Raw genomic sequence first — 140,089 nt, 5'->3', positions numbered from 1 at the left:
AATTCTAAAAACTAATACATGAAGCTGCCGCAGAAAAATTGTAAAAAAAATCTACCATTGCTTGTTGGTTGAATAAACTGTTTGTATGTAGCTCAAATAAAATTTTCAATACCAGCACTGTTGTGGTCCTTCTTTTTTGCAATTCTGTTACCAGCTTTTGGTTTTTTGATCTGTCAATTTCACGGCTTATTTCAAGTAAGATTTTGAATTATTGCGCCTGTTGTTGTATGCTCTATTTATTAACTGGTCATTCTTTGATTCCTTCTTCATCTACCCATGGTATGATCAAAATCTTTTTAGCAGTCGTTATCCATCTGTGTATGAACAAGGAGTAAGGATCCTTTAAATTAATTACAACTTACCGAGTGGGTTTTAAAGGTACTGTAATGTATCAACAAGGAGATTTCTTTTTAGGTAGTCAAGTTTGCCTTAGACTTTGCATCCTCCCATTGGCATTAAAGTAGCACTATATTTTAATCAAGCAAATATCATTAACCTTGGGGCCAAGTTTGGTTTCAGAAAATTGTGGCGTAGATTAATATGCTAGTTTGGCATAGGATGATAATTTTATGCAAAACAAAGAGAAAATGACAAAAGATTAAGGTCTCAACTTCCATAAGTGGTGGTGTCTAATGGGGCCCACTAAGCCGATAGCAAAGTTTCGATTCGTCATGTTGTGATCAGTATATGAAGAATTTGCATTATCACAAAATTGCAGCTGCTTAGGTAATACTAATAGAGACAGCTACGTAGCAGAAAGTGGGAATATTTTAAATCTTTAAGTTTCCGGTTTCTATACTTAGAAGTACTATTCTTGTATGTCTGTTACTCTTCTGGTCCTATTTCACGTGCAACTCTTGAGAGACGAACGAAATTATGCTTTAGCCACACAACGTGAAGTCTCTTACTCACTTCAGTAATATTCTGCACTCTGTTAACTATTTGAAATCTGGTAAAACTGGATTAATACACCGAAAGAAAATATTACAAACCTCGCATAAGTGAAATTAGAGAAAGAAAAAATATTGAGCTCTTTGTAATCACATTTTTGTACAGTCTCTTAGTAATCACATATTCACTTGAGAATTGTATCCAATTGCAATATTTTTCATATAATTATATTCATTCCTCTCATTTATTTTTCTGTATACTTATGATTTTGTGCAAGTTTTTAAATTATCATATTTGATAGGAAAATGCTTAAACATACGAAACGGTTTTCGTTAAAAATGGACGAAGAGTGCATTCAGTCAATTTCCAGTTTTTATTTTATTAATTTTCAATTAAGTATTTGTTTTGGACAAAAGTTCAGCCGTTTTTCAATTGTCATACTAAATAGCAGTCCTCTGTTTGATATCTTTCTGTACATTTATATACAGTGATTTTGTCATCTAAGTAGTAATTGTGAGGTATAAGGAGCATTATTAAGCTCCAGTTGCATACTCGAGTCATAAATTCATTACGTATTTTGTTTTTTTTTTAAACTCAATATATCTCCCAGTTAGAAGTCAGAGACTAATAACTTAAAAGTAAATTTATTCAAGAGGTTAATCATTCCTAATGAATGTTGTTCAATACACATGGGTATGGAGTTCAAACTCTTAACCACTTGTTCAAAGGATATACCACGTTGTGTAATTCTGTATTATGTCATCTTAATTCAATTTTCTCAAGGAAATCGCATGATTTGAATTCTTGATTCTCATTCGTTTTCTATAGACTTACTATAATTATGCCACCTTAAGTACTTAACAAATGTGAGGCAAATTGTGTTATATATATATATATATATAATAGTAAGCATTGTTAACTTCAATTGGAAGCATGAGTCGTTCTGCGTTATTTCTGCCTAGTTTCTCTCGAGGAAATCGCACGATTAGAAGTCCTAAGATGTCATGGTTTGAAATTTTGAATGGTATGACATGAGTTGATATTTTTTATTTAGTGGCAAATTATTACAAAATAGAAATTTATTACTTTTAGTCGTCAAAGGAATTAGACAAGTCTAGTAAAAGACGGAAGAAGTAAAACTTTCACCACCAACATTTAGCGAAGACTCTAGCTATTGTTCATTAGTCAACTTAACTTTGGTATTGGACTAAAATCTTGTTGGAGTTCTAAAATTTAACATGACATTGTAAGAGTATTTTTATTGGTTGAAATATTTTTAGATTCTTAGAGATCTCACTTTAGATTATTGAGTCACTTTTGTGAGTCTCCCTTAAATATATTTTTGTTAATTAATTTTAAATTAAATTTAAGTAAATAATAACTAGTTAATGAGAGAGACAATAAAAAATAATTTTTTTGAAAGAGAAAAATTCTTGAGAATTATTTTCCTAGGACACAATCAAGATTTTTGATGATCGTCTAGTGATAGAAATGGTGTAGAAGAGTGTTGACTCTTATAGGCAAGTATACCAGTTTGCACAAGTAATAATTAAAACGGTAAGTTCGAGTATCGTATTCACAGAGAATTTATTTGACTTAGATGTCGTATACGCGCAAACATTTTCAACTTTGATAATAAAGATAGAGAAACTCATTCATGGTTTAATTTTCTTTAATTAATTCTTCTAAACTTAAACAAATGACAAAATAAACACAAAATTGTAGAACAGAATAAATATTAGAGTAAAAGCGTCGGAGAGTATTCTATTGAACTTTCTCTTGCCGTACTAATATGTTTTTCTCTATTCAATATTACTCTAATGTTCTTGCACCATCAATTTACTCAGACCATGATTCCTCACATGAAAGAGTCTAACTCTCTTAGTTTTTGTTCTTGATTCCTCAACAAACTCATTCTAAGGGAGCTGCACTACGCACAAGATACAATATTTACTAGATTATTGCACTCTATCCCTAGATATACAAACTTCTAGTAGCTCTACCAAGTTCTAAGGATTCTAAGCATTTTCCAATACTAAAAACTTAACTAAGCATACAAATGGATGATCAAGCCACAAGTATGTAAAATAAACACAGATAGAAGCAGAGAACACTAGAAATAATATTAAATAGATAGTTAGAAGTTTTACATTAAGAGTGCTTAGTAGAAAATCTCCCCAACAATAAAGTTTTTAACCCTCCATTAGTAAGGAGGGCTTAATACAAAGAGGAAATGATATTTGAATGAAAGAAAGTGGTGAAAATATAATGAAAATGTCTTCTCTTCAGCCTTGGTGTCGTTTTCCTTCTGTCTCACGTAGTCTGTCTCCTCTACTCTCTCTATTCTCAATGTTTTTAAAGGTTTTTGGGCTTCTCAGCTTACGAAGGCGCGCTTAGGGAGCATGTCTCGCTGAGCGAGAGTAAGTGGCTATGCGCTAAGCGAGCTTGGACGTGTTAAGTACGAGAAGAGACAACGTTCTTGTTGGGCGGACTGACAGCGCACTAAGCGCGCTGCTCTCTAGCTCAACATTCTCTAAGGTTTTGTTCTCGCTTAGCGGATAGACTTCCTCGCTAAGCGGATGAGCCTTGCTTAGCCAATTTGGCTCGCCGAACGAGCTCTTCAGTAACATTTCAAAATCTTCTCTTCTTTAGCCTAAAAATCCAATTAAATCCAACATTAGTCAATAAAAATGGAGTTTTCACTATATAAATTCACACAAGAATAAATTATTTACAAATCTTGCAAAAGAAATCATAAATTAGAGGTACATTGTTATTTTTTCACCTATTTTTAATGCAATTAAAACTCATGAATAACAATTAACAAAGAGTTTGTGAGCTCGTTAACCTCCCTTAAAAGTTATTCTAAGATTTACAAAAATAAGTTAAGAACTTAAAAATCAATCATTTTATCTCCTTTTAGCATCACTATTTCCCAAAAAAAACTCTAATGTAAAACTGTTTTGTTTTTAGGAATTGATTGATTGGAGAGAAGAAAAAAGAATAAAAGAGAAAAAAGAATAAATAAATTAAAGAGATAAAGTGTAAGATTCACACAAATTTAAATTTTCTTCCTCTTTCCTTTCTATTTAATCTCAACCAAAAACCTCTAAAAGCATATCTAAGTAAAATTGTTAGCAACACACGTTCTAATAATTTTTTTAAAACACGCTTTTATTATTGACCGAAATTCATTAAAAATTAAAAAAAATGTGCGTCATTTTTTATTTAAGGTCCTTGTCTATTTATTTATAGATAGATAGAAAAATTCTTAGAACAAATAATGTTCTATTTACCATTAATTTAGATTGAAATACATAATTCACTAAAATTTCAGAAATAGATGCGCATTTACTTTATTTTTTAGAGAAGATGCACGTTTACTTATTCACTTTAAAAATAATTTTATTATTTTAGTATTATGAAAACATCTTAGTTTCTTCTAATACAACTTTAAGAGTAAGAATAGAAACAGGGGTAAATGACAAAACAAGTGAGGTTTTCGGTTACTTTCACACTTCTGGTTATTAGAAAATTGTTTTAACAACAGCTTTTCTAGCTGTTTTATAAAAGGTTGGCGTTGGGTAGTGAGCCCTGGTGGTTGGAATGAAATCAAATCAAATTAAGTCATGTTCCTCAATATCATATTTGATCAATTTATAAAATCCTTATTTTGGCCTGTAGGCTTTTGGCGTTCTTAAAATGTACGTGACATAAGATCAATCAACATTACATGTGTTGGTAACCCACGTTTGATTCTCAAATTAACAATCATCCCCCGGTATAAAACCGTCCATTTTGTTTTTCTATGCGTCCTTCTCTTTTCGTTTATATTAATCATTGCAATTGCCAAACTCAACCTTTCATCATGAATCTTAACATGCCACTCCATATCCATCTATTACTTCGAAGATTTATCCATTTAGCAACTACCATTATTTCTTTAAAATAAGTAAGCATGCACTCAGTTTTTATTTTCCCCTTTTCTTTTTTAGACTGTATACCGTGATTATTTAATATAAAAGGATGGGATTTTATCCATACCAGTTTTACAAGATAGTAAAAGTGAAATGATACATTTTTTTCCACCCTCAAAATGATACAAGTGATTTTGGGATACTTAGGTGTCTAATTAAATGCTTTCAAAGTCAACTAGACTTAACTTTTACGGTTTTTTTTTTACCATTCATTAAGGCATTGAGACCCAATGAAATAACAAGTCCAAAATGACATAAAACACAATTAGTATAACAATTAGGATTTAGGCATTACAGAAGAGCGAATAAAACATTAGTTTAGCTCTCCACCTATTCTCTTTCCGATGAAAGACAGATGAGGTTGAAAATTTTCAATTAAATCTCATCCCCAAACATCACTTTGTTTAAAAATTTATTTTACTTATATATATATATACATATTTAAATGAATCATATATTTACTGTATTTTAATTCAAATAATATTTAAAAAATTAATAAATAATAAGAATCTTAAAAATAAGAAACTTGAGAACTAAATTATATTTTTAAGTAAAATATGTAATTTAAGTTTATTATTATTTTTATAACAGTTTGAATTGTTGACTGTTATAATAAATATATTTTCAGTCATTATAAGAAATAAGAGAGTGACAAAAAAAAATTGTAAGCTACACATATTAGAACTAAATGATCATATTATGAATATTCTAAGATTGATCAATATTTTATTTTTGGTGCAGCTAACACTCGTCAAGATACCATTCAACCAATGTATTTGCCTCCTGCTATCCTTATCCTTTTGGCCAACAGTCATTGGTCACACCAGGACAAAGAGATAATAGTGGCATCGAGGGAGTGAGGGACTTTCATTTTCTATAGGCTAATGAAAAGATGGGGCTATTATTACTATGCTTTTGCTTCTGTCTTCCTTTTCATGATGGCATTCTAGTGGATCGAACTATCTACACCACTTTTGGTGAAAAAATGGAGGGATTTTCATATGAGAGTGTGGGCACTTTCATAACAAGTATTTCTGCACATTATTTGTATACTTGCACGTATAAATAAATTAAATTTAATTTAATTTGCATCAATAAGATTTTCTCAACATCTATAGGTAAGAAACATTTTCCTACCTCAATTATGTTGATTTGGGTGATCAGAATTCTACTTTCTGTGTCGTACTACATTTCCCTCTGTTTAAGTGTTAACTGTCTCGGGCCATTTCTTCTTCCTCGTCCTTGGAGGCACTTTTTCATCGAAGGCTTATGAATATGGTGAGCCACTCTTGAGTCTATAGATCAATTCTCTTTACTTACACGTAGGGATGATAATTTTGAAAATAAAACACCATACATATTCTTTTAATTAATACATTAATTATCTAATTATAAGGAAGCTTAAAATTGGCATAATTTAACTTATCAAAGCACAGTATAACCAGATTTTCTTCATCAATTAGAAAAACCGAACAAAATCAGTATACACGACAAAACACTGAAATGGCATCACAACAATACGTGAACGTAGTACACAAATTCAATTATTGTTCATAAAATTATCCAAGAGTAAGTCAATTAAACTATGCCACCTTAAATGGTTTGAATTTGAGTTTCACAATAATAGCAATACAGACAGCAAGTCCATTTGAAAGGGCGATATTGGATTAGTTTAAGAGGAACAGACCAAGTCCAAGTCTATACCAAGAACCCTTTAACAGATTTTATACAATAGTTCATTCCTTTTTAATGACTCAAAATTGCCCTTATCAGAATTCTGAGGTTTCCTCTTAAACTTCAGTTTTTCTGTCTTGAGAGGTCAAGATCAGTAGAACCAAAAGACAATTAATTAATTTTATGTTTCGGAATTGAATAGCTGTTACCCAAGAAAATGACTACACAGACGCCAAGTTATCTTCACTCTGTCAGAGCCATTGGTGCAGCCAAAATGGTTTTTAGTACAGACAATGGCATCCACTACGAAGACAAATAAGAAGTGTTGTTTCCTAATCCGAGAAACAAGAACAATGAGTGTCTTTTACCTTATAACTGTTAGCTACACGTGAGAAAATATATATTCCTTTCCTTAGATTAAGGCTTTACAGCTCAGAAACTAACTTGCTGCATATCTCTCTCTTTTGAATTTATGAAATTGTCTTCTGAGACGGATGGAAAATAAGTATAATTAATGAATAGTTGACTCAAGACCCCTTATTATTTTTAATGTAATTAATTTCTACAACCATGTACATGCAGCAATTAGCCCAATACTCGGAAATTATTATAGGAGTTTTGTGTTTGTTTGAGCTGGGGCCTATAATTGAGGTTGTTTTATACCTTTTCTTCTTGCCTTTTAGAAAAACTGTACTCTTTTAGAATTAATAAATCACTTTTTTTCCATGGAAGGGAAAAGGGTCATCATGGAATGGAAGCTTGGTTCTGCAAAGGCCGAGAAAAAAGTCAAAAGGCTCCAACAATGCCATCAAGAGTCAGATCTTTTTGTGTCTGTACCTAAATGACATCTTTAGGTGAATTGAATCGCTTTTATAAGAGTTTCCAATGAAAATCTTTGTAGCAGTCTAGAGATTTAATAATGTCTGATTCGTTGGACAAATTTCATGGAAGAAAAAGAGGAATAAATAATTAAAATGAACAGAAACCTAGCTTTCTCAAAAGGGTTAAATAAATTTTTGAAGATTGTCTCATGGCTATGTAGAATGAAGTCCTCCCATCAACTGTGATGGACTTCATGGAGTTATTACACTTACACAATACACATCTATATCTATTCCGAATTTTGTATCCTGAGTCTCTTAAAAGACGTAATTATTTGTTGGATTAAATATGTTTGTTTTATTATTTTTAGTCTAGTTTTTTTTTTTAAATTTTAGTTTATATAAATTTCTGTTTTTTTTTTTAATTTCAATCTGTAAGATTTTTTTTTCATTAGTTCTTGTAAATTTATATTATTTTTTTCAATTTTAATTCCTACAAGCACAAACTAATATAGACTATAAAAAAAATTAGAATGTTAAAGAGACTACAATTAAAAAACACAAACTTACAATTGCTAAAAATGAAAAAAAAATTACAAAGATTAAAATTAAAAAAAGCCTAAAATTATATAAACTAAAATTAAAAAAATAAACTTGCATAGAAAAAAAAAACACTAACTTACCAACAGCAAAAAGACATTTAAGCCTCATTTGTTAGCGTATTTCCCAAGGAAAAAAAGGCAACACCTCCATCCTATAATAATTGTCATTATAAGGGTTGTTTATACAAAATTAAAATAACACTTTTTAAAACTTTTTTCTTTTTTTAATATTACATTTATTATCAGACGGAGAGAATATAATATTAACAATATTTTATGGTGGAGAGTTAATTAGTAGTTTATCAAGAAGGATTATTGAGAAGCAACAATGAATTGCTCTATTTCTTTTTAAGTGTCATTTTTTTAAGAAGATTTTTTGTTTATATTTATCTATAATTTTCAAAGTTTAAGATAAAATTAATTTTATTATATCTGTTTTCCACTTACTTCTCACCTAATTTTTAATTAATTTACACATTTGCAACCCGTATGTATTTATTATAGAATAGAATAGAAAAGAAAAGGTACAACAATATATTTTATGTACAATAATATTTTAAAATTTTATTTTTAAAAAATATATAGCTAGATTTTAAATAATTCACAGCAATAATTTCACCTTACGAGGAAAGACTTGGTTAATGTAGTTTTGTTGTTGATTTGCAAAAAAATGTTACCCCTTCCCTTAAAATAATATAATATTCGAACAGCTTAATCTAATTTGCAGCATTAATTAATTGTTAAAATAATTCTTCTTATATCTTTCATCTCTATACCCATTTGTAAGCTTTTAAGAAATGTGAATAAAAGGCTAGAATTAGAAAACACAGTAATCAAACAAACAAATTTAATGGTACAATATAAATTTATTTTACGTGATTATTCAATCACAAATTAATACGATAACTATTATAAAAATTAATAAAATTATTATATATAATAAAGCGTATGACTCTGAATGCATATTTTATTTTCTCCAAACAAAATCTAGAAGAAAAGGCTGCATCCTAAAATTAGCATAGGTGTTCATTTTCACCTATAGTGGTTACTTTTATGTTGTTTTATAATTTCAGTAATAACTATATCAGATAGCAGCAGTAACATACAGTAACAATAAAAATAGCTGAAGTGCAAAAAGATTAATTAAGAAGAAATTCAATGGAACCCATTTGAAATCCAAATTGCAACTTCCACTTTTAAGATTAATTATGAAGAAATTCAATGGGAACCCATTTGAAGTTCAAAAAGACTGAGAACTTCTCGTTTCACTACACATTCAATGTCAAATTCACCGCTCAAAAACCCACTTAATGTAGCAACCCCACTATACTTCATCGGATCAGAAACAACAATATACACTGACTTAATGATTAAGCTGTAAACAAGGAAGGGAAAAGCAGTTAGCAAAAGAGAGACACAGATATCCATTTGTAGTCACCACCTAGTAATGCTTACAGTGTGGTCTCATACAATACAATGTTGCTCCAGCTAGTTGGTCCCTTAGGAAGACCTACACTTGAAGGCAGTTCAACTACTAACAAACCATCAATTGAATATCTTTTCAATAATGTGTACTGCATAGCAATATTATCTCAAGATTACAGCTATATAAAAGAACCAAACTATGGTTGAGTATTATAGATGGAATAGTGATGTGGACAAAACAGAAGATGGATTAATTTATGCTATGCCTCACTGAAGATGGGATACTTGCTCTGTTATGAAACAGATGTTAAAAAATTGCTGAAATGAAGGAGGTTAATTCTCTAACACTATCCTTGGGTCATTGTTGTTAATTAGTTGAGCTAAACCATATCTCCGACCCATCATCAATATCATCTTCTTTCTACCTTTCTCTCATACTCTTATTCACTTTTAAATAACAACGTACCTAGCAAAGCCTCTTCTCATTTTCTCTCGCTTATTGCTTACAAACCCATAGACCCTCTCACCCTCTTCTGATCTCTTTCTGTTACCCTCACTAAAAAAAAATGGAACCTTGAACCTTCCTAGCTTTTAACCAAAACACGCATACACATTCAGATCAGACCGATACTTCTTAATTTCTCCCCAAGAACCAACGTAACGTTGCAACCCTTCGATCTCTCAACACATTGAGTCATGATCCCCATGGCAACAACCCTTCACCACTCTCAACGAGGAAGGTAGACACTCATTTGCCTAGAGTTCTGAAACTCTCAAAAGACACTTAAGATTGGTGGGCAGTAACACTCTTCCTCGGGCAACGGATGATTACTTGTTAACATTGATCGGTTATTGTGCACGAGCATGTTTGGAAGCAAGTGTTAATAAATTCGGGGTTGAGGTTCAACGAGTGATTGTGATCGGCTTAATGAGGCATTATGGTGGAGTCGGGGATTGTGCTGCTGCTGCATATAAACCATCAAAAACAATTAGTGAATCCGAGCTGTTTTCTAGAAAGATGGCAACTTGACTCGTCAAAGAGAGCTTCAGGTTGTTGGTCTTCAAGTGTCTTGCTTATCGTTGGTGGTTCAAAGTAAAACATTTGTACTTCATTTGATCCATTATGTGAAGGAATGCTGGAGAAGATAGCAGAACAAAAGGATATTCTTGGCATAAGAGAAAATGTTATAAAGAAGCCACCTTCGATTTCTTTAGTTGAAGAATCTGAGATATATGGAAGGAAAGCTGATAAAGAGAAAATTATTGAGGACTAATTACAGTCAAGCAATCTAAACAAGGATGGAGGAATTCCTATTGTTGCAATTGTTAGTGTAGTAGACATTGGCAACACAACCCTTTCCTAGATTTTGTAATGATTGGTGAGTAAAGAAATTTTTTTCACAAAGATCATGTGTCTACATTTCAGAGGGGCTGAATCTATGTGAAATAAAAAAAAAATTACGAGTGTGTCACCATGAGCTATTGTGATATAATAGATTTGAATCTACTCTATAGCTCAGACTAAGAATAACACTATATAGATTAAGATTTCTAATTGTTTTAGATGATCTCTGTATTAATCAATTTCTTTACAGTTGCATCAACTCTCTTTGCTTCCTTACACTAAGGTGACATTGCAGAAAGAACGACCATTCAAGACATCCTTCCCAAGGGATTTTCCTTTCTCGATCCGGGGCCTCCATTCAAACCAAAAAGGAGCTAGTAAAAGGTAAAAAACAAATTCAAACTTTCACATGCATACAATATTGTTTAAAAATATTTTTTTTTAATTTTTTATTTGTCTTAAAGAATCATTTTTTTAATTGTAAAATTACAAAAATGGGATATAAAATTATTCATAATAGTTGATTTTGTATTTAAGTTAATTTATTATGGAAAATGAAAATTTATCTAAAAAACTACTGATTTTTTTATCCATAAACACTAAAAATTAGTTTGTCATGAAAAACTTATTTCTTCGTTCAAAATATAAATATAGGATAAAAAAAATCCATTGTACAAATTTAAATATAAATCCTCTGTAATCTATTTAAGATAAATTAACCAAAAAAAAATAATAATTGGATTTTATCCATTTTTTAAGATTACTAATATAATTCAACTAAAAAAATATAAGTATCGTCATTTGTCAACCACGATTATGGTGAAACAGTAAAAAATACCTTAAAATCGAAAGAATTACCACCATAATTTATTAAAAGAACAACAAAAAAAACCTTTAAAAGAAAATGATTTTGAAACCAAATTTTGGATTCAAGAGTCGATTACAAGTGGGGAAAGTATTTAACCCTTTCCTACAGTCTGTTTGCCCTCACGACATCCATTCTAAAATAATTACCTATAGTTAAATGAACAAATTTGAATAAGTAATAAAATTATTTATTTTATCCCTCGAAATGAAAAGGAATATTTTTAGATTTTTTATTTATTGTTATTTTTAACAAGAGAAATTTATTATTAAAAAGAAATTTATTAGAGGATTATTATTATATATTGTTTTTTTTATCTTTTTAGTCTAACAAGATTGATTCTCTGTATCTCTATATGCAATAGACAATAAGAGCTACACAACTTTTTTTGTAAAAAACAATAGTGAATTATATTTTTTTATTATTTTTTTCTTTTTAATTTTAAAAGTTTGCATTATAATCAAGTAAGTGCATCCAAAGTCATTATTACAAAAAATTCTTATTATAATTTTAATTTATATTTTTTTATCTTTTAAATTTTAAAATGCTTTTGCCAATAATCAAATCAAAAGTACAACTGAGATGATTATTGTTAAATCCCTTTTTGATAATTTTTTACAATAATTAAATTACAATTACATCCAAAAAGTGGTTATCACTAAACCTTCGTAACTTCTGTAGTTACTAAAATGGGAAGTATATCTAAAGTAGTCACCACTAAAGCTTCATTTTATTATTATTATTATCTTTTCTAATACTGCACATGAACAGGATAACCAAATAACATAAGAAAAGTTATAGTTTAATGACATTAAAGCACAATAAAATAGCATGATAATATAGAAAAGTAATAACAAAAACAAAGAACTTGAGAAGCTGTAGGTGTTGGGAGGTAGCATTTATTTAAGAAAAGAGAATGATGGCATCAGAATGAATTTAAGGCATAAAAAGAAGTATATAGCATAAAGCAAAAGTTAAAAATACTAGAGTATAAAACGAATAATGTGGAGAACCAGTGAAGAAATGAGTGAACAAAGTAAAACAACTAAATTATGATGGAATAGAAAACGAAGATCAGTGAACAAACATTAAAACCCGTTGACGGTAACTGGAGCTGCATCGGAACACCACCTACACTGCTATCCTTTTGTCCACATAAGAAGCAATGGGGCTTTGTGCTTCTATAGCCAGAGAAACGATGAACGTCCATGGCTCTGTGATGCTGCCTGAAAACTTGTGCTGCATACACACTCATGGGAAAGGGTGCTTGGAACCACACCCCAACGTTTGAAACTTTTGAATTTCTTTTTGTATTATATTGAAACTACTCTTTCAGACATTTTTTTCCCCCTATTTTTTACTTCTTTTTTTGCGTTATTACTTTCATTTTTATTACTTCAAAAACAAAGATTCGAAAATCTTTAAACATTTTTGTATTTTTCTTTTACATTTTTGCATTTCATTTCTTTTTTAAAAAATTTTGCAACTTTTTTTTTTTTACATTTTTTAAGTTTTCCCGGACAAAAATGGTTATTTACAAGTATATTAACAATTCCCTTTTATTTCAATCCAAGTTTTCAAACTTATTTAAATATTGGCACCAACATTTTTTCTTTAAACTAAATTATATTTTTTTAAAAATAATATTTCCTTAATATATTCCCGGAAAAATGCTTTTCAACAATTTCAAATATCTTTTGTTCAAATCCTCATCGCATTCCCCCAAATCTACAACTACTATATGTAGCCATGCATTACACTCTTGCCCTGTGCCACTAAACAACTTCAAACAAGAATATTTAATTTTTTCCAACTAGAAGATTTTGATGATTATATGCAAACTATGAATTAATATGGCCTTATTTTCCAATGTAGAATATAGAGTAAAACAAATATAAATAAACTTTAACCCTAAATATATAAATAAAAAATAATCATATAAAGACCCTTTTAAAGTAAATAAAATAACAAGAAAATTTAAATAAAATAAAAAATAAATTTAAATACATCTTTAGTCCTTCCAAATTACTAAATTCACAATTTTGATCTCTATTTTAAATAGAGACATTGTCTCCATATTTTAGAAAAATCATAGATTCAATCCTCAATTTTATCTATATTTTACTTTTTTATTTTGATTCAATTAAACTCATGACCTAACATGTTCAATCAAAATATCATCAGTAAATAATTTAATTAATTAAAATATAAAAGATATATTAATTAAAATTAAAAGTTTAACTAAAATTACAAATTTGCTGAAATAAGATATTAAAATAGAAAGACTAAAATTATATGTTTGACAAAATAAAGTGACTAAAGATGTATTTAAGTCTTAAAATTACACAATTTTTTTTTGGAAAATAAGTATTTTCTAAAGAAATTTTAAATATTTTGAATAAAATCCTGGTGAACCGCACCCAAGCCAGCACATGAATTAAAAATAAAAGGATGTAAGATGCACATCCCAAAATGACAACTCTGGACCGAACGTTAAAGAGGTTTTTGGGACTGAGATACGTTTGTTTTTTAATCATATTTTCTTGTCCCGAGAGATCAGAAATCACTGACAAATTTATGTCAACCCACAAATACTAAAAGATCACTCTAGGTCCCAAGCACCATGGACCTGGACAGCCAGTTGAAACCAATGTACAGCTTGGAGAAATTAAATGATGGATGATTAAATAAACATGATGCTACATTATTCACCTGTTTGACGATCAAATCAATACTTATACGGCTAGTGTGATACAAAATACTCTTTAAAAATAAAAATAAAAGAAAAGGAAACATTAATCTATAACTGACATTAGAACACCTTGGGGCGTCACCATGGAGCCAGGGGGTGTGAAGAAAAACCATCTGGAAATTTAGGGCAAACAGACAGACAAAACACCGTTCTTCATATTACAGATATTGGTTGAAAAACAATCTGCTAAAATTTCTGATCTTTTCCTGAAAACTACCTTCATTAACAGCTTTTAATAACAGTCGATGTGAAAGCTGCAGACACAGCAAGAAAATTGTAGAAGCACATAGAATCAAAAACCCTGCACCTGAAATCTAGAGATGGCAGTAGTCTGTGTACATTGATACGAGGACCAGCAATCACTACTGCAAGATGCTAATCACACGAAAATTTTCCAAAATCAGCAAAAAGAAATCTGTAGCTTTTTTAACCTAGTCTCGCACTCTGCCTTGTCTTGATCATCCGCTTGAGTGAACCTAACCAGGATTGGCATTCGTCCCACTCAGTAGTAGTAAGAAGAACCTGCAACACGAAAAAAAAAAAGAGGCTAGAATGTAGATTTGATGGAGTTTTTTACACAGGTAAATACTATAATTTGCATTTGCAATTGATTTACCTGAATTTGTAGGGCAGTACCAAAATCACCATTGTCTAATGCCTGACAAAGCTGAAGGAGCTTGTCAGAAGCATTTTTCGATATGTCTCCACTATTTAACTTGGCAAACAACCCACCAAGTCTCTTCGAGTTGTCTTCTATCTCCCGCCTCTTAGCTGGGTTTGCACGTGAACCTCCAAGGGCGTCTGATGTCTCATTGAAAAGCCTTGTCAAAGTTGTGACAATAGGCATTTGATGCCCTGGCACAGTCAACACAAGCAAATAGCTCAACAAATATGATGAGTTTAAGATTTGTATCACGACCCATATTAAAATAAGCACAAGCAAACTAATGATTCTTTTAGTGCAATTTAAAATTCCCAGATACTAAAAAAAATTACCAGGTACTTTTGAAGTATCAGCAGTCTGCAAAGTAGGAGGAGGAGCTGCAGGTGGTTGCACAGGTTGCACTTGAGGGGGACTGGGAGGTTGTATTGATCCCACCCCAGGTCTTTGGACACCACCAGAACCAGAGACTGGCATGTATCCCATTGGATTTGGGGTAGGTGCCACAACTTGTGACAAGTTCTGGCCATGACTCAAGGCCACTTGTGATGGAACAGGGGGTGTAGGCTGGTAAGGTGGATTGGTTGTCTGAAATATAGAAAGTCATGGTTTAATCCACAAGTAGCCTCAAATAATTGATGATACCACTTGAAATTAAAAAGGTTTACTGACATTATACAATTGAGATCCCAATGTAGGCTGCTGATATTGCTCCACATTTCTAAGCATGGGAGGAGTTTGAGGATCAAAAGTTCTCAAAGGTGGTGGTGCAACAGCAGTATTTGAGAAAGTCGGCTACAAGAAATAAATAATTAGATTTAAGAAAGCAATAAGGGAAAAGGTATAAAAAATCAAGCAGCCTATTATTTTTATAAGATGTAAAATGATATGATGACATACCTGGGGAGTTTGCACAACCTGAGTAGTCTGTGGTGGAACAAACAAATTAGGCTGTTGAGGTTGCTGGGGTGGAGTAGGAGCACCATAGCCTCTTCCATATCTAGGATCAAATGGCTGTTGATAGCTATCAGGATATTGAATTCCAGAAACACCATGCTGCACTTGAGTGGTTACTGGCTCCTAAACAACAAAGATTATTTGGAATAATTTAAAATTGTAAAACGACATGTTTTGCACCAAAAAAGAAAATGGTAAAGAACAAAGTTAAATAACTACCTGATAATAATTACTATTATAATTGGAATTATCGGCACCATAATAGGACCCACTATGTGATTGAGAACTTTCAAAAGCAGTAGTTTTGAAGTCTTTCTCTGCAAGCAATAACCATTTGAAAAGGAAACAAAAAAAGTGAAAAAAATATGGGTGTACAGCAAGCTTCACAATTAAAAAAAATGGAAACACTAGCAGCTGAATTTGTAACAAGATAATAATTAATCAAATAACTAAAAACTATGAAAATAGGTCTCTCCAATCAAGAATCCTTAAATAACAAAATAATTGGTGTTCCTCCCTCAATAAATTAACTTTAATGAGCTGCAGCTCTACATGCCAAATGTGGTTAACAAATGTAAGATATAAAATTTACCAAAAAGAAACTCTTGGTGAAAATATTTCAGTTTATGAACAATTAAACACTCCACCATTCATTAAGAATGTTTAAAGAGTGGCATAAGTAACCATTTGACTGGTTAAGTCTTCTTAAAACATAGCAGCATAGAACTATGCACTAAAACTTTAACCATAAAATAGAACTGTGCTATACTAAGTTTATTCATAACACAAGATTACTGTTCTACTAAAAAAAATAAGTATTCATCATGCAAAATTGGCATGCAAAGTGTCACTTGCTAATAATCAGCACCCCTTTGAGTCCAAGAAAACTTTTACCAGGTTCTGTAGAAAGTGCAATTCGATCCTTTAAGATTGTAAGTTCAGGCGACAGTTCTTCAGAACCCAAAAGTTTTAAATACTCCATCGCTGTAGTCAACAGCCCTTGACTTGCTAAAATTTCAGCATATTTCTCAACAAGCTTGCACAGAGAAGCACTAAACCGCTTCTGCCCAGTTGCCAAGGCAAGAACAATAGTCTTTTCCATTAAATCCTAACAAAGATAATCATGTCAATTTTCTAGCAGCAATATTGGTAAATGAGAATTTTATAACAGTTACAGGTCAATCTTACCTGAAGAAGGTCAACATAAGATTTTCCCTCGGTCTCATTTGACAGGCTCCTTGACCAAATTTCAACAGTTTTATCAATATTTCCAGCACATATATAACACAGAGTTGCAGCTAATGTATTGCCAGCCCCCATGAGTTTTGAAGCAAGTGTGTCACAAAGCATAGTCCATTCATCTCTCTGAGCAAACTGTTAATATGTGATAACATGAACGATATGTAATATATAATAACTAAATCATGAAAATTTATGGCTAATATGAAGTTTCAAATTTGTACTATAAGAGAAATTCTGGTCTCAACTTAATCCAATCATAACATGACCATTACTCCATTAGTAACAACAATATGAAGACATGGCCAAAAGGTGAAGCCAGAAGATGCAAGCTTTCAATATGCAATAATTATAAAGATGGCAATATGTTAACAAGAAATAATAAACTATTAAAAGAAACCCAGAGTATAATAAGAAGGCAAGTGAGTCTGAGATGCTAGTAAAACTTCATTAGGTAACTCGGCATTCCTTTTTTATCAATTTAAGAATGATAGGAATACTAAAATGATGCCAGCACTTCATAATCTAACTAAAAAAATAGACAGGCAGCAAAGACCAAAGAGACTTACACTACAAAGAAGCGCAAGGGTTTCTTTCCAAAACTTCAGTGGCCTGGTGTTCACTAAGCTCAAGAGATCATTGCTCACCATTGCTGATACAATCTGAAATTGGAAATGACCCACAAATGAAGAGATTTGTAAAAAACAAAAGATCAGGTAGGTATTAGATAGAATTTATGTTTGATATAAAATTGACAGTTTATATGATGTTATCATCAGCTACCTTCAAGTATGGTGATCGGACCATTTTAAGGTATTGATCCCGTGTACTTTCCCACAAGGAAGCATTCCCAACATGAGCAATAACTAATGCATCAGCCCATTTATTTGCAGAAATGCATTGCATAACTGCCCCCTTGTAGTCCCCAACAACTAAAGCATGCTGAACACTGTCGTCAAATGAAGGATCACTGCTCTCCTCCACTTCCACATCATCTTGGATTTTCTCTGAACCATTGGCATTTTCCACAACAGCAAAGTTGCCGGCAGAAGTAGATACTGGGGTATCAGCTTTAGGACTGGGAAGATTATTAAAGAAATCTTCCCCATTATCAGTAGAGAAAATAGTGGTTTCATTAGTAGCCACATGTCCAACATTGTCAACAGTTGTGTCCTCAAGTCCAAGCGCATTTACTTCTTGGGAAAGATCATCATTAACTGTATCTTTTGCTTCACTAGGTACATTGAAACCAAGATGTGAGAGAAGTTTTGTCCGTGCAGTCCCATCATCTTCAAGCATAACCTTCAAAAAGCCCCATGTTTCTCTTTCCTCCTCAGATCTATAACATCAAAAAGTGATCAGCATTGTTCAAGTGTAACGGATTAGGTTAGGCATCAAAAAGAAAGATCATGAGAAAATGTTGCACTTCATGAATAGAACTCACTCTGATTCCTCAGTTTTTTTTTCACATAAAACCCTCAATAAAGACCTTTCCCCATTCTGTATTGCAGCTTCAAACTCGGATGAACGACTAACTAGACCATTTTCAGTGACCAAGTTATGCACATAAACCTGGAAAATCACAAATAGAATGAATTCAATTAAAAGTTTTAAGAAATTTGCCATTCACATATGACCAAAGCACTAAAACCTTACCTCTGAAGCGCCAGCTGGAGAACCTGCAGCAGATGCCCTGGGATGAAATGACACAAGTTTGCCTCCAAAGCCAAAAGACACACCAGTAGGACGTTTATACCATTTTGGTGCTCTCAGTGGTACTGCACAGAAAAGAAATTTCATCAAGAGATTCCAAAAAAGCCCCGATACCAAGGTGTTCTTAAGAACAGACGGCCTTGCCTAACCCTCCTCAACACACAAAACAAACACACAGATACACCCACAATATGCATATAAAGAAAAGCTACATAGACTGTTTGAGTATGACAGTCACATACAGATGATATATGAGTAATTATATGTAAAATTATAATAGTTTATTCCATAGACGTAAAAAAATGCATCACCTGCACCAAAATCATTTTCCCCGATACCATTTTGACGGCAACCCTGCATACAATTACAAATATTGCTGTAAATAATATGGCCAATAAAGAGATATACAGGAAGAGAATCTGGAATGCAAATTATGACTATATTACCAAAAAGAAATTAGAAATACGCAAAACATATTTAAAATTGCTTACATTTTTATCCTGTATCTTCTTGTCTAATTTGGCTTAAAAGGGAAAAATTAAATATAATAAAGCCTAATGCCATGCAAAAATGTTATGAATAACCCAAATACCCAATTAAGCCAAGTCTATAAAGCAAAAACTAACAGGTTTTGACAAAAAGTCTAAATCAGTGTCAAAAGTTGATCATGGGAAAATGCTCGCCTACTTAAAGAGAGATTTAATTAAGAATAATATTTTGGACTTCCGGTAAAAGATACAGGAAAAACAAGAATTTTACACAATGCAAAATATATTGGGCAACCAGTATCATGTCTATAACTTCAACAAAAAAATTACTTATTTTATGAGTTATAAAGAATGAGATGGACAACAAATGAAGACAGACAGATAAAAGTTTACTACAACAAGCTATAATATAAAAAAAAAAAACAGAAACGTCTAATGAGGGACAACATGGATATGGTTATATCAAAATTTGTATTTGTAGCGTAAAATATTAATTCATTATACATATTGTAAGTCGCTACTTCATCACGTGCCACCATAACTACTTGTATTTATTAATTATGAACAATAAAAATATAGCAAATAAAATTTAGGCATGACTTATCTAGTATCTTATTTTCCATGACACTTTGTCATATCACTCCAAGTTTACTCTCAAAATGAATTTCTTCAACATTACAGCAGACTTCGACATACTTGCTAAACAAAATCAGGTGAAAACTTGCCAAAACTAAAATAAACCACCAAAAATATTTGTACCTTAATATTATATATGCCAATTTTTCCATCAAAGGAAGATGCTGATATTACTCCAGGTATCCTGGGATACCAATGCACATCAAAATTCCAATTGGTCCCAGCTGGCAATTCATAGGCAATCTGTACCCCACCCCCACCCAAAAAGGAAAAACCATCATCACTGAGCCAAAGTACTATAAATGTAAAGGTCAATGCAATCAAGCAGTACTGGAACTCATCAAACAGAATATGAGATGGGTAAAACAAGGCAAAACACCACCTCTCCAGAAATCATGTCCCAGCATATAGTCCGGCTATCTTTGCCACAGGTAAGCAAATAAGAGCTATCATTGGGACACCACGACATTGCAATAACACCTAATATAGGAGATTCAGGCAACAGAATCGAATAAGATAAACTGAACAGTGAAAGAGACTGTAGCTTCACAATAAAACTGCAAGAACTAGAAAATCAAGATCTAGAAGCCTATAAATGACAAATCATAACCTAACATGCTATCATCCATCTGCACATTAATTTAACAGGAATGATTGACAATCTTACAGTACATTATACTGGGTGCAAAAGCAAGAGCCAGAAAACACAGCTTTAATGAAGGAAGAGCATAGCATAGATAACAAAACTATAAATAAAAACAAAATGATCACTAAACAAACATGAGATGCCTGACAGGGTGTCTGCTCAATTGTCAAAATGAAAGCAAAAATCACTGTCATCAAGTTTTTGGAGGTACTCAATAAGTATAGACTTAAATTTAAATATACCCTATTTTCAGGCAAATTGTCCAATTCAGGCACAGTTGGCAACATGGGCTGTATACTGTCCACTATATAAAGGAAAAAAATCTACTGTACTGAGTACTTAATCGGATACCAATCCAAATGTATTCAGTGAAGCCTTTCTTTTGCAGTGTTTCCAAACAAGGAATAAGAAAGGCATAAGGTAGAATAATCCCAATATCCTAGGAAGCAGGGACACTTCAAAAATAGGCATCATATTCATGTCTAACATGTACCAATGTTAGACACTTCAAGGAAACTAAGGATACTCCTCTACTTATATTTTGGAATTTTTCAACTTTGAATTTTCTGAATTTTTATTTTTACAAAAATACACGTGGAAGTACTAAATAATTAAGTAAAGGTTTAATTACCCATTTAGTCCCTATAGTTTCCAAACTTATCCCTTTTAGTCCCTATAGTTAATAAGTGGATATTTTAGTCCCTGAAGTTTAATAAGTGGATTTTTTAGTCCCTGAACTTTACATTTTAATTTCCAAAAGGTCTCTGCCGTTAATTTTTTTTAACTCCGTTAGTTATAGAATTTTAATTGCAGGGACCTTTTGGGAATTAAAATGTAAATTTCAGGAACTAAAAAATCCACTTATTAACTATAGGGACTAAAAGAGTTAAATTTGAAAACTATAGGGACTAAATGGGTAATTAAACCTTAAATAAATGATAGTATTTTATTCACTCGTAAAAATTTTAAATATTGATTCTCTTTTGACTTAAGTTTTGGGTTTTTTACTAATACTAATTGTATATATTGTACCATAACTGAGCCATGTAACTTTCATGCCCCCATGTCAAAGTCATGCCGGTACCCATGCCTTTTGTTATATCCAAGCTTCATAGCACTATATCACCCTCCCTCCTCTTCATATATAATTCACACAAATTTTACATAAACAAGAGAAAAAGAAGATCTACAATAGCAAAAGTTTAATTATCTATCCAGTCCTGTTTCACAGCTAACATTACTTGTTCACTTGCTTCCCACGTTTGAAAGATCAGTGGGGGGATTAAGAAAAAAAATACAACAAAAAAGAGAAGGTAGACAAACAGACAACCATGAGAATTATAAACAAATTAACAGGAGTCATTACCTCTAGTGTGTCCCACAAACTCCTTTATTGGTGAAATTGTATTCCTCATGTCCCAAAGCTGCATCAACATGCTCATATAAGGTCAATACATACAATGCTTGAAATAAACAGACAAATAATCTGCAGTGACTATGCTATACCCTCAAAGAAGGAGAGCTGTCTTCATCTGATGCAACGACTAGTTGTGTGGCAACATCAGGATTCCACTGCAAAACAGAACACCGCCTTCTAACCGAATCTGCAAAGCTGCCAGTTCACAAATGATATATAAGGTTATAATTATTTTTTTAGGTAATAGAATACCAAATTTCTTCAAAAACAAAAGGCAAAAGATGAGCAACCAAGTTACCTTATCACTGGCTTTTGCTTCTTTAGGTCCCAGACCACTGGAAAATAAAACCAAAATATGTATATTAACATATATAGTATTCCACTAAACATATAACATTGAGAACAGAATATAAAGGATAGACTAAATTCCCTCCTCACCTGTGGTCCCATTATATGAAGTAGATGCTAATATGTGTTGGACTTTACTGTTCCAAGATAAGAATGAAATTTCTCCCTGGGAAGCAGACCCAGTACTCTGCACCATTATCATATACACTAACTATGTAAAATTTATTAATTTACAGAGACAGATATTTGAAGATTAAGGCATATTAATCCATCAAAGCAGGGGCAAATGTATGTAACATGCACACTCAAGGTAACAATCTCTGACCTTTAGCGGTGGAAAATGTGTAGGTTCTGAAGGATTGACCAAATCCCATATGCAAATTTCACCATCCTCAGCCCCAGATGCAAGAAGATTTGGTGCAATGGCATTAAACTCAAGACCACGAACCTGAAACATAAAAATATAAGATAGGATTTTAAATAAAGCAAACAATATATATGGTCAAGAACAAAGAACAATTAAAAGTCAACAGGTTGGCTTATAAAAGCAAAGCAAAACTTACTGGCCCTTTATGCCTTACAAGGTGTCCAACAAGAGAACTTTGATTTGACTCCGAGCTGATAAAAGTTATCAAAATAAATAAATAAACTCATTGGATAGGCAAAGTAAAAATTGTATATGAAACTAAAATCATAACTTGAAGAAATTAAGCTATGAACCAAAATATTCAGAATTACTAAATATTTTATCAATAATGCACCATTTATTTACTCCAACAGAAATTATTGTCTTTCTCCATTTTCATGGCAACCACTTAAAATTTGAAGAGAACTTGATTTTGAGCTACCATAGTTCAGATATAAGGGATTGCCAATATAAGATCATCCTTCACTTGCATCGACAGACAATGTCATCCATCTATAATTGCTCAAATTAGAAAATGAGAAGGGCAAAGATGTCTTTAAATTGGGGAAAACATGTGTGACATTGAATTTACATAATAATATATGAATAATTCTGCACAAAGAATGTAAATTTCAGGACTCAATCATTATAATTTATATATCTATTAGGAACCCTTCATCTCCTAATCTTCCACCAAGAAACCACTAGACCCACTGGCTAGTGGCTAGTGGCTAGGAGGGAGAAGGACCAGTAACAGAAAGCTGCAAAATCCTAACACTCCCAAAATATAATGAGCAGTGATAAAATAAAACTAGAAAGGATTACCAAAAAAAAGTAAGCAATTCTTTATCTAATAGCAAAGGGGCTGGTCAACTCTTTCCACCTGATGCATCCATTACTGTTTCTTTTTATTTGATACTTTAGGAGGATACCTTACCTCCCTGATTGTTCGCTCTGTTATTCCCAATGGGATTTTTTTTTCTTTTTTCATTAAGTAAATATAAAAGGAAATCTAAATTGTATAACGAACAGCAATATGATGCATTCATATCAAACAAAATTTCTATTCTAACTCAAAACAATCGTTAAGCACCATATGAAAATTGTATACACCAAATAATAATAATAATAAAAATGAGAAATCAAATCAGCAACTCGAAATTGAGTTTGATTTGCATCAAGATCGTATTATCCAATAAAAATATCGAGTACTACTTCCACTAATCACTGATGTTGAATTGTTACTCCAATTCACGCATTAAAAACCGTACTATGTATCAATCATCTCACAAATCATTAAAACCATTCATTCAGCCAAGTTCCAAATTCTGCAATCTAACCGTATTTCTAGGAGGCCATCTAACCCTAGGAAACTCCAATCTCCGCAAACACATGCCATTTCCAATATCAAAACAAAAGCAACGAGCATGAGAGAAAGGTCCAATTACCGAATCAGAGTAAGAGGATTCCAGATGTCAATGTTGCCATCAACCATTCCACCGGCAACGAGGCCGAGAGCGAAGTCTTCGGAGCCGGAACCGTTCTTCCCCCACGAGAGACGGTTGAAACGGTCGGAGCTCGGGCACTCCGCGACAAGAGGCAGTTCCTGATCGTCGGACTGGAAATCGAGCTTGAATATCTCGAGATTCGCGGAAGAGCTGAAAGACAGATCAACAGCGCCGGCCATGGTCCCGGCGGCCAGGTACGGGGCGTCCGGCGCCAGCGCTACCGACGCCGATCGATTCACCCCTTTGATGCACGCCATTCGATCTCAGAAAACCTAATTGCGCCGAAAACACGAAACTGAAATCGCGAATCGGAAATTCAAGCGCGGGTGGAGAGCGGAAATAGATCTAGGAATTCAGAATGTTTGGATCTGATCTGCGGAATGCGAGAGTGTGAAGAACCACTCTCTTTTTCTCTCTCTCCCTCTCCCTCTCCGTAGTTCTGTTGTTCCTCCTTTTTTCCTCTCTCTCTCTCTCTCTCTCTCTCTCTCCGTTTTTCTACAAATTAATTTTGCGTTGTAAAGAGCTCTTTGTTTTGAGTTTATAGATACACTTGCTGTGTGACACACTTTGGGCTTTGTCTGCAACGTAAAACCGTTTAAGCAATGTCTTAGAGAGGTGTATGAGTACACGCCGCACTGGATTATTATCTCCTACGAGCTACAACGTGAATCCGTGGCATCACTAATTACCGATTGACACGTATGCTATTGTGTGAGGTAATTTATGGTGCATTTGAGGCTTTCGGATTAAATAATCTAATCTGCTTTCATTTTATAATTACTTTTTTTTACTGCATCATTTCATAATTACTTACTTTTTTTAGACAATTATAGTAATTACTTACTACTATTCCGTTCCCTTCGCCTCTAAACTTAATAATTAAATTAATAAAACGATGTTAAAAAAATAAATTAAGAAAAGGGTATATTGAGTATCTGAGTCAAAATAAAAAATATTTAGTAAAAACCATTATATTCAGAAGTCAAACAAAAATTAATACTAATTTTATAAAAAAACTAACAATACTGTATTTAATATGGTATATTAAATATTCTTGACTAATACCCTTAAGTTTAGTATGTTAAATTAGTCAAGAATTATTCGTTGCAATTAAATAAACTAAGATATATGTGAAATTAATTATTCGTTACAATTATGTAAATCAATTTAACCAGCATAAATTTATTTTAATGATTAAAATTATTCAAATGTATGCATTTAAAATTTTTAAAATGTTGAAAATTATTTCAATTAATAAAAATATAAAGCAACTTCTAAATATTCTATTATATATATTGATAATACATAAAATTATTAAATGTATGCATTTAAAATTTTAAAAATGTTGAAAATTATTTCAATTAATAAAAAAAATATAACTTCTAGATATTTTATTATATATATTAGCAGTTAAATTGCAAAAGACAAAATATTTAAATACTTCTATATTATTGTTCAATAGTATTTTAAAAAGAAAATAAATAGTTTATTTCAAAAATTCAAATAATATCAACTTATATTAAATAATATTTGATAAATAATCTATAAAGTATTTAATAGAAATATTGTAATAAAAAATTAATAAACTTAACTATAAATTAAAAAATAAAGATAAAAATCTGAAATCTAAATGAAATTTAAAGAATACAAATTATAAATATTTTAATGTTTTCAAATTTGTATTTAATTATTTTATTTGATTGTTTCATATTATAAAGTTATCTCAAATGTGATATGTTTAGTCCATTTCAATTATGATCTATCAAAGTTAGTTATTTTATTGTTTCTAACAAAATATTGCTCGTGAAGTGATTAAACATAAAGATTAAGTAAAGTGTCACAATATGTAATAGAAATGTCAAAATGAATTATCCAATTTATCACGGGTTACAGGTTATAATGGTTGGGCCATAATAAATTGAATTTCATTCAGTTTTCTAATTTGATATCCATATCCAACTTATGCGGGTTTTGATATTTTTTAGTTAAATCACCTTTTTGTTAAAAAAACTTTTATTCAAAATTTGATATTGAAATACACTGTGATAATGATAGTTATTTTTATTTATATGTTTATTTTAGTGCAATAAATAAAATGATAGAAATTATATTTTAAAGGTGATATGTACTATGACAATCATTATAATTGTTTTAAATACAAAAAAATGTTTATATATTATAAGATAATCTCGTTTATAATTTTATAAAATTTACAATAACAATAGTTATATATTTAATTCTTTATCGAATGAGTTGTTAATGTTACAAATGTCCAATAGCATTACAAATATATGTAGTTGAAAAAGTAAAAAATGTTTTGTAAAAAAAAATTATAAAATGTAATACATGTATTGTAATGGTGAGTAGTTTATGTCAAACAAATTAAAGTTTCAAAATTCTCCTAACATCTTAAATACATGCAACTAAAAAATACTACCTTTATGGTAAGATTTATTTTTAAATTTATTCGTTTCTTTTTATAAGATTATTTTTTGCATCAATATTTTTTTTACCAAAATATTCTTAATTACTTTATAATAAATAATATAAATTAATGAGATAAATCGAATAATTATAAGTTTAAAGGAGATGACTAGCACACATCAATTAATTAGATATAAAATAAATAACTGAAAAGACCAATAGTTTTAAGAGTAATATTAAAAAAATAATACAAATTACTAACAAATTTAATATTCCTAATTAAAATAATCAGATTTTTAAAGGGTTTGAATTGGTTAAAAGCAACTTTATATTTAAAGACAGAGGTAGTATAATCTGGAATCATGTACAATAATTTTTATAAGTATTTATTGTCAAAATAAATATCAAACCCTTTGTTAAACAAATGGAAGTTTGAGACAATTAGTAACTAATTTTAGTCTCTTGAACTTCTCTTGGTCTCATTTTCTCTCAACAAGGTTTAGAAATAAATAGATAGTCCAAACCCAACATAGGTGACTCGACATAATCCTAAATATGACACAAACTTTGTTGGATTGAACTAAAAATCTTCATTTAATTTGCACTCAAAATTTATAGTCCAATTACTAGTTTAAAAAAGAAAAAGAAATATACTTTAAAAAGTGTAAAGTTATAAACATTAATTTAAAATTAATAGCTGGGGTTAAAATAAAAGGTAAAATATACTTGTTATTTTTATATTTTTTTGTCAAACTTAATTTTAATCCATAAAATTTCAACTAGATACATCAAATAAGTGAATTTAGTTCCTATGTCATCAATGTGCAAAAAGATACATTTTAAAAAAAAGATATATGGACCAAATTAATTGATTTAAACAAAGACTAAAATAAAATTTATCCTAAAATAAAACACCGTGTATATGTTAATCATGAGTTGTTAAATTTGATTCTGTTAACTTTATAATTAACAATTACAAGTCCATACTTTTCTGTTTAAATATCATTTTAAAAAGTCAATTTTTATTTGTATGAGATGGAAAAAATTCACACAGCTGTCTACTTGAAAATTAACTTGATTGGTTTTAGTATTATTAAAATAGAAAATAATAATATCCCCCTAAATGTAATTTGATAAAAGTTTCCCGACGACAGAGAAAAGAGGGAAAATAATAGCATTATATTGTCAAGTTATGTCCTGCTTATATTATTGTTTTCAACTAGAAAGATTTAATAAGTTAAAACTTTTTAAAAAAAAAAACTCTTAAATAAACACAAACCTAACACATCATTTTTAGGTATAATCAATAAAATTATTACAACTAATAAAATCAATAAATCATACTATCAGCTAAAACATTTTTTGTATATTCTTTCTGTTTTTATTCTAATATTCTTAGTTAGAGTTGAATTATATACAAGCATTTAACAACATATATTAAAAAGGAAAAGTAAGAATAAAAAAGAAAAAAAATTGTATTCTAAACATGGTAGATATAATTCAAATTTTGAAATAATATATTTTGGTAGTGTAAGACTGTAGAGTAGTTTTTTTTTTAATTTTAAATAGTAACTTTATTGATGCAAATAATATTTTTTTAAAAGAAAATATATAAATAAAAAGTTGCACGACAAAAAAAAAATCCTTATAAATATTCTTATTTAAAGTAAAGGCTTAAATTAATAATGTGAGTTGAGATCTTTCTAAAGTGAGTAAATTATTTATAAGATAAAATAAGTAATTTCAATTGGTAGATGGAAAATTAACCGTGATATTATCATTGGTCCAACTTTTGGTCTGGAAAGTTGATGGTATAGGTTCTATACCAAATGAGTCACCACACCACCTTAACAAAAACATAATCTCTCAATCTGAAGTCACATATATTTTTTTATTTATTGTGAAGCGTGTTTTAGTTTTAAATATTTATTTATAATTTTATTTTTTAAATTATTAATCACTTATGATTAGAATTTTAATTTAATTTTAAACTATGTATCAAACAGAATATGTCTTTTTTTTTTTAAATGCACTGAATTTCAATACTGCAGTAATAATTATCAATCCTAATTAAACTTGTTTACCAAAAGTCCTAATTAAAATTGAATGTTAAAATTTAAAATTATAAATCCAACAGGCAACAAATTAATCTTTAGTTTGCTTAAAATAACGTGTTTTATTTGTATTAATAAAGTTATTATTTAAAATAAAATAAACTAGCTACTCTACAGTCTTACACCACTCAAATATATTATTTTGAAATTTAAATTATAATTTCGAAATTCGAATATCAATCATGTATATATTTCCATTTTAATGAAATTTAGAAAAAAAATTCAGGAAAAAGATTTGGAGAAATCAGAAAGAATATGAAATTTATTTTTATTTGACAGTTTATTTTAATTTTATTAGTTATAATTTTTTTATTAGTCGGGTCTAAAAATAATGTTTTAGATTTGTGTATAACTAAGAATTTATCCAACTTAAAAGTGATGAACGTAAGAATGTTCTTCTCTTCTTCTATCACATTCTTTAGTGTTGCAAACGTACTATGAAAGCTAATGAAGCAAACTTTGGAGGAGGCGATGAGGAGCTCCAAATACAAAGACTTGATTAAAAACCAAGATGTGAAAAGTTTATGTTCCAGCATCATGCAAGATTATTCTGATTTGTCTCCACTGGTGGGGTGTGGCGATCCATTGGCAGCTTTATCTTGCTTAGTGAATCAGAAGGAGCGAGTTTCATATTCTCGCAGTAGCATATTTCCACCATGAACCCATCTGGGTCATCGAAGAAAATTTGATCCATCTTCTCCCTCCAGAGTCCTTTTCATGTACTTCAGATCCTTCTCCTTCAACTTTTTCTCCATTGCTTCCAGATTCACGCTAACATACAATAAAACAACCACAGAAAATGCTAATTAATCACACCACCCACCAGCTCTGATGCATGTACGTTTAAGCAATTATTGGCAACCGTCTCTAGTTCCTTTATTCTATATACTCCTTCATTTTTTGTTTTCTTGTACATGTCCTTATGAAAACATAAAATATACGAGGAAAAACACGTATTCTTTTTCTCATAAATTAAATATGAAGTTTCTTTTTTTTTCAAGAACACTTACCCTGCTCCTCACCACTTTCCTTTGATATCATTTCAACCTAACTACATAATTGAATTGTAATTTACACCCCAAACTATGGTTTGAAAAATATAAATTAAGTTCTATTTACAAATATAATGTTTGAGTAAATAACTATACGGAGTTGTAATTGAAGACACCCATGATGCCTAGAAAAAGTAAGTAAATGATCACAACATCATCTAAAAAATTCTACAATATATATCACTTAATTTATATAAACCTGAAAAGATATATGGTTGTCCTGGGGATCCAAGTGTTCAGTATCCGAAGGCAAATTCTGATCTTCTTGCTTGGACTGCACCAAGTGGATACCAACTCCATAGTTGAACAACCATGCACCCTCAAAGTCCAAAGCTTGGGGCCTCTCAATCAGAACAAATCCCAGCACCTTTGTGTAGAAATCTAAGGATACCTTCACATTCCTACACAACCTTGAAACGTGGTTCAGAGCCAATAATGGAGGTGGGTTTTCCTCCTTTTCTTTTCCTTCCTTCTCATTAATGTTTCTTAAATCCTCTCGTTTTTTCTCCCTTATTTCCTTCTCCTTTTCATCACTCTTTCTCTCCTCTCCTCTCCTCTAACCTCCTGCTTCTGCATTCTATTGATGAAAGCTTTGAAGAAATTCGTAAGGGTCTACGAATTTCCTAGCCAGGTGCACCGATCAAAATATATCCATCTCAACCAAACTATGTCCTGACTTAACAAAATCTAATTAAATAGTATATATTTTGATTGGATCTGTTTCGGTGAAATTTAATTCTAAGTAGGTTAGGTCGGTCCGTAAACCTAATAAAATTATTAAATTTGTTTTAAAGTTTAATTAAATATTATATTTCAAAATATATTTATATTCTTTACGTTATAATTGAATTAACTACTAGTACATGATTTGCTTTAATTAACAAGTAAAATATAATATATATGACAACAAAGTTACAACTAGCTAGTGCCATGTAGTAAGAACAATAAGCAAACGGCCTTACTCAAATTATTAATCTGCGAGTAAAAATCATAACGATGTGGCCTAATAAAAAGGTAGGGATGGGACGGGACACGTGGAAGATTCTGGAAGAATGCTGCGATAGAAAGCTTGTACGTGCATGAATGTGTCGGAGACACTGCATTTTTATTTTTATTATTATCTATGGTGAAAGGTGCGGAGTTACTTGATATTGAACGGTAAACACACGCATGCGGAATAAAGAAAAATAAAAGAAGAAACTGGTTTCTACGAGCGGTGGCATCGCTTGAGTTATATGAAGGAAACAAGTCTGGTTGCATTGCATGGCATATTAGTGCAGTGTTCCCTTTCTTCTAGTTTCTCTGGCCTTTTGTTCTCACCCATTAAATAAGTACTATTACACTACTTTTACTTTATTTTGTTTTTTTTTTAATTTAACGAAAATTGACAAGGGGTGTTGTCAGTTGTCACTCGGTTTAGCTGAAATCTGAGATAAATAATTATTCCATGCTACCATATAAAAGTAATTTATTTTTTATGTATTTTCTACTGTTAATTAATTAGAAATTATTGTGAGTATAATTTTCAAAATAACTATTATAAACTCGTAAATTAATAATCTTATAATACATGAAATAGTTTAGAAAGTTAATGTTTGATATTATATATATAATAAATCATCTATATATTATAGCATGTTTGGTTTAGTATATATTTATGTTATTGGATTCACGTTTCTCACGAAATAATACTTTGTTACTTTTACATTTTATCTTAATCTTTTGATGCGAAAAAGTAGTTAGTTTTATGCACCTTCAAGATATAATTAAAATTTATAATAGAATATTTTTAAATATATAAGTTATATATTAGATTTATAATAAACAAATAAAAAATAATGTTTAAAAATCTTCTTATTCAAAATAATTGTTCTAATATATATTGAAAGATGTTTGACAAATACATTTATATTTTGATCACTCAATGAATATAATATTAGGTGAATGATTATGGTCTTAAACTTAAACTTGAATCCTGATATTGTAGGACTATTGATACATGTACGACTTGTTAGAATAAAAAATAGGTAAGCAGTTAAATTGATCTGAATATGTGAGATGTTTATAAACTAATTCTGAAAAGATAAAAAACTATTAATTTAGTTTTTAAATATAAAAAAATATAATAAATTAATTTTAAATTTTATAATTTAATATTGAATTAATCGTTAAAAATATAAATTATCATTAAATTAATCTTTAAATATTATAATTTAATTAATTATATTTTTTACACATTCATTCCTCAGAGATTAAATTTATATTTTGATGTTTTCAAAACTAATTTAATGAATTTATCACTGCATGATACTTTTTAGAGAGAAGCAATGAAAAATTCAAATATGAATATACCCAAAGTGGATGGCGCAAAGAGGAGAAGAGGAGAGGACTTTAGTGATGAGATTCTGAAAGTGGTGAATGAATCGTGAAGGAATGAATGCTGGATAAGGATTTGTATCTAGAACCCAAGGCCCACACGCAAAACGGAAGCTGAAGCCCACGCAAAACACTTTCTGATGAGTGAAGAGTTTCTCGTATTTATATTTATATAAATAATAAAAAAAAAACAAAAACAAAAACAAAAAATCTGGATTCTGGTGTTGTGAGTCGCCGGCGTATTCCACTCGAAGCACACACCAGCCATAATCGATTACACACCGTGATAAGATAAGATTGAAAAGATGTTTAGGGACGTGTCAAGCTGCAACACGTACAACTACGGCGAGGCTGGGTATTGGGACGCGCGCTACATCCAAGAGGGTGGTTCCTTCGATTGGTACCAGCGTTACTCTGCTCTCAGGCCTTTTGTTCGCAATTTCATCCCTCTTTCTTCCAGGATTCTCATGGTTGGTTGCGGCAATGCTGGTTGGTACTACAATTCCCCTTCTCTCCCTTCTTTTATTTAGGGTTTCTTAATCATTTTCTCTTCACTAAATGGAAGAATACTGTCGTATTTTACAGTTATGTCTGAGGATATGGTCAAAGATGGTTACGAGGACATCGTCAATATTGATATTTCTTCTGTTGCAATTGACATGATGAGAACAAAATATGAGTACATCCCTCAGCTAAAATGTATCTAATTCATTCATAAGACTCTTTTCTTTATTTTTATAATCTCTTACCTTTTAACTAAACTCCTCATCTCATCAATCTCAATAGACATGCAGATGGATGTCAGAGATATGAGCTTGTTTCCAGATGAATCTTTTGATGGTGTTATTGATAAAGGTATCACTTACTCTCTTCAATACAAACTTTTCTCTAAATTATTGGAATCTAGAATGCATTATGCTTCATAATTCATATACTGATGCTACTTTTGCCCCCATGCTTTGTTGATGCTTGATCTAGGAACTCTCGATTCATTGATGGTACGTTGCTTCACTGATTGTTCTCATAATTTATCCCATTTTTTTTTCTCTGCCTGCTATAATCCTCAAATTTGCTTTTATTTTATGTACTTCAGTGTGGTACTGATGCTCCAATTAGTGCTGCTCAGATGCTTGCCGAAGTTTGTAGGTTGTATAGACTTTAATGAGAATAAATTTCTTCAGATTTGAACAGAAGTTTTTAATAGTCACACACTTCATTTCAATTTTCTCCCTAATTATGCCTATTTTCTTCTTTGCAGACTACTAAAACCTGGAGGGACCTATATTTTGGTAATCTTATGCATTACATGGATAAGACTTTCTTTGTATCAGTGTGCTAAATCAGTTTTGCAAGTTTCGAGAGTATAATGAATTAATAAATTGTCACTTGTTTCAGATTACATATGGCGATCCAACAGTAAGGATGCCTCATATAAGCAGACCGGTGTTCAATTGGAAAATTACGCTGTATAATATCCGTAAGATTTCACCCTTTTCATCTTTACTGGAAATGGAAAAAAAAGCATTTTTCTTCATCACTAAATGTAGATAAATTGTCCTTTTAAACTTGTTTTTGTTATTCATATTGGATAATGTATGCCAAATGAGGATCAGAAGAAGATTTCTTTTGATTCTGTTCTTATTTGGATAATGAGCAAAGCTAGGTGAAAATTAAATATTTTTAGCTAGATAGAAGATCTTTGTGGTTGGTATCAAGATTTCCTTTGACAGTTGGAAAACACGGTTTCCAGTATTGTTATCTCTTCTGCCTTATTATTGTTCTTGTCATCATTGTTTATTCTGTTATGTTAAATCTTGAATGTTAGAGAGTTGATACTATGCTTTTCTTGCAGGTATCCTTACCAAAAACTAATTAAGATTTCCTTGTTCTGCTTGTTAGGAATGATATTTAACAAGGAGAATTAATTGAATTGAACATGTAAAGAATTAATGAAAATTGAGGGTATATAAATATATAATAATTTAAGCAATGTTTCACCCAATTGAAACATGAATTCACTTGAAAGTTAAGTGATTTATAAATAGCACAATCAACTTGTTTCATAATTTCATTTCTTAATTATGATTATGGTGATTCTTTTGTAAGAGTATTATGCTTTCATGAATTTATATAAAGAAACAATAAGATTTCTAATTTCCTAATAGTTGTGGGGCTTTAATTCAGTGTTATCATGCATACATTCTCTAAATCCTTGCAGCAAGACCAGGATTTCAAAAGCCCGAGAGTAGTACACCATCAAGAAAATCATACTTGGAGCCCATCCCTCTTACTGAAAAGGGCTTACTTCCAGCAGATTTCGTTCTGGAAGATCCAGATTCTCACTATATATATGTTTGTAAAAAGATAAATGACACAGAGATAGAAAATATACCTGCATACCAATTAACAGCTGATGTTTTATAGATCCGACTTACATTGAAGCACTGATGAAGGTAGTATTTATCCTCTTCACAAACTTTGATGTGCATCATAGTCATTTAAGTGGTTGTTCTTGTCATCTGTACCACTGGGACAAGTTACCACCATCAATGTGTTGTTTGTAATAGCATTTTATTCCCATAAATTAGAGTAATGAAGCTAGCATGTAGAGATGATTGGTATTATTAAAATCTTGAAGAAATCAGACAAATTGACTGATTAATGTATTGTTTTGCCCGTGATTTTGTCTGGATGAATGGATTGTGGTTGTAACATGTAAATGGCGTTTTCTTTGCCTCAAGCTTGAATTCTATTATAATACGTTTCTGTCCTAGCATGAGCTGTGGAAATGCATTAATACACTTTCAACTGGATTTCGTGCCATGGTTTATTCTAATCCTCCTTCCTTGGGTTGAAGTTTTCTGATTGGACATTTGATATACTTGAATTATCTAAGATTTTTTTATAAACAATTCCCTTAGGAGAGGTTGAGTCTTAGACTCTTAGTGCAACAATAAGGCACTTCCCAGAGATGATAGGTTGAAATCCTGGAAACAATCTCCAAATGTGCATACATGTATCCTCCTTATATTCCATTAGGCGAGAACGTAGGATTGCGGTAGGAAGTAGACAGAGATGGTTTTGGAAAGAATGTGCATGTGTTAGTGTGACACGTAGAGGGTGTGACACTGATTTCATGCCTATCAATTTTCATTTTTCTATTCTCCATTTCAGTGCTATTGGTGCATAGAGTAAGAATATATTGGCAATAGTACTGTATTGGGGAAACAGATTAAAGTGGGTTGGCTCTTTTAGCAACTGTAGCTCTTTACCCATCGGCACTTTCTATCATATAAAATAAACGGCAGGTATCATAGGATTAGAACATTGAATTCCTATAAGTTATATCAATGATTCAACTCTTATTATGATTTTGGAGAAATCAATCTTGCCTGATTTTTCTTCCACCGAATGACATGAAATGTGACTTTGGAGGTACCTATCTCTAAATACTAGGAACATTTGTTGAAATCAAAAGATAAACATGATAACTTCTGGAGCTAGTTTCTTAAATTGCAAAAAGTTTGAAATGTCACGATACTCAATGCTCCTACACCTAGCCAGATCCTCTAAAATCAAAGATTTATGAGGATTGAGAGCTCACTCTGGTTTTGGAAAACATTATTGTGAGTTGTGAAATTAAATATTAACCAAATGGATATTTTTTAGTTTATCCTAAAATAACATTTTATAATAGTATTTTCAAAAATACTATTCCTGATCATATAACTATATAGCTTATAATAAACAGTACTTCTAGCGTGTTTGGTTCAATAGTGAACCGAACCCTCTCAGCGGGCGTTTTTTACATGGAATGCCGCCGAAGAAAGCTCAGAAGCCCAAGTGAGAGAAAATATTAGTGTTAAAGGCACTAGAGACTAACAGACCCAAAACTAAACTGTAATCAATGAGAAGGGTTAAAAAGGGATCAGAATAAGAAGTCCAACACACCATAAGCCATTCTGCTTTCTTGACTTTGATAAAAATAAAAATAAAAAGTACTTTTAGGACCAAAAGGTTCAAGTACTTTGACGGTTTGACCAAAATTTAACTGGAAAGTTGATTTTTATTTTTCTAAAAGTGTAAAGTTGATTATTTAATTGGCTATTTTGGTCAAATAAGTACGGGGGAAAATATTTTCTGAATATTTTTCTAACACGGCTAACTAATCGTGCTGGAAGGGCTGTAAAGCTATCTCAAACTACTCCGTCTGGAATCTGTTTATTTTCTTCAAAACGCAAAACGCTTAAAGAATTTCTAAGGAACAGGTTAAGCTTTGCTAGCTTGGGTCCCAACAATTAAAAGCCGTGTTAATGCTTGTTTAGGTAGTGAAAACCGTGACTCGCGCTCAATATGGACAAATACAATTTTAACTTTTCTCCCGTTTAGAGCACTGGTGCTTCTTGTGACAAGAATGTCTCCTTGATTTTGATATACATACAAAAACAATGGAACCCACGTACAAATAATACGACACCTTTTCTTTCCTTATATCTTTCAATGATTTGCAAATTCCTATTGAGTTCAAGAGACTAGTGATTGGGATTGATTAGATTTTTACACTTCAAAGAACGGCACGGGTGACAATTTAATTTCGACTCTTTATCATTAAGTAATTTTTTTGTATAAGTTAAATTAGCTAGTACATTTAAACAATACGAGGCTCCTACTTTTGGCAAAGAATGTGTTATCTCTTTATCTCATTACATAATAAGAGAAAAAGGATTTACACATATAGTATAAAAATTTTTAGACAGTCTAACAGTCATTCAATCATAATTTATCATATATGATAAATTTATTATTTTAACATAATTTAAATATGATTTATAATTAGATGATAATATAAAACTGTTTTACACATAAATATTAAATTTATATAATAAATCTTGGTTAGTCATGCTATTATGGTGGAATATTTCTTAATATACTAAATAATGAAAAGAACACTCCAAAGCATCCAATGTGGCAGTTGATAGTGCTTGTTCCTTTTGATTGCTCATAATTACTTCATACTCTGTTTTCTTCCCCTATTGAAGCTTACAGCATAAGCTTCAATTAATGATTTTTTTATAATGCAGCAGTAAACTTTTTTCTGAAGCAATTTGGGGACCAAATTTTTAAGATAGAGTACTTTATTAGAAACAAATCCCACGTAATAAAAGATTTTTTATGGTTTCGTTGCATTGTTAAACTCGAAAGCGTTTTTAGACCAAACAAAGACATGAAATTCAGAAAATGCATGTTCAAGCCACAAACAAATGCAGGAGTACCTTATCCAGCAATTTTTTGGAGGATCATGGATGTTGGAAAAGAAACCACCTACCGGGTTTAAATACAACAAAAATTGTATTTGCATGTACTATACATTTGTATAATTATATGACAAAGAGAAAGATGAGAGAAAAGAAAGAAAAGTATGAGTAAAATGATTGACGTCTTCTTTAAAGAAAAAAGGATTGATGTTATGAAGAACGATAGAAAAAAAAAATATAGTAAAAGTACTATATCAATAATATAACTCTTTATATAAATTAGACAAACATAGAATTTCATATGCTTTTATGTCACCCTTCATCGTGGTGAGAAGTTTGGGTAATTTATATGAAGTTTTAGGTTTAAATCCCAAATGCCCCTAATTCCAATCTCTGAATCCATACATTTCCTCCAATAAACTTAGTTGTTTGTTTTGGTGAAATTTGATAGAAATATTTTTGGTGCAAACTTTTATGTGTAAAGATGACACACGGCACTGGAATTTAAACATCTGGAGCTAAAATTTGCTTGTCATGCTAAATTGAACTAAAGAAGAAATTAAGATCTCAGAGATTCATCCATCACAATTAACAAGCTAAATGTTGACTTTTCTGTGTGTTTGGAACCGCTAATGGGGCCCACTTTCCATGTGCATCACTAATGATTCAGCAATGTGAATCTTCCTTCATCCTTCTTCTCCCACCTTTCTATGTCGTTTCTATTCGCTGTGTCCGTAATTTACACAAATCATGTCAAGCAAATTTGTATTGAAAAAGCAGACTCATTGGAATGACACGATTAAAAAAGTAAAAAATGCGCACAATTATTATCCTAACCCTGAATTTAATAGATAAAGTGATTGTGAAATTGAATAATTATCATTAGCTACGGGAAAAAAGTTTACCGCTTTTAATTTCTTCCTACATGGATTCTTCCTTTTGCCACTTGGGTTTCCTTTTTGACATTCTCTTTGCAAAAAACCAATTCTTCTCCTCCCAAAACCCATATTAAGCCTTAAAGGGAACCATTAAAAAAATCTTTCAATATTAAAAAGTTATTTCTCTGCATTGAAATATGAAAAAATATATTATATAAAATGGTAAAAGATAATTTTATACTGTTATTCAATCACATATTATAATAAATTTATTTATTTTTATAATAATCATTTTAAAAATTATATCAATAATAATAAATAATGATAAGATTTTTATTCGAACAGGATATTAGTTATTTAACTCTTAAAACCGTTAAGCTGGACAATTATGGTCTTAGTTATACAATTTCATTCTCCAGCTAGGATTTTTGTGTTACTTATTTTAAAAAATTAAAATTATAACCCTAAAATCCACTCATGTGGCCTAACACAATTGGCCGCTAAAATTGGCCCACACCCTTATCATATCAATTTTGGGCTGCTCAATCTTACACTTTGAAAAATCTATAAGAGTTATTCACCTTTCTATAATATGATAGTGTCATGGCCATGGTGATACAAAACAGCTAGATAGTTTTGGCTTATTATATACCCCCCAAAACCCCATAGGCCATACCACTCTCAATTCTGTTCTCACATTTCCTATATATATTTGCCACTCTTTCTGTGAGCTTCTCAACAGAAAGACACAATGGGCAAAGCAAGTAGTACTTGTGTTCTTCTATCCCTTCTCATTCTTTCACTCTTTGTGGCTGAAATCTATGGAAATAGACAAGTTCAAGCTCTTAACAAACTGCACAAGTCCACCAAGTTCAGAGGAAATTCACAAATTGATAGGAGTGAGTTTGAGGTAGAGGAGCTTGTTTATGATGACATTGTTCACTCTCAAGAGGGTCTCAAAGAGAAAGATAGAATTGAGAGTCTTCCAGGACAACCCCCTGTGAGTTTTTCTCAGTATGGAGGGTATGTCACTGTGGATAAAGTGGCTGGTCGTGCCTTCTATTATTACTTTGTTGAAGCTCAACGTTCTAAACAAACACTTCCACTTCTTCTTTGGCTCAATGGAGGTAAATTACCAACAATCTTAGATCTAATTCTTTGTTGTTTTCAATAGGAAACTTGACCAGGTCAAACCCATGAAATTAATGCATCTTGAACATATATGAAAACTATGTTAATTTGAATTTAAAAGCCTTGCTGTTAGTTACACACTTTCGTTTAAGAGTGTGTGTGTGCGCCCACACGCATGCACATGTAAATGTTTCTTTGCCTCCAATTCATCCTATTTTAAGGGACACATCACTTTACATATAAACCAAAATATGCCACACAAAATCCACAAGAATCTGGCCTTAATTGCTTGCTAAATACATCCTATAGAGACGTTTCTCCTTTTTCCTTCGCAATGAGAATTTTCTCCGTTTCTCTCGTCAACAAATTATTGATTTTATTGAAAGTGATGTGTCAATTAAATGACAATTGTTGCTCCAAATGAACCCGCAATGCTTATAACCACACGTATTTTTATTTATTTTTTATGTTTTTTTAGTTGAAGCTTCATTATTTGGGAGTTACTTTGAGTCCACTTTAATCAAGTAAACTCATAAAAAACTCAAATTCAATATTCTTGTCACTTTGAATCATAGTTAATGTTTTACACGACTTCCATATTTTTTATACTGTACACTTTAATTTAATTAAACTGCCTAAATTGATGCACCGACCAGAAATTATTGTTAATGAACAGTTCTTTGTACACATCAGGAGAGAGACATGAGCTGTTATAGTTATTCTATTTACTAATTTATGTCAGAGAATGGTTCGATCTTAGTTCTTTCTGCTGATCATAAACCAGTGGCTTCCGTGATAGCAGGTGTTCAAATCCCATAATTCAAGCATCTAGACGACTTTTGCATTTATTGTATTGTTACCGTCCTTAAAAATAAGTACTAGTAACGAAGAACATGTGAAAGCTATTTATAAATAAATATACGTCTCCAATGATGTTTTTTTTAATGAAATATAAATATTTATTGGCTTTAGGAAAGTGTCAAGTGTCAACTAACTTAACTAGATAGTAAAATCTTTACTCGTGTCTACGGAAAAAATTATTTAATTGCGAATACAAGTTTTGTGTTCAAATCCTGTCTTTAATATGAAGTTTAAAATGACCATTTTCCATTTTTAAGTATAGTATACTATAATTTCTTTTAAACCCATAGTGAATACGAATTAAATTATTGTATATATATGGCTGGTTCACTGGTCATTATGATCAACATACTATGTTTTGTCAACTTGCGAGCCTCATTTGCTTGTTTACATGGTAGGGTAACGCCATGCTTTTGTGTGTACAAATATGAATATAATAATGTCCAGAAAAATAAATAAATAAATAAACTTAATTGTATATAATTGTGGTTGATAGATTATCGTTTAACTTTTCAGGTCCTGGATGTTCATCTCTTGGCTATGGAGCAATGCAAGAACTTGGACCTTTTCGAGTAAACAGTGATGGCAAAACACTACACAGAAATATATTTTCTTGGAACAAAGGTATATATACCAAAATGAAAATTCCCCATTTTGGTTTTTATTATAACATAAAGTAATCGTTTCAAGTATCTCACTTATGGCTTCAATTGGATTTTGAAGTTGCAAATGTTTTATTCTTGGAGTCACCTGCTGGAGTAGGATTTTCCTATTCAAACAAATCAAAAGATTATGATAACAATGGAGATAAGAAAACAGCCGCAGACAATTATTTATTCTTGGTGAATTGGTTGGAGAGATATCCAGAATATAAGGACAGAGATTTCTATATTGCTGGGGAAAGCTATGCTGGGCATTATGTGCCTCAACTTGCACATAACATTCTCTATCATAACAAAAAGGCAAATAAGAAAATCATCAACCTCAAAGGAATCTTGGTATGTGCCCACCTCCTTCTTACTCTGCAACTGTTATTGACGCATGTGTTAATTAGCTCTAGAATATAATTGATGGCTCCTATCTTAATTTAATTATAGTTTTGTTGAATAGGCTTTTTTCTAAATTCTTGTTGCTTTCATGAAGAAATTAAGCTTTTCAGATCAGAGTTGGGTTCACAGGCCTATTTGGGTCTGAACCAACCCACTTCTCCTTGGGTGGGTCCAAAATCTAGTTAGTTTATGGCTCGTGATTGGTTTATTAAATTTAGATCGTGGAATTCCAATCCTTGGTCTGTGATGAGATGATAACTTTCTAGTTTTTTGTGATATGTCACTAGTGACGTGATTCTTTAGATGTAAAGGTTTTCTTTATTGGACTGGACCAGACGTGATTTCCTTTTAGGCCCGTCCCAATATGGGTGTACAGGGTGGTGACACATTGTAGATTGGTCACTATGTCACCATAGCATTTGTTGAAAAATGAAATACTATTATTGGTGCTCCTAAATCCTAATTAACTTATTTCTATGGTATGCATTTCAAAATATTCACCGATGCCATATGCTCGACAACAACCAAGCATTTAAACGCTACAAAGTTAGGGAGATAAATAGATTTTAAAATTAACAAAAATGAGAAGAAAAAAAAAATCAAGAGTAAGTGGAGTTCCTGAGGTAGCCATAAGTTAGGATGAATTGTTATATTCTTATCAATTATTTGTTTTCACTATAATAATTAAATAAACGTTATAAATGCAAAACAACTCTTGGTACCTGAAAAAAAAAACTTTGGTGAGAAATAAATTCAAGAAAGGAGTGTTTAACAACTTTTCCTGAGTTTATGAAAAAAAGAAGAGTCAAATGATGAAGGATTGAGATTCTTATTATAGTTTGATGAACAACTAATTACAAGAATAGAACAAAGGTAACATATAAGAATATATTATATACATTGTGCAGATTGGGAATGCAGTGATCAACGAGGAAACTGACTCGGACGGACTGTATGATTATCTTGCTAGCCATGCAATCATCTCAGACAAAGCAGCTTATCTCAACAAAGCTTGTCATTCATCATCATCAAAGATTCAGGAAAGTGTGTGCGATGCAGCCGGAGATGAAGTTGGGGACGATATTGAATACATTGATTTATACAATATTTATGCTCCACTATGCAAGAATGCAAATCTCACATCCCTGCCAAAAAGGAACTCAGTAAGATTCAAATATTTGGCTGGCCTAATAGATTTTAGAAAACTCAACATTGCATGAAGCATGAACTTCACTAGAATTGATGCCATGTTTATTTGTTTTGCAGATTGTGACTGATCCATGTAGTGAGTATTATGTGTATGCATATCTTAATAGAAAAGATGTTCAAGAGGCTCTCCATGCCAATGTAACCAACCTCAAACATGACTGGGAACCCTGTAGCGATGTCATAACAAAGTGGGTTGATCAAGCTTCAACAGTTCTTCCACTTTTACATGAATTCCTCAACAATAGCCTCAGGGTTTGGATTTTCAGGTAAATTCTTCATTCACCTTTCATATTGTAGTATTTGTTAAAACTAGCAATTAACTTGTCCTTTTCCTATGTCTTTTAACAACTATTTTTTCGGTGTCTTTCCAATTACTGCTCCAGCCAAATACATCCTTAACTTTTGTAGATGTATGTATTCACAAATTCTGATTATTTATCTATTGTTTGGTACAGTGGTGACACGGATGGAAGGGTGCCTATTACATCAACCAAGTATTCAGTTAAGAAGATGAACCTTCCCATTAAAACTGCTTGGCACCCTTGGTTTTCCTATGGAGAGGTAATTTAAATACTGTTACACCCGGAATGTCTATATTATAGCTAATAGTTGTAAATGAATTATAGCTAATGATTCATATCAGACATTGAATTGAAAGAATAATTATGAAGTCTGGTAGCTACTTTAACATCTTTAATCATAATTTGTAGCATAATAAAGCATTTGGTGTGACACAGGTTGGTGGCTATGTAGAAATATACAAGGGAGGCCTAAGATTAGCTACGGTGAGGGAAGCAGGGCATCAAGTGCCAAGTTACCAACCAGCCAGAGCCCTAACTTTGATAAAATATTTCTTAGACGGCACTCCTCTTCCTGGTCCTCCCAAAAGAAAGGACTAGGACTAGTTTCTTCAAATCCTGTTTTCGATAATTATTGTGGTAATTATTAATTTAAGGAAAATAAATACAATTATATTATAGTGGGGTTTCTTGGATTCTATTCTTGTTGGTGATCTTTCATTGGTAAGACTCATGTAAATATCATTATAAGCTCTCGCCAAAAATTGAACATGGCGACCTAGGTTCTTTGAACTTCCTCGCACTCAAAGAAAAAAGAAAATAGTTTGATTATGAAAGTATTGGTGAAAAAGAACACCGTTACTCAACTTTGTGATGGTTTCTTGCATAGTGTTGTTAATTAAGATATACATGCCATAATACTATTGTGCTTAGATTCGTGATAAAATCAGTGACAAGTTGACCACCCCATTATTTTCGTGCGTGGCATGTCCTACCGAGCTTGTTGTCTATAAACGCAATGAACTGGTTTCCCAAATATGTAATCAATATTATTCTTTCATAAAATTTTGCCCTGCCAAATGATCAAACCCCAAATCAATTTAATTGGACAGAATAACCCAGCCCAAACGGTTAATCACAAAACCCCTAAATTGGAAGAACAAAACACTGAACAGGGAGGGAGTATAACCTACCTTATTTAACAAGTTTCATGAATTTTATTTTAGCTAATAATTAACAGTAAACGGTATATTAATCAAAATGACGTTAAATAATATTTCTCTTGTACAAATTTGTATTCATAGCAATTCCAATAATTATAAAAAATAAAACGTATTCATGTCCATGCAAACCATTTGGCAACACATTAATCTCATCACAACTTTTTCTGAACAGCCCATGTTGCGTATATACCTTGCAGGCATCCTTTTTCCTTATTACGTTGTGTTTTAGGTTTAGGACATTGTCATTTGTCAATACAAACAAAAAGAATAAAATGTAATAAAAATATGAATTTAGTGCTTATCCTCCACCCTTGAACAGCAAAAGAACTGGTATTAAGAAAGATAAATCATAACGGTTACTGAAACATCTGAGTTTCCTTTTCTGATTTAATTATGCAGAACATGAGTTAATTACCTACTGTATTGTTTGCTTGAGATGAGCACATTCAGTGAGTGGAAGATTCTGCCATGCCTTTCTAACTTTAAGATGGGTTTTTCATTTCCTAGTCAAATAGTCGAATTACTTAGCGAGGAAAAAGGTATAGTAAATGCATAATAAACTCGAATTGCTGACATTGATAAAGAATATAAATTACATGGAATTAGTTTTGTACATTTGATAAGGTACGGTACTAAAAGCAAAAAAAAATCATATAAATTGCACAGATTAGTTTTATGTATAACTGACTGATTATTGAATTTCAACACAGTCCTCCTCCTCGTCTATCTCCTTGTCCCAATCCAATGACAACGAGGTGGCCGATTTCATCAACTCTGTCAGTCCAGTGACATCCTCTAGGAAGGTAGGATAATTAATTGCTTGAAGTATGAACTCCATTCCTTGGTTTCGATATTCTGATACAACCTGAATGATTGCAATTTTAAAATCATGTGATAAAGAAAATGGTAATGATAAGTTCAACAGGCTAAAGATCAACTGAGATGCAAATAGCAGATCCTCGTGTATATCCATTAAACTTTGCTGCATAAAGCTAGGCAAATGAGGACAGTACACACGCTACTAGTAAAGCGAACTCTGATCAGTTCTCCATGCAACTTTTGTCCCCAAATTTCCAGCATAGTGATTATTTATTGAGTGTTTGTTAATTAAAATACACAAAAGATATAAGGACATAAAAGTGTTTTGATAATTGCAAGTTATAATTTTGATAATTACAGCCCCAAATCTTCCCTCTATTGGCTCAATTCCTTTTTTCCAATTTCTTATTCCACTATTTCCTCTATGTAAAGAAATATTCTTCCACTTTGTACTGATTGATGTTAATGGTTCCCCATATTAAGTGAATAAATTTGAGAAAATGCCTCAGTCTAAGTAATTATTCTTTTAATTTAACAATTAAATTTAGTTAAACTAAGGTTATGTACTAAATCTTGTTAGCACGGGATCATACTCAGGTGTTGTTCTAGGCACAACATCCAAAGCACTGCTGCAGGTAACGGGAAGCATACAAAGCTAACTAATTGCAGAAGAATCATTACAAAATAACAGACACTACTTAGCACCCAGACTTACTGTATGACTACAGGCTGTGCAGCTGGAGGAGGAGTAACCTATAAGGGTCATTTGAGAAAATTGAGAAAGGGAACCACGAATCTGATGAGGCAAAATACCAAGAGGTTGCTCAGTAGCTCCAGTGACACTGTTGTTAATATCACCTTCGGCAAATATCCTGAAAAGGTAATAGTCAATTAATTATCTGAATTTCATGCTGCCATGCTGGATAAATAAAGCAAAGCAGATGGGATTTCTTCTTTGGTTCTCTATTGTAATGCCTCAAAATTCTTGTACATAAAATCAATGTTTGCTGAGTTACCCTTGAGGATGATGCAAAATCCCTACTAAAAGTTCAACTGCAAGGGCTGAAGCAATAGGAGCTAGCCCTGGTCGGGTCACAGTACATTGCTGGTCCAAAGTGCGGTTGGATGTTGACTGCAGAGAGCAGAAAGCCAACATGAATCAGTTATGTTACATTAGTTCAAATAACGCACACAATGCAGCACGGAAATTACATCGGTTGGTGCCACGACATCATTGCAGAAATAACAGCCCAATCTATGTTTTCCATTTGCATTATTTACTGGCATATCCGCAGATAAAGGACCAGCTCCATGGCGCATAACCAAGAAACTATCAAACCCCAATGCAGCAGTAACAGTAATCTGCAGATTGATGGATAATAATAAATGTGTAAGCATGTAAGTTAAAAATACCCAATCAAACTATAGATTGGATAACAATCATAGCATATGCTTCAGTTTAAAATGTGAATCTTATTAACCAGTGATATAATTAGTGACATATGGGCCATTTATGAGAATAAACTGACCCAACCTTGTTAGTATTGGCACAGAGAAGTGTTGGGAGCCATCGACTTTCCCTTGTATCAGTCAATAAAAAAACGGAATCATGAGCATCAATTAAATCACACAAACGTTTACAATCATCAAGCACACTGTCCTGTTCCTGGCTTTGTACTGGATGTCCAGGCATTGGTATAGCCATAACAATGCCTTCTGCTTCCTGAAAAAAGAACAAAAAGCATGCAGTAATGAAAAAAATGTGATTATCAGGTTTAGCATAAATAAAGTCTTAGGGATTGATGATTTACCACTGCTGGAAATATCCGTTTAAGACTTTCAACTGCTGCTGTAGCTTTAAATTCCCCACCATTAAGACAGTCATCCAAAGTATAAAGAGACTGCCTCAATGGGTTAGACATAGCCACCCTTCCATTGTCAACTAGAGTAATTTTTCGAACACCCCATGCCTGCACGAGCAATAGTTTTTTCAGTTATCACAAATTGAAGGATAAAAGCAACAATAGGATTCTCTGAACACTCACCATAAGCATGCGCGCAACCTGGCATCCAAGTGTTCCAGCTCCGAGGAGAAGACACTTCATGGAAGATAAGGCATTCAAGTTTAAAGAAGGCAAAGCACGCCACCTCATCAGCTTTAAATTCAAATCTGCAGCAGATATGGCCAACCTGGAAAAAAGATGATAATACAAAAAATAGCAAAGCTGACAAACAAGTAGCACTACAGGAGTGAAAGATCAAAAGGGTGAGGGAGAAAGAGAGATAAGAGGGAAAAAAAAGCAGGCAAGAAACCTGGTTGGATCCATGGACTGCGCAAGGCTTATACACCTAGGAGCTTTTCTCCCCTTATTAAGTTCCCATCCAACTGCACTAGGCACAGTGTCTTTCCACCCTATAATTACTCTTTCCAAGTTAGAAACCCAATAAACAAATTAAAAGAGATATCAACAAGCAGTTAGTGGTTACACAATCAATGCAGCTCTACCTTGTGGAACTGTTATCAGTGCTTCACCAACAAGGGACAACCTCATATCTGCAAAACCACGGTTCTCTCTGTAGCAGAAAAATTGAACAGAGTTGAGATTCCACCTCGCAGAAATAAGTGCTAAGAAGTTGCGAAGAGGCCATCCAGGATTATTTGGTAGATGACATGGGTCATAAAATCCAAAAAGGATCTGCCAATAGAATCTGGTAAATTTCATAAAAGGACATATATAGTTTCACATTCAAAAAGCAATTTCATAAGGACTGCATTTAATTATGGATTAATTACACTTGTGATCCTTCTAGTCTGGACTGTATGCAATTTTGGTCCCTCAATTTTTCTTCGAGCTAATCAAGCTTAAAATTAAGGAAATTTGGTCCCCTCATAAATTTTATTCTTCCTAAAATCTTTAAATTCTCATTTTATACTCAAAATTTTTACAAGTTGAAACAATTAAATTATCTTCTACTCAAAACTTATCAACCAAAACATTAAATTCCATCCAAAACATAAAAAATCTAAAAAAAATCCTCTTCTAAACTCTAATCTTACATCTTATAGAATTCCTTAAATTTTATCAAGTTTCCACTAAATTTCTTCTAAACTTTAAAATCATTCCATATCTCAAATCCATCATAAATCACCAACTATTAGGATAAAAATAATAATTTGGGGTTATTAAATAGAAGAAAATCAACGGAGAGACTAAATTTGCTTAATTTGAAAATTCAAGGGGCTTGATTAGCTCGAAAAAAACTTGGGGGACTAAAATCACTCGAAGACTCGAAGTCTAAACCAGAACGACCAGAAATTCAATTAAACCTTTAATTATTATAACCAGAGTTAAAGTAAAGTAAGAGACCTTGTGAGCATTGCTCTGACATGCTTCCCAGTCCTTCAGAAGCCTAACAGTAGCACGTGAGTTTGGATCTATAGTGACTAAAAAAAACGGGACATCTGCCACATATTCTTTATTATTAGGCAACGCAAGCCAAGTTAAGAGAAAACATCAGAACGGACTAATGAGATTGCTCCAGATGTTTGAGGAAAGGAAATTAAGAGATCTATACCTGTTTTTGATTTTGAGCTACGCCACTCGTTACAAGCTGCAGAGAGTGATTCAGCCTGGCATTCCACAAAACAAATAATGTTAAAACCGAAGAAAGTAATGGTATAATGAAACAAATGTATTGAGTGGAGAATAATGAAACTCAAAGAACCTCTGCTGCGCTGAACCACTGAGAAGCTGGCTTTAGATTAACCACAGTGGCAGGAGGATCAAGCATCAGAGCCGGGAAAGCAAACCAGTAGTTGAAAGTCCACTTTTTCAAGTCAGCAAAAGAAATAACAAGGAATGTTGAAAGTACTGAACAGTCCTCCACAGCTTTTCCAGTTAGAATGTCATCCCATATCTAATTTAACAACATCAAGTGAGATCAAAAGTTTTCAATTCAATTTATTTTCTCTAGTGCTGTCTATATGAACAATGGAATAGAATAGTCTCTGTCAACCTTTGCTGCCTCTTTCTTCAACAGGTCACTCTTATCAAGTGCATGGAAGCTTTCCACAGTATTAGTGTTGTAAAGTATCCCTGGAACAGAACACCTGTTCCGGTTGCCGCGGCTGGGTTCAGGGATTAATGATGCCTCACTCAATTCAGAAGGTAAAGACTCAGCTAAAACAGTTAAATGATTTGATACTTGAGAGTGAGAGCACGGTGCATAAAAACCTGCAATCAAGCCAGAGAATTCTAAGATGAATGAAGCCAATCTATAATTCGCATCATATTGCAATTCTAAAAATTGCAAAAAAAAATGCAAAATACAATTATGCTTATTCTTTCTATCATAATCTTAAAGTGAAAACAAAGAAAGAATAGCTATATTGAAATTAAAGATCGAACCGAATAAGGGAATTGGAGAATCGTCAATGCCAAGCTTGTTGAGCTTCAAAGAAGACAAACGGTGCCAGAAACCCTCATCAACGGAGCTCTGCATCGGTGCGAATTGCAGCAAAGCCTCCATCTCTGCTTCGTTGGGTTCCACCCACTTCAACAACTTCCTAACGGATTTATTTCGATTTTTAATTTTCAGCAGAACTCATCGTCGTGTTCTTGGTTGGGGATTCAATCGCGTTCTTCTGTCAACAACGTTTTAACGTGTTCTTGTTAATCGAGCCGTACATGCTCAGATTCTTATGGGCTTTTTATTTTTCGGCCCAATAAATTAATCTAACCAAGAATAAAGATGTTTCCTAATCTCTAATTTCCACTCTTCATCATAGTCTAGCCAGTTAAAATTTATTATCTCGTATTTCTTAGGTATTGAGTATCTCGGTTCTTAGTCCGGTTCAAATTAAAAAAATAACTTTTTTGTAAAAAATTATTGAAAATTTAATTTTATAATAAATAAATTGATTGTTAAATATTTATTTATAACTACTTGTATATCCATAAATTTATTATAGAGCATGTGTTTACAAAAATTATTAAGAAAAAATATTAAATTATGTAAAAAAAATTAAAATAAAATTAACTAATAATAAATAAAATTAAGACTAACACATTTGTCTAGTTTGATTTCATTATTTTTTAAGGTAAATAAAATACATCAAATAAGAAACAACATAACTCAAATTCATAAACACTAATCTAATGTTCATTAGTTCAAATTAAACCAAATTAAAAATAACTAGAAAATAAAAAAGAATGTTCATCATCAAATTAACCACCAACTTTACCAAAGATGTCATCAACATCTTTTCCTCAACTTGACATTTATAAAATTAAACATCATATTTTATATGCACAATGCAAATCACAAGTGTGCACAATGCACCAGTGTGCACAATGTATCCCTAATATTTTTCCTCGACTTACCTAGTGAATTTTGGATTACCCTTTTCTTGTTTATTATTACAAATAAATAAATAAAGTTGGGAATTCTTAATTTTTTTTCATTGATTCCTTTTTAGTAGAACAAAAAATCACCACAATCCCATTAAGATACATTTACCATGAAGGAAAAATAACCTCATTGTTTCAACAATATCTTTGAAAGAGGTTTCATTATAGGGAAATCAACAATATCTTTGAAACAGGTTTCATTAAGAATTAAAGGGAAATGGTTTCATTATTGGGAAATGCATGTTATATTGTCTCATGTACTTATTTCTTGAAATATAAGAATAAAAATTAAGAATTAAAGCAGCTTTAGGAATTCACATCACCAACTAGTCTGCAGCACATGATTACTCTTTATCACAACTGAGCATAATATCATCAATTTAAATCGAATAAAAATAGGATTAAAACAGGACAGTCTGCAGCATAGGATTATAGTAAATTAATATTTAAGTGAAAGTAAAATATATTGCAATAATTTTAAAAAAAATATCAAAACCAAATCTGCAGTCCAACGATTACAACAAAGAAAGAAAAGGAGGAAAAAAAAGGCTTCTCACTGCTTCAACTCTAATCCAAAATCAACATCAAAAGAGAAAATACAAAGGAAAGTGCATATTATGGATAACAACGTTTTGTTTTTTATCATCCATTCAAGAAAAGAAACTAGTTCTACATCTGTTGTTAACCGAGCCGTAAAGGCTCAGATTCTTATGGGCCTTTCATTTTGTGGCCTCTTCCGGCCCAATAAATTAATCTGACCAAGAATAATCATTAAAACAAGGATCCTAATAAATATTCATTAATCAGAACTTTTTATCAATTACAAGATGGTTTTCGTGAAAATAACATAAAAAATAAATAAAATTTTTCTCTTTTGTTTTCCATCTCTATCGTAATTGATTGATTTACTTTATCCATTACATTATTACGTACACAATAACTTTGATGATGTCAATAATGTCACAATCAACTTTAGTTTCAAAATTTGCATAATGTCAATTCTCTTTTGTCCATCTTTACTACCAATACTCAATACTCAATTACTCATTGACATTAACAACTACAATAAATCAAATTTTACATGTTACAAAGCTAAAAACTACATCAACATTTTTTTAATATGTTTTTCATATTAAAAAAATAACTCCTTTTTATTTTACTACCTAACTTACTTTTTTATTTTAGTTTATGGATCTCACTAACACTAGATACGAAAATCAAACATAAAGTATCAAATAGTAAAATAAATAAATAAAAGTAATTTAGGTAATAAAATCAAAATGAACTATTTTAAAGATATGAAAAACATTTAAGGTGGAGTACTTTTTATTTTATTTTTTTACAAATTTCAATCTCGAGACCAAAGTAAAAGTTCTCAAACACGAACTCATCTTAAGCCTTCTTGACATCAAAGTCATCACAAGCCAACCATCCCTCATTGGCTCATTCAATATCAGAACTTCACAGTCCAGACTTCATTAAATATTGTCATTAACGTGTATATAAGCCTAGCATCATGTAATAGGTGAAACGGAAGTTGACATAATCACTTTTGTTGAATTGATAAAATAGAGCTTCCTCAGTTACTTCAGAAATCGAACAATCAACTATGACAACTACAGTTTCCCAAACACACAATAACCAAAAGGAGAAAAAATGGAGCAATTCAAAGCAATACACACATACCAAAATACTCTAGCAAGGTAAGATTATCAAAATTGCTTTTACAATTTATAAGGACAAAGGCTCAAAGACAATGCGCCATTCACAAGATACATTCAAAACCATCCTTGTTTCTCCGATCATTAACTATTTACTTGCTGGCTCTTGTGGCGGCTTAATGATGCCTAGTTGCCCACCATCCTTCGTTGCTAGAGTCGCTGCTTTGATCTCATTGCAGTGGTTAATGAATTTGCTCACCTCCTGGTTTCACAAAATTTTAACCCAATTTAGTAAAAAAAAACAATATTTCAAGATAAACACAGCTAGATGAATTTGTTTGTTCATGAAATTATCTCAGGAAACACTATAGAAAGACCATCCATAAAAAAAGGACCAAAGGCACAACCTAGATCGCTTTGCAGACTTGGATGCTACGAAATTTCCAAATAAAAACAGTTATCAAGTCTGATATAATTGTTCTAATGATCTTCGAGAAAAAATTAGAACAGTTATGAAAAGCAAATTATGAAAAATGAAACCTAATTAGCTGCTAAACATCCACATTCCCCATTCAGAAACTATAAAGGCCAAAAAGGAATAAAGTGAGTGGGGATTAGAGATAAGCGAAAGGGGCTTACACGATCAGTATCCATATCCTTTGTAACCTTGGATGGCTTCACGAATCTCTTTCCTGCGGAGAAAAAAGGTAACAGATTATTGCAAAAGATAGAAGGAAGAAAAAAAAAAGAGTGGAAAAGGAAAAACCTTTACGAGTAACAGGGACTTTCCCATGAAGATTGGGAGGTATTGATTTCTTCTTTGCTTTACCCTTGAAAAGATTCGCCTTCTGCGTCATTTTTCTCTGCTTCTGTTGTTCTTCTGATTGCTAGGGTTAGGATTTTAACTTTTGAGTGCAAAAATTCTGAGGTTGGGAAATTTCTGATGCACACTCACGCTTGGTTGGCGGCGACTGAAAGTAGCGCATGCCTGCAGCTAAAGATATTGGGCTCAGCCCATAAAACGATAACATAACAGTAAAAAAAAGCCCAAATGTCCAGACAAGCTGAAAACAGGCCGAAATCTTTTCTTTTCTTTCTTTTAAAAACTCTTATGGAACTTTTTTTTTGTTTTTACTTTTGAAAATAATTTTGAAATGCATGTAAATAAAAAAATATAATATTAAACATGGTATTTATTATTGATTTTCAAATAATAAAATTTAAAAATAGGTCTAACTTGACCCAAAAAAGGTACAACATCTAGGAATTGGTGTTTTACTTGTTATTTGCATTTGTAATTTTTTACATTTTAAAAAGGTTATTTTACTAAAATATTTTGATGTGAGAAGAGTAGTGGTTAACTTATTTAATTTTTTAATCTCATTGCAAATTCAAACTCCTAATATTGTGAAGATAATATTAAGACCACAGTTGAGCTTCTCTCTCTCTCTCTCTTTTTTTTTGTTTTATAATTAAGATGTATTTTAAATCCAAAACCTAAAGGGGCAGTTTGTTAATGCTAATAGGTTTGTGTCAAGAAAACGACTAAAAAATGTGCGTGATAACAGAAAAGTTTACAGTAACATATTCAGTTCAGTAATGAGAAGAGTGTTGTTGTGTTGTCATGAGCTTATGTGGATCGAGCAAAAATGCCATGATGCCTGGGTCATCCAGTTCGTGTCTGACTTTGGACAAACACAAATCTATCTCTATACCAAGCAGTGTGATGATTTGGAACAAGTATACTACAGTTGCTAGTTCACCAGCTCCTCTAAAACAAATTGCCGATTTCCAAAAGTCTAACTTACTCACCATAAATATTTCTTTTTCTTCCAGTTACAGAAGTATAACCGAATTAAAAGCTGTGATCGTATGATATTTTCATTTGCAGTACCGGGAGCTAGTTCCTAAGTAGTAGAAATCAAGAGAAGCCTTGAAGAACATTTTTTTTGTCAGGCGTGTGTTACTTGTGAGAAATTGACGCTTCTAGTGTCTTTAAGAAAATGCATAATACAATAAGCATCTGCATATAATTTTACCAATAATCTCTGCAAGAACACACACCCTCTTTAAATCTGTGAAATCGCGCTCGATCCCGCACAATAATCTCCCTATTATAAATATTTGATATAATTTTTATCACAGCATGACAATCCACACATATTCTAAGGTTTTTTATAACTTGAATTGGTGTCCCATCACTTGTACTAATTAAACCATATGCTACGGCCAACTTCTCACTGTGATAATTAAGCACATTTTCCTTGTCCTCCTCTCCTATATCATGCAACACAAGATTAGTCTCTGCTGCATATCCATAGGCTCTTGCCCTGAACTTGATCTCATCCAGTTTTGCATAAATCTCTTTGGAATTCGGATGACTCTGATCACCATTCACAAACTTGTGTATCTTACCATCAATCTCTGTTGTATAACTAAATCCCGGCACCTTCCTCACATCCCTAATTCTCATGGCCTCCCTCACTCTCCCCACATCATGCCATCTCTGTTGTGCTGCATAAACATTCGATAACAAGACAAAATCCCCACAACTGTTAGATCCCATCTCCACCAGCTTCCTTGATGCCTTCTCAGCCATTTCCACATTCCCATGAGTCTTACAAGCCCCAAGCAAACTCTGCCAGAGCACCACATCAGGCACCATAGGCATTGAGTTTATAATATCGCATGCTTCTCTTATCCTTCCTGCTCGACCCAACAAATCAACCACACTCCCATAATGCTTAACATTAGGTTTCACCCCACACTCCTTCATCATATCAAACAACCTAACCCCATCTTCCACCAAGCCAGCGTGGTTGCACGCACACAATGCAGCAAGATACGACACTGCATCCGGATTCACTCCATCTAAAGCCATCTGATCTAAAAACTTGAGTGCCTTACACCCATCACCATTCATTGCAAACGCCATGATCATAGTATTCCACGTGATAAGACTCTTGTTGCAGCTCATGCTAACAAACACCGAATAAGCTTTATCAACAAACCCGCATTTCGCATACATATCAATAACCGCATTACAAACAATCACATTGGTGTCTAGCTTCTCGTCCACAACATAGGCATGAATAATCTGGCCGTGTTTCAAAGCACCCAATTGCGAACAAGCAGAGAGTGCACCAAGAACAGTTACTTCATTAGGCCTCCATCCCTCATCCTTCATTCTGTTGAACAAAGCTATAGCCTCATTGGGGCGGCTTCCTTGAGCCAACCCAGAAATCATGGCATTCCACGAAGCAATGTCTCGCTTGCACATATTATCAAACACCTTCTGTGCAGCGTCAAGATCACCGGTTTTGGCGTACACGTCCAGCAAAGTGGTCAGCAACAAGATATCAACTTCGAACCCAAAACGAAGAAGCTGAGAATGTATCTGGGTGGCTTCGGAGAAAGCCAATGCGCGCGCGCAGCCCTTGAGGGCGAAGGAGCATGTCAAAGCGTCCACCTTTTGGGGACCGCGTGACATGGCGCGGTACCATGACAGGGCCTGCGTGGGTTCTGGGCTTTGGGACAGGCCTCGGAGAACGGCGTTCCAGTCGTTGGTGGAGGGAGTTTCGATTAGCCGGAAAATTTGGGCGGCGAAGGAGAGGTCGCCGGCGGGGGAGATGGCGCAGAGCTCGAGGAACTTGGTGCGGGAAGGGTGGAATTGGAATTTACCGGTGGTTATGAGATGGGCTTGAAGCTGCTTCATGCGAATCAGAGAGGTGCATTTCTGCAATAATGAATCCAATTGACACTGAGAAGCCATTGTATTGAATAGGCAGGAACCACATCTATATTCAAAATCATCTGGGTAATTAAATTACTTTAATTTATTTGTTTTATAAATATGTTGATAAAAAAAAAAAATGAAGCGCGCATCACTGATGTAAGTTATTTAACATTCAGTCAAAAGTCTAATATTATTATTACTATTTTGTACTAAAATAAGCATAGAAACATGCAGTGGTGTGATATTTGTTTATGTGCTGAGTTGTTTGTTTGATAGTATATTAATGTCCATAGAAAAAGAAAAATATATGTTACATGTTCAGGTGAGTTTGAGTAGTCTCAGTAACTTGCAAAGAAAGTCATGAATAATACTACATGTATTTGTGTATCAAGCAGGAGCTGATACTATCTATTCTTCCTTTATTGTATGTGGCATATTGAACCATTGGAATGAACTAGGAACATCGATTGAATCCGAAGCCCCTGTTAGATAACTGCAAAAAAAGAAAGGGTGAAAGTAACAAAATTGCTGGGATAAAGCTCATAAAGGATCTGTACAACTAAAATTTTAATCCTTAAATCCCACATAATCTTGAGATATGGAAGGGAACCTTTTAGCATGATAATAATCAATACATCTCTTTATGGTTTTTCTAAAATTATATTGCCTTGTTTTGAATTAAAAATAAATCAAATGCCATGATTTTTATTTTTGACAAATATATAGTTGGAAATAAAGTATATAACGCCATTATATACAAATTTTTTAAAAAATATAAGGCATTATATTTTTTGTGATTGTATATAATTTCTTAACTTTCTTGTTAGTTTGATTGCCAAATAAGACAAGTGGTACAGTTAAGCAATGAATATGAGGTTTCAGACAAATATTACAGAAGCAAATAGATGAATAATAAGAAAAGAAACAAAGTTAAGCAACCGCTATTAGAGCACTGCCAATTTGAATTTGTTTCTATTCAATTTAACTTTAGAAGGCAAAACACACAAGAACAATATGGCATTGCCCCACAAATGTCTAGCAAAGATGTGACTCAAATTCATCGCATGCTGCAGCTTTCTGCTAGCTACGAGAGATGGATCTTATACCTTCACTGGCCACCATAAAGGGTGATAATTGGAGACTCGAGTCATGGTGCTTGCTGACCTCCGTTATTGCTCAATTTACAATATTGCTTTCAGGAGGAATAAAAAAAAGTACAACAAACCAACTGTACTTCAATAATGAATCAACAGACAAGATTTGACCCAAATCATCCTATGACAATATCTTGTAACTGAAGAACTGTTATGCCTAATCCCGTATCTTCTGGACTCCAACCCAGCGAGCATAATCCACCCACCTGTTCCCAGAAGAGAAGAATCATGTAACGAATGATAAGAAGTGAAGAACCAAATTTAGCAAAATATATACAAATATATCAAGATTAACTTAGAATCTTACAATAGTGAGCCCAAGAAAGTGTTTCCAGTTCTAACAGCAAAGCAAACTGCGCTTAGCATAAGTTTGTGCTGGTGCAGCAAAGGTTCAAGAATACGTTGTTCAATAACTCCAGCTAGTACTTGGTACCTGGTGGAAAACAAAGATTTCCTGTTAGATTCTGCTTATACATGCAAAGAAGAACTCATTACTGCTAGGATGTATTATTGAGGTCACACAAAAACCGATTAATCTCTAAGCATTGTAGAAAAGTTGCCTTTTTTATACTAAAACGCCTGTATATAGTATTAGGCTATTACATATTATCTAGGTCATGGAATTTGGGAGGAGGGGAGGAGTGGATCCATCATGGTCAGAGGGCAGGAAATGCTCCCTCATTCAATCCAAGAGGATCATTTCATCATAGAAGTTATTTATTTGTTAAAAAAAAAATACCTTAAGTTGCTAGATACTGCCATGTAAACCCCATAGGCAATACTGGTCGATATTATTGGTACATCCTCGGCCTCAGCAGCAAAAGATTTATCAACAACTTTTCTTGCATTGATCAACGCATTAGTTACACCTGTACCAATCTGGAAAGGCAATGCAATCACTCATTCCATATACTACAAGTCTACAATCATGCATGGCATTTGTAAGGCCTGAAGTAAGTCTAGCGGCTGAAAGATTTTAAAGAGAGTTCACCAAAACTAGAAGCTGAAAAATGTATTTCTAAGCATGTAAGATGTTAAATTACCAGTGATGCACCAGTTCCAACAGCAAATAGCTTTGCTCCATTTCTCTGCATAAGAGATGTTGTTAAAAAATCTTCATAAATGACAAATTAACTGCTTTAATTTCTCAGGATCCAACACATACCACTATAGCACCTATTCTCTGAATAAGTGAATATGAGGTCCCAGCCAAAGCCACCTGTTGAGAATTGACAAAATTAAACCCAATCACCTAAGAATGTATTATTATTGGAAAAAAAATGATGATATTTATCAATGCAAAAAATAATAAAATAAACAAAAGCATATGAAGAGTGATTTAAAAAGTGTTAACCTGAAAAGCATTTTCAGGGCAGCCATAGAAGAATTTAGCAATAGTTCCAGCACTAACAGCAAGTGGTGGTCGGAGAGAAACTGTGGGGGCAGGAAGCCACACAAGCATAAAATCTGCTACGATGGCCATCACCTGTTAATTAATAATAAAAGAAAATAAAATATGGAACAAGGCCTTATTTGCTGCGTAAAGAAACAGGATAAACTGAGTTTTTCAGGGACTAAGCATGTGTGATTATTACAGAAGGGGAATGTAATGTACTCCTAAACAGCTTCTGGGAATGGAAGGGAGACTCAATAAGACACCAAATAATATACTATAACCAAAATGATAACTTGTTGAGATGCATACCACATCAGCACAAACAAAATCAAGCTCCTTAGTAAAATTTTCTTTGCGCTTCTCCAACTCCGCAGCAGTCTGAAAAGCAAAGGTGATACTTGTTACAACCAGATGATACGCATGATAGATGCTTCACTCAAATAGTCTACTACATCAAAATGCTGAGAATAACAAAGGAATCACCAGAAGCTCCCTACTCTGTCACAAGAATTAGTTGACTACGAAAATTCTATTGATTTGCTGGATATCAGGTCCACTGGTCCAGAACATAATGCATCAGATCAGAAACTTTAGCTGTTAAATATTATTTTATTATCCCATCACTGTTTAGTTCAGTAAATTGACAATGGCAATAATATTAGATGAGTGGAAATAATACTATATTAGAATAATTTTTAAGAAATAAAAGATCCAATTATATAAATTTTAGAACAATTCAACCTAAATATAAAAACGTAATTTTAAATAACTCTGCCCCTAAGTAAGTAAATAGATCCAGTCAACTAAATGATGTGTGTTCATCAAATTAGAAATTATAATTAAAAAACCTGCAGGGAACACACTAAAACAGTGCACATTATCATTGGCATAAAAGACCAGTGAATTTAGGATTTGATTCCTCATAAGTGAGGGAGCCAAATCCGTGAATTTAAGTGTGATTGATTTGATAAACTTAATAATAATTATAAAGTTACCAACATTCTATTTATTTTTGTTAAATTTTTGGGTGAATCTGGAGTATTCCCAACCCAAAGCTAAAGACTAATCCTTCAGTTAGATCCATTTAAGGAGTTGATCTTTGAAGTCCCAACATATGTTTTTTCATATACATAAATTTGGAGATCGAACAACCCCCACCCCAAATGCTCGAGGGAGGAGCACATACCAAAAAAAGAAGGTTATTTGCTAACCATGTTATACAATGTTGGTATTTTAGTTTAAGTTAAATAATAACCTGGTATTTGTTATTACAACTATTAATGGGAAAAAATGAAAAGAGAAAATGTGGCTTGGTCTGGTGGCTGTCTGGCTGACCATAAATATAAGTAATCATACACTACTTCGGCAATTCGGCTAAAACCGAACAATTAGTATATTTTTAGAAATAAAATGGAGAGTAATATGAATTTATCTTAGAAGGTTAAATGTTAAAATCAATGTAGATGTGGCTTGGCCTTTCGGAGTAAAATTGACGACCAACAACTTTTCTAGGAAATTACGAATGCTGACTCGAGAGTGAAAACAGAATGAAGAAAACAAGCAACAGTCACATGCGGTTGGTTGTTTGGTCCATCTCATCCATGTGTGGTAGCAGTAAAATTAAGATAAAAACAGAAATGCGGATAATAGAGGCGAATTTGGCAAAAGGAACCTTTGTAAAGATGCCAACACCGCACTCCATGGCAACCTTAGCGAGGAACAAATCATCGGCCAGTAACCTCTCCCTAAACCCTCCGAAATTCAGCAGCCACCGGAACACTGCCGATTTTTCCAGCTCGAACAACCTCTTCACAATCGAGCCCGGCACTCGCCCTGCCTCAACCGCCGCCGCTAAATCCGCCGGCAATTTCTCCAGCGGCCTCCCTGCCTCGGCGAGAACCAGCAGCGCCTCCTCTCGGTTCCGATCCCTGTCCTCCGATTCACCGTCGCCTCCACCTCCACCTCCACCTCCACCTCCGCCGGCATGTCCTCCTCCGGTTCCTCCGCCAGGGGCCGATGCAAAAATGGGGGTTGTGGGAGAGCGAAGAGGTGTGAAGAGGTTGGAAGAAGAATGTCTTGGGCGGCGAGATGAGAGAGTGAAGGAGGGTAGTGGGAGAGAAGAGAGATGGCAGTAGTGGTTTTGGGCAGGGAGAGAAAAAGAACGCGCGGAGAAGGAAGGGACGGCCATTGCAGTTGGAGGGTGGAGAGAGAGAGAGTGTGTGGCAGTTAAAGGTAGGAGTTTGGTGGTGGAGTGGAAAACTGAACTAGATGATGACTTGGACTTTCTTGTCAGACATTATCAGACTCTTGTTTGTCAGTACCCGCTCCCTGTACCGTGTGCTCCACGCGCTTGATGAATGTCGAGTTTAACTCCACCGTGAAAACCATTTGTTAAATATGCAAGCATGACTTTTTATAAGGGTTGAAGTTCGGTTTGGATGGTCACACGCCAAACCAGACATACCCATAATAGTTTGAGTGAACTCTGAACTAAATAGTATAATTGCTTTAACAAACTAAACTAACTCAAAATACTTTAAACTACTCCAATCAACTATGGATTGTCAAAACTGCTTTGAAATGTTTAAATTGTTCCCAATAAACATACTTTTTAGATTTTGCAATCTCATTAGTTATAGTTCAAGCAAGTCGATTTAGGAGCAGTTCAATTTTAAAAAATTGAAATAATGTAGTTCAATTGTTAGTTAAAGTTTTTTTTTAAGCAATATTAAAATAATAATTATTTATATAAGTAATTCTTTAACTTTAAACAACTTAAAATCGCATATAACATATTAAAATATATTTTTTATAAACAACTCGTTAAACGACTCTCATGCAAGATACTCTTCGCCATTTGGTTTTGTTAAATTATAGATTTTAACCATGTTAAAAGAATCTTATACGGCTTTTATTTTATTGACATTACTATTTTTTTCACAATTTAAATTATAGTTATAATTGCATATTGGGTCAAATAACTTAGTGAGTACAAGACAATGACAATTTACACTTTAAAGGCCATAATTTAAGAGAAGTTTAAGTTAGTTTTTGGTTTTCATAATTTTACAAAATTTTTGTTCTTGTGATTTTTCCCAAGGCATAAATTTTACTATTTTGACGATTAATATATTGATAAATTAAATTATAAGAATTGGTTTCAAAAAATAAAATATATTTCATTAATAGCAACCTACAGACAAAAAATTTAATAAATAAAATTATAGAAACCAAAGCCTAAAAGATGTCATAAAAATTAAGATCAAAACTAAACTATTAATATCATCAGAACTAAAATATAGTTTAACATTTTAATAGAAAGAAGGTTCTATGGAAAAAGACTATTAATGTTTTTTCTTACACAAAATATTTACATATTCGATCAATTATCTTTCTTGATAAATCTTTATGTCCAGATAAGAGAACCACTTTAATCAAACAGACTTAATTAGTGGCTGATATATCACAGAAGGCATTTGAAAGCTGCTTCTTTATATGCTGTGAAGATAAAATTGAAATGAGAGTCTAATCTAGCTATCTAAGTGAATGAAAACAAAATCCGATATATGTGGACAATATTCATTACTCATCAAGTCAAGTAAGCAACAGATGGAAAAGGCCAAAGTAATGTCCCTGTAGGAGAAATTAATTGGTGGTACGAAATTATCATAATCTTCAAATATAAATGATTATTTTTTCTTGTAAATTAAAATTTTTAAACATATATCATTTAAAAATTGATCAAAATTGTAAACACTTTGAACTACCTAATAATTTATTCCTTTTAAGCGTGTTTTGAAAATTGCAAGTTTCACATTGGCAGTGTGTGAAACTATCCATTAGATGGGTGATTAGTGATCATATTCATGGGTGCTCAATGTAGCGTCTGTTCGGTTGGGTATTAAAAAGACCGGCAAGTTAATTATTAGGTAGCATGTTGACTATATTATATATTCAATTTTTTAATTTATAAAACTTAGTAATTAATAATACCAATTTATGTATCATCTATAAATTAGTAGGGACTATGATATATTTCGTCAAAAGACTTGAACGAGAATCATGTTGAACCAATTCGTATTTGTTTTTGCATAATAATAAAGATTTTAACGAAAATTTGAAAGCCAACGTGAATCTTGTATGTTATCCAAACACACGAGTAATGCATGAACAGATGAACTACAATTAACAATTTACAGAAAAATTCCTTATATATATATAGTAATTAATTCATATCTCAAAATTTATAAAATGGCGTTTATAATAAATTTTGGTATATCAATCTAGCTATTCACAAGTTATGACTCGCGAGATCCACAGTCTGATAAATTTAAAATACAGTTTTTTTTAACATTTTTAATTAGTTAATATCAATTAATAAAATGAATCTAATATTTGTTTATTAATATATTTAGAATATTCATTAATAAAAATACTGAAAAAATTACTTGTAATATAATTTTCACGTAAATTTTGTTAAGTGATTTAAGCTGGTTTCATTATTTCTTCTGGACAGAATTTAAGTTTGTTTCATATTTAATAAAACTTGGATAAAATTTATGGATTTTGCTGATTAGTGTCGTTAAGGACCTAGAAAGATATTTATTCTACAAATCATATGAGAGTATCATAAACAATTTAATTTTTCATATCTCAATAAAAAAAATTATTTTAGATTTCTTAACCAATATTTTTAGGACACTAGTTAACATTTTTCAAAATTTTATTACAAAATCAATAACTGGCCTTTCAAAATTCTTCAAACCAGATTTATTTATGCCAAAAGCCCAAAAAAAAAAAAATAATACAAAAATTCTTCAAACATAATAATAATAGCCAACAGTCAGAAAAAAGTTATGGACGTGAAGATGTGAGGGGATGGATGGCAGTTAAGGATCAACTTTTCTCTTTGAGGTAAGATGCAACGAAAAACTAGCATGTGTTACCAATTTAACAGGGTTTGAAAATAAAATAAAAATCCACGCGTCATTGAGTTGACGTAGGGTAAATCTTATCCCCTTGATATTTATATCCGGATAGGCATGCTAAGTGCTTCCAGAGACTCTCAAGTCTGAAGCATGGCTTCATGTAGCGCACCTCCCTCCCTGATGCTGGTCCACCCTCAAGACCTCTCTCGCTCTCAGAGAACCACATTCTCTCTCTATCCTCTCCTTTTTAAGCCCTCCAAATGCCTCCACATAGAGCCCAAATCCAGGACTTGCCATGCCCTCGTCGCCGCTTTGGCTGCAGAGGTCCAAGTGCCTCTAACTGTCCACGACACGGAGGAGGACGACGGTTCTGATGGCTCCACCGCCACCTCCGCCGCCACCACCACCACCACCACCACCACCACCACCAAGCCTAAGAAAGGCAAGGCCGCGTTGCCTCTTAAGAGGGACAGGGTAGGCTATCTCCAATTTCTTTTATTAATTGGCTTTTTTTTTTTATACTTAAAATTGCTTCTAAGCAGAATTCTTTTATACTTTTTTTGGCTTCTGTTTCTACTTCTCTTATGTAGCTCATTAGTAAAATTGGCGTATCTTAATGTCCTGTGCTTATTTGGAGCCAATTATGGCTTGCACAAGTTGCTCACACTTCCATGATCTATTGGAAATGAACTTGCCTAGCGTTTGATGAAAGTGTGGTGACATCCCATGAAAAGAGGTTGAAGAAGAAAAAGATCAATGGTTTTTATTTTTATGACATACCAGCTTCAGAGCAGACAAGTCCGTCCATAAAAATACATGCTCATTTACTTTTGTTTGACCTAAGTTTATGTACCAACTGTACTTTTGTACAATGATTCTATTTAATGGTATTTATATAAAAAAATATCTTCTGAAATTTCAAGGGTATATAGTTCGAGTGTGAGGTTGCGGGTGCTTGTGTGTGGCCAGTAGTACATCCTTGAATGTTAGTAGCTAGTGGTGTTTGTCCCACCATTCTATTCAAGCTTCTTGCTTGGTTTTTCATTACATTTTACCATTTGATTTGCCTCCTTTACATTTATATGCATCATCGGTGTCTTCCAGCAGTCATGATATGATTTTTATAAGATAAACCAATTTTTTACTTCTTCCAAAATTGAGGTGATTGTCTGGGTTGTTGAAATTTTCATACTTGATGTTATGCTTTTACCCTTTATTTCAAGGCTGATTGTTCTTTCATTGCCTCACCAGACGAGATCTAAGAGGTTCTTGGAAATTCAACAATTGAGGGAGCGTAAGAAAGAGTATGACTTGAAGACAGCAATATCTTTGGTTAAAGAAACAGCTAAAACCAAGTTTGTAGAAACAGTAGAAGCCCATTTCCGCCTCAACATTGACCCTAAATATAACGATCAACAATTAAGAGCAACAGTGAGTCTCCTGCTACTTGCTTGATTTTGGTATATCCAGTTACATTGAAAACTTGAGCTATAAACTTTATGGTGCATGAATTCATTCTGAATCTTTTGTCCACTCTTTCTTGACAGGTAAATCTTCCTAAGGGAACCGGAAAACCCGTTAAAGTGGCTGTTCTTACTCAAGGTGCTTATGCTTCTCAATTTTTACTCCACTTTTAGTTAATTAAAGGTTTCCAGATAGTGCTGAATTTTTTTTTTCTTATAAAGAGGATGCAAGTGAAAGGAAATGCATCCATTATGCAACTTCATGTACGAATGAGCATTAGATGATAGCTTTTTTCTCTTGAATGTGGACATTGTGCTGTCCAGGTAAGGTATTGATATACATGAATTTATGTGGCACTGCACAGATAGGAAGTCATATCATTCTGGATTCTGAATTTTTAAGCAACTAATATCTGGTAATTCTTAAAAAACTTAAGTGCATCTACTTTTGGTAGTGTGATGGATCATGGAACTACTTCATGTGTGGATGAAGTATGAGTTGCTATGGTTGTGCAAATAAATAATTATGAGAGCAAAGGATTATCCCACTATGATGGGTTCCTTGACTTTTGACTAGTTTCTAGCTCTTTGTTTCAAATACAAAAGTTTCAGTAAGGAGGCCAAAGTTGAATCCTTTTGGGATGATGAGGTTTATGTTCCTCTCTTTAGCATGAAAATCTGTTATGGGATTGGATTGATATTGGTGCTCCGCTATCACTGTTTCATGGGAATTTTCAGCTGTCTGATGTAGAGGGACTGAACTGGTTTTCTGCATTCTTGATTTTGGTCTATTTAATTGATGTTTTTATCTCTCTCTTTGGAAGATATTTATGCTCCCTGTAGTTGTGCTTTTTCTCTTTGTATCTAATTGTATATCTTCTCAAGGGATATTCTAAAACTTTTGAATGAAAGCCTAGAATAAGTTTATTGCACATTGATATTCCTTGTTAAAAGACATGGATGATAGCTTTTAAAGTTTAACAACGAAAAAAGTGTGAACTGGATGACACATACCCATCATATATAAGGCTAAGAGGTGGATTTGGACGTCCGTTATAATGACTCTAATGAGAATCAAATGGACAAAAAAACCAATTAGTATTCCTTCCTGCCATTTACAATGTATGCAGAACCTGGATTGCCACTTATAATTCGTAATCTATTTCTTGTTTTGACTAGTCTAATTCATAGTTCATTTTGATAGGCGAAAAATTCGATGAAGCAAAAAATGCCGGAGCTGATTTGGTGGGTGGAGAGGATCTGATAGAACAGATAAAAGCAGGGTTCATGGAGTTTGATAAACTAATTGCTTCTCCAGATATGATGCCTAAGGTGTTGCTCTGATTTTCTCTGTTTTAATTTGTGATCAGATTTTGTCAAATTTAGTGTTTTTTCCCCCAAGTATATAATTTGAATAATCCAGAAAAGGATGAAATCTCATTAAGTGATCTGCAAAATTGGTAACTGACTGAATTATTTGCAAATTGGATTCTCCTAATGTAGATTAAAAACCACCTTTCCTGCTTGACATTTCAAAGAACTTTTGATAAGATGCATTTGTTTTCTCTATAATGTGTTTTAATAAATTAATAAACCTAAGTGCTAGTCAATTGGTAGCATGCTGTAAGGTACTCTTCAAAGCTACTATTATTAAAATTTTAGATATATCGTCCTGATAACTTTTCTGTAAGTATGAAGACTTCAGTAATTCAATAAAGTTTTTTTTTTTTTTAGAATTGCTTTTTATGGTGTAATCTCCCTTATTGTCATTGTTGATCGTGTCAGGTTGCTAGCCTAGGGAAGATTCTGGGACCAAGAGGACTGATGCCAAACCCAAAAGCTGGCACTGTAACACCAAATATTCCCCAGGTGTATTATCCACTTCTATTGTTTATTTTCTTCTTTTCATGCATGTTATATATATTGAACCTTCTTGCAAATACAAATTATTGTACTTGCATGACCTATTTCCATTTTGGTTTTTTCTTCTTTGTTAAGAGAAGGGGGTGGGGGTGATGAGAATTTACAATACAAGGCCATTGGCCACAAATTTCAAAGTTTTGCTCCACAAAATTATGCACTAACTAACTAGGCTAATCAGAAAGGCTTTAAATTCACATTTTACAGGCTATAGCAGAATTCAAGCAGGGAAAAGTTGAATACAGGGCAGACAAAACTGGAATCGTGCACTTACCTTTTGGAAAAGCTGACTTTCCAGAAGAGGATCTTCTTGTAAACTTGCTTGCTGCAGTAGTATGTTCTTCCCTTTGCATCCTTTCTAACTGTATTTCACTCACTCAAATGATAAACTTCTAACTCAATGTCCTAATTTCACAGAAATCAGTAGAGGCTAACAAACCTTCAGGTGCTAAAGGTGTGTACTGGAAAAGTGCTCACATATGCTCGGCCATGGGACCTTCAATCAGGTTAAATATCAGGGAGATGCTTGATTACAGACCTCCATCAGAATAGAACCTTCACATGTAAATGTTCGTTTGGCCTCTGTCAGCTATCCCGGGTGCCATTGTGAGATCTTGCCAAATATTTAGTCAAAGATGTTACCAAAGTTACATACAGGGGATAGGATCTCTCTGTTCCAAATGTTTGCACTCTGCTACATTACATAATCTTTGACCCCGGCTGAGGATTTTCCTTGTATTACTTCGTAACTAACACCAGAGATCTAATTATATTTTCTTTTCGTGGGAATAAATTTTCATTTTTACGTTTTGATCATTGGTATTAGGTATTTCACTCTTCAACCGCCTATGTTCATTGTACTCAATACAATTGCTATGGCCGAGTAAACCATTTACAAGATCAGCTTCATGTTTTCTAGAAGCTATATTCTGAGTTCTAATTGACACCTGCTGTTAAAAAAAAAATCACACCTCACTTAATAGCTGTAATTGTAACAAAACTTATTTATAATGTTGTACTATTTAATTTTCTTTTAAAACAGAAAAAGGATAAGAGTTTTAAATTAACTTAAATTTAAAATTGTTTGAAAATGTTTTTATCTATAAAATAAAAAACATCTCAAAATTTATATAAACATTATTTTTGTTATTTTACATCGATTAGTTGTTTTAATAGTTAATTTATTAAATACTTATATTTTAATTAGATGGTAATTTTTAACCACTTAACTTTTAGGTATTACAAAATAAATATTCTTAAAAAATACAGCTTTTTTGGGTGAAATACTTGTAAAATACAGCTAATACTGAAAATTAGTAACTCTAGCTGCAGAGTTGCAGACGTCTCAAATAACAAGCCTCAAGCTATGGCAAAAATCCTGCTTCTGTTTTTAACGGTGGAAGTTTCTTGCATGAGTAATGATTGCAAATTTGCAACGGTGCAGCGAATCTTATTCTAGATGGGACTCACGGAATCCTTGACTAACATAAATTCTTTCAGAAAAAAAATCATAGTAGCTCATTTTTTTACATTCATAATTTTATTATAAATGATGGATTTGTTTACGGTGAAGTTTCAAAATTGGGATTCACCCGTGATCATGTAATTTTTACTTATAATAGTGGGTCATCAACCGGTTGTTAAACAAATAAATATTGCTAATTAAGATCTTATTCCTCCTGATTCTTCTTCTCTTTATGCAACAACATCCCTTCCCCAAACATATCTCATTTATTCATACCAAATTGAAGAAAAATGCTAATAAGAATACTAATCAAGCATGTGTTACAGGGGAACAATCAGTAACCCAAATCGAAACACTAAACATAAACAATCTAAGAAATCGTTCATTTCTGGCACAACAACATTGTCAGTCCCTTTCTCTTTGTCCTCCAACCATTGCACAATTAATTCAAAATCAAACCACGAAACCCTTTTCTTTCACTTCAAGGGCAAGTACTAAGATCTTTGTGTTCACTTGCTACAAGAACGAGAAGTACAATGATTCGACAACAAAACCAAAATAAAATCTCCGTCCATAGCTCTATGCAATACACGCACCGTAGACAAATCCATACATGACATGTACATATTTGATGATAATTTAGGTGGTGCTTAACTAAAAGACAAGAATGTGTGAAGGGCATGGGATGGGGATAATCGTTTGTTAGAGTGGTAAAGAAGTGGCACTGACTAATGTAGGAGCCAAGCTACGTGGGTGATCCAGGGCGCCAGTGGCTTTTTTCAATCATATAAGTGGAGCCCAGCTACTGACAAAAACTACTTTGTTTGGTCAAGGAAGAAGAAGGAGGATCAAACTATGTACTATCACAATGTGTTACATAGAAGGAAGGAGAGAGTATATGATTTTTTTATTTTATTTTATATCATTTGATTAACAAATTTATAAAAAAGAATACCATCACTCCTCCAATGTCTGGAGATTTAAAAATATATATTTGCAATTTTTTAATTATATTTATTAAATCATCTGAAAATCTTATTCTATCATACATCTCATCTATTAATATTTGTAAAAAATATAGCAGTATATTTTTCTTCCCCTTTCTTCCAAATTAAACTAAGAAAATGTACCTTTCACTCTCCCTTCCCCTGCCATCTTTTCCACTTCCACCTTTTTAACAAAGTATCCTATCAAAAGAATCTACTCTAAATTAATATATAAAATTTTGTTGCATGAAAATATGCCACACTTACAATTACCATTTATAGATATTTATTCAAAAAATTAATTAAAAAATAGCAAGGAATAAATAAATAATACAAATTAATCAGGTTTCGACTAAATTTCATTTATTTCTCTATGTAATTTTATATTTATATATTTTGTGTCAAACTTTAAATATATCATAAGCCAAACTCAAGAAATATTAATTTCAGTTTAATTTACAAAATCATAAAATTTAAAATATATAAATTACAAAATATTTAATTTAAAATATAAATAATGAATAAAGTTTAAATAATTACATAATTTTTTTATATTCATAGAAGTTTCTTGAGTGAATTTATCTCTCTCTTTTAAATGAAACATTTATCCCTTAATGGCATGTATTTAATTTCATTAATACTTTAAAAATAGATATAGTACTACTTAACATAAAAAAAAACAAAGGCACCAAATTCATAAGAGTTGTTAAGGAAAAGTTAAACCTGAATGATTGGTAGTAGGAAATGAAGAGTGAACAGCACTATACTATTATTACTATGGCAGTGTTGTTGTTGTTGTGTAGTCGAAACGGTGCGTTTAAACTTTTATAGGAATAGGAGTAGGTAATGCGGGTGCCAGCTGTTACCATATCACCCTTCTTCTTCTTCTCTCGTCCTCCTCTTCTGTTCTTCTTCTTCACTGCTCTTCCTCTTCGATTAGGGTTTCATTTTTTCAACCCGATCTATATTGCGTTGCCGCAGCTATTCCTTCCTCTCTTCAATTTTTTCACTTCTCGCTCTTACACGGTACGCTGTTTCGTCTTTTTTGCTCTCTTATCGTAATCCCTAAATCAACCTTACTCTCTCTGTCTGTTTCTTCATTTCAGCACTTGTTAGCTCGAATCCTTAGATTTTTGTTATTATATTCGACATTACTATTTTTGGCTTGTCAAATTTGGATTTGGTGATCGTGCCACTTAGAGTTCGTTTTTTAGTGCAAAGAGGAAATATCGTTGTTTATTTCATTACTCATCTATAGAACTTAGTCATTGCTATAGTTGTCTCTTTTAGCTGTTGTCTTTAGCTGTAATTTTCCAACCTAGTGACCCAACAATGTAATCTAATCTGAGGTGCTAGGCTCAATTAATTTATTTGTTTGTTTTAATTTTTTATGTTCAAATCTTGTTGACACAGTAGGAGAGATGAACTCTATGGGGGAAAAAATGGTCTGAATGAACACGTGTGGTAAAAAAAAAAAGAAGCAGAAGCTGAAACCGTCTCCATGGTTTTATATGGTTCCACTTTATTTGATATTTTTGAGGTCTACTTATCTTGTTATAGGAAATTGCAGAAACAAAATCCTAGGGCTTAAAAACCACAGTTGTGAGAATTGATGCCTGAGAGAAATTCCAGCTAAATGCGTGTCAAAATTTTTCAGGCTTGAAAATCTTGAATTATAATCTCATTATGTTCTATGCAGTAGCATGTTTATATTAGATAGTAGTTTGGAATAGTACTTGATTCTGATTATCCTCTTTCAACAAGCTTTAAACTGTTCTCTTACTTTAATCACAGATCTTAAGCTTCGAAGTATTACAAGTTTGCTTCATTGCTATGTGGTGCCACTTGGCTTATCACCGGCAACCACCTGGTTATCCTGTGTAAAACTCCATGGTACCAGAGGGCTAGGGAGTCATGGGCTGCTCTCAGGATGCTAATTTTTATAAGGGTAAGCACTACTAGATTTGATGGATGAGTGAATCATTAATTTACAGTTTAGGTTTTCATAAGCTCCTGAGTCCCGATTGTTTGCAAACTCATGTATGTGTTATTGTTGAGGTGGTCATCATACTGTAATATGTATTGACAAATTCATAATGCATTTTTAAATATCTGTTGGATCAAAACACATTGGTATACTTTACTGGCTTGCGTTATCTTTGAGCACTGTTCTATGAATTATACTTCTGCTAAGTCAAGTGCTGATTAAATTGTTGCAGGTTCTTTGTGCTGTCAGCTAATTCTATTTTTCATCTGGCTTCCTACTTTCCAAGATGTGACAGCACGGGAAATACATGCTGACCACAGAAGAATTTCTTCTCTGCTAGAGTTAGCTAAGGAACCTCCTTCTGGAGATTCTGCTCTCTTTGACCCCATAGAAATATCACCTGCTGTATTACCGAAATTCCCATATCCCACTGAGTCTTGGCCACCAATGTACCCTACTTTCCCAACTAGATATGAACCAGTTTTAACTGGAAAATGCCCTGTAAACTTTTCTCACTCAGATATATCAAGTATCCTAGATAAAACAGCATCTGATTGCTCTGGACCTTTGGCAGCCCTTGTTGGGAATGTAATATGTTGTCCTCAGTTTAGTAGCTTGATCCACATCTTCCAGGGTTTCTTCAGCATGAAATCTGATCATTTGGTTTTGCCAAATGCAGTTGCTGATCATTGTTTTTCTGATATCATTAGTATTCTAGCCAGTAGAGGGGCAAATAGTACAATCCCCACACTTTGTTCCATAAAATCATCTAATTTTACAGGCGGGTCATGTCCTGTGAAGGATGATTCTACTTTTGAAAAAACAGTTAACACAAGTAAGTTACTTGAGGCTTGCAGCACTGTTGATCCACTTAAAGAGTGTTGTAGGCCTGTTTGCCAACCTGCGATAATGGATGCAGCACTACAGATTTCTGGAAGACAAATGATGATTAACAATGATGAAAATATGGCTGGGGAAGTAAATCACACTGACTATCTTAACGATTGTAAAAGTGTGGTTTATTCATATCTTTCCAAAAAACTATCATTTGAGGCTGCAAATACTGCATTCCGAATACTATCTGCTTGCAAAGTCAACAAAGGTATATTGTTTAACTGTTTCATTCTTAATGTAATATATTTTAAGTTTAGAGAGGTTGTCAGTGGCATGGCCAATCATCTCATTCGTGAATAAATTGGGAAGGAATGTGGGGGAATGTATTTAAGTAGTTTTATATTACTGGTCATAATGTACCTCATTCTTCACATTTTGAAATTGTTTTCTGTGGTATTGGTTTAGATTCTTGTGTCCTGTCCTGTTACATGAGTGCTTCCATTTTTTTTCCTTCCATATTTGCTGTTTGGTTATGGAGAGATTGGGTTCCACTGGGTAAGAGTTGGATTTTGTGTTTTTTCATTGCAGACAAACTAAGATTGGCAGAATGTTGAATAGAAATACACGTCCTTTAGACCTTCTTTTTAATTGCATTATGATATCTGATATAAATTTAACTGTTCTCAAAAGCATGCAAGTCAAAATATGAGATGGATGGATCTACCTGGAATGAAAGTTGTATTTATGAATGGCATATATATAAAATTTGTTCCGCCAATAGAATCATAATTGTTTCATTTTGTTGTTTCAACACTTAATAATAGAGTAAGTATTGCTTGTGCAGTTTGTCCTTTGTCTTTAAAGGAGCCAACAGAAGTAATTAATGCATGTCGGAATGTAGCTGCCCCTAGCCCTTCCTGTTGTAGTTCATTAAACACATATATTGCTGGGATACAAAAGCAAATGCTAATTACAAATAAACAAGCTATAATATGTGCAACACTTTTTGGATCTATGTTGCGTGGAGGTGGAGTGATGACAAATATTTATGAGCTTTGTGACGTTGATTTGAAAGATTTCAGCATACAAGGTATTTATCCTGCTCAATTGATATTCTTATTTCCTGCCCATGACCACTGTTTGAGCTTCCCTGATCTAATTCTTCTGTTGTGTCTCTGCATGGTGCTGGTGCGGCAGCTTATGGACAACAAGGTTTGCCCTTTTTTTCTATTCCTTGCATTCTGTTGAGAGCTGTTGGTTTTAAATTCAATAATCTGTTTTTAGACATTGGTTCAGACAACACATGGTATTGGCAGCAAGGACTAAGGAATTTGTGATGTAACATTTGATAGTTGAATCCAATTATGCTATTTTGGAATTCCCATTCTTTTTAGAAGGGTGATGGATTAGGTTGTTAGTTAAACTTGGGATTATGAGAGATGTATACTAGGTTGATTAGAATACAATCTTGGGTATCCCTAATAAATAATAATTCTATGGAGTGGAGAAAGAGCTCCTTTTAAAGCACAGTAAATACATGCTTGATTCTTGTCAATTAATATTGTATTGTTGGTAAATGGTGAGACTGTTGTTGGTTCATATGTAGGCTGTTTACTTCGAAGCTTGCCTGGTGATGTGATATTTGACAATTCATCAGGCTTTAGCTTTACATGTGATTTGAGTGATAACATTGCTGCACCCTGGCCTTCTTCATCATCTTCATTTGCATCTATGTCACTCTGTGCACCTGGTATGTGTTTGGACAAAGTTGGTTTCTCTTGATCGCTGCTTACTTTTTTAATTCCGGATGTTGGTATTATGATAGTACAATATACTGTTTGCATTTGCTTGACTTGTCTCTATTTTTTTTTTTGCAGAGATGTCATTACCTGCTCTCCCAACTTCTTCTCAGACATTAAAAAATAATGGTGAGTCCCATTTTGAAGTGTGTTATAAATTAATACTATTCTGGCTGTCAGTTGACGAATTTAATATATATCTTTAAATGTTTCAAGTTTTGTAGCATTGTGCATACCCAAGTTTTACGTCTAGGATACAAGAATTAAAATTTTGTTGAATTGTCTCAAATTCTGTGCTTTGAAGATGAGTGCAGTACTATATTTTGACATTGTGATTATGTTGGATTTTGCAGGTTGTACTTCTGATGGAGTGGGATTGCTTGTGCTTATTTTTTCATCTTTCATCTTCAGTACACTGTTGTATTGAAGATATTTTAGGGTTTAGATGTGTGTCGGGAAGGCATTTCAAAGTGTCTTTGGTGTGGCTTTTGCATGTATATTTTTGAATGGCCTCATTGTATTGTATAGAAATCTCCCCTCCCCCCCTCCCCAATTTCCACGTGTCTTCTGCTTGTATGTTCTGGAGTTAGTGCTCATTTGATTTAGGATCCATAATTGTGCTGTGAAGGGTTCCGTTATTTTGTGTTGAAATGCAGACAAGCAGATGCTAGATTAGCCGCTAAAGTTTACTATGGCAGCAACAGAGACTGATTAAAACTGGTTCGGGAAGGGGGAAATGAAACATGCTGACTTAGACGATGTTTTGATGCTAGTGGTGTGCCTCATTCGGAACTGACAATGTTGACTTTGACCACCAATTATTATATTTAAAGCACGTGAGTAGAGTTTAACTCGAGACTAATCATTAGGGGAGTCTTATGGCTTAGTATTAAGGTAAAATTTGGATATTTTTGGAGGTTAGAAACCTTTACAAAAATGTGCCAGATTAGCTCGAAGCGGACACAGGCTGGCTTCAAAAGGGAGCAGAGTTCTTTTAAAAATAAAATTAAATAAATTCATATTTTGAAAAATATGCAAAAATAGCAATAATATGCTGTTATTTATGTGGAGTCAATCAAAATGGCTCGACTTATTTTCTTTCCTTTCCCATCACGTTATTTTTCTTGTCCGTAATATATGAGAATCAAAATCTATTAATAATGGTGTGACATCTTTTTTGAAAAGAGTCTCGTTCATATTTGTAGTAAGCTTAAGAACAAAATGTTAAGTTATTCATTTTGAAACTTAACTAATTAAAATATGTATGATATAAAAGCCCTTTTTTTATTGGTTTGTCACAAATTAGTTTGAAGTATTAGTAAAGGATAGAAGTCACACAAGATCTAATAAAAATATTTCCCAAGTTATCAATAATAAGCGTTTGTAGTCCAACGGTTAGGATAATTGCCTTCCAAGCAATAGACCCGGGTTCGACTCCCGGCAAACGCAAGTCCTTTTATTTTTTGCCTTCATAGCTAGTGTTCAATTTCAATACACCTTGTTCTTCATTTTTTCGATCATATATAGTTAATAGAAGACTTATAACTAATTTATATTCTAACAAACCCTTTCTCACCCTTTTAGGCCACAATAATTACATTCATTCTTATGGTTTTGGGGGCAGGAAATCAAAATTTTATTTTACTCATTCACATAATTCTTTTTCTAATTTAGCAACCTTAATATTTGCCTTGGTCTAGTTTATTGGTTGTGTTGTCTCCGAGGATTGAAATCCAATCCGTTCCTCCTTTTTATCTGATAACACAAAAATGGCAAATGCTTTGAGAGTTGGCAGTGTTATCTCCCTCTACTCCCTTCGGAACACGAGACCCCATCTTCCCCTTCTCTCCAACGCCACGCGCTTCCGTTCCAAGTTCCCATTTTTCACCCTCTCATCATCGCCAAACCCATCTGGGTATCCTCCATTTCGCACACTCTCTTCTTCTTCTGCTTCCACAGATGAGGCAATGACCACCGAAACCATCACTAGCGATAATGCAAGTGGTGAAGCTGACAACAGTATTAAGGATGCGGCGGGGTTGCTTGACATGAGGGTTGGGCGCATTCTGAGAGCATGGAAACATGATGAAGCTGATTCTCTCTATGTGGAAGAGGTTGATATTGGTGAACCTGAACCCAGAATCATATGCAGTGGCCTTGTCAAATACATCCCTCTTGAAAACCTTCAGGTTTTACTCTTTTTTTCATAACTAGGTATTGACTTCTGCTCGATAGAGGGTTACTTTATTGCAAGTTTTTCAATTTGGATTTCCAACTGACATATTTTTGTTCTTAATATCAAGTTTAAATAAAGAACAATATAGGAAAAAAGAAGAAGTATTTTTTTAAACGAAATTACTAAATTTACTATGTTTTACATTTTTTTTTTTGTATTTCAGTCCAGAAGGAATACTAATTATGTGTCGAATTAGAGGGAAACAATCATCCTGGTCCAATTAGAGGGAATCACAGTACAAAGTATCGCCAACTAAATTTTCCTGAATCTTAAAATTTAAGGATATGCAGACAGATTCTATACGATGATATTTTGAAAATTAGCTTGAAGGTTTTATCCTATCTTGCAACTAGCTTTTCTACATGCGTGAGGGGCAAGAGAGTATAAACACATTAAAATGGCTGTTGCACTTGGACATGTATCCTTTCAGATACCCCTCAAACACCATCTTATACCCCTAATCTGCATCCAAAATTCTTTTACTTGAAAAAAAAACACTAATATTTTTGGAGCATTAATGATTTGGTTTTAATTTAAGATTTGTGTGTTTTATGTTAATTTTATATTGGTTCCATATGTTGTATAGTCGTGTATCCTATCATTTGGAATTTACCATATTCTCACATCTGTGTTGTATCATATTCATGTGTCATGTTGTATCCAAATCCATGGTTCCTAGGTCTGGTGCTTTCATAAGAGTAGAGAAGGAAGATATATTAGGACGAAAGATTTTTAGATGATTTTCACCTTATGAGATTTTGTAAAGGGAAGTATATTTGTGTGTGGAAACTAGAAACACATTATTTGAATGATTGCATCAAATTTTAAACTGCCACATGCCACAAAAGAATTAGTTCAGTTCAGGTTATTCTCTCTTGATAGTTTCTATGGTTTCAACTTTCAAATCCAAACTTCTATTCATTTAGATGATTCTTGTAGTGGTAGATGTGGAGGAAATGTATTACCAAATCTTGGACTGCACTTTTCCATTCTTCAAAGCTTCAATTTCTAAATTTTTAAAACTGACAATCAACAAATGAATTACCAGAAATGTACTCTCTTTTTCTGTTTTCTTCTAAATTTTTTTTGTGATAGACTCTTTAATGTATGCTTATGTATTTGGTAGGGTTCTACATGATTTTCTGACAAAAGAAGAATGAAACTTTGATGTTGTTGAGAATAATAAATAAAAATTGATGGTTATATAGACTCATTTGTCATTTGAATCTATGTACCACAGACTCTGGTATGAATACCAGACATGACACAAATATTTGCACTTTGACATGGCTAAAGTCTAAGATATAGAACATCAGGACAACACACACAAGATGAGTTACATATCTTTCAAAAAGAAGGTATATTCACCATTTCAAAAAAAGTTTTACAACTTTTTTACGTTATGAGCCTCACAAAAAATACTGAGAAACCTTTTTTTAAATATAATGCATATTATATCTTAAGCTTATATTTCTAAACATTTAAAAAGAATAAATGAATATTGTTTTTATAATACTTGTATCCTTGAAATACCATTCATATGAAGCGTTGACTCAAGTGTCGGTCAACAAATTTTTTTAATCTAATGACACCTCAAGCAAGAGGAGTTTTCATGCTTCGTTGGTTTGAATTCTTTGTGCAAAAGAAAATTATAAGATGCATGTGTCCTGTTCCAGCTGAGTATGTTAGCTGGAATTTATCAAGGTCTGAAAAAAAAACTATTATTTTCTATTGACTGCTCTTTGTGCATCAATTGTACTTATTAAAATGTGAATTCTATGAGCAAGATACTTTATGTTGTGTAAATATTAAATAATGTAAATAATGATGGAATAGGCAGACAAACTTATATGACTGCTTGAATAGTTGCTTTTGTGTGTGTGTGTGTGCATGGCAACAGTGCAGAAACGTTTTGAGGCTATGATGTTGTCATCATATTGATGTTTTCTGTACAAGTATTTAACATTATAACTAATTGTATGGCACACGCAGGGGAAAAAGGTTATTGTCCTTTCCAACCTGAAGCCAAGAAATATGCGTGGTGTCAAGTCCTGTGGAATGCTGATGGCTGCTTCTGATGCAAAACATGAAAATGTTGAACTTCTGTTCCCTCCCGAGGAAGCAACTCCTGGTGAAAGAATTTGGTTTGGAACGGAAGATGAAAAGGATAATCAACCTGATGCTGCCACTCCGAATCAGGCAATCGCTCTTCCTTAATAGCAATTAATATGACTGCCTAGTTGAATGGGAAGTTCTAGAATTTAGATGATTTATTATTTTATAAATAAGGCTAACTCGCATTTGAAACTAGACAGTTTGTTGGGATACCATACAGTTATTGTGTCCAATAGTAATTATCCATCACACAAGGTATTTATTACAACTAGAGATCGAAAAAACCACCTAGTGGAATAAGGTTTTGTTGTTGTTGTTATAGAGATTGAAAAACCGTAGGGTCAGGTGGCATTTTTAATTGGAGGCCCCCAAGAAACTTCTTGTTTGCATGTTGTTGTGTACCATAGTAGACTCTAGAAACTAAACCTTCAAGAGTATATAGATCAATGATTCAGCTTGGATGGGCGTTGTATATATGTAAATCTTACTACACCGTACTGTATAAATGAATGCCATTACCTTTTTGATTAAATATGTTAAGATAAACAAACTTTAATGTGTAGGGAAAAAGTTTATTGCTTAAATATGTTGTATAGAAAATTGAAGAATTGACTGTGAGGAAGAACAATCTGAAAATTGGGCTTTAGAGAGCTTAGAAAAATAATGATTATTGTTTTTCTCACATGTGGGTAATTTCAAGAGAAATGATTAATTGATCATCCTGTCTTTTTTTATCTAGATCCTATTCTTCTTCTTTGACCTGTCTATCTGGATCTTATTCTTCTGTGACAACGTGCAGCTACAAAAGAAAAAGATATGGGAATTGGTGCAGCCTCATCTTAAGACAGATACTTCTTGTATTGCAATGCTAGGGGAGCATGTCATGCGTACATCTGTGGGTTCAGTAGCATGCCAGTCATTGCAGAATGCAAATATATCCTGATCAGCACTGTCAATTTGTTACCCTACACAGCCATTCAGGCACTGCCTATCTGTATGCAATTATTCTGCTTCATAATGGAATTTTTTATTGATAAATTGGCGGTTGTTTTGTATGTACTTTGATTTTTTAAATAGTTTCAGTTTACATTTTATCACTTTCACTTGGACATAATGATTTCAGCAGAGTATAAACCTCATCATACTGCATAGGTAAATGATTTTCCTTTATGGCATGTTTACTTTTGTTTTCATTTTTTTTTACTTTAAATTACAAATCTACCATCTGCTAAACAATATAAACAAGAGTGGTTTTAGCTGCAACTAGCGATTATCTGCTAAACAATATAAACAAGAGTTTTTACCAGAAATTTATTAGTTAGGACACGAGTAACTCAAGTCCTTGGGTTTCGTTTTGGTCTGTAGTTTGCCTGTGACCTTTTTTTCTTTTACTATTATTGCTGATGAAACAGAGGTGATGAATAGTGAATACAGTTGTAGGACAAAGCTGTGGGGATCATTTCGGTATGCTATTGGATGATTGCGTAGCCTTATCAAGGTGGTTCAAATGCAATGTTGGGCGCAATCATCGTTGCTACTGTGATATACACAAATATTTTCAATCAAGAGTTCAAGGTCTTTTCCTTAAATGACCTCAATGACAAGTAAAAACAATAACTATAAGCCAGCATCCTTATTTTTGGCTATAAGGAATGAAGCCACATAAATATATCGAAACAAATTTAGACTACAAATCCCTGCTTTTTTTTTTTTATATAGACACGGATTTGAATTCTATTAAAACCATTCAAAATATGACTTAGTTGGTAAAAATAAGAGAAAGATAAAATACTTGCATTTTAAATTATACTATAAACATCCTCTCGATCAGTTGATATGTTTCCATCATATGAGTGACTTCCGGTTGGATGGAAGATATCACTTCCTTTATTAATTACTGTTTTATTCAGCAAAAAATAAAACTTAGAATGATGAAAAAGTGTCTTCGTCAATTAAATAATGGGACAGTTTTTAAATATACTGCGACTTGTATTGGGTCGCTCACAACCCTTTCCGTACGATACAGTACCTGTGCTTAGGGTTTTTCTTGTATGTCCAATAAGAATTGATAACCTGCAATAAAAAATTATATATGTAAAAAAAATTAATTATTAGATTAAAATTAATTGTCACAAAATTTATTATGTAAATTTATATGTACATTAAATATACATTAAAAGTTTTAATGTTATATATAATGACATTAATTATTTAAAATATGATTGATCTATTAATTTAGTTGGTTAGAGAATTATATAACATGAAATACATTCGATTCTTATCAGTTTTATAGAAAGATAAAATTGAAATTATGCATGTTGTGTCAGGTGTACCAGCAATTTGCCAGTGAAAAAAAAAACGCTTAACATGCAAAGTTTTGTGAGGAATTAAACCATGATACATGACTTAGACACATGGCTAGCCTAAAAGTAAAAGTTTGAAAGGACCAAAGTAATTAAGATTATATATATAAGATGTAATGATTTTGATAATATCATATCTTATGAATTTCCTGTTTGCTTTTTTCTTTTTGCTGAGAAGCCTCAAGTTTGTTTTTAACCACCCACAATTCAGCACTCGCATAAAAGATACCGGTTTCCACTAATATTTGTTTTTCCAACGTGAAATTTTATTTTTTCGTTTTAGTATATGAAGTTTTTTATTTGATACTTAATTTGAGATAAATTGATATTTCTAGTTATGACTCTATACCTAGACCAAAAATCAAACCTCAAGTCTTAATTAATAGATCCAAGGGTCGAATTATTTGTGACAATAATTTTATTTGGCCACAATTTTTTTTTCTTTGTATAACTTATAAATTGTCTGAGACATTCATGCAGAGCCTTAAAAACATTTTCTTCTGATATCACATATTTTCAACTATGAGGCCACAATCGTCTTATTAGAAGTCAGACGCCTTATCCATTAGGCCACAGGCGCTTATTTAACGAGACGAGCTACAGTTAAGTAATTATCTGTATCCAAAACTCTGGATATTTGGCATATGGAACAATTTTTTTGACAGGAACATATGAAACACAACTAAGAGTGGGTTTATATATAAAACATAAATATAATTTATTTTATGTTAACATATGCATGACTCACTTTATTAGTTTGAATTCAATCAAAGCAATTACAAACAAAAGGAGTAAATTTTTATTATCTTCTAGAAAATATAATTTTTTTTAGCTTCATGTTTTTTTTAAGTGTTTAAATACTTCTCACTCATTTTTCTAGAGTAGGGTAGATATAAGTCATCTGTGAGTGTTTTGTGAGGCAAAATATTTTTTTCTGATTGAGACAATATCTAGTATCTTCTCACTCTTCTTTCTTTTATACAAAAAAAACAAAAAAATCTACTCACTCAAAAGCTTTATGTATAAAAATATTTCTTATATCATCAACGTAATCACTTATTTCCCAGATATGCTGAGGACTTTAGTGAGAATGAAAAAATTGACCGGTGGGATATATTCTAACTCGTCTCATAATATTTATTGTACCTTGTAATATAGATATATATTGAGAAAAAATATATTAATAAAATAAAATTAACAGATATGTCAATGTGTAATAAAAGATACTATGATAATGTTAAATTTAATATTTAGCCAAAAAAATGCAGATAGACAGGTACTAGCGACAATAAGATGAATTTTTATTGGATGTTTGCATAAAAGCATTGAATTTACAGTCACCCTACATCAAATGTCTTCTAATTAACTTTGTTACTGGCTAAAAACTCATGTACATATGATTGGCAGCAGGCAGATCCAGCACTACTTGCCTTTTGCTCCACAACAACAATAGCAGACTTGGTCATTTCAGAGCTAAAAACTCATGTACATATGATTGGCAGCAGGCAGCAGCTTTTGATGTTATTGTTAACACAATGTCTTTCTCATAATATATATAGCCAACTATTTTGGTTTGTCTTTGCTAATTTTGATCGATACTGCTATTTAGTCATTTTTACAATTTTTTATTCTATGAATTGCTAAGAGTGTCTAATTTGCGACCCTTGTTTATGTACTGCTATTATTTTTTAATTGAATTTGTTCCCATATTTTAAATGTCTGATCCATTGTTAAATATAAATTTATAAACTGTAATGTATTATTACTCTTGTACCAATCTGAATTTTAAATTAAATTTTTTACTAATCATGTAAACATAAAATTACTTCCTAATTAAATAAGAAATTCAATGATATGCAATGAAACAGGAGGCTAAATTTTCTTTGGAAAATAACAAGATGCAAACTGAGGTCTTGGTAATGTAAATGTAGAAAAGAAACTCAAATCAGCAGGACTCACTTTGGCAAGGCCAAAGACAATATAAATTTTACAAGCTCCCGTCCTTGAATCCCAATAACTCCTCAATACAGTAGCAACTTGCTACACCACCTTAGTAGTCACTTGATTCAGGCTTCCGAGCCAAAAAGAAATACATTGGTGTGAAAATCTCTTTCCTGAAAATGCAACATATGCAGGTCAAGTTTGATAATCATGTGATCCAGAAAAATTCACAAGCTAGTCTCATTAATTCTTCAATAACACTTGAAAGTAGTGAAATTTCAACATCATTTTTTTTCATTTATACTTCTATTACCAATTCTAACTCCACTTGAATGTAGTTTTAAAATGACATTGGAGGATTAATGGAAAACTTACTTTCCTCCTTCAACTAGTCCATCTGCAGCCTTTTCTAGGAATTCTTGAACCCTTAGACTTCCCTTTGGAGCAAATCCAACATATTCTAGACCCTTGACCTATAAACATTCCAATTCACAACCCACAAATAATATCAATATTTTCAGTCATGAAACAGCACATGAATTCTTAATATAAATAAAGTGAATTAACTGTTAGCAATTTAAGTTTTAGTAGAAATACCAAGCTTCTTGTGAAAAATCGTCCAACAGCAGTTAGACGAAAGCTAGTAAGTGAGAAACGACTTGTATCCAGAGGAAAGTACCAAGGAACGGGAGACTCAATCGCAAGATCTTTCTCCCAGATTAGCTTTATGCACAAAAGAAATGAATCTTCCCTTAGCCAATTAGGTTGTTTGGGTCATATGTTAAAAATATTCATAGAACAATATTAGTGAAGAATATTAATAAGATATCGATGTTTACCTCAAAACCTGCTTGCTTTAGAGCTTCAGCACACTTTGTGGTCAATCTAATGTCAGGGAGTCCATCACCAATCTCAATTTCTGCCTATACCCATAAATTATTTCTATAGAATTACAAACACATGTTGAGGCAAGGGAAAAAGTACAGATATTAAGTCAAAATCTAAATTATTTCTACCTCTCCGTCATACCTTTATCCTTTGGTGCTCTTCGTTGTTGGGATCGAAAGCATCAGTCATGCACCATTCATATGCAGCAAAATATTGGCCAGGCTTCAACACTCTAAAGATCTCTTTGTAGCATCCATACTATCCGCAATTCAGTATCAAGAAAGACAAATACAAGTTTCAGATAATCCAAATTAAAGACAGAATTTTGTAAAATCACAGTTTCGCACACGCTCTTCATGCAGTTAAGCATGACCACATTGAAATTTGGTTAAGAAACTCTGGTCAATTTATGGGTGCATCCGCAACTACAAAAAGTTGATATGCGGTTGTATTGTAGGAAAAAAAGGATTGATGAGAGGTGAATTAAAGTATGAAAAAATGGTCACATACAGCATCTGGTGCATGACAGGTGGCTTCAATTGCATACACTGCGTCAAAACTATTGTCTTGGAATGGCATTTTCATGAAGTCAGCCTGCATTATCAAATATGATAATCATGCATTGTTAGCTTTAACCTTAAATTATATAATTTCATTATCAAAATATCCAATGCAACCCCCTAAACTTTTTCATCAAAATAAATAAATAAATCCAATGCAACATGGGGTGAATTATTTAAAGAAGATCAACCTTGACAAAGTTGCAAGTCTTGTCCACTCCAGCAATGCGATTGAGCGCCTGTTAATTAATTAAAGCTCATAAGAGATCAAATTGTTTTTTTAGTATTAACTACCCATTTTCAACAATAAAATGTGGTAAACTCAGAATTTATTCAGCAACAAGTATTTTAAGAATTTAAGATGATTGACATGGTCAAATTGCTGTGTCAACATGTTGTACAAATTGCATATTCATAACATACCTCTCCTCTTGTTATCTGATACTCATTGTTGTTCAATCCTGTAACTGATGTTGAGCTGCACAAGTACAACCAAGTTCAATTGAGATTGAGAATTACAAAGAACAGAATTTATGGAAATATAAGGGAGTGTTTGGTTGTTTTCTGTTTTTATATTCACTGAAAATAGAAAATGGTGATGAAAATATGTTTGGTTGAATTTTTATTTTCATTTTCAATGAAAATATTTTTCCAAACAAACCAAAAACGGAAAACAATAAAATCTCGTTTTCAGTTGAAATCCGGAACCTCAATTTGGTTAAAATGAAAATGTGGTGACAAGGTAATTTTAAATAAATCTAAAAATACATTTCCTTTTAAAAATGCATTTTTCAAAATTTTTATTTCTTGAAAGCAGACAATAAGAAGTGAAACCAACCATACTTTTAAATTATAATCTTTTGAAAATAAAAATAATTTTCAAAAAATAAAAACAGGAAATAAAAATACAAACCAAACACACCCTAATATTTTGAAATAGGATATCTCTTTATCCATGCAAAAAGAACATTACACGAATATACTTGATAGTTTTTATAAGCTAGTACAGGAAAAGCACGGAAAGCAAAGGGAAAAGATGCCTCATAAAGGAAGTTCCATTTACCTGAATCGAGAAATTTCTCTTAGTGGCCCCCCAATTCCACATCCAACATCCAGGACCTAAAAACAAACAGTATCAGTTTAATTAATATATAGTAAAACAAATATGAGTATGCTTTATTCAAGGTGAGAACCTTTTGTCCAGGCTTTAGGCCAAGTTGTAAAGCAAGGAAGTGCTCATGTCTTTTAATGCTTTCTTGAAGAGATTCCCCTTTCCATCTGAATGAGAAGAAAAGTAACAGAAGACATGAATGGTTGCTTACACTAAGAATTTTTAAGTGTGGAGAGCAACAAACCTGTGGGCAAAATGGAAAGATTGCCCCCAGCCAAACTCATAAAAGCTAGTAGAAAGATCATAGTATTTATTAACCTGAAAAACATATGGAGATCCTATGATACTCTTTTTGTAGATAATCAAGTTGGCAAGAATTAACATAGAACAACAAGACAACTTCACCAATCACAATTATTGTATATAAACAACGCCACAAGTGATTGATAGAGAATAACTAAGAATAGAAGAATAAAATAAATATTAATATCTCTCACCATATCAGTGTAATTAGCTTTTCTCTCTTCCTCTTGGCCTCCATGACAAACATGATACTTCTCATACCTGATCCATAAGTTCATTCCATTTGGTTTTATCAGCCATGATAACTAAAAATCAGATCTAGTACAAAAACATATACATACATATATATGTTCCCTCGAATATTGCAACAATGTATTATAAATAGTAATGTATAATAGGAAGGAAAAAGAAGAAGGGATAATATATCATGTATACTTCTCAACTGCGGACAAAATTTGAGATTTTTCAATCTTTCCACCAACACCTGATGCTAAATTCATTGTGACAGCTTCCGGCACCTCTCACAAGGAACTTGCTATAAGATGCAAACACATGAAAACCGAAACTGCATCAGAACCATCGAATATTAAAGCAAATGCAACGGGGCAATGAAAACGTGGGACAAATCTTACATGGAAAGAAGGGTGTCAGAGAACCCAACAGAAGGAAACGGGAATCTTTTCAGAGCTGAAGAAGAAGAGAGAGAAAGCACGTACGAGGTAGTGATTATGATCCTTTCTGACTTTTTTTCTTCTTCTATATAGACGGTCTTAACCATAATAAATAATAAATCAATTCAACTGAAAAACAAAAAAACGTTTAACGACAGATATACATATTAAACGAAAGCCGTTGCATTGTAATGCCAGACTGCAGAGTGAAGACAATCCACAATCCAAGGTAACAAATCAGCTGAATTTAAATACACATTTTACGTGTCTTGCCATTATGTTATGTGGACGGACACACGCATGACGCATGCATATTTGATTTGACCTTAGAAAATTAATTTTAAATACATATTTGATTATAGTTATATCTTTCACGGGGAAATTTAAAATTGATTATGAGTTGAAGGAAGTTTCAATAGTTTTGGTGTTAGAATTCAAAATTTTATAATAAAACATTTAAACATAAATCACATCATTTTAATCGAAATCAATTTTATCAACATTTATCCCAATATACTTATACATCTTAGAATATTTTTTCTTCCTTTATTTATTAAAGAATTCAATTAGAATACATTCATTATAAGGATTTTTTTCACACCATCATATGTATAATATTTTTTTAACCTTTATTATATCTACTTTAAAAGTCGTATATATAAAAAATTAATTAACTATAATATAAATATTTGTACATTAATTTTTTTTTGCCAACCATAATGTTCATGTTCGTATAAAGTATTCACACACTTAAGGCAGTAACTAAACTCCATAAGGACCTAAGCACGCACTAAAGGTGGATATTCCCATTTTTGTTAAATCTTGTCAAAAAAATTACTTCATTTAAACATATATTATCATAAAGGTTGTTCATCTTTTGATTTGCTTATGAATGAAACTCCCTTTTACCTTTCTTGTCATAATTAAATTAGAAGTTTGATCTGGTTCTTTTTATAAAAAATAATTTATAATATTTTTTTACTAAAATATTTTTAGTTGAGTTATTTTTTTAATTTAATAAATAGTAAGTGAAATATAATTGTATTTATGACATTTTGAGAGTCCAACTTTGTTTTGTATAAAGAGTATTTTGGGAATTTTACCTTGATCGTTCACATGCATAGATAATAAAAATTAAAGAAATAAACATATTAATGATGAGAGAAATCAAAAGAATTAGAATTAAAAAAATATTTAAAAAATAATAAGAGTATGCCTCGTTAATGTAAGATTAATTTTGGAAAAACATAAATATTTAGGACAAATTTAGTATTGCTAACTAAATTAACTTATTTTTTATTCCTAAGGAATTAATTATTTGAGTCTTATGAAAAAGAATGAATGGGGAATTTAATATAAAAAATTATAAATGTGTGTGCCAAAATAACATATAACTTTTTATGCGCAAAAAATGTATGTATATTCGTATAAAAGGATTTGTCTTACGAACAAGCTAAGTCCAACACATTTGGCATATAGCTAGGTTTCTTAAGCATCTTAGTGTTAGATTCCTAATAATATGTATGAAAAAGATTTTATTAATAGAAACAAAACTCATTTTGATAATTTTTACGCCTTTAGAAGAATTGATTTCTAACTATTAGTTGAAAAAATATCCCTAGTGAAGAAAAGATAACAATTTGTCTTTATTTTATTTATTTATTCGATGAAAGTAGTGAAATTCTTCTTCATGAATCATCATCCCACTCCATGTATTTGTATTAAATTAAGTAATAGTAGTTATAAGATAATAAGATACTTTTATAAGAATCAAAATGAATCTAACTCATTTGATTGGGCAAAATACCTAAATTATGGTAAATCTCTTAATATCGTTTTAGATTTTTACATATAAAAAAAATATTTTATAAGATTAAGTTATAATAAAAAAGATTGAACGCCATTAGAATTCAATCACAAATAAATTCACCAATAACCAACAAATAAGAGGGGTAAAATAACTATGAAGAATAAAAAGTACAATAAAGCCTTGGTAATATAAAATTATAGATGTAAAAAAAGAAACTCAAAACAACTGAAGTCACATTGGAAAGGCTAATTGAAGGCAATAAATTTTACAACTTTTCTCCTTGAATTGCAATAACTCATTTGCAGCACCACCTTATTGACCACCAAAATTAGGCTTTCGAGCCAAAAAGAAGTACATTGGTGTGAAAATCTCTTTCCTGAAAAGGCAACATATCTAAGTCAAGTTTCAAAATCTTATCCTCCACAAAAACATTGACAGCTTACTCTCATTTAATTCATCAATATTTTGTTTGGGGCTCATATGTACTACTATGTAAAGAACATATTACCCTACGAATGAGGGTTGTACATATTACCTAACAATTAAGAGTAGTCTAGTTTCAACTTCAATTTTTCCTTTATACTTCTATTACCAGTTCTAACTTTTTTTAAAAGAAATTTCAGCATGACAATAAAGGATTACCAAAAACTTACTTTCCACCTTCAAGTAGTCCATCTGCTGCCCTTTGTAAGATTTCTTGAACTTTTAGACTTCCCCTTGGAGCTAGTCGAACAAATTCTAAAGCCCTTATCTACAAGCATTTCAATTCATCACAACCCACAAAAAATATCATTATATTTTTCGTGTAATAAAACAAAACCATGAATCCTTAATATAAATAAAGTACTAAAATAACCGTTAACCAAAGTTTCAATAGTAATACCAGACTTCTTGTGAAAAATCGTCCAATAGATGTTAGAGGAAAGGTACTAAGTGAGAAGTGACTTGCATCCAAATGAAAGTACCAAGGAACTGGAGAATTAACTGCAAGATCTTTCTCCCAGATTACCTTCATGCATGCACAAATGGAATGAACATTCCCTCTTAGCCAATTAGGTTGTTTGTTTTATCTTTTAAATATTCAAAGAACAATATTAGTGAAGAGTAACAATAAGAGTTTGATCTTCACCTCAAAACCTGCTTGCTTTAGAGCTTCAACACACTTTGTGGTCAATCTAATGTCAGGAAGTCCATCACCAACCTCAATTTCTTCCTGTACCAATGAATTATTTTTATAGAATTATAAACCATGTTGAGGCAAAGGAAAGAGAAAGATAAAGTCAAAATCTAAATTCTTTCTACCTGTCTAGCATACCTTTATCTTTTGGTGTTCTTCATTGTTGGGATCGAAAGCTTCAGTCATGCACCATTCATATGCCGCAAAAAGTTGGCCAGGCTTTAACACTCTAAAGATCTCTTTGTAGCATGCATACTATCCATAATTAAACATTAGAAAAGAAAAATATAGGTTTTAAATAATCTAAATTAAAGACAAGATTTTGAAAATTCACGTACACTTTCACACAAGCATTTCATACTGTTAGGAATTACGACGTTAATGTTTGTTCAAGAATATTTGTCAATTTATAGGTGCATGTGCAACTACATAAGGTTTATATATATGATTGTAGGAAAAAAATTAAAACAAATTATTTAAAGTTCGAAAAATAGTCACATACAACATCTGGTGCATGACAGGTGGCTTCAATTGCATATACTGCATCAAAATTATTGTCCGGGAAAGGCATCTTCATAAAGTCAGCCTGCATTATTAAATATTATAACCATGCCATTGTTACATATAACCTTAAATCAGATCATTTCATTATCAAAATATCCAATGCACCCCTCCCTTAAAATAGATAAATTAATAAATAAAAGCAACGCAACATAAAAATAAAAGTCTAACAATATTACAAAAATTGGACTAATACATATGTTAGATAATTAAATGTGTCTCCTTCCCTAGGAAAAAAGGAAAATAATTTATTTACAGAAGGTCGACCTTGACAAAATTGCAAGTCTTGTCCACTCCAGTATTACGGTTAAGTTCCTATTAATCAATGAAAGTTCATAAGTGACGATCAATTTTTTTTTAAAGAAAAACTTTCAACTATAAAATGTGGTAAACTAGTATAGTTTATTCATGAACTAGGATTTTAAGAATATATGATAAGATTATTGACAAGATCAAATTGTTGGATCCATATGCCTTGTAAAATCATAACACATACCTTTGCTCTTGTTATCTGATACTCATTATTGTTCAATCCTGTTATTGATGTTGAGCTGCACAAATTGCAAAATAAACATTCTATGCCATACTTGGTAGTCGGTATCATTGGAATATTAATGTTACAGTTCATTTGGATCCATGATGTAGAACACGGTATAAGTTCACTGTATTATGTACTACTACCGAGTAGTTAATGTATACTATTTGTTAGGTACGCGAATTTCAACGAAAAGGAAATAAATCTGATTGTATTAATTTAGAAGCATAACTATGCTTCATTTCTCTCCTATTCCTTTCCTATCATTATAAAAGGTTACAATGCACTTTAAGTTCTTTATGTTTTTAATTATATTTACTTTGATTTTTTCATTTAAAAATTTTAATTTAATTTTTTATTTTTTTAAAGTAAGTCAAAATAATTTTTCAAAAATAATGTTTATTTGCCTTATTTGAAGACACAATTTTAACTTTTTTTTTACTATTTTAAAATATAAAACTTGTCTCATTAAATTCACATACATAAAAATTATAAAACCTAACTAATGTTTAAACCAAAAAAGATTTTAAATATGATAAAAATCACATAAAAGTGAATTTAATAAGTAACAAAAATTAAAAAATCTAATATCAAATTCTTTTTCTATTATTGGTGAAACTCATTTTTCACCATTTGTTATGACCCTTTCTTTTCTTTCTTTTTTTCAATATTAGTTGGGCTACTTTTATAATATTTATGCAAGAAAAGTTAATGACACAAGTTTTACATATCAAATTAATAAAAAATAAGATTCAAAAGTGTGACCCATAACCGACAAATCAATGTTTGGAAATGACCATAAAAGACATAAAACTAAATTGATTTTTTTAAAAGATAAAAAATAAACAAAATATAAACACAAAAGACTAAAAGTGCATTTTTGTCATTATAAAACAATACTGTACATAGTATATAGGATATAATTGCCTTCGAACTCGAGAAAAAGTTCAATAGGGGAAAAATGTACATTTGAAACACTGTATTGGTGGCTATAGTATTTGTCCACATTGAAAAATCCATGACCTTGAAAGTATGGAAACATCTTAACATGTGTGGTCTTTTTCTTTATTTGAGGCTGAAGTTTTATCTACATCGTGGTGGAAAGTAAAAAAACCGTGATTAGTAAATACCACAGTTACTTAGAGCGCAGACGAAAAACTGTGGCTTAAACTTTAGAAAACGATCTTTTCACATGTGAGCAAGGTTTTTTGTTGTGGTCTAAAGTAAAAAAATGTTGTAGTGTGTAAATAGAATATTTATTTAAGCAAAAAGAACATCTCAGAAATATACATGATTTTATGAACTAATTTTATGAACTAGTACATAAAAGTAAGTAAGGCTAAGGAAAAAGATACCACAAAAACGAATAATTATGGTCCATTCACCTGAATCGGGATATTTCTCTAAGTGGTCCCCCAATTCCACATCCAACATCCAAAACCTAAAAACAAATAGGTAAAACTCATGAATTATAAGTAACATATAGCATGACAAATATCAATTTGCTCCGTCGAGCATAAAAACCTTTTGTCCAGGCTTTAGGCAAAGTTGTAAAGCAATGAAGTGCTCGTGTCTTTTAATGCCTTCTCGAACAGATTCCCCTTTCCATCTGAGTTAGAAGAAAATTAACAATATACATGAGTGGTTGAGTTCACAACAAATTCTTGAATTTTGAAGTACAAAATACAACAAATGGATACCTAGGTGCAAAATGGAAAGATTGCCCCCAGCCATACTCATAAAAGCTAGTAGCAAGATCATAGAATTTATTAACCTAAAAAACATATTGAAATATTTTCATAAATAATCAAGTTAGCAACAGTTAAGATGGAGAAATGATAATCCCCGACTACATGAATCACATGTCATAAATGAGAATAGATCTTCTTCATTTTCATTTTTGTCTATTTCTTTTATTTTATGAGCTTTTGGAGAAATAAATCAAATAGAGATGATACACACTTTATGGATAGTAACATTTATTTTCTCAAAAACTTAATAATAGAAGAAATGAAGAGAAAAAAATAGAAAAAATATTTTCATGTTATAAACGACAACAACATAATTGATTGGAAGAGAATACGTACAAATGAAGTTATATATATAGGTTTAATTTTTTTTAAAAAAAAGGGTACTTAAAGGTGGGATTTAAACTCACATCCTATACCTTAACACTATGCACAAGAACCACTAAATCACTTAACTTATTTAATATATGTATAAAAAAGTCTATTATATTTAGATTAAAATGTGTAGAGAACAACAAATAATTATTATTTTCTTTAAATATTATTAATAAGTAAAATTATTTCTCAAAGGCCTAAAGCTAGGACTTTTATTGGCCTTACCCTTAACACTTGTATTTCTCACGTATGGTAGTGTAAAGAATATTTAGGTAATAATTCTTTTAATAGAAAATTAAAAATGAAGTAAAGTATCGTATACTCAAATATATCAAGGGAGGATATGTATATATTATAACATAAGAGATGTGAGCAATGCAGGTATTTGCATCTAGCAGAGAAAGAGATATAATTTACTTTTTTGTTTATTTACTTAAATTAATAATCTTCATTTTTCTTAAGTTACTATTCTTTCAGTTTTTACGTTACCATCTTTGTTAATAAAAGAATTCATTTCGTCACCCAATTTCGTCCAAGCGATTATTTGGTTGCTAAATGAAGTGAGAGTATAAATATCTCTCACCATATCAACATAATTAGCTTTCCTCTCCTCCTCCTGACCTCCATAAGAAGCATGATACTTCTCGTACCTGAATCATAAGTTTAATACACTATCAGTTGTCCTCCTACAAAAAATAAGCTAACAATTTTGGGAATATAATTTCCATTCTCTTTCACTATACCAGAGTGAAATAGTCAGCCACCAACATGTCGTTGCAATACAATAGTCTAAGTTATACACTGTTAAGAATAATATATATATATAGCTAGCTATAGTGTGAAGTAAAGGAAAGAAAAAAGGAAAAAAGAAATGCCATGATGAGAAAGGGTATATGCATACTTTTCAACAGCGGACAGAACTTGGGATTTGTCAATGTTTCCGCCAACACCCTTTGCCAAATTCATTGTTGTGTCTTCTAACACCTCACGTACGTAGAATTAAGAAGGAACTAAGATGTAAAGGTAGAAAGACCAAAACTGCATCAGAATCATGAAGAAAGCATATGCAATATCGTTTGGAAAATTATGCCAGCATGCACAAATCTCTGTGTAATTGAGATGAAAACTAAGAAAAATATTGATAATAAGGCAGGAAGAACACGGGACCTCACTTAGGACTTTGGATATATATCTGTATGCTATAAAAGTTTCATAATAATAATAATGAAAATACAACTTCACTCAGGTGGATCTCTCTACTCTCAAAAACAATATACTAAAGATGTATTTTTTTATCTAGGATATCACTAGTTAAAGGTTAATGATTAATCTCATAAAATACTATTCAAAGGTTGATCTCTCTCAACATATGTTTTTCCTAAGCAAATGTATATTTTAATTTACAGATAAAATCCTCACTAATTGACTTACTATTTTTCTTTTTTGAAAAAAATTCTCTCTAAGGCTTTCTCCCACTCTTTCTCTCTCTAATTATGATATGTGCGAATGCTCGTAGGTCTTTTAAGGCCTCTATTTATAAAGTACAAATAGTTTTGCTAATAAATTTTAAACGCTAATTCAGTTGGGAGTTGAAGATATTTTAATTTCAACATTCTATTTAATGCTTTGGCTGGACACCAACACCAATAGACCATGATAAAAACAAATTATGAAAACAACACGGGTCTTGAATAGGGAGTTGAATATGTCCGATCTTAAATAGGAGTGGGAGTTATGGCTTGACTGGCTTCTTTAGTAGAAAGGTTGGACTTGGAATTTAAAATAAGCCTATTTATTTCAATAGACCGTGTTTAGGTTTATATTAGTCTATTTATTTATCTATATAACATATAAAATAAATATACATAATAATATTGTTAATTAAATAAATCTATAAGAGTAAGATCAGATTATTAAGAATTTAATATATAAAAAAATAATAGTGAGACTATTGCACGTACGGACAATGTAATCATAAATGACTAAGTCAATAGTAATATCACTCATAATTTTATACACTCCACTAATATCTTTTATTTTTTTTCCTATTTATTATACCTATATTTTTTAATTCTCTCTCTACATATTATTGAATACATTACTCATCTTGGAACATTTTCCAATTATACATACATACGTAGAGATGAAACTAGGTTTGAATTGGTCCACAGGCCCTCTTGTTTCTTTGAAGAGACACAGATGACTCTCTAATCTCTATCAATAATTCAATATCATCATAAATACCGCGGACACACATTGGATAGGGGGCAGAGCTTGAATTGAATCATCTCCCACACCCATCAGCCATCACCATCTCCGATGAGATGTTCCTTCATTAGGCCTATCGTGGGCTTTTATTTGTTGGGCTCTAAGACTTTACCTACGTGGGCTTTTGTTATAGGCCCACAGAAGCCGGCCCATGGTGTAAGGTGAAAGCCGTAATTCAACTTGCTCAGGGGTGGGTGGATGGGTGTTTGTTTCAATTCGATTTCTTCTCTGCAGAAAATCGAATCAATCGATGGATGCTTTAATTTCGTGTGGTTATTGAGGAAATTTCATATCCGCAAGGGCAGAGAGTAGAAGGAAGAAGAGAGAAAGAGAGAAGGTAATAACAAATCCCTCGCTAGAGCCTAGAACTAGAATTAGATTCTGCCTGTGATCATATATTATATTACGAAATTCAATTGCAGCTGCTGCTGAATCGTAATCGATCTTATATCTACACTCTACCATGGACATTGATGATGATTTCACATTTTGTCAGGTAAACATAGCATTAGCAAGCATGAAATGCCATTTTGTTTTTATCTTCATATTTATTTTGTTAATGATGATGCATGTAATTGGATACCATGAGTGTATATAGGTCAGTGCACCTGTTGATGTTGAAACAAACAAGCTTGCTTCAGATATAGCTGATATTTCCATTAAAGAAGAATCTTCAAATGCATCTAATACTGCTCAGGATAATGCTTTACCCAATCAGAAGGAGGCTACCGTTGGTTCTTTGTCTTTCACTGTAACTAGCACAGCTTCTAGTCGGCCAAATGAATCCACCACAAAATTAGTACCAACTCAGGCTAACATTTCGTCTCTAAAGTCACCGGCACAGAAGAATTCCGTTAAGAAGCCAACGGTTCGGGCCAAAGTTCCTTTTGAGAAAGGCTACAGTCAAATGGACTGGCTCAAGCTCACCCAAACACATCCTGACCTTGCAGGTTCTCATACTCAATTTTTTTACTATGCAATTTCAATCATTATCTTTGTTGGTTCATTTTTCAAAATTTCTTCCAATTTCTTAGAGCTTTGTAAGAGAAATACATATTAAAGAATTAAGAGCTTCTGGATAAGCTTATCCAAACTTGCTTGTGGTTGATTTTTATAGTTGATAATTGAAAATAAGCTTCATAAAATTTGCTGTTAGTTTTAGTGCACTTGCGGTCCCAATTCTCTACTTTGTAATATCTATTATATAAGCTTCATAACTTCTTCTTTTAAAGGCCTGGTTGAAGGCAGCTTCACTGATATGTATCGGTGAAACATCCAAGACCTAGAGTATTGGGGTCTGACACATATCAAATACGGATACTTGAAGCAAACTAAATCATCAGTGCTTTATAGAGCATCACCAAACAAGCCACTAAAATAGGAAGAATCACCAAGGCACAGCACTAACAGTAGAGAGGGTTGAGACTTGAGATAGACAAGAGGGAGAAATGTTCAGGATCAGTCACGTGCACAAGCACTGAAGCACAGCCACAAGCACAATTCAGAAATTAGAACTGAGAGAGATGAGAATGAGAGATGTTCGAAGAGGGAGAGAGAATGGGGGTGGGCTGAGTGTGGCTCATATATGAGAATAGGTCTGAGAATAAATGAAGAATCTCTTAGTTAGGGCAAAAATGGGTAAACAAATGCATTTGGGTGAACCGGGTTGTGCAACCCGATCCAGAAAACCCAACTAGCAGGATCGGGAAAATTGTCCAATCCCACTGAGAAACAACTTCATGCATTATCCAGCTTGGGAGAAGGCCATGAGATCATAAAAATCGTGGGATTTCACAATTTAACCAGTGATCTTGGCAACACTGGCAGTAATTCCTTACTATACTGAACTCTGTTGTTGGACTAAAAGCAAGCAGACCACATGTATATGCATTTATAAGAGATTATTACTTGCAATCCTATTCCTAGGTGTTTTTATCATTTAACTTGTAAAAGATGCCATTGGCAAATATTATATTTATATTAAATTTTTGGTTGCCACTGCTTTTAAACTTATAAATTAGTTATTTATTTGTTTGGCGTTACTCCTTTTAAGAATGAGAGGTGATGCAATGTGTCAATTTTATGATAAGATTCTTATCTGTCTTGTTCCAGGTCTGAAAGGGCAGTCAAACAAGAGACTTATTTCTATGGATGAAGTTAGAAAACACCAGACAGAGGGCCAAATGTGGACTGTATTAAAAGGCCGTGTTTATAATATATCTCCATACATGAAGTTTCACCCTGGAGGTACAGCTATCAACTCAATCTACAAGTTCACACGTAGCTTTTATAATTCCAATTACTGGTTTCATTAAAATTAAAAATTCTTAAGAAAAATGCTAATATTAAAAAAAATCATATTACAAAATTAAAAAAATCTGGCAGGTGTTGATATGTTGATGAAGGCGGTGGGAAAAGATTGCACATCTTTATTCAGTATCCCTTTTGTGATTTAGTAAGATTGTGAGCATCCTTCATTTTCTGTCTGTTTTAATTTAATGCTTCCATTGGGTAGATTTCACTTTCTTCTCTCATTCAGACATCGATATTTCTCTATGAACAGTTTTCTGTGTATGCATTGCTCTGAGCATGCTAGTCAACCTTGATAAATGTTTCTAACATGGGAAATGTTACGGTTGATAATGAATTTATAGGTTTCTAACACGTTTTCTTATATCTTAGCTATGTTCTATATGAGGAATTCAAGTTATGCGCGGAGTTTATATTATCTGTATTTGGAGCTTGCATAACTTCTCTTCCTAGAAATAAATCTACCTACTTAAGAGGTGTTTGGTAAGAACAGGTGGAGATCTTAATTTCCTAAATGCTTAGAATCCCATTTATAAGATATTTGGGTATTGAGATAGTATATAAAATAAACCAGGATTTTTATGCATGACATGTCATAGCAACATTGGGGTTTTAAGTGTTTTGTATATATCATTCTCAAGTAAGTTCTAAATAGGTTTCTAAGTACTTGCAAAGGGGACTATGTTGGTTATTCCTATTTTATGCTGGTTATTCCTATTTGTTTGTTCATAGTTCATACATATGCCATATGCCTATGATTCAAGTTGCAGCGTAGGTGCCCTAACATGTTCATTTGTTCCCCAACATGCAAGTTTCTATTTTGTTAGGTTTACTTCCGTCCTTTTCCTTAATTCTTGAATCAGATAAATACCATGCTTGGGTTAATGCTGAATTCTTATTGGAAAAATGCTTTGTGGGTACCTTAGATGAAGGTCAGTGAAGATTTCATTCTAATAATGCATAAACACATGAAGATACCCTTGGCTCCAATCCGTTATACCTCTTCATGGGCCCTCTCTATTTACTGACCAGGGGCCATCAAGCAAGGAGGAATAAATTCTGTAGGTATACACGTTTCTGTTTAAAGATCTCAATGGGAGTTTGTTCTACAATTATGGATGAGTACAGTTATCTTGTAAACTAGAAATTTGGATTAACAATGTAACAATTCTCTGTGTGATGCATTGCCATTTTATTTTTTTGGATGATTTTATTGCCAATATTTTAGATAAAGGAAACTGTAGCATATATCACCATTCATGGCGCTGAGTTGCTTTCGGATGGTAAAGGTGAGACTCACTCACACCTATGCTAACGAATAACATCAAGATTTAGATGGGTCATGACGGCTAATGAAACATGAGCTGCTTAAAACAAACCCCTGGAAGTGTCAGCTATTTCCCTTTTGATTACTTATAAGGAAAAATAATCAGGCACGGGGAAAATTTGATGTGAAGATGTTTGATTTCTATTTTCAAAACTGTTATTAGTTTTCAAAATGTAACTAAACAAGGTTTCACAGAGGGTGGTGCAAGGGATAAAGCAGAATGTGAAATTGAGGGAGATTGAATAAGAATGTAAAAAAAATGAGAATATTTTTCAGTTGTTTCTGCTTATTTTTTAGTTCTCAAGACACTTGTTTTGGAAACAATTTTTAAAAATTAATAAACATTGATTGTTGAGTAGTGTGGAATTATTTTTAAAAATAGTTTTTAGAATTAAGGAAGTGAGAAAGAGAATCAAACAGATCTTTAGAGTTCTGTATTTACACTGAAAGTTTATACTGGAGGTAAGTAGTGTTAGTGTCTCACACGAGCGTAAGCAGGCTTGCTTGCAAAGTGGCAAATAACACAATGTATTCAGAATATTCATACTTTGTTGGGCTGGTTCTAGGCATTTGTTTGACAATGAGGTGTTGCAACATGCAAGAGTCTGTGACTGTGTCTTTGATGTCGTATTTATGTAGTGAATATCGAATAGCAAAACAGTTTGTGTCTAGAGGATGGTCCTAATGTTCTGGGTTGTTTTATGCTACAATTGTGTCAGAATATAATTCACTTTTTTTTATAATGGTCATATTAAGATTTGAATAAAAAATCTCATACATATTACTCAAAAGTCCCAATCATCAGGCCGATTCCAGTGGTTCCGAGCATTCACTTACGGAAAATGTGTACTTGTGACAGGGCCTAAGCAAGTTGGTGCATGTGCTGCGTTGATTTAGTTATAGGCAAACATAATCAATTTTACACACGTGACAAGTTTATAGATCAAACCGGACCAATCTCCCACTCTCTTTTTCAGACACGCAGTCCATTAAAAATGCAAACAAAAACATAATACTTTGGATCATGAAATGTATGGATTTTAGATGGGTGCTCAAAAATTACTTGTTATGATCGTTCAAATTTTAAGTGTACTTAACATTTTTTTTTTAATTTGATTTTATGTATACTCTACTTAACTCGTGACATTTTAAAATTCAACTTGAACCAGTTAAACTGTTCATTAGACGAAACCCAAAAAAAAATTGTATTGACTTATTAAAAAGTAGAGGAGGTCCTTACGGAATGTCTACTTTTTGCGTTATACACACTACGGCAAGTTCAAAAAAAAAAAAAAGCATTATAGGTTGATCGTTGATGGTACTTAGCTAACCATGTTCTGTACCGACAAATTTAAAGATTCTTGAACAGTTATAGTCTAACACTGTTTGTCACCCATGTACAATACTACTATAAATCATCCAAGTTTTTCTCCCCCTTTCCTTTTCTTTTTTGGGTAAAAAAATAGGTTTTAGAGGTCTAATCAATAATTAATGAATTCCTAATTTGAAAAACCAAGAAATACCATTGTTTTACTACTCATATATCTACTATCTATTTTTTTATTTTTTTTTACTTTCTCTCTTTTCTTTATTTGGGCACCTTTTAAAGAAATAAAGTGGAGAGATCATACTGCCATATTAAGACAATAGTCCCATCACTGACTAAAAAAAATGACAAAAAGTTCCATCCACCTGGCCTTAGACTTATAATAATGAAGTAGTAATTAATATCTGGTTAGTTTCTTACTATTTATGCATGCATGTTCACGGAATTCTCATAACATTCAAAATGTTTCCTAATTTTGCACTAAAAACATGTTTATGCAACTTAATCAGTCTTAATCATTTCCACTTTTTTGCAAGGGTGAAAGCCTGGGACAATGACTTCACGAGAGATGAAAATCAAAGCTTAATTTTTATTATCTTCTTTGAGAAGGAAGAATATGCAAAAGATAAGAAAATAAGAATTCAATTTGAATTTCACCCAACCAAGGGAAATATATTATTTTCTATTTTCTTATTCAATCTATGTTTTATTTTCTCTTGACCCCATCTCTCTCTCTCTTGCCAAGCAAAAACCATCAAGTAGTTTCCTCTTAAATTGCTGAAGAAAGTTTGATCGAGAGAGTCTTGATTGAGTGAGATAGTCCTTGACCCCACATTCTTCCTTTTGGGTTATGTAATATATCTTGGTTTGAACTTTCATGACTGATATTTTTGGGTACCAAAATTCTCTTAAATTAAGTCGAAGATTTATTATGGTATGAAACTAAACCAAATCTAATTGATGAGTATAGTTTGACATATGACTACTGGTTCCGACTGCCAATTCAACAAAACTGAAGTTAGGCCTGGAGGTTTTTCTTTTTAATTTGAAGGAAACATGAAGAGTTAGTGGTTGCAACTAGAGTAATTAAATAAAATACTGAAGTAAGTTGCTTCCTATCAGTGCTTCCTTTTGGGTTATGTAATATATCTAAGTGATTGATCTTAGTTTCATCAGTAGGGAAAGACAAATATGTTAAAAGTATATATATAATTAATAGCTTAGTGAAACTACGATCATTTGCAGCAAAACCTTCTTCATATCATTCTTTATGCCACAAATAGATTTTGCACCATTAATACCATAGGTCTTGAACACATTTCATCAGAAATCATTTATGTTCAATCTCATTGAGATTAGAGAAAAAAGAGACAATGGTAAGAAAACCTGATCGATCACCATGATGAAGGCTAGCTAACTATAGAGAAAATGCATCATATATTATTTGTTTTTATGATAACTAGAACAAGAAAAAAGTTGTAAGAGAATAAAAGAAACCAACTACTTTTGATTTATGTCAAACTAAAACAACTTCCCATCTCTTTAGGAGACAGTAATATACAAATTTATGCTGGAAGTACTATATTATATGAACAAAACTTATAAGCACTCACTAATCATGGGAGCATAGAAGCATTATGATACATCTTCTAAGTATATAAAACCTTCCTCTACCTTCTTTGAGAAGAGCACCCATGCCTTTGCCCATTAACTTTCTTTTGGATACTCTTATAGTTTCAGTTTCTATCTTCATCTTCTCTGCATGTATGATGAAGCCGGGGCTTTGCTTGTTTCCTCTTTGCTCTTTTTGAAACATGTAGTGTACTTTATAGGGCAATTTATGTGCTCTCTTTATGCTTTGTGGATTGCTTTTTGAGGGCCTTTGGATGTGCAATCCAGTTGCAACATGAGGTGATGATTAAATTGCATGAAAGAGGAGGGAGATGGGTGCACTTAAATAGGAAAATAAAATAAAATAAAGGGTCTTGTGGTGTTCCTGTGCTCCTAGCTTTCCCTGGTCGCCAATGAAGAAACGAAACGTGGGGTTTGTGGTGGATCTTATGAGATGTCCCAGCTATGTGAAAAGTTACTATTAGATAGTCTCATATCACCGTGTGTTTATAATCGGTATCAATTTTTATGTGACATAATGATGAATTTTTTAATTTACAAATAAAAATTAATAGTACCTAATTACACGACGTGAGATGATGTAAAAATATTAATAAAAATTGATTCATTCAAGTGATAGAAAATAGGTTCATTCATATCTGATAAAGATGTGAATTCAATTTTTATTCAATATGAAAATTTTATTGATATATAATTTATAATTATCTCTAAAAGCGTCTTTTGATAAATTTTCAAAATTCAATTTATCTAAAATTTTCAGTAAAAAATAATCCTAAACTATATAATAATTTATGCTGCTGTTTTACCAGAAAGTTACACCTTGGGCCCCAACACTCCTGGCAACCTTCAATAATAAAGAAGAAGGAATGTTTAAAACCATACAACACACTCTATGTCTCTCTCCTTCCTTTATCTCATCCTTTTGTTTTGTTATTCCACCTCATATAATAAAATAATGACTTTCCAAAAAGGATGTTTAGGGCTTTCAGTCTTATCTCGACCAAGTACTTCAGTGCACGAGATTCCTATCATCATGTGGAATGGAGAAAGTCAGAAATCCAATTTTAATATTAATAAAATTAGTGCACTGTTATTCTCACGAACAACATTTCTCGCCTATACTCATGCACAAATTTGTTGTCACTATTGATTCAATTTTTTATATATATTTTGTAATTCATGCACCAGCACAGCATAAACGTTTATTTCCCACAAAAAGTTTATTTTGAAAACAAAATACAAGCACTGTTATATATTTATTAACGTGTATGTTACCACTTATGGCCATGTTCTTGGTAGGTTACTGCTAAGTGCTCATCAGCTAGCGTTTCTATCGACAGGTAACTTTTGTGCATCACTAGCTAGTAAGCACAGCTACCCACTTACCCAACTCTTTTACGTTACTATCACTTGTATTAGTCACTTTTGCAGATGTTAGATCAGTAGCGTTTGTTTTGATCGAGTGATTTTTAGTTTTTCATCGATCAAGAAAAATAACCTATAATAGTCTAAACAGAAGCCATAATCTATACTATTAGAAGGGGAAAAAATTGGTGCAAATGCAATTAAACACGCACATATATATATACATATATAGCAGCATTACAAAATACAATGTTTATCGCATAATTAAAAAATCAAAAGGTGAAAGTGACAGCGGCAATCTACATATATAGTTAATTATAACTGAATTATCAAATTTGTGATTGAAATTAATTTAGAAATATAATTAAATAGTTTAAATTAATTTTGTCAAAAGTAATTTTAGTAATATTGTACTCACTACAGAATAGTAATTTTAAAAAAATTGGCTAATAATAAATGAATTATAACATTAAGCAAAATTTTGGCTAGTTTCACAGAATAGTAAAATTATCTTATCAAATATAAAATTAAGCTGTGAAGAAAGTCATAATCCAGTAAGCCTCTCAACAGTATGTAATGATGACTGATTCAGTGGTCGTTTTGAACAGAATCCTAATCCTATATATAGTATCAATAGTTGGCTAAAAGAGAAAACAGTATCAACATAATAAACTTTTGTCATGCACTGATGAACTATTTACCACTGTGATTCGCAACTTGTTTGATAAAATCTACACTTACCAATGAAGAGGAAGGACAAAACGCCGAGGAACTTGTTGCGATGCTAAAACCTTCTTTCTCATCGGGGATGCAAAGTTGCAAACTCCCAATTACAACACTTTCAAAAATGGAAAATTATCATATTTGTATGAGTCTAATTTTTGTGAGTTGTTAGTATAAAAACTTAATTATGGTAAAACGAGAGTTCAAGTTATATGATTATATGTATAGGAGACATAAGGTTTGTTTGATGGTGAAAGGAGAAAGGAGAAAGCAATAGGTTGCGGATTTGAATTATCTCTTTAAAAAAATTAACAAATTAATTACTAATATTTATCAATAAAAAATATGACTATTTGTAATTTGATGAAAATATAGAAATTATTTACATTAGTAATGTAAAGACTATTGAATTATTTTATTCTTATTAGAAAAGGTTTGAATAATTTGCTTATCAATTTCAATTTTCAAATCTCATAGATTGAATTTTTTTAGCTTAACCCCAAAATAATCAAGAAAAAGAGAGTTTAAGTATGTGATTAGCCTTATCTCATCTCAATTATTGTATCACACCTTACCGAGTTTATAACAATTTTTTTACAACGATTATATTACAATTAGAACCTATTATCTCATGCATATTCCTCAACATTCCTACTACTACTACCAGTCTCAGTAGTTTTAATTGCAACTTAAAATATTATATTTGAACCGCTAAACACGTAAATCAACCAACATAGGTCTGGATCGAGACCTAGGTAAAACCAATCCTATTTTCATATGAACTTAATGCACTAAATTATCCAACGACATCAAATTATATCAGTGCAATTTTGATAATTATTACAATATTTTTATAATTTGATATAAAATGTAATTTTTATTAATTCTATCGTTGTATTATATCTATATATTACTAAAATTATTTGCGTCAAATTTTGTTAAAATTGAACAAAAAAAATAATTAAATGATTCATATTTTAATATATTTTAAAATGTTTATATTAAGTTGATTTTTTTAATCTATATGAACCAAATAACAAATGATTTTGGATTAATATGAAATTTTATAAATGTGATTCATGTGAAAGGAACTTTCAATTCAATGATAAGTTTTAAGAAAATATTATTCAATTAAAAGTTATAGAATAATGTAATAATTATTAAAGTTACATTCATATTATTTGATCTCTCCTCATATATATATATATATATATATATATATATATATATATATATATTATTTTAATTAAAAATAATAATACCTTATTTTTATTTTGTTTTTAAAAAATGTATAAAAACCATAAAATCAATAAACAATTAAAATATGTTTTGTTTCTTATATAAACTATTGAAAACAACAAAAAGTAATATTTTATAAAAATGAAAATAAAAATAAATGAGTAAGTAATGTTTTAGATCAAGTCTGGAAATAAAAATAAAAACAAGGCCTCAAATGATTCTCTTAAGTTAACTCTATCCTAGTGAAGTCACTTCTATTAGTTCTATTTAGTATATACCATGTAGCTGTGTTGATAGCAAAAACAAATGACATTTGTACGGAACAGGGAACAAAATCAATCTTTTGTTGCACGTGATGATCACGTGATAAACATGGTGACTGTCTCCGATATACAAGACATCATTTGTTTGTTGTTCCTCCTCATTTCAAAATTTTAAACCACACACTCCTTTCCTTGGCTGAGGGAGCTTCCTGTTGTTTTCCTTCTCTTGGGTTCCAAGCGTTTTTGCCCTTTGACTTGAAGGAACTATTACTAGCTGGTGGCTCTGCTATGTTACCACTTTACAATGATTTGGAAATTGCAAATGACCTGACATTATTACAGCTTGTTAAACATATTTTATTTCAATACAATAATTACCATTCTTATGAGTTATTAGTTTTTATTTTTTAGTTCAATGATCACACTGACCTATAGTTTTAAATTATTAGTTTGTTACATATAATACTAACTGCATCAATTATGCCAACGAATTGTTTTCTACATGCAAAGAGTCGTGCAATCTTAATTATTGTGCAGATTGAAGTAATGCAGATCCTCCAAACCTTCCACATCAAATTCACCTGGCAGTTAAAATAATTGCAGCGCTACCTGACACTCACTCATTTGATGCTGAAAGGACAAAATCAAAATTGACAATTCAAGAACCTTTAGATGGATCTAGGCCTCGTTCTGCATATAACTAAGTCCTAGCTGCCTATATTTTAAATGAATGCATTTTACTTTTACTGTTTGTAGTTGTAAGATTAGAAAAGGACATTGTAACTACTCAACACAGTAAAACTTATTTCAAAGTTACAGCCCGAGGAAATTCAGTCGGAAGTATATATTAAAAAAAGAGCAGACATGTAAGTATGGTAAACCAGTTGAAATGGTAAAACCTCGTCATTTGCATCAAAGGTTGGCCATTTCATGATTTGATGAATGAGTTTATCATTTATGAATAACCCTATTCAGAAATAATAACCCGAAAGCCCCAGTTTGTTTCTTACTGTTATACTCAAGCAGAACCAATGCACGAAATTATGGGCCCCAAACTAAAGTGGATGGTGACAGAACTTTCACATACTATTGCGTAATGTCAATAAGCAAGTTTGTGAAGGCTACGAGCCGGACCCCTACCCAAAAAGAGCAACTCAAATGAGCACATTTGTCCTTCTGAGAGCTAGAAAATGATATGAGGAAGTCTCTTTTCAGGTACGAACGATGTCAAACACTCCCTGCAGGGAAAGAAAAAAAAGTATATGTAGAGATAGTACGAAATGGAAATATTTGTATTTCCTTGTCTTAATGTTGCCGTACCAATTCAAAATCTATAAGCTTGTGAAGTCTGCAGTTTGACCAATCACCTCTCTGGCTAGTGGCTAGTGGCCAAAGCCCTCATCAGTGAGGCAGCATAATCCTAAGGCGCCAACTGTATCCAAACGTGAAAAGCTGCATCACCGCAAAGAGTTTCTTGCCTGTAAAGATCATACTCCACGAGGGAGATAATTCAACAAGAAAACTATCTTTCACGGACCCAGTTGCAGTTCTTTACACCTGCCAACTTCATTGGAGCAACATCACGTGCTTCATGCTCTTGAACTCTTGATGCAGTTGCTGCCTCTATCTGGCGCCTGGGACTTTGCGACCATAACTTAGTTTTCCTAATGTGCTCAGTGGCCTTTTACTTGCTAGTCGCTATTCTTCATATATATTCTGTATCTAGTTAAATTCAATGAAGTCATATGGGAGAATATGAGATATCAATCATATCATGATGCAAGTTAGTAATAAACCAAAATTATTGTTTTGTTCTTATCACTTGCCAGAACAAAAAACAACAAGCTGGCTGTTTAGTTTTTTAATCATCTACTCTGCTCCATTTCCAAATTTCCATATTTATCTATCCATGTCTAAACCTAAGTAAAATATCCCTAATGACCAAACTTGACTAAATTGACTTGAAACTCCAGTTAATTGTAAAGGAACTTATAGAACATCATCGCTGGTCCCAATTGCTGAAAGCAGTTCATTCTCCCAGTTCCTCCTCTGTATCTGAACTTCTAATGCTGCAATAGGGGGCATGGGGAAGGGGATTGGAAAGGTTGCAAAACATCACTGTCCAATAATTAACATCTAATAGTTAATCATTAACTTTAAGAATTTATTTTATATACCAAAATGTGTGCAGATGTATTAACTTCCGTACATATGTCGTCCTTGGTTTGGTTTAGTGGAAGAAAATAAATTCCTAAAAGTACAGGACTATGAAATGTTCCCAAACAGCGCAAGCTATTCACATAAATACAGATGCAACAACAACAACAAAAGCCTCATACCACTAGAGATACACAGATCACAAGAAAAATTTAAAATCCTTTTCCCTATTCAAGTCTGATACTAATAGTAACATAGAAAATTCATAGGACTGAGGTTAAAAAAAAATACTTCCTGAGTTCGAACTATGAAGATCTTCAAGAATCTCCTCCACAAATGCCAACACTGAACTTTTCAAAACATTATTTTTCTCTCTGAAATTCTAGACATACTGTTGTGAAATTTTCCCTGCATAGAAAAAAACCACTCAATCATCAAAATTGACATGTGACGTTGCATAAGATAATGTCACTTCCACTCAGGACTAACTTCATTTTAGAATTAGATCCCATAAGGAAGCTATAAGAAGTGAGGACTCAAATAGTATTCGAAGTTGAAAAACATATACAGTTATACACACAATGACAAGTACATAAAGGCACTAATGCACATGTTCTATTATATTAGCCACATAGCAAACACAAAGAAATCAGAACTAACTTCAAAACTATATTTAGTTAGCAATAGGATCATAGAATTGGTCCTCAAACTATATCTTATATTATCTGTAGAAATAACAAAGATCCCACACTTTGAGTGAATGTCTGGGGACAGTTTTTGTGATCCCAATTCCTCAAAGTACCATAAAATAAATGCATGGACATATAGAAATCTTTTGGTCTAACAGTGAGTTCAAAACTGATAATTCTTGCAGTATAGAATTAATTTTTGAGATATGCTGCCGCCCATGAAAAACAATTCCAGCATTTGCTGGCAGAGTTTAAGTTTGACTTTCACGGAAAGCCTAGTACAGAATTAGACTTCAATAACTACATCTGCATCCATATATTGAGAGTATTTCAATACCGGTTTTCATCCATTTTACTAACGATCTCATCCCGCTTCACTTTAAGACAGCATAACTCCTTCTCCAAGGTACTGACTGAATCCCTGAAATCAGCTATAAATGAATAGAAAGAAAAAAATTGTAATACTGCACATAGGTGGAACAGCAAAAATAAGATCACCAAGCAATAAATTTGTCAAGGAAAATTAGCTAACATAGATCCAACTGCTAAAGATCAAAATTCCCATAAATGAATGCTTTTTTTAAAAAAAGTAACTATAACTGCAAGTCTGCAACATTAATTTCATTAAGAATTTGCTCTTATTTGTGGAAGAAAACATCACCAGAACATAAAAAAAGGATGGAAAATAAGGTTTTTTGAGGAAGGAACAAACAGATTTCATTTTTGGACGAATAAATCTAATCTTAACATAAAACTGCATAGAGTGATTGTTAGACCAGCCAGTTGATTCCTCCTATGATGAAGGGCTGTTACGGTAATTCAAAGAAAATACGGTTCAAACTGATAACAAAACTGATATGCATTACAGCTCTTGATCATAAGAGGATTCAGCTGACTGGTCTAACAGTGACGATTCATGAGTTTGAAAGAAACATAGTATTGGAGTGCAAGTATGAGTAGAAATGGACATGTTGAGTAATACATTAGCCGCAAGGACTCATACACCTAATATCTTTAAGATTTTGAGTTGGATACAATATCAAGTTCACTTACGTAGTTTAATCATGACTCATGACCTAATTTGCCCGCAAGTGTGAGCATAATGTTTCACATGGGATAAAGATGACATGTTGAGCACCATTTAAGTGGCAAGGAGCCAAGGACCCATAGATCTAATGTGATGAGTAAAAATAATTAAAAGTCAAAATGTAAACTTAAACAGGGAGTAAAGAATCAAAAGACTATGTTGCCTTCATTTTTTTTTTTCACGAAGGGGGAAGAGTTAATGGTAATAGTAATAAGACTCAAATTGCCAAACACATTAATTAACAAAGAGGAAGCAAGCAGGACATGTACAAACTTTTTGCTTTATTAAAAAAGAATTTGTACCATCGGACATGATCTTCAGCATTAAATATTAGCAAAGTAAGTCTAAAAAGAAAAATTTTCTAGTGATGTCATGATAAAGAAGAAATTGTGTTTACTTCGCCAAGAAAACTTGTCTTTCAGTGTCTGCAATATTTACATATTTTTTGAATTTGTTATTTTAGTCTATTATAAAATAAAAAGCATATAATTAGTAATTAGTACCAGAAATCCCAAGCCAGTAGTAAACAGAGAAGAAAAGTGAGAAACACTAATCAAAAGTAATTGATCAATTACCGATTAGTTGGTTTAGGACGTTTGAACATGTAAAATGAGGCTCAGCCTATCGGACTAATATGTGGGCTTTAGAAAGAAGTAGGCCCTCTTACACAGCACATTTAAAAAAATATTTTAAGAAAAATAATTCACGAAAAATAATCATATAAAGGTAGTAATATTTTAAGACAGAGAACATGTACTGCAGAAAAATACTGGAAAAAAAAATCCAACAGGACGAATAATTGCCGCATGCAATAAACAAATTCATGTTGAACCGACGCGGAAACTGAAGGTAAAAAAGCAGATGCGCGTATATAGTTTGGATTCACACCATCTTTGATCATACTCATTTTAACTTTTCTACTCTCAATGTTAGATTACTTTGTTTTTTTTTTTTTAACCATGTCATGGGTAGAATTTATTGGATTTTGTTGATATAACTGATATTTTTATTAAAATTATTCCCTCTTAAGAATATATTTTTTTTCATCCACAAAATTTAAATTCAAGATTTTATTTAAGAGAATTGAATGTAACATCATTCAAATCAATTAATCATCCATCACATTGTTTTATTCCTAGGCGTAATATTACCTGCATCACATTTTAGAAGATAGAAAAATTGAAAGGAAACCACCGTTCCTATAACTAAACTAGAATGAAGCTTTTTGTGCATTGAGAATGTCCATATGTCATATGTAGGGGATAGAAAAATATTAAAATATAAATGTGTTAAGAAAAATGAGGTGAAAAAATATATAAATATGTTAATAAAAAAAAGTTTATGTCCATTAGCACATCTCGAATGGGAGTGCCTTGCACGGTTCTTACTTCTCGACATGAAGAAGAGAGAATGATACGGGGGAGACGTTTCCAAAACGAAAAGCAAAAGGAAGAAAAACCATACTTATTTATTGACCCAAAGAAAAACTTGAAGTGAGAAGTTGAACTTTATCAATTATCATGTCGTTGATGTAGATAATAAAAATGAAAATAAAAACTAGTCAAGGCGTAACATTTTTTTTGCTGTTTTATTTTTTTATACTTATTATTTAAAATTTAATACAAATTAATTATGTATTAAGTTAAATAAAATATAAAGATATATAGTCTTATCATTTTTTAGAATATTTTTAAATTTATTTCGATTTAAAAATAAAAATAATGTAAAATAAAAAGAAAATGAAAAGTTATGTTGGAAAATACTTCCATTCCATAGAAATGTTACATTAATTCCTAACTCATTTTCAGGAATAATTTTGTAAAAGTTAAAAGAAACACGCTTTTAAAATTCTTAAATCTTATGTGATTAAAAGTAAAATAAGAATTTATAGATAAACTTTCTATTAAAGATATTCTAACTTTGATTCATTTGGTGATATGTATCAAAATTTGAGAGATGTAGCGTGTCATGTGAGCTTTTGTCACGTTATTTAACATTAATACTATTAGTATGAAAAAATGATAGATCGAATAATTTAATTTAATAACAACACTTTTAAAAAAATAAAATATATCTTTTTAATTTGTTAATCACTATTTTTTTTTTAAGAACTTGATTGGATGCATTTAATAGATTTTTTTTTCTCTTAATAACAATTATTTTTCATTCAGAAAGTTAAAACTTGAAATCTAATTAAAAATTCGAACTCAATCCTAGCTGAACTAATGGACCTAATGAGAAAAATATATATTTGGTCAATTGTTTTAAGAGAAGTAAAGAGTAGGGTGGCAAAGAAAAAGGCATAGCATGTGCAAGTTGTTGGGTGATGGATGGCAGTGGTCCTTTTGGTGATAGCACCAATACTTTGGATTTCAGTAAAAGGCATAAAAAATTGAGACGAAGCGTTATCTTCGTCGACAAATTCCATGGTATATTTGGTCATTTCATGTATCAAGTGTTATCGGGGATTATGCTCTCCAATTACTTGCATTGCATTTTGTGTTCAACAACACTATTTCAATTGTTGCAGTCATTCTGGACTTTGATTCATAGGGAATAAGATTCCTGCAAGATTAGCTCCAAATTTGGTACCTTTTTAATGAATTCATATATTATACCAAAAACTAAAAAATCAATGCTTGTTGATTGTAATTTTGTATGTTATTATGTTTTTTTTAATTATTATTAATGTAAAATATTTATCAATTTTAATAATAATTAATCTTTATTGAGAATTTAATAAATATAATTCAGCTAATAGTATACGTTGAACGTGTTAAAAAAGACCTTTGTTGTTAATAAAAAGTCTTCCCCAAAACCTAATTCTTACTTTAATATAATGTCTGCTCAATCTAACTGGACCAATGATGTGTTGCTGCGTATGACCATTAGAGAATGAGGTTAAGGAATAGATAGACATGTAATTTTTCTCTCCAAATATTTATTCACTCAGTTTTAAAAAATCAAGTTTCCTTTTATCATACAAAATTAAAATCCTTAACTTTTTAGGATTTTTTTTAAAAAAAAACGTATTTAAACCCAAATTTCATTTTTAAAGATAAAAAAGTCTAAAAAAACTTAAATAATCCTTTGGTCTCTATAAAAACAGGGGTGTTTTTTATTTTAACTATTTTAAAGTTTTTTAAAATTTCTTTAAAGATTTAAATTTTTTAATTTTAGTCTTAACCATCAAGCAAAAATATTAATTGTTTTTTATCTTTAACACTTTTTTTTGTCCAAAATAAATTAGTGAATTTTATGTTTGCTTTTGATAAAAAAAAATTCATTTGTTATGAATCCCTTTGAAAAAATTAATGACAAATGGAAAAAAAATTATCAAAAAACTTATCAAAAAACATACACAAAATTTATTAATTTATCAAAAATTAAGAAAAAATATCAAGGACCAAAAATAAAATTATTGTTTTATTAAAAACTAAATACAAAGAAATTTTTTTATCAAAGAATAAATACAAAATTCGATTATTTATTAGGAATCAAAAATATATTTTAGTCTTTTATTATAAATTGTATTTTTAAATTTCTTATCAACTAATTTGACTTCATATTTATCTCACATTCTTGTTCCTATGATGGAAATTTACCCTTTTGAGTAACTACCTCTCCCCACTTCATTACTAGTATTTCATATTCCTTTTTTGAAAATTTTATTTTTTGAAATTTTTTAATTAAGTATCTTTGTTTTTTAAATTACAATGCGTCAATTGAACATGTTCACGAGAACATCACCAACTGTGAATTAAGTGATACGGTGTTGTGGCTTCACAAGAAGATCCAAGTTTGAATTCTAGGTAGGTAATTAGAGAAGATCTTTATAGCTCCTAATCATATTTGGCTTGAACAATATTTCCTCCAATGAAGAATATCTATGACTAAATCAACTACTTTGCAAGAAACATATAATACTACCTATGATTATACCTAGCTTCTCATTTTTCAATTTATTCTTTAAACAAATTACATTTGCACTCTATGACTTTTCTTCAAATTACATATAAATTAATAATTGTTTCTATTCTTATCCGTAGATTCTTTTATGTTTTAAAATATTACACTAATAGTCATCCATATGATATAATAACACTCTTGAAAACATTACATTAATATCATTTATATATCACACTAATACTCCCAAAAAAGAGATTCGTGTAATGGTTAAAAAAAACGTACCTGGTTAAAAAAAAAGCACTTGTATAATTTCATGACATTTCATAAATAATAAATGTAATTTATTTTTATTTCTAAACTATTTTTTAACAAGGTATTGGTAGTTTACTACTTTGCTTAATAGCTTAGTCTTCTTTGTTTTTATTCCCACATTACAAAAAAAAATTTAAATTTTACGAGTCTAGCTTAGTTTGTTGAAGTGCATTATAAATTTATTAAATTCATTAATATTTATCTACAGATATTTTTTTATTTGAAATTTTTTATTATGGCACGATCCCTTGAGAACAAAAGCGAGTGAGTGAGTCTCATGGGCATGCAGACGCTGACCCTCTTTGGCTCCCCCCACCCTATTTCTCAAAACGCTGTCGTTCCCCGCCACGCCATGTCCCGCTCCTCCGAAACCTCCTTTCCCACCCTCACTACTATCTCCATCTCTTTCTCTCAACTCCAAGTATTTCCTTCTCTCACTGTTCTGCGTTTGCGTTTTCCATATTCTTAGTTACTGAAAACAACGCTCAAGTTGCTTTTTATTTTTAAAAATTACTATCTTTCGTGTTACATGTGGTTGATCCTCTGTTTTGTGTAATGCCTGGTTTGATGACGGCTTTGTCTTTGTTTGTGGCCAGTGTCTTGTGTGTGTTTGATTTTTGATCCGGTTCTTCCTCTTATTTCGTTGTGACAGGATAAGAACGCCGACTTGTCATTCAAGATTGAAGAAGGCTTTGGACCCAATGGATTGGGGATTCTATCCGTCACTGATGTATGTGCATACTGTTGCACTTGCTTTTTTTTATTTTATTTATTTCAAATATTCATGAATTAAATGCTTCTTCTATTGGGGGGTGAGGGTGGGATAGAATAATTACCATTCATTGATTTTATAAGTTTCTGTTATTGTTGATGCTGTTTGGATATAGAGTTGAACCAAGTGTGTCAAGTTTATAAACTTAAACAATGAAAACAAGAGTTAAACTGAAGACTGTGTCTGTAGTAGTACAAGTTACCAACTATCGAAGGTTTTGTTGAATCTCAATGGCTCAATGTAATGGCCTCAATGGTCTTTTTAATTTATCTATCAAGTCCGTGTGATCGGGATTTTTGTCCAGGCTGTCAGGCTTCAGTCAAAACGTTTTCTGCTTTAGGGGAGAGATTCTCCGTTGGAACGAAACGACCCCCCTGTTAGTTTATATTATGGTTTCTTCTGTGGAAAATCGGGGCATGGAGTTATGCTATGCCTTTTTTTTGTGATAAATGATATATTCTTTGGAGCTGGCAATTCCTGTGTGTTGATTTTCTGGCTGCATTATAATTTGTGCTGTCGTGATTATTTTATTGGAACTAATTACAGGTTCCAGGATACTCTTCATTGCGCAGAAATCTATTGCATCTTGCACCAAGGTATGTGCTTTGAGATGGTATTTCGGCATATATTCCTGGTGCATTAGTTTTAAATCATCAAAGGATACCACTTGAAGCTGATATTTGTTGACAATATCATATTCCTGTCCTCTCACCAGATTGGCAAATCTTCCCAAAGAAGTGAAGGAGGATCTTGAAGATCCTCACAGTAGGTAACTTACCTGTATTTAAGATTCTTAATACTGAAAATTTTCACTTTACATCATATTCTACTTCATTCATTGTCCATACATATTGTTTTCTTTTGCCATTAGTCTAAATACCTATGTTTTGTAGCTTTCTACAGTGGCAAATAACTTATGCTGCTTCTATCTACCCTGAATTCATAGGTATAATTTTGGTTGGAGTCATGGGAAAGAGAAACTTGAATCTGGGAAGCCAGGTAACTCTTTCTTCTATAGTGATTTTTTTTTATTGTTTCTCTTTGAAGTCTTAAATTTTTTATGAATTAAATTTTGCTTATGCCTTATGGCTTCTTTCTCTGATGTTTCAACCCATTGCTATTCAATGTGCGTTCTATTTTTGATATGCATAGTTAATTGAAAAATTTGCTGCATTTTAACTTGTATGTCCCATTTTTTTTGGTATTTTGGTTATTCTGTTTATAAATGTTTTGGTTCTAATAATTTTCCTGTGATGATTTTTTTTCTGTCCACACAAAATAAGGAACACTCTTGGCTATTATATGCTTCAAAATGATTTTGAGGAAGATGGCTATTTTTTAGGAAAATCCTTATTGAGAAATATCAAATAGTGTATTTTTTTGAGTTTAAGTTGTAAAGAAACTTGTAAAACATAGATACATAGTAAACATGCATGGGTTGTAATTACTTAGAGTTATGTGAATTGTGATACATAGCTAAGACAACTTTTTGTCTGAGTATTTACAGAATAACACACATATATAGATACATTTATATGCACAATGAATTCTAAGGTAAAGGCATATTTAGTTCCACACAATGCACTTGTAAGATAAAAGCTGCAGTGTGCTTTTTTTTTTTTTTGGAATACTTTACCATGGTACATGACATTTGGAAAATGAACATTGTGTTTGGAATGAAATCCATTCTGAGCCTTGATGCTTGGGACAAACCCATGCTGGAAGGCCAAGAGAAGGTAAATGGTTATGAATTCCATTCCAGCCTACTCTTTTATCTTAGATGAAAAACTAGGCAACAAATTTCTGGTTGATACTTTGATGTTGAGCACTTGTGCTTTATTCAGCACAAAATTGTTTTGTATGGAGACCAGATTTTGTTACAAATCAGATGCTTTGAATGAGACTCCGACACAGATTCGTCCAAGTTATTGCTATAATAACTGTGCCCAATTGGAGAGATTGTTATATTGCTTTCTGGAATCCGGGCTGGGTGATTGAAATTTGAAATATTATTTGATCATTTCACAAGTAATTTCTGCTTTCCTTGGTATGGGTTACAACATCAAAAAGAAAGGAAGTGATGCTCTGGAAGTGACTTTCTGTCAAAAGAAAGTAATGGTTTTTGTGTTAAAAATCTTCATAAAATTAAATCTGATCTGTAACTCTAGATAATAACTTCAACTATATTCTATTTCCTATATTATTTAATTTGTATATGCGAATTTGAGAATTCTAGTACTGTCCCTTGTTGCATGCATGCCTTTTAGAAAATCAGTAAGTTATTTACATTATTAAGTATTTTTTTAATAAATTCTTATCTACTTTTTTTTCCTGAGTGCAGATATTTTAAAAGGATCTTTCTATGCCAATCCCATACTTGATACACCTACAACAGAGGCTTCTTTGATACAACGGTAAAAATAGATGAAAACACGTCATAAAATTTTCAATTTTTTTCTTTATGTAGGTGTTTCTTTATTTTCTGTGAATGATATGAAGCAACTTTTTCTTTGTCATAATTCAATTATTATTCTTTTAGATATATGGCATTCACACAATTTATCACAGAATAATACCGAGTTATGACCTCAGTCAACTAGTCTTTTTTTCTCATCATATAAAATAATATAGTTTGATGCCTGTTTAAGCCTTATGTAATTTTTTATCTGTCATGTCATCCTCTTCTTTAATGACATTTATATTATATTGTGTAGTCCTGTGTCTATGATCATATGTATTTCCTTGGATTTTCTGTTTTCTGCAGGTATCCATCATATTGCAGATCAAACATATGGCCTAGAAACGCTTTACCAGAACTTGAAGTGGGTATGCCCTGAAGCCTGAACTGGTTTTGCATTTGCTTGGTTTGTTAATCTTATTTGTGGCTATATATATTGCTGTTTATAGGTATTTTTATTCTGTGGTTTTACATGAATTATCGTTAGATTATTATTGTAGATGAGTGGTTACTTGTTTACCATTTTGAGCATCATCAACCAGTTCAAGCTGAGTGGTTAAATGTTCCTAACTTGAAATATTTTTATTAATAATTTTCTTTTGTGTAATTTCTTATAAGTTTTTTTAATCCTTTCTGGATAAATGATTAATGCATTTTGAACTTAAAATTAGAAGGTTAAGAGCATGATATTCATACCTCTTCCAAATGATGATAGCATTAGATGGCACTAATAACTTGTCTTGGTTTATTTTTTCTAGATGGTACAATGATTTGCTACAATTCACCGTATATTTATCTTTGATGTGTAGCTTTCAAAGCACTTGGGAAACTGATATTTGACATTGGATTGATGTTGGCATATCACTGCGATCAATATGGTAAGACAGCAATTGATATTTAATTTGGCTTTAGACAAAGGCATCTTGAAATGCCTATGGTGTTCTCCTAGATTTCTATTTCATACGAATTGTTTCCTGTGGGAAGTCAGACTACTTTTCAAGTAAAGATTTCTTCACTAGTTGAAGTGACATTTCTTATAATATTGAAGCTCTTATTCTCTTAATGGTTTTATGTGGAATAGGAATAATAATCTGGTCTAGAGATTCTATCTTGAAATAAAAACACATGATTTCATTCTTACCCCCCTGATATCTGATGAAATTGTTTTAAAAGATATAATACTGTATTGGCAACAGTAATAAGTTACCTAAAAATGATTTGTATTCCCTTTTTCCCTTTTCACATTGCTCTATATGCTAGAAGTCATCCTTAAATTCTGTAAGGTTGGTTGGCAAAATTTCTGATTTTATATTTGTGCCTGTATCAATTTGGTTAAGAAAGGAGACTCAAGTTACTGAGAATCAATTTGGTTTCATGTCGGGAAGGTCGACCATGGAAGCGATTTATTTATTACGGCGGGTGATGGAGCAATATCGCATGGCCCAACAAGACTTGGACTTGATTTTTATTGACTTGGAGAAAGCGTATGATAGAGTGCCTAGAGAGATTTTGTGGAAAGCTCTAGAGAAGAAAAGGGTTAGGGTTGCATATATTCGAGCTATCCAAGATATGTATGATAGGGTATCGACTAGTGTTAGGACACAGGGTGGAGAGTCAGACGATTTTCCCATCACAATTGATTTACATCAAGGGTCAACCCTTAGCCCCTACCTTTTTACCTTAATTCTGGATGTCCTCACGGAACAAATCCAAGAGATAGCGCCGAGATGCATGCTTTTTGCAGATGACATAGTCCTCCTTGGAGAGTCGAGGGAGGAGTTGAATGAGAGGTTGGAAACTTGGAGACGAGCTCTAGAAACACATGGCTTTCGCCTAAGCAGAAGCAAATCGGAGTATATGAAATGTAAGTTCAACAAAAGAAGGAGGGTTTCTAACTCAGAGGTGAAAATAGGAGACCATATTATCCCTCAAGTCACACGGTTTAAATATCTTGGGTCTGTAATACAGAATGATGGGAAAATTGAAGGGGATGTGAATCATCGCATTCAAGCAGGATGGATGAAATGGAGAAAAGCATCGGGGGTGTTATGTGATGCAAAGGTACCGATCAAGCTAAAGGGAAAGTTTTATCGGACTGCGGTAAGACCGGCGATTTTGTACGGAACAGAATGTTGGGCGGTCAAGAGCCAACATGAGAATAAAGTAGGTGTAGCGGAGATGAGGATGTTGCGGTGGATGTGTGGTAAGACTCGACAGGATAAAATTAGAAACAAAGCTATTAGAGAGAGGGTTGGAGTAGCGCCTATTGTAGAGAAGATGGTGAAAAATAGACTTAGGTGGTTTGGGCATGTAGAGAGAAGACCGGTAGACTCTGTAGTGAGGAGAGTAGACCAGATGGAGAGAAGACAAACAATTCGAGGCAGAGGAAGACCCAAAAAGACTATAAGAGAGGTTATCAAAAAGGATCTCGAAATTAATGGTTTGGATAGAAGTATGGTACTTGATAGAACATTATAGCGGAAGTTGATCCATGTAGCCGACCCCACCTAGTGGGATAAGGCGTTGTTGTTGTTGTTGTATATTTGTGCCTGTATCAAGTTAAGGCCTTAGGCCACTAGTGTGAGTGTCAATGCACTCATTCTTAGGTGGCATGGCAATTGCCACTCTCTCATGCCTTTTGTTTATAACCAAGTTCTTTTACCTATTGTACTTTTTTTTTTCATTTCTATTGCTGTCCTAAGTCCTAACTTTTGTCTCACTCAAACAACTTTTCAGTATCCAAAGGGATGAAAATTCACAAGGATGAAGGTCTGGAATCAATACTTCATCGCTCCCGCTGTCATAAAGGACGTTTGCTATATTATTTTCCTTCACAACAGGGGTAAGTTTGTTATAAATTGTCTCCTTGCTTGTTATAAGATTTCTTTGTCATAAATAAAGGATGTTTCCTATATTATTTTTTTCCCTAATTTTTAAAATTAAGACAATAATATGTATTGAATTTTTTTAATTTTAATATTGTAATTAGAAGATGATTTTAAGATTTGAAAAGTATCTGAACTTGAATATTTTTCTTATATATAACTGTATCAATTACCGAAACCCCTCATATGAATCCTACTGGCTATTATCTTGGTCTTTTATCATTATTTTAGTTTAAACAATGATTTTAGGTGGCCTAGTGGAGGGTTGAACCTCTAATAAATTATACCATGCACAACTCTTGAAAAGACTTTTATAGGGGATATTTGATGTACAAGCTTGATGGCTAGTGTAAACATTTTCTATACATATAAGTCGTGAAGGAGATTGAACGTGATGCTAGTGGAGGAACACTTATATTTTGATGGTTGTTTAAAAGGCATTACATTTGTTCCTATGGATGTCTTTACTTCTGGACTAGGTTATAGCTTGGAATCATAAAGCTTTTCACCCCCCCTTCCCCAATTCAAAATGCTGTTTAGAGTATTTTCTAGTCTTGAGTTTAATATAATTATATATACTTGAATACCACAAACATTTCTAGTTGTCCTTTTGTGCCTGCATGAATATATATATTAACAGTTACAAATGATGTTTAACAGAGTCCCAGATGGCAACTCTTTGTCTTCTTGGTGTGGATGGCATACTGACCACGGTTCACTGACAGGTTGTTATTATATATATATATATATATATATATATATATATATTGTTATAGGATATGGGCTGTGCGTTCATATATTTTCACTCAGTGTAATATAAACTTCCTAGTTAACTTAATTAGAGAAGTCCATGGATATTAAGAACATAAACTATTGCCAAGAGTTACAATATTATAGTTCTTCAGATGCCATCATTTGCTTAATTTCAATTCAATCTGTAGGTCTGACTTGCAGTATGTTTACGAGAGATGGTGTAGAAATTGCTTGCCCTGATAGTGCTGCTGGCCTCTATATTCGAACAAGAAATAATCAAATTGTCAAAGTATGCTTTCTTTTTTCTATAATTACAAGTAACATTGGATATATAAATGATAATTTTTTTTACATAATTGCAACATTAAAATCTGTTCTTGGGTCATCTTTCTTTCAATGTGAAGAACCTATCCTTTGGCTGGTAAATGTTAGTAAAATGTGTAATCTTGGACTGCAAATTTTTTGTGAAGTGGATGCAGAAACTTTATATCAATCTGCTCTGGACGATACATTTTAGATAGGGAAATGCCTGTAACACTCTTTGACCAATACTCTTTAATGAGGAGTACAAGTTTCTCACATGAATTTCATCCAATAATGGCATGTTCAAAAGAGTATGCTGTTAGCATTCAATCTTTTAGATACGTCATAATATTTTCTTCGGTAGATAATTATGCCAATTCAAATGACAGCATTGAGGATTAACAAGTTTAAGATACATGAGCTGCTAGAAATATTCCTTAACTAAAAACAATAAAATCATTTCATGGATCTTTTTCTTCTGAAAAATGGTGTTGGGTTGCATGCATTTTGAGGGTTTAAAATTGTAAAACCTGACATGCCTCTATGGTTGCAAATATGAAGCTTAGAATTTTTGTGAATTAGTACAATGCATTTACTCATTGTTTATTCTATATTATAGGTTGTCTATGGAAAAGATGATATAGCATATCAAATTGGTGAAACCACTGAAATACTTTCTGGAGGTTATCTTTGTGCAACACCTCATTGTGTTCAGGTAATTTAAAAATTGCAATTACATGCATAATGTTATCGCCCCTATTTTGTTTTGTAGCATATGTGATGGTCTTCCTGTTGACACAATTGTTTTATGTATTCCTTCTTCTGTCTTTATATACTTTACATCATTGGTTGGTTGTACGCATGCTAATTGTTGATGTCATAATTATATCTCTCATCTTGCTTTTCTTCTATAGTCATTGGCAATTTTCTTATTAGGATGCTTTATAAAGTTCATTTTTTATTGTGTTATTATTATTTTTCCCATTTATTTACAAGGGTTGGGAAATGGGATGCTAGTACCTGGTGGTTTCAATAAAAGATGACATTGCAAAGTTTGCCTGGAGACCTACTCAATCATACATAGATAGGTGCCTAATGCCTATGTTGTGACAAAATTGTAGTATTAAGTTTGATATGTCAAATATTTATTTATTTATAGATAAATTATTAAACAAATGTTTCCGGTAATGTTCACCATATATTGGACATATAGTACCATTCCGTGTCCCTCAGATTGCAGCCTGATCTGGTCTAGATATTCCAAATGCAATTTCTTTAACTGTCAAGTGTTCCTTTTTCTTTTTTTGGTTTCTACTAGTAGTTCTTTGTGATAAAATATGAATGCTATGATACTTGTAGGCTCCTAAGGGGGAGGAGTCCTCTGGTATTGAGCGCTCGACATTTGCGTTATTCATGCAGCCTGACTGGTATGTTCTCTAAGCCTGAGCAATAATGTTAGACTGTTCTGTTGCTTAAATTATGTTTGGAGCTATCAGCTATCTTCAATAGTAGAATACAAGTTAGCATGCTAACATGCTAGAACATTGGAGAGATCTGAGGTCAATGATGAATCTGAGCTCAATTCTATAATAGTGTGTCAATAATTATGCTTTTCAGGGATGAAAAGCTCAATTTTCCCGAGGAAGTTCACATTCATAAAGAGGTATGTATTCTTTGAGGTCATGACTATTCTTCACATTCAGCATGAAACAAGACACCATATGAGATTTGAATTAGTAAAAGATGACATTGAAAAACAAAGAAAGAAATAAAAGAAAAGAAAAGAAAAGAAAAGGAGTGGCTTTGCAGTATATCATCTGTGACATGCAAGGCAATAACATTTCAGGTTCCACCCAATAAGTAGGTTTTTTCTACATAACCTCTGAATTTACTGGATGGTGGGACCGGAGAATATTTCATGTTTAACAACTACAATCCATCTCACCTTGAAATCTGTGAACCTAGCATTCTGCATGGTATTATGTCGGCATCTAGATGATACGGCCCGAACCTGCTGCCTCCTTGGTATTAAAAGAGGTAAGCCGCATTTCTAAAGTCAAGAACGGGCTTATGGGCTGAACTTTTATCATTTTTTTCCAGCTTATTCCATCAAATGCTGCCCTTACTTTTGGAGAGTATTCAGAGATGCTGCTCGACAAATATTACCACCAAAAACAGTAATGTTTACATCTTAGCCATTGGTGTTGATTGTTAATCAAACTCGATCTACTTTTTTGGTATTTGTTTTAGCTTCACATCAATCTGCTTCATTTTGTTCTGGTTCTCTGACGGTGATTTGATAAACCGTTCCTTTTTTGCAGGAACTAACTTGTTACTTCTCTGCCAACAAGCATAACTGGTTGAAGAGACTTAGCTTGTTAATTCATGAGACTAAAATAAAATTGTGTGAATGTGTAGTCGCTATTGGATAATAGCAAAAGAAAAGGATAACTGGGTAAGGTTACAAGTGTAACTGGTTGAAGAGACTTAGCCTGTTAATTCACGGGTTAATGTGTAGTCGCTATTGGGTAATAGCAAAAGAAAAAGAAAATTCTTATAGATTACGTGGAATAGCAACATGATTCCCCGGGGACAGAAATATAGCCCATTTAATTTAGTTAACAGGATATTAACTCATGGGATGGAATGAAAGTTACTGTACAATCCAATACTTATGTTCTTTTTCTTTAATGGGAAGTAAAGCAATGATATCGCCTACTTGTGATGGATTTAAGCGTCGAGTTTAAAGTAGAAAGTACATAGTGTTTTAGTGTTATCACATCATGAGCCTTAAACCTATTAAGCATAACACCATTAAAAAGGTTGATTACTTTTCTAAGATGTGGACATGCTAACAAATGCATTGAATTCTATGCTATCTCAGAGAAAAAGTTGTTCGACCAAACATACGAGACATATAACATGAATCCGCAGGCAAACACAGACAGATAGATCAAATTAAACAAACAAAATATATGATTTAGATCATTTTATATAGTTTTAGGTTACTTAATTTAACATAAAAAAGATAGCTATTATTTAATTCATGAGTTTTTTCCTTTGCAAAACCAAACAAAATCCGATGTCTCTTTCACCAACTAACATAACAAGAAAATGCCCACCTAATGAGATAGTAAATGCTTCGGGCGGTCGGCCTAGTGGACAGTCGTCATTGTGGAATTTAATCTGGGTAACCTCTAGAAGACTAAATAAAGTTATGAGGTTAAATAAAAAATAAGGGTGACAGGGAAGAAATAACTGATAATATAAAAGTAGTGGTTTCATTCAAAATATATATAAGAATAGTGGGACAGTTATCGTATTTTAAAAGAGAATAATGGTAGTTTAACAAATAAAAAAAAGTAAAAGTTTAAAATGTGATTTAAGGATAAAATTGTCTAAATGAATAGTGTATATCATAGGTATTGCTTTTATTATTAGTGTAGATGATATTTATGATTCTGTAACTTTTAATGTAAATTCTAAAATTTATTTTCATTAGTGCGTAACTTCTAACAAAAAGTTTGCATTTTTTCTGTTATTAAAAATTAACTACAATGTTACCAATCAATAAAAAATATTTTTTTTTGGTTAACAGTTACAAATTCATTAAAAAAATAAAGCCTATATTAAAATAACAAATTTCTAAGAGAAATTGTATTTATTTAATAAATTTTGTATAACTTTTTTATACACATCTAGAAAGGGGAGAGAAAAATGTAGGATAAAATTATTGATGAAATATAAATAAATTAAAAAATATTATAAATTTCTTTATAAAATATAATGAATCAATCGATAAAAATAGTTGTTTTTTCGATAATTTATTGATAAAGATGATTGTGTACTTTGGTAATTCATTGTCGAAACGACTCCACATGATTTTTCTATCATCGTGGAGAGTTTAACAATTTTAAACGAATGATTCTACACATTCTAGAATTACAAAACCAAAATAGAGTTTAACAGTATTACGTTCAACAATTTTATTCTTAACACCATTATAAGTTTTTGTTTTAAACAGAGTAGAAATTAAAATAAAATATATTTCAGCTTCCGAGTTTCAATCCTCAACCAAGGCCGATTGAGCATAAATCACTTGACTTTAAAATCAAAATTAGTTTTATTCAAAATCTGCTTTTATAAATACTTATACAAACAAGTAAATTAAACTACACCAGGTTTTCAATTTTACAAGAGACTTAATATTTGATGTTCTATGATAGAGTTGTACGGATAGCCATGTTAAAGCTTAATTTCCTCTCTTAAGACATGCTCGTAAAATTGCAAGATTATAAGTAAATAAGAAGGGAAGTATCCAAGATGCAGCTATAGAAACTAATAAGTTGCGAAAAAGATAGAAATTGAGTGAGCACAACTTATTATTATGGCAATATTTAATGTTTTTTGTACTTAAATCTTTTGGATGCCGACTTCTTGGCACACCTGGTGCTTTGCTGGTATACCACTGCATCAATAAAATTATTTGCTTGTAAAAAATGTTAGTATTTAGTTTTCCATTTGCATGCATTCTAAAACATGTAAATATATTTAATATTTTTGAGTAAATGGTATACTTAGAAAAACAAGTACCCATTCTTAATTATATGGAGATGGAAGAATTAATGAAAGGGTTTATTTGGGGTAATAGAATACTACTATACAGTATAGTAAGATGGGTGGAGAAAGTAAAATTGTATGAGGTTTTTGAATGGAAAAAAGATGGGGACAGAAGCAGAAGGGTTGATGGGTGACTAGGCATATTCAATAATTCAATCTTATCTGGAATAAACTAGCCGACATGTTATTTTCTGCCGCCAAAGTGACCAGTGGCCACAAACTACATTTGCATCTGATAGTTGCTACAGTCAAACATTTTATTTCCTGTTGAGAAAAACGTGATTGGATAAGGACAATAAATGCCACCTGTGTAGTGGCGGGGGGTTGTATTTGGAAACGAAATTTCCTAACACCATCCATATTCCATACTATAGCTAGCACACGGATTCTTATTCTTCTAATTTTTTTCATTTTCCTAATTTAATTCATTGCTTATGGAATCGTCCTTGTCATCCATGCAACTTTCTCCTCCCTCTTTTTGACCATTTTGGATTCTTTTCTTTGTCCTTCCCGCTGACTATACACCATATAAATTCCTTCTAGACCCGTATGAACTCAATGCATATAATAAAAAGCATGCAAACTTTTCTTTTACTTCTTAGATTTCCTTTTATTAAATGATAATGCCATTGTTTTTTTACTTTTATTAAACGATAATTGCGTTTTTTTATTGGATTCAAAATGAATGATGGTATTTTCTTCTTTCATAAATTATTAGTTGAACGTAAGAAATAATATTTTATTCGAGTCACATAAAATTATTATAAATTATAAATAATAAAATTCTTTATATGAATATTCAATGTGTTTGTATATGTAAAATTTGACTTCAAGATTCTTGTTAAGTTGAAATATATTATGTTAGTTGATTCATGTGTTAGTATTTTGGGCCAAAAATATCTTGTTGAAATAGCGTTTGGAAATTGTGGCCTAATTTTCTGGTCGGCGTAAAGTATAATAATACAATACTAGCTTAGTATAAGATTGTGATTGTGACATGAAAATTGAACAACATAATGCATGGTGAATTGAGATTAACGTATAAAAGTGGGGCCCCACGGCAAGTTGAAGATCAAAAGAGAGATGGAGTATTACTAAACAAAGGAGTGGACCCCAAAGTTGTTCTATAAAACAAGCTGAGACGGTTGGGCCAATGTAACCATTCTCTCTCGTCAAAGGTTTTAGTTTGAGTTTGAGTATCTAAGCATGGCTCTCTCCCAATCTTGCCGGAAAACAAGCCTTCGAAAACGATGCTATCTGGTTGCAAAACAGCAGAAGACGCGCTTCTACATCTTCGGACGCTGCATAGCCATGCTCCTCTGCTGGCACGACCACGCTATTTCCGATTAGACCCTTCACTCTAACTTGCGTTTCAGCTATGAGAGCATCGAAATTTCGATCTTTGTCCATATGGGCACCCACCCTCGGCGTCACGTTATTGCTTTTGCCACACCCGACGACAAAGAGGGGTGTAGGAAAGTGGAGGATTACAACACATTGAAGATCAATCACTGCAAATGCAAATTGGATTGTCTTGTGTCTCTTGAGGTTGAATTGAAGAATTCTTGGGGCACAAGGTGGAAAAAATTGGGTCTTTGAAACTGGTGGCTTATAGGGTTAGTTGATCAGGGAAAAGATAAGGTCTTGAAATTAATTGGACCCGTTTGAGTTGAGTACCCAAAAGTTGGGTACTTGATTGGCTTCGTTGCCGTGTAATTACTATTGTAATCATCTGACCTTGTTTTAGACAATAGTTTTATTGAGCTGAAACAAGTGTTCTCCAAAAGTGCTGCTATCTTTCCGTGACAATTATTTTTTTATTCATAAAATTGGTTACTTAAGATTACCTACTGCGTGTGAATTTGCTAGCTCTCCCTCGCCCATTTTTAAACGGATTGAGGGTTGAGACCACAATTTCGTTTATGTGAAGAACACATAATGAAGGATTTGGTGTACTATACTTGTTGACAAAGAACTTGTGATAGTTAACTAGAGTTTGTCATAGAAGATCATTCCCTTTATAGATCTGTTATCAACTTCTTAACTTTTGAAATCGTTTTGTATACTAAAACGCAAGTGCAACCTAAACTTGTTAACTATCTCAATCACTATGTAGGCCGAGAAAGATATAAAATAAAAGGAATTGGCACCATGAATATGAAATTTTCAGATTGTTTCATGAGGTTTAGAATGGTGTCAGAACATACCGAGAATTGGCTCTGCCTTTGATACCCAGATTAATGATCATCATCATAGATCCCGATACCTATACATCTAGCATATTCTTTTCTTAGGTATCCAAATAATTAAGATATTGCAGTTGAAATTCTAGATGAATCTCCAAAATTCATGTGCGTGATGAGATGTGAAGGTAATAGTATTTGGATAAAATAATTGTAAACAGTCGTAAATAGTTGTGAATAGTGAGAAGATAAATGCAATGTCTTATTTTTTTAGGGATGTAGTCATGTAGATAAACTATTCCCATGACCCACATCCTATTCCTTTGTATCAGTTAATTAAAGTTAGTTTGACGTTAACTCTGAATTGAATCAGCTCCTCACACATCCATAAGCCATGTAGCTGATCCCAAGAACTCTATAACTGATTCATCCTCAGTTTAAGTCACTTCAATTCAAGTTTGGTGGTCTCAGATTGTGCATATGCACATCAGTGGTAGAGGAAAGATGGGGTTGTCTTAAAGGTGATAGAAAAAAAAGAACCTGATAGTAAAGACCCTCGGTGTGCTAATTGGGATGCTGAGAACTTTATGGTGACAAAATCCCATCTGCAATTCTATATTTTCTTCTTCTTTAATTACCAGAACATGAGGAATAACTCCTAAGTGCATAAATTCATTTATCTTTTCATTAAATTTACTCGTATATTCAGTCACCAATCTGACTGTATTTAAAATATTCCAGAATAGGTTTCTTTTGTCACATGCTTGGTCACAAGTACGCATTTATGATCTTTCCGTACTTCCTTTACAATGCATACAATGTCTCCGCTCAAGCCTTATTACGTTTTCTGAAGCTGCGTGCTTAAAATAAAGTATTCCTTGCACTAGCATTAGATGTTAATGTTATGCTATTGATGCCTCGGCACATGCATATTCGATCCCTGTTTCCCGTTTGATAGTTTAGGGAGCCATGGAGGGAAAATATTAGTTATTTTGTTCATATTACAAAACAAAGAACCTCGATAACAATTAGCAACTAAAGTGTCACCAGAAATCATTAGGTACCAAACATTTTTAACTAGTTTGTGTCTGTGTGCGCACATTGAAATATGTTAAAAAAAAATACGTAAACAGCTTGTAAAAATATATCATACTCTATGTAAGATATGCACTATATATTATACATTGATTGGGGGTCGAGGAAGTCCATACTCCAAAACATCATTTTATTAAAATTCTCACGTGTTACAGGAAGAAAAGGAAAGGATAAATTTAGTCACTTAAGACCGACACAATATTTTTCATCTTCACATACAATGCAAAATATAAATTACTAGTATTAGGTATGGAAAAAACAGTGTTCAGGCGACAGGATACACTATAACTTGATCAATAACAGGGCCACAAAGAGATCCGTAGTCATGAATTCTTGTATGGTAGAAAGAGCTATAGAATGTGATTCTTGTTCTGTTTTCAATCGCTCTGAACTTGAAACTCACGGTCTTGAATTTACCCTTTCCCTCAGATTTGAAGGGAACTTTGAGGGTATCTTTTGCTGCAAATGCTTCAACCATCATTGATCCATGACAACCGTTTCTGGCGTCTCCAATTGTCAACTTCATGTTATAAACTTTGTTGGGAACTGTTCTGAGAATTTGGGCAATGACACTTTCCCTGCCACCAATAAGCTCTACTGCTCCCTGTCCAAATGGGACATCGAAATGCTTTGCATCTATGAACTTCACGGCTTTGAGGGATTCAATCATCCAACCAGGGAGTGGAGACACATGATCTTCTTGTTCGGGAGGAAGCAGAACACCGTTTGTAGAGTTGAAAATAGGGAATGGACCCTCCTCAAACCCCGGATTTTTAACCAAATTAGCTGCAAGAGATCATATTGTATGTAGTCTTATTAGTCACCCAAATAGGCAAAACACAACTCCCAAAGCAAGGCATAGTGAAAACATATAATTGATATTCTCATAAATTAAAAAATTCTATAACATGTGACATAAGGCTGCGTACAATATCCCTCCTCCATACCTTCGCATAGCGAAGAGTCTCTGGCAATGGGATACGAAGTTTTTTATGTGACATAAGGCTAACCAAGACTATGGAACCATTACGTGTCCATAATCTTGACTAATCTATACGTGACATGCAGTCAGATTTTTCAATATACGAGAAAAGGTTAACAAAACTCAATTATGTATCAGGACTGCCTAGTGTAACACATAATTTTACTAAGTACGGATTTGGAAAACACTAGAAAAGTGAGTTGCATCTTATCAAAGATATCAAATTAGGTTGACATTATTTTGCAAACATATCAAATAAGTAATGTGATATGTTTAATTACCTCTTGCAGGCTTTGGAGAGCAGAACTCTGCGATAGCAACGGCATCCAAGAGTGGGCCACAGGCAGGGTCTTCTTGAATTCCAGGGTTGTGGAGTATCACTTTGGCAACAGAAGAAGTTGGCCGGAATCCCCAAGCAATAACATCTCCATTGAGGCTGTAAAGGGTCTGCAAAGGAACATCTCCAGATTGTGGAGGCACTGAGATCCTTAAAAGCTCATCTTGAGCACAAGTCCTTGAGGCTCCTAGAATTAGAGCATACCACTTGCCAGGTTTGACCTTTATGGTTTGTGAGATTGAGGCCTAATTTCCAAGCCTCACAGCATGCACTCCATGACTAACTGGGAAGTACATACCCCCAGGTTGTGGCCCCCCTGAGATATACTCAACATGACCACTGATCTCCCATTTTGGAAGAGCATATTTCCCAATCAGTCTCGTTTTCTTGAGGTATTTGGGGTTTGGCTTCTCCTCAAAGTTACCATTCTTGAGGTAAACTGTCAGAAATGGAAAAAAACAAGCACAACATGTTACATTACATGTGAAAATTGTAACATATGTCAAGTATCAGAATCAAAGCACACTAGCCCATTATAATGGAAAATGTTTAATATAATGTTGTCGTTAGAATACATGAAAGGGCATCAAAAGAGAGCATCACCTTCGGGCAACCTGTGTGGAACTGCTGCAAAAGCTGAAGCAGCACATAGCATAACCAGAGAAAGTGTGAATATGAATGTCTCTGACATTCTCACCAACCACCTAAACAAGACAAGCAAATGTGGATATGTAACTAAGAAGTGGGGTTGCTAAGGAAGAGAAGAGTCTTCGTGTGCAAGAGCAGAGGATGAAGCTATACTCGGTTTTATGGTGCCACGGCAGACCACACGTTGCTAACAATTCGCCTCTTTCCATCTATGCAGTGCAGGGAATTGCAAGTTTGTTTTATTAAATAAAATGTAGACTTAAATATTTAATGGATGAACATGGGATTTTCTTAAATTTTCATTAGTAAGTGTATTAAAAATATCAAGAAACATTAATTTAGCATACTTTATTACATATTTTTAATCATTGAGATAAATATCAAATAATTTTATATGCCATTAAGAGAAAATAACATTACATTATAGAGGATATTTAAATTTATTGTTTATTTTTAAAAATATTAAAATGAAATTATTTATATAAAAAAATATCTTTGCTAAGCAGTGTTCTTAGTTCCTTAATTAGTGTCCTTAATGCACCGGTTAGTATTTGCCCATAAAAAGTTATGAGATTAATTAATGTTTACTATAATAGAGATAGATTAATTTAATGCTAGAGATGAGTAATTCAATTGTTTGACTTTTCCGACCTAGTTTTTCTCCGTATTACCTGCGACGGGCATCTAGCTTAGCCTTAAAAATTATTTTTTCAATGATAATAATTAAGATACCTGTGGTTTATCAACTCTAGATATGAATAATTTATTGTTGAACGATTTTAATAATTTTATTAATAACGAATAAAATTTTATTAATATGTTTTGTATCTTTTTTTATTATATTTTATTTAATATAATTTATAAATACATTTTATATGTATTTTAAAATGAATGTATAAATAGATTTTAAAATATATATAAATACTAATATATTTAATATATCGTATATAATATAAATTAAAATTTCAAAATAGATTATTTAAAATATATTATATAAGCAGTATTTGGCCAAAAAATTTATCAACTCTAGATATAAATAATTTCTTGTTGAATGAGTTTAATAATTTTATTAATAATAAATAGAAATTTATTAATATATTATATTTTTATATAATATAATTTACAAAGAACATTTTAAAAAATACATAAAAACTATATTTCAATAATCTATTAAAAATACATAGAAAATATATTAATGAAATTTCTAGTTTAGTTAATTTGCTACATATTTTGTTATATTTACATAAATAAAAGATAATAAGAGAAATTGAATTTTTATTACTATTTAAGATATCTTTATAAGATAAAATCTTTATCAATGAAAATTAACTGTATCATTTCTTTATTAGAAAGAATCAAATTAAAACTAATAAATGAATAATATTTTTCCTTTATATTTGACCTCTTGTCAATTTTTTATTAATTGCATGTAAGAATGAAATATTAGGTATATGCCTACACAAAATGATCTCGTATATATAAGCTGCTTTGCGTCCTAGTTTCTGGTGAATGCTATTGGAGGGCACAGGCAAGGGTGGGTGTAGAGGGGAAAGAAGAATTAATAAACATAAAACATGTGCATGTGCTAATGATAATGGATCCTGAAAATTATTTGTATGTTTCGAATTTCCAAGTGTTACATATGATACCTTGCTGACCAGAAGAAGCACAATTCGCTCTCATCGCATCTTCCTTGCCCATTGGATCTTAGAGTCCGACATCGATTAGACCATGTTTAGACTATTAATAGTAGTTTAAGATAAAGTTATTTAAATTCACAAAATCAAGATATTTTTAGTCATTATATATCTTCATCTAATTATTTAATTTTAAGCTTATAATTATATTTTTATTATAACGGATGTATGTTTATAATTTTTTTATAATATTTTGTTTGAATTTAATTATTTGATAGTTTTTACTTTAATAATATTATTCTAATATTTCAATTTTACAATCATATTTTCTGTCATTTTTCTTTTAACAAATACTTTAAATCCTCATTTGGGTCCCTTATAAATTAAAATGATTTAACCAGTAAATTTATTTGCCCTCAAAAATCACCAATTAAAATATTTTATTCAACCAAAATTAAAACATCTAATAAATATGTTAATATACATAATTAATATTATTATAATAATGTGAAAATAATAAATAAATATACAGAATATAGTTTGTTGCTTTACCTACATAAACGATGAAAATATAAAATATGTTTCATTCTAACAATAATCATAACTATATTGGACTCTGTATTTTGAAATTTACATTTTAAAAGACAAACGAGCTTCTACCTTTTTTTTTAAGATACAAAACGAACTTCTACCATCTAAAAGTGGAGAAGCTAGTACAAAAATTCAAAACCAAAATAGAGGGTAAGCCGGTAAGGTGCTCTTGTGCAATTTTGTTTATTATGTTTCAACATTTAACCAATGTATATTTTGTAGGCAAGTCATTAGAACTAGAAGTTAAAAAAATGATAAGATAAACGTTTTGAACCTTAATATGGAGTCCAAAATCCATAAATTTCAACCTGAGTAAACTCAGAACTAGGACTGATTTATTTGGTACTAAACTCTATATATATGTTGGGAATCTCTCTTTGGAGGTAGCGTTGGTATTCCGTGATTTTCGATTGGTTAATTATTTGTTTGAGAAAGTCTACCCAATAATCTATTTCCAATCCTAATTACCATAATTAAAAAAAAAACATGAAAATAAACAGAAAAGTTACCGTAATTATAAAAAATGCAGTATTTTATAAAATTTAACTAATCAATTACTATATCATATAAAATCAACATTCATTTAAGATTTAACAATTTAATTTAATCAAAAAAATATTTATTATAATTATCTTTTTTACTATAATTAAATATAAGAATATTTTTATGAATTGAAAAATCAATAAATTTAAGTGAGAAATGAATTAAATCATGTTCTTAATAGAAGAAATCAAATTAAACGCAATAAATGATTAAGTATCTCATTTTATTTTACCACTTAATTTTATTTTTTTTTGTTGATTGTGTGTAAGAATAAGGCGTTGGGTTTGAGTCCACCCAATAATTTCTTTTTTGTGTGTGGATGAAATCATGTTTTAGATTCAAAATCTTAATGACTAAAATTAATCGGAATCTTCACCCCTCCCCTCTTTAAATACTCTTTAGATAACAGTAGTATTAGTATTCCATGAGCCAAATCTCTTTCATTTGAATACGAAAATAAAGAAATGGGTATCAGATGGAGCAATAGTCAGAGAGCTCCATCAAGACCTGGAGGCCCTCTTGATGGTGCGAATGGTCGCCCTGGCAGATGTGGGGAGGACGGTGGGCGCAGTGGCCATGGTGAAGATAGCATACTTGAAAAAGTATCACACTAGTTCTAGGCCATGCATTCACCACCACCACCATAAGAGAAAGAAAAAAAAAATAGTCTTGCACACTGTCAGCACGCACAAGTCTCTCAGACACAGGAATTGATGACTGGTCTTTGAATTATAATTGTAATGATGATCTGGAAATATTTATGCATTGATTTTAAATAATGAACTTTCTCAGGGAAAAAAAGACCCGTGCAACAACCATGAACATGAAACATCAGAAAGGAGGGATGTAAAAGGTCCAGCTGGTTTACAATGGTGCAGAGATAACCATGAAATCATCAATTGACAAAATGCAACAGTAATGAAATCATGACTTGATGGCAACGATCAAAGTACAATAGCCACCAAGTTATAGTTATAATTTTATAATCTCCATCTGCTGACAGTCAGTACAAAAGAGCCTGTACAGCAAACCCATTCACAAGCTGGGAATTGTTGTAAGTGCGTTTGGATGATAATCTATTTTAAATTGCTTTCATAACTGATATTGTTTCATAAGACTAATAACTGATGCACTCTACAGGTTTTGGTTAGCAGCTAAAAAGCAAAACGGACTACAACAATAGATACAACTACGGATCAGGACTAAAGTAGCTCACAACAATAAGGTGGTGACATCAGAACCTACAAATTTCAGGATGGGACATAATACATTTACCTGAAAGTACTATTCTAGATTTTTTTGATCTGATCACATGGCAAGGCTCATTTTGGTAGCTTCCATTTTGGATAACAGATCTTTAATGTCTGTCTCCATTCTCATTTTCATGTTCAAATACTCCAGATGTGCTCTTTCTAATGCTTGGGCTTCTTCAAATTTTTGTTTACGAATTTCATCAGTCTCAGTCAATCGTAACTTGGCAATTCGATTGGTATATTCTTCCTCAATTTTCTCATTCTTTGCAAGGGCAATGCGCTTCAACCCTTCAGCTTCTCTTCTAGCATCATCAGCACGTGATTGAAACATTTTAGCCTCTGCCTGTTTAATTTTTACTATACTCTCCAATTCATCAAAACAGAAGTCCTTCTGGATACTACTCATCTGCAATTCTTGCACAAGAGTTCTTTTATCATTCTGGTCAAAGGTAGGAAGGATATTTGCAGGCCTTTCTAACAGAGGTGGCTTTTCTGAATAAATAGATTTCATCCAAGTTGCTTCCTGGCTGGGCCCAGCTACTCCATTGTTTTCTTTAATTTGTTCCTTCCCAGAAAAGTTTGTTGTCATGGGTAATTTGGAAGAATCACCATCTGCAATGACCATAATACATGTAAATACACAGCCATATGGTTTAACCTTTGACAAAAACTAGTTATGCAAACATCAAAAAGAAAATCAATGCCTAACAAAATCAAACTTGGAAATAGCATGACCCCAGATCTGTAATATCTCATATCCAGGAACACCATCACTATTCACTACGTTTCCTATGGCTTAAAATATACATTGGCCATTAGAAGATCAGCAGAACAAGCAATAAGAATGCAGCATTTTCCCCAGGTTTTGTATTCAGTACGAATAAATGAATATTAATCTGACAGAGATGCAAAAATGGTTTTCCAAAACATACCAATTTTAACAGAATGACTGCAGCAAAATAAACGACTCATACTCAGATTTTTCGCTTTATCATAAAGCCACTTTAATAAACTATGTTTCTTTAATTCAGAAGTTTACCAAATCTGACAACCATAATATTTTCATTTGTCATTCAGATAGAAAGAATAACTTTCAGTAACAATAATAATAATAATCCCATCTAATATTACGCAAAGAAAAGGAATGCTTCACATGTTTTATGTAAATGTTTTAATTATTGTGGAAATTGGAATACAGGTGACAAGTCCTTAGGCCATGGTTAGAAAAAATTTAACACAACCAATATGGACCAAAGACTCCGAGAGTCCGAGTATCTTGATTCACATATAATCAACGTCAGATGTACTAAATACTAGTAGTTAACTGCAAGTTAGCAAAAAACAGTTCACTCATCAGTCATCAAATCCCACTTAATTTTCCATGTATAAAAATGAGAGCTTAATGCAAGCATTTTAGATACTGTAAAATTAGAGGCTAAAAATATTAAAACAACAGTACAGTATAAGTATGTAATAATGGAAGAAATTTTTTACTTACCCGAAAGGAAAGACATGATGTGCCTCAAAACCTCAGGGAGATTGGACTTATTTGCCAACCTTGGCAGCACTTGCTCTGCAATCTCATGCAACTGTCTCCCTCTCATATCCTTGCTCGCAGAAAAAATTCTCTTTACATATTCAAGCTCTTTGCAAAGGGTTTCAACTGACCATTCTTTTGCAAAATTTTGAAACACCTCCTTGACAAAGCCAAACATCTCAGAAGGATGATCACAAGCAATACAGTGAAACTGCATCTCAGTCATCCCTTTTGTCCCAGGCCCATTTCTAATATAAGATTCCCGTAATCCACAGTCAGTATGGCACCAATGAAGGCAAACATCACATCCAACCCAACTACATGTATTTGAGGCATTGTCAAACTTTGAACACACAAGGCACATACACTCCCTGCAAAAACCATTCTTCTGTGCACAAACCTTGCAATCACATTCGTCCACAGGCAACTGACTTCGACATGAAAGATTCTTACACCTTAAGTTCAGAAAAATTTGAGCCAACTCAGAAGATGAAATGCTGCTCTCTAGGTGAAGAAAATGAGTCAAACCAGTTTTTAAAGCAACCAAAATTTCCAGTTGCACTCTGTGACACTTCAATAGGACATCCAAGATTATATCAGATCTGTTCAGCAGAACTTTTTGAAAAGCAAGTATCTGCCCGTGCTTATCTGCATTAAGCATGATTTCACGAATACCCTCTTTCAGACATACTATGGACTGTCCGGTCATTTCATGAAACTTTCTGGACATTGCATGAACAGGTTCAGAAACAATTCTTGCAATGATTGTCTCAACAAAATCAACTCCACCCACCAGAAGTTGTTCTTGTTCCTTCTGGCTTGTAGTTCGATACAGACTACCACTACCCCTCTCTCTTACCTCTCTCTTTTTCTCAAAGCTATAATTTGATCCAATATCATGAGACCCAACACTCTGTGACGGAGATCTAACATCGTCATGGCGTCTTGACTGGCCTGAAAACTGTTTATGAAAACTCAATTGCCTGTCAAGTCCACTGCTCATTTTTGAACTTCCTTCTAGAACCCTGGAATGTTGACCCTTTACAGCTTGACTGTCTAAAACACCCCATGATGCCTGAGGCTGGAAAAGGGAGCCATTTCCGTTTGCCGAGGTTCTTTGACCAAAAGGAACTTCTTTCTGTTTGGGATCGCTCTGAGACTGACCTTGCCAACATCCCTGGGAAACTTGATCTATTCCCCCGAATAAGGGGCGACTGCCAACAGATTGCTCATAGTCCACTGAAGTTTTTGTCAGAGAACAGCTTGGATTATGATAGAATGATTGGGAACCTGAAAAGGACATTGATGCAGTAAAACCATCTGAGTTAGTACAAAATGTATTACTTAAAGACTGCACACTCCGTGCTTGACTGGGGGATCCAGGGGCTTGCGATGTTGTCTCATGAGCACCAATAGGTAACAGAACATTCGGCAAGCTAAGAGTAAGATCAAGCTGCTCCATGTCATCCTTGTGCTTGTTGAGAACTGAGTGGTCTACTTTCTCCACTTTCCTAACAGGAGATCTGGAAAACAACTCGAATCCCCTTGTGCTTGGACCTTCTATAACATCAACAGAACACGTCGGGAGGTCTCTCGACCCTCTGTCCAACCACAAGCTATCATCTAAAGCATGAACAACATTAGTAGGTGGTACAAGTGCAACAGAGACACCTTTGCCTTTATCCTTTGCAATATTGACCGCACTCTCCATCATCATTTCTCTATCCACTTCCTTTGGAACTTCATTTCCTGTTGATACTCCATCATTTAACTCAGGTTTGACAACATCCGCGCCGGTTCCTAGATCTACACCCTTGTTCTTGTCCTTGTCCTGCTTATCCACATCCGCACCCTTCTTTGTTTCCTCCTCGCACTCAGCTCCAGCATCCAAAGCCTCCTCCTTTTTATCATCATCACCATTACCCACAGACTCAACTTCAGTCTCAGTAACAAGCATTTTCTCAGACAAATCATCCCGAACATCTGCCATCTCATCAGCTTCTATCTCCTCTCCATCCTTTACCTCACAACAACCAACCTCCTCATTAGGTTTCACTTCTTCCTTACTGGACAACTCCCGTCTCTCATCCACAGCAGCATCAGTGCTGTCATCATTAGGGTGGCATTCATTCTTCTGAGCTTGCTTCTCATCAGTCTCCATAGCAACAGAGGGCAAGTCTTCGCTCACGGGAGGAACCGTTTCCGCTTGGGGTTCAGGCTCAAGCTCCCCTTCCTCCATCTCACTACCACTCCCACTCCCACTCTGAACCTGCTGCAACGACTCCTCCTCAGCCTTCTTCACCTCAACACTCTTGGACTGCTCGCTCTCCGAATCCTTAGACCAAGTGGGAGACTTGGACTTAGACTTGATGGAGTTACCATCTCTGGAGGGCCTGGGAGAAGAAGAAGATCTCTTCTTCGATTGCTCGCTCTCAGAAACAGAATCCTTCGACCACGAAGGAGACTTCGCATCCCTCAAACCCTTAGGGGAACGCACTACCCTCTCTCTATCATCCAAATCCTTCAACCCTCGCCGCCACGACGACACGCTCCCCTCCCTCCGCGAACGCTCCCTCTCCGACCGAAACCCCTTCGGAAACTGATCCCTCTGCGACCCGCCGCCGCCGCAGAAACTCTCTGACCGGTGAATCAAACCCCGGTCACTCTCCCTGTACCGATCGAACCCCTTCCTCCGATCGAAAGCCTCGAAATCGTGCTCTGATCGCTTCCGAACCAGCCGCGAACCCTCCCGATCCTCCTCCACTGTCCGATCCCTCTCGTACCGCGACGACGACGAAGACGACGAGACCAAACCCTTGCGCGCATACTCCGGCTTGTAGTAAAAGCTCCGCTGCGCCGACGAAAACGAACGGTTCAGATTGTTCGAATCCTTGCAACCATTACCCTTATCTCCACCGTAGGAATGGAGATCCTCGCTCGATCTCAATCTCTTCATGTTCAGAAAAAAAAAATTCACCAAAACGCAGAGCGAAGCGCCGTCGTTTATCTCAACAAGCTGAATCTGAATAGCTCCAGCAAGGTTTCTCCCAAACTCATGGAGCAGTTATAGCAACCACGGCTAGGGTTTCCGGGAACCCTAGTTTAAGATGATGCGAGAACAGAATGGACCGGAACAGAGAAGTTACTGCGTTTGAAAGGGAAGCGAAAAGGCCAAAAACAAAGAGAGCTAACGCAAAAAATAAGAGTGGCGATCGGAAAAAGCAACCGGCGAAGATATTCCGGCGAGTGGTGGCGGTGTATTAATAAAGAGAGAAGAGAGGGGGGAGGGAAAGAAATGAAAAAAGTGTGGGATTTAGAATTATCTCAGTCAACGCAGTTTAACTATTGAGGAGGAGAGAGAAGGTGAAGGTTGGTGAAGGAGTTGGACTTTGATACGCAAAGTGCGCACAACGCACTGGTCATGCGTCGTGAGGTGGGAAAGGGAAAACCCAACTGTGGGATGCGCATTGCGCGTCACCGGCGTATGATAGTGGGATTTTAAAATATAAAAGGCACTTGACTAGTTTCTACTTAGGGTAGGGGTGGTTTTGATTGCATGCGGTGGGTTCACAATTCCTGTGTGTTTCTTGCACCACTCCTTCGCTGACACGTCTTCATCCCTTGTTTGCTTCTTCTTAATAATGTTTCCTTTTCATTTTCAAAATCAATCATAAAATTAACACTTGGGCAGAATTAGGTGGTTCATTTTGCCAAATCCAATAATGTCATCAATAATATGAGGAGTTGGTGCGTCTGAGTTGTTATTGGATCTGGATATTCTACAAGGGATTAATTTTTCATCACTTGGATAATTAGGGTTTGATTTTTTTTTAGAAAAAAGTGTTTATATTTAGTATTTAACTGTCTCTCTCAGATATGATTATATAAAAAAAATATATGAGGAAAAAAAAGTTATACACTATCACACTAATTTGTGTATACTAAGTTCCTTTTTTCTATAAAAAAAAAAAGAGAGTTCTTTTTTTTTTTTTGTTAACAACAGTTTACTCGGTGAAAACTTCTCCAGTGAATTATTTAAGATGAACGTGTCAAACATGTTACGGTTTAAATGATTTCATACTTAAAATCACAGTTATTTTAACGAAAGAATTGTTCCAAAAGACATTGCCAGAATAAATTAACATTATATTCCAAATTTGCTCGACGCTTTTAAATTTATATGCAAAAAAAGTATAATATGGGATGCTGGCTCTTCAGTAAATTGGAAGTTGCAATTAAACAACTTGGTAAAAGTTGCAAATTTTGGTTTTGTTAACCATAATTGTGTTTCAAAAGCTAACAATTAAGTTGGTGTTTAATAACTTTTCATTTATCAATGAAGTCAAACATAGAAATTAGTTAGGTAGCTATGGTAATGAACCTTGTGTTGAACACTCCACCACAATTTGAAAGTCACGCAGAAATTATTATTATTATAACTCAGTACTAATCCAACTATATTGATTACTTGAAACGCATTTCAAGAGCATTAAGACAATGGTTGGAACTAGATTAAAAGACCTAAACTCCTAAGTCGTAATGCTGCAATTAAACATGATTCTAAATAAGGATGGTAATTTTCCTGTTATATGAAGATTCTTGTAGGGGTTACCTTATTTTGGAGTCTTAAGTTTAGAAACGATTTTTTTAATCCTTTGAAGGAAATAGAATGGGAATTATTATTATTAT

General features: G+C 32.6%; 17 protein-coding genes, 2 long non-coding RNA genes, 1 other non-coding gene and 1 pseudogene across 33 annotated transcripts in view; 10 read left to right on the top strand and 11 right to left on the bottom strand.

The window, feature by feature from the left end:
* The window catches only part of LOC114380094 (serine/threonine-protein kinase-like protein At3g51990), a 2,160-nt gene extending 2,018 nt beyond the window's left edge, over positions 1 to 142 (top strand). Inside the window, exon 1 of the mRNA XM_028339023.1 lies at positions 1 to 142. This exon is cut by the window's left edge and continues 2,018 nt beyond it. The gene's annotated coding sequence lies outside the window, so the exon portion shown is untranslated.
* An 8,991-nt stretch (positions 143 to 9,133) lies between these two features.
* On the bottom strand, positions 9,134 to 13,008 carry LOC114379715. Its single transcript, XR_003659572.1, has 2 exons — positions 12,688 to 13,008; positions 9,134 to 9,340 (listed from the first exon to the last, which is right to left on the bottom strand). It is a non-coding gene; the product is annotated as an uncharacterized LOC114379715 (long non-coding RNA).
* Positions 13,009 to 14,259: 1,251 nt separating this feature from the next.
* LOC114380352 (protein transport protein SEC31 homolog B-like) lies at positions 14,260 to 24,877 on the bottom strand. The gene is made up of 22 exons (XM_028339354.1): positions 24,312 to 24,877; positions 23,021 to 23,075; positions 22,783 to 22,905; positions 22,548 to 22,644; positions 22,408 to 22,444; positions 22,199 to 22,304; positions 22,059 to 22,116; positions 20,429 to 20,526; positions 20,170 to 20,289; positions 19,234 to 19,276; positions 18,866 to 18,987; positions 18,654 to 18,781; positions 17,993 to 18,548; positions 17,779 to 17,871; positions 17,159 to 17,344; positions 16,865 to 17,078; positions 16,190 to 16,287; positions 15,914 to 16,093; positions 15,686 to 15,808; positions 15,349 to 15,601; positions 14,969 to 15,207; positions 14,260 to 14,874 (listed from the first exon to the last, which is right to left on the bottom strand). Exons 1-22 carry the CDS (start codon positions 24,626 to 24,628, stop codon positions 14,779 to 14,781), a joined length of 3,342 nt encoding a protein of 1,113 aa, XP_028195155.1. The 5' UTR covers positions 24,629 to 24,877; the 3' UTR covers positions 14,260 to 14,778.
* A 7,497-nt stretch (positions 24,878 to 32,374) lies between these two features.
* Positions 32,375 to 35,110, top strand: LOC114378118 (EEF1A lysine methyltransferase 4-like). The gene is made up of 8 exons (XM_028336663.1): positions 32,375 to 32,826; positions 32,923 to 33,036; positions 33,124 to 33,192; positions 33,316 to 33,335; positions 33,431 to 33,483; positions 33,596 to 33,626; positions 33,733 to 33,814; positions 34,556 to 35,110. Exons 1-8 carry the CDS (start codon positions 32,643 to 32,645, stop codon positions 34,759 to 34,761), a joined length of 759 nt encoding a protein of 252 aa, XP_028192464.1. The 5' UTR covers positions 32,375 to 32,642; the 3' UTR covers positions 34,762 to 35,110.
* Positions 35,111 to 39,072: 3,962 nt separating this feature from the next.
* On the top strand, positions 39,073 to 43,885 carry LOC114378218 (serine carboxypeptidase-like 40). The gene is made up of 7 exons (XM_028336773.1): positions 39,073 to 39,597; positions 40,979 to 41,086; positions 41,186 to 41,460; positions 42,420 to 42,674; positions 42,778 to 42,986; positions 43,176 to 43,281; positions 43,458 to 43,885. The coding sequence occupies exons 1-7, from the start codon at positions 39,222 to 39,224 to the stop codon at positions 43,617 to 43,619; spliced, it is 1,491 nt and encodes a 496-aa protein (XP_028192574.1). The 5' UTR covers positions 39,073 to 39,221; the 3' UTR covers positions 43,620 to 43,885.
* A 902-nt stretch (positions 43,886 to 44,787) lies between these two features.
* On the bottom strand, positions 44,788 to 49,743 carry LOC114378217 (ubiquitin-like modifier-activating enzyme atg7). The gene is made up of 14 exons (XM_028336772.1): positions 49,471 to 49,743; positions 49,079 to 49,296; positions 48,788 to 48,979; positions 48,638 to 48,692; positions 48,430 to 48,524; positions 47,568 to 47,757; positions 47,375 to 47,474; positions 47,107 to 47,251; positions 46,873 to 47,031; positions 46,596 to 46,784; positions 46,274 to 46,423; positions 46,078 to 46,193; positions 45,777 to 45,933; positions 44,788 to 45,107 (listed from the first exon to the last, which is right to left on the bottom strand). The coding sequence occupies exons 1-14, from the start codon at positions 49,589 to 49,591 to the stop codon at positions 44,934 to 44,936; spliced, it is 2,061 nt and encodes a 686-aa protein (XP_028192573.1). The 5' UTR covers positions 49,592 to 49,743; the 3' UTR covers positions 44,788 to 44,933.
* Positions 49,744 to 52,009: 2,266 nt separating this feature from the next.
* Positions 52,010 to 53,101, bottom strand: LOC114378647. The gene is made up of 3 exons (XM_028337293.1): positions 52,900 to 53,101; positions 52,773 to 52,825; positions 52,010 to 52,395 (listed from the first exon to the last, which is right to left on the bottom strand). Exons 1-3 carry the CDS (start codon positions 52,988 to 52,990, stop codon positions 52,282 to 52,284), a joined length of 258 nt encoding a protein of 85 aa, XP_028193094.1. The 5' UTR covers positions 52,991 to 53,101; the 3' UTR covers positions 52,010 to 52,281.
* A 1,040-nt stretch (positions 53,102 to 54,141) lies between these two features.
* Positions 54,142 to 56,651, bottom strand: LOC114379794 (pentatricopeptide repeat-containing protein At1g34160-like). Of its 2 annotated transcripts, XM_028338514.1 has the most exons (2): positions 56,184 to 56,651; positions 54,142 to 55,869 (listed from the first exon to the last, which is right to left on the bottom strand). In XM_028338514.1, exon 2 carries the CDS (start codon positions 55,846 to 55,848, stop codon positions 54,169 to 54,171), a length of 1,680 nt encoding a protein of 559 aa, XP_028194315.1. In that variant the 5' UTR covers positions 55,849 to 55,869; positions 56,184 to 56,651; the 3' UTR covers positions 54,142 to 54,168. The 2 variants fall into 2 exon arrangements, with proteins under 2 accessions (XP_028194315.1, XP_028194313.1); XM_028338512.1 differs by having other exon boundaries at positions 54,142 to 56,651.
* Positions 56,652 to 56,813: 162 nt separating this feature from the next.
* Positions 56,814 to 60,691, bottom strand: LOC114379795 (protein RETICULATA-RELATED 4, chloroplastic-like). Its single transcript, XM_028338515.1, has 8 exons — positions 60,092 to 60,691; positions 58,729 to 58,797; positions 58,378 to 58,509; positions 58,189 to 58,242; positions 58,067 to 58,111; positions 57,763 to 57,902; positions 57,331 to 57,456; positions 56,814 to 57,229 (listed from the first exon to the last, which is right to left on the bottom strand). Exons 1-8 carry the CDS (start codon positions 60,605 to 60,607, stop codon positions 57,181 to 57,183), a joined length of 1,131 nt encoding a protein of 376 aa, XP_028194316.1. The 5' UTR covers positions 60,608 to 60,691; the 3' UTR covers positions 56,814 to 57,180.
* A 2,778-nt stretch (positions 60,692 to 63,469) lies between these two features.
* On the top strand, positions 63,470 to 67,639 carry LOC114380327 (50S ribosomal protein L1, chloroplastic-like). The gene is made up of 7 exons (XM_028339329.1): positions 63,470 to 63,821; positions 64,599 to 64,778; positions 64,895 to 64,949; positions 66,015 to 66,142; positions 66,596 to 66,679; positions 66,938 to 67,063; positions 67,148 to 67,639. Exons 1-7 carry the CDS (start codon positions 63,498 to 63,500, stop codon positions 67,280 to 67,282), a joined length of 1,032 nt encoding a protein of 343 aa, XP_028195130.1. The 5' UTR covers positions 63,470 to 63,497; the 3' UTR covers positions 67,283 to 67,639.
* A 2,385-nt stretch (positions 67,640 to 70,024) lies between these two features.
* On the top strand, positions 70,025 to 74,659 carry LOC114380326 (uncharacterized GPI-anchored protein At1g61900-like). The gene is made up of 8 exons (XM_028339328.1): positions 70,025 to 70,207; positions 70,976 to 71,129; positions 71,401 to 72,270; positions 72,847 to 73,092; positions 73,200 to 73,214; positions 73,609 to 73,752; positions 73,880 to 73,930; positions 74,155 to 74,659. Exons 2-8 carry the CDS (start codon positions 71,096 to 71,098, stop codon positions 74,226 to 74,228), a joined length of 1,434 nt encoding a protein of 477 aa, XP_028195129.1. The 5' UTR covers positions 70,025 to 70,207; positions 70,976 to 71,095; the 3' UTR covers positions 74,229 to 74,659.
* Positions 74,660 to 75,178: 519 nt separating this feature from the next.
* Positions 75,179 to 75,250, top strand: TRNAG-UCC. Its single transcript has one exon. It is a non-coding gene; the product is annotated as a tRNA-Gly (tRNA).
* Positions 75,251 to 75,362: 112 nt separating this feature from the next.
* LOC114378267 (tyrosine--tRNA ligase, cytoplasmic-like) lies at positions 75,363 to 79,322 on the top strand. Its single transcript, XM_028336832.1, has 3 exons — positions 75,363 to 75,990; positions 78,030 to 78,236; positions 78,952 to 79,322. Exons 1-3 carry the CDS (start codon positions 75,571 to 75,573, stop codon positions 79,093 to 79,095), a joined length of 771 nt encoding a protein of 256 aa, XP_028192633.1. The 5' UTR covers positions 75,363 to 75,570; the 3' UTR covers positions 79,096 to 79,322.
* Positions 79,323 to 82,370: 3,048 nt separating this feature from the next.
* Positions 82,371 to 86,400, bottom strand: LOC114379538 (cycloartenol-C-24-methyltransferase-like). The gene is made up of 14 exons (XM_028338219.1): positions 85,951 to 86,400; positions 85,754 to 85,853; positions 85,513 to 85,579; positions 85,260 to 85,333; positions 85,098 to 85,182; positions 84,968 to 85,023; positions 84,328 to 84,382; positions 84,096 to 84,143; positions 83,855 to 83,938; positions 83,486 to 83,602; positions 83,296 to 83,379; positions 83,054 to 83,179; positions 82,832 to 82,929; positions 82,371 to 82,629 (listed from the first exon to the last, which is right to left on the bottom strand). Exons 2-14 carry the CDS (start codon positions 85,816 to 85,818, stop codon positions 82,566 to 82,568), a joined length of 1,023 nt encoding a protein of 340 aa, XP_028194020.1. The 5' UTR covers positions 85,819 to 85,853; positions 85,951 to 86,400; the 3' UTR covers positions 82,371 to 82,565.
* Positions 86,401 to 87,922: 1,522 nt separating this feature from the next.
* On the bottom strand, positions 87,923 to 93,703 carry LOC114378245 (cycloartenol-C-24-methyltransferase-like). 3 transcript variants are annotated; one of them, XM_028336805.1, is made up of 14 exons: positions 93,627 to 93,703; positions 93,097 to 93,205; positions 92,779 to 92,845; positions 91,773 to 91,846; positions 91,597 to 91,681; positions 91,458 to 91,513; positions 90,034 to 90,088; positions 89,805 to 89,852; positions 89,479 to 89,562; positions 89,115 to 89,231; positions 88,929 to 89,012; positions 88,683 to 88,808; positions 88,453 to 88,550; positions 87,923 to 88,175 (listed from the first exon to the last, which is right to left on the bottom strand). In XM_028336805.1, the coding sequence occupies exons 2-14, from the start codon at positions 93,159 to 93,161 to the stop codon at positions 88,112 to 88,114; spliced, it is 1,023 nt and encodes a 340-aa protein (XP_028192606.1). In that variant the 5' UTR covers positions 93,162 to 93,205; positions 93,627 to 93,703; the 3' UTR covers positions 87,923 to 88,111. The 3 variants fall into 3 exon arrangements, with proteins under 3 accessions (XP_028192606.1, XP_028192608.1, XP_028192607.1); XM_028336807.1 differs by lacking the exon at positions 89,805 to 89,852; XM_028336806.1 differs by lacking the exon at positions 93,627 to 93,703 and having other exon boundaries at positions 93,097 to 93,578.
* A 659-nt stretch (positions 93,704 to 94,362) lies between these two features.
* On the top strand, positions 94,363 to 97,981 carry LOC114380148 (cytochrome b5 domain-containing protein RLF-like). Of its 5 annotated transcripts, none has more exons than XM_028339088.1 (6): positions 94,363 to 94,800; positions 94,886 to 94,959; positions 95,062 to 95,413; positions 96,576 to 96,710; positions 96,849 to 96,899; positions 97,637 to 97,981. In XM_028339088.1, exons 2-6 carry the CDS (start codon positions 94,927 to 94,929, stop codon positions 97,711 to 97,713), a joined length of 648 nt encoding a protein of 215 aa, XP_028194889.1. In that variant the 5' UTR covers positions 94,363 to 94,800; positions 94,886 to 94,926; the 3' UTR covers positions 97,714 to 97,981. The 5 variants fall into 5 exon arrangements, with proteins under 5 accessions (XP_028194889.1, XP_028194892.1, XP_028194890.1 ...); XM_028339091.1 differs by having other exon boundaries at positions 94,429 to 94,800; positions 95,182 to 95,413; XM_028339089.1 differs by having other exon boundaries at positions 94,429 to 94,800; positions 95,161 to 95,413.
* Positions 97,982 to 104,601: 6,620 nt separating this feature from the next.
* Positions 104,602 to 108,523, bottom strand: LOC114379465. 2 transcript variants are annotated; one of them, XR_003659499.1, is made up of 4 exons: positions 107,833 to 108,523; positions 105,970 to 107,214; positions 105,790 to 105,887; positions 104,602 to 104,976 (listed from the first exon to the last, which is right to left on the bottom strand). It is a non-coding gene; the product is annotated as an uncharacterized LOC114379465 (long non-coding RNA). The 2 variants fall into 2 exon arrangements; XR_003659498.1 differs by lacking the exon at positions 104,602 to 104,976 and having other exon boundaries at positions 105,000 to 105,887.
* A 4,522-nt stretch (positions 108,524 to 113,045) lies between these two features.
* LOC114378257 lies at positions 113,046 to 122,708 on the top strand. 6 transcript variants are annotated; one of them, XR_003659285.1, is made up of 17 exons: positions 113,046 to 113,224; positions 113,456 to 113,533; positions 114,122 to 114,171; positions 114,291 to 114,344; positions 114,522 to 114,574; positions 115,917 to 115,989; positions 116,340 to 116,401; positions 116,843 to 116,911; positions 118,770 to 118,875; positions 119,579 to 119,643; positions 119,860 to 119,960; positions 120,594 to 120,689; positions 121,334 to 121,401; positions 121,592 to 121,637; positions 121,821 to 122,011; positions 122,075 to 122,151; positions 122,296 to 122,708. XR_003659285.1 is itself a non-coding variant. In XM_028336821.1 (16 exons), the coding sequence occupies exons 1-16, from the start codon at positions 113,081 to 113,083 to the stop codon at positions 122,300 to 122,302; spliced, it is 1,149 nt and encodes a 382-aa protein (XP_028192622.1). In that variant the 5' UTR covers positions 113,047 to 113,080; the 3' UTR covers positions 122,303 to 122,703. The 6 variants fall into 6 exon arrangements, 3 of the variants coding, with proteins under 3 accessions (XP_028192623.1, XP_028192624.1, XP_028192622.1); XR_003659284.1 differs by having other exon boundaries at positions 121,821 to 122,151; XR_003659283.1 differs by lacking the exon at positions 121,821 to 122,011 and having other exon boundaries at positions 113,047 to 113,224; positions 122,075 to 122,211.
* A 3,027-nt stretch (positions 122,709 to 125,735) lies between these two features.
* Positions 125,736 to 126,440, top strand: LOC114378648. Its single transcript, XM_028337294.1, has one exon. It carries the CDS (start codon positions 125,801 to 125,803, stop codon positions 125,942 to 125,944), a length of 144 nt encoding a protein of 47 aa, XP_028193095.1. The 5' UTR covers positions 125,736 to 125,800; the 3' UTR covers positions 125,945 to 126,440.
* Positions 126,441 to 127,984: 1,544 nt separating this feature from the next.
* LOC114378123 lies at positions 127,985 to 129,952 on the bottom strand (annotated as a pseudogene).
* A 3,577-nt stretch (positions 129,953 to 133,529) lies between these two features.
* On the bottom strand, positions 133,530 to 138,874 carry LOC114380030 (protein OBERON 4-like). Its single transcript, XM_028338924.1, has 2 exons — positions 135,362 to 138,874; positions 133,530 to 134,475 (listed from the first exon to the last, which is right to left on the bottom strand). Exons 1-2 carry the CDS (start codon positions 138,354 to 138,356, stop codon positions 133,919 to 133,921), a joined length of 3,552 nt encoding a protein of 1,183 aa, XP_028194725.1. The 5' UTR covers positions 138,357 to 138,874; the 3' UTR covers positions 133,530 to 133,918.
* Positions 138,875 to 140,089: the final 1,215 nt, after the last annotated feature.

This window comes from Glycine soja, chromosome 12 (genome assembly GCF_004193775.1).
Source record: "Glycine soja cultivar W05 chromosome 12, ASM419377v2, whole genome shotgun sequence".
Lineage (NCBI taxonomy): Eukaryota > Viridiplantae > Streptophyta > Magnoliopsida > Fabales > Fabaceae > Glycine > Glycine soja.
This window is presented reverse-complemented; position numbering and strand designations above follow the sequence as displayed.

Excerpts from the sequence above, each read along its gene's own strand:
- LOC114380352 (XM_028339354.1), bottom strand. The coding sequence starts at position 24,628 with ATGGCGTGCATCAAAGGGGTGAATCGATCGGCGTCGGTAGCGCTGGCG. Across the intron at positions 22,117-22,198 it reads ACAGCTCTCCTTCTTTGAGG|CTTTGGGACATGAGGAATAC; the intron begins GTATAGCATAGT and ends ATGTTGATGCAG. Across the intron at positions 17,079-17,158 it reads CTTATGTTGACCTTCTTCAG|GATTTAATGGAAAAGACTAT; the intron begins GTAAGATTGACC and ends TATCTTTGTTAG.
- LOC114378118 (XM_028336663.1), top strand. The coding sequence starts at position 32,643 with ATGTTTAGGGACGTGTCAAGCTGCAACACGTACAACTACGGCGAGGCT. Across the intron at positions 33,193-33,315 it reads TGATGGTGTTATTGATAAAG|GAACTCTCGATTCATTGATG; the intron begins GTATCACTTACT and ends TGCTTGATCTAG. Across the intron at positions 33,484-33,595 it reads ATGCTTGCCGAAGTTTGTAG|ACTACTAAAACCTGGAGGGA; the intron begins GTTGTATAGACT and ends TCTTCTTTGCAG.
- LOC114378218 (XM_028336773.1), top strand. The coding sequence starts at position 39,222 with ATGGGCAAAGCAAGTAGTACTTGTGTTCTTCTATCCCTTCTCATTCTT. Across the intron at positions 39,598-40,978 it reads TCTTCTTTGGCTCAATGGAG|GTCCTGGATGTTCATCTCTT; the intron begins GTAAATTACCAA and ends TTAACTTTTCAG. Across the intron at positions 43,282-43,457 it reads CTTGGTTTTCCTATGGAGAG|GTTGGTGGCTATGTAGAAAT; the intron begins GTAATTTAAATA and ends GGTGTGACACAG.
- LOC114378217 (XM_028336772.1), bottom strand. The coding sequence starts at position 49,591 with ATGGAGGCTTTGCTGCAATTCGCACCGATGCAGAGCTCCGTTGATGAG. Across the intron at positions 48,525-48,637 it reads TAGCTCAAAATCAAAAACAG|ATGTCCCGTTTTTTTTAGTC; the intron begins GTATAGATCTCT and ends AATATGTGGCAG. Across the intron at positions 45,934-46,077 it reads ATTTTGCATCATCCTCAAGG|GATATTTGCCGAAGGTGATA; the intron begins GTAACTCAGCAA and ends TTACCTTTTCAG.
- LOC114378647 (XM_028337293.1), bottom strand. The coding sequence starts at position 52,990 with ATGACGCAGAAGGCGAATCTTTTCAAGGGTAAAGCAAAGAAGAAATCA. Across the intron at positions 52,826-52,899 it reads AGTCCCTGTTACTCGTAAAG|GAAAGAGATTCGTGAAGCCA; the intron begins GTTTTTCCTTTT and ends TTTTCTCCGCAG. Across the intron at positions 52,396-52,772 it reads AGGATATGGATACTGATCGT|GAGGTGAGCAAATTCATTAA; the intron begins GTAAGCCCCTTT and ends TTGTGAAACCAG.
- LOC114379794 (XM_028338512.1), bottom strand. The coding sequence starts at position 55,905 with ATGGCTTCTCAGTGTCAATTGGATTCATTATTGCAGAAATGCACCTCT.
- LOC114379795 (XM_028338515.1), bottom strand. The coding sequence starts at position 60,607 with ATGGCCGTCCCTTCCTTCTCCGCGCGTTCTTTTTCTCTCCCTGCCCAA. Across the intron at positions 57,457-57,762 it reads GCAGTATCTAGCAACTTAAG|GTACCAAGTACTAGCTGGAG; the intron begins GTATTTTTTTTT and ends GTTTTCCACCAG. Across the intron at positions 57,230-57,330 it reads ACTTTCTTGGGCTCACTATT|GTGGGTGGATTATGCTCGCT; the intron begins GTAAGATTCTAA and ends TTCTGGGAACAG.
- LOC114380327 (XM_028339329.1), top strand. The coding sequence starts at position 63,498 with ATGGCTTCATGTAGCGCACCTCCCTCCCTGATGCTGGTCCACCCTCAA. Across the intron at positions 64,779-64,894 it reads ATCAACAATTAAGAGCAACA|GTAAATCTTCCTAAGGGAAC; the intron begins GTGAGTCTCCTG and ends CTTTCTTGACAG. Across the intron at positions 64,950-66,014 it reads AGTGGCTGTTCTTACTCAAG|GCGAAAAATTCGATGAAGCA; the intron begins GTGCTTATGCTT and ends TCATTTTGATAG.
- LOC114380326 (XM_028339328.1), top strand. The coding sequence starts at position 71,096 with ATGGGCTGCTCTCAGGATGCTAATTTTTATAAGG. Across the intron at positions 71,130-71,400 it reads GGATGCTAATTTTTATAAGG|GTTCTTTGTGCTGTCAGCTA; the intron begins GTAAGCACTACT and ends AAATTGTTGCAG. Across the intron at positions 72,271-72,846 it reads TGCTTGCAAAGTCAACAAAG|TTTGTCCTTTGTCTTTAAAG; the intron begins GTATATTGTTTA and ends TTGCTTGTGCAG.
- LOC114378267 (XM_028336832.1), top strand. The coding sequence starts at position 75,571 with ATGGCAAATGCTTTGAGAGTTGGCAGTGTTATCTCCCTCTACTCCCTT. Across the intron at positions 75,991-78,029 it reads TCCCTCTTGAAAACCTTCAG|GGGAAAAAGGTTATTGTCCT; the intron begins GTTTTACTCTTT and ends TGGCACACGCAG. Across the intron at positions 78,237-78,951 it reads ATGCTGCCACTCCGAATCAG|CTACAAAAGAAAAAGATATG; the intron begins GCAATCGCTCTT and ends GACAACGTGCAG.
- LOC114379538 (XM_028338219.1), bottom strand. The coding sequence starts at position 85,818 with ATGAATTTAGCATCAGGTGTTGGTGGAAAGATTGAAAAATCTCAAATT. Across the intron at positions 85,024-85,097 it reads GCCTAAAGCCTGGACAAAAG|GTCCTGGATGTTGGATGTGG; the intron begins GTTCTCACCTTG and ends GTTTGTTTTTAG. Across the intron at positions 83,603-83,854 it reads CCTGTCATGCACCAGATGCT|TATGGATGCTACAAAGAGAT; the intron begins GTATGTGACCAT and ends AATTGCGGATAG.
- LOC114378245 (XM_028336805.1), bottom strand. The coding sequence starts at position 93,161 with ATGAATTTGGCAAAGGGTGTTGGCGGAAACATTGACAAATCCCAAGTT. Across the intron at positions 89,853-90,033 it reads ATCAGATAACAAGAGCAAAG|GAACTTAACCGTAATACTGG; the intron begins GTATGTGTTATG and ends ATTGATTAATAG. Across the intron at positions 89,013-89,114 it reads AAGAACACCAAAAGATAAAG|GAAGAAATTGAGGTTGGTGA; the intron begins GTATGCTAGACA and ends TCATTGGTACAG.
- LOC114380148 (XM_028339088.1), top strand. The coding sequence starts at position 94,927 with ATGGACATTGATGATGATTTCACATTTTGTCAG. Across the intron at positions 95,414-96,575 it reads AACACATCCTGACCTTGCAG|GTCTGAAAGGGCAGTCAAAC; the intron begins GTTCTCATACTC and ends GTCTTGTTCCAG. Across the intron at positions 96,900-97,636 it reads AGATTGCACATCTTTATTCA|ATAAATACCATGCTTGGGTT; the intron begins GTATCCCTTTTG and ends TTCTTGAATCAG.
- LOC114378257 (XM_028336821.1), top strand. The coding sequence starts at position 113,081 with ATGGGCATGCAGACGCTGACCCTCTTTGGCTCCCCCCACCCTATTTCT. Across the intron at positions 114,575-115,916 it reads ACTTGAATCTGGGAAGCCAG|ATATTTTAAAAGGATCTTTC; the intron begins GTAACTCTTTCT and ends TCCTGAGTGCAG. Across the intron at positions 116,912-118,769 it reads ATATCACTGCGATCAATATG|TATCCAAAGGGATGAAAATT; the intron begins GTAAGACAGCAA and ends ACAACTTTTCAG.
- LOC114378648 (XM_028337294.1), top strand. The coding sequence starts at position 125,801 with ATGGCTCTCTCCCAATCTTGCCGGAAAACAAGCCTTCGAAAACGATGC.
- LOC114380030 (XM_028338924.1), bottom strand. The coding sequence starts at position 138,356 with ATGAAGAGATTGAGATCGAGCGAGGATCTCCATTCCTACGGTGGAGAT. Across the intron at positions 134,476-135,361 it reads CATCATGTCTTTCCTTTCGG|ATGGTGATTCTTCCAAATTA; the intron begins GTAAGTAAAAAA and ends TGGTCATTGCAG.